Source organism: Hippocampus bargibanti, linkage group LG01 (assembly GCF_051943395.1).
Source record: "Hippocampus bargibanti isolate YZ-2025 linkage group LG01, ASM5194339v1, whole genome shotgun sequence".
NCBI lineage: Eukaryota > Metazoa > Chordata > Actinopteri > Syngnathiformes > Syngnathidae > Hippocampus > Hippocampus bargibanti.
In genome coordinates this window covers 33,776,738-33,892,695 of record NC_142734.1, presented here as the reverse complement: position 1 = coordinate 33,892,695, position 115,958 = coordinate 33,776,738, and the positions used below count along the sequence as shown (strand labels likewise).

Sequence of the window (115,958 nt, the reverse complement as noted above, 5' to 3'; positions counted from 1 at the left end):
CCACTTCCCATCTGTCAGTCATTGTATTGTCTTTCTTCCGGTGATGCTCCTGTCACTCCTTCTCCTCATTTATACTACCCCAGAAACCCCTCCCCGCCCATCCCCATTCCTGACCCTCTCATATCACCTAACTACCAAAGTCTTGCTCCTCAGCAGTGCTGAATCACTTCGAACTCAGACACCAGATGAATCCATTGGAAAGCAATGCTGCTCTCTGCTGGCCATTGATATGGGTCTACCTTTGAACATTTTGGGGTTGCAAACAGGGATACAAGCGCGCAGCCATGCTAACGTTTAAAGGACAACCGACACCATTTTTTGTTTCCTAACTGACATCAGAAAAACGTTTTATTTATGTATGTATGTGTATGATAGTTGTCCATGAAAATCGCTTTGTTCCAGTTTAAGCTGTTGTTAAAGCGCTATATGAATCAATATGTATTCTCTTGAATGGTATTGTATTGTACTTTGTTGCAGTATTTTGGAATAACAAGTGTGATTGGATTGGATGTGCCTTTATTCTTCTCGCAGTGGAGAAATTTACATTTCACAGCAGCAAAGTTATGAAAGGAAAGAAAGACGTCGAAAAATTAAATCCATGATGATGAGATAAGATGTCCAGGCAGGTACCTATACATAAACATGTGCTTCTTATGACATGATGTGCCTAAGTAACAGCTGGATAGCCACGTCCACGCCAATCGCTTCTTTGGAGTACAACTATCCATCATGTGAGCACCTTATCAGTGGTCACATTGAAAATCTACATAGAATAAAAAAATCCACCATGAGGAAGGGAAAAAATAATAATTATCATCTATCTTCGTTTTAGACCAGCTGCACTCATCAGGCTGATTTGATATCTTTTTGTGCATGCGTGGCTAAACACTTGGTGCAGCGCATGGAGGCAGAGTGACAGGATTGTGGAGACAGATGGGTAGAATCTACAGATGTCGGGAAATGGGCAGTGGCGCACCTGACAGAGATTCCCGTTCTTTGAGGCATTCTTGTCTTCATCAAGGTTGCCATCGTGGTGTGAGAGGCGATATTAGAACATCTGCTCAATTGTGAGATGTAATGACATCGATCGATAGCAAACCACTTTATTTATTTTTTTTTAATGTAGGGTTTTTTAGGCATCAATATACATATTCTGACAGTGAGGGAGGGGCTAAAAGGTAAAAAGACTTTAATCTCACACCTGAATGGTTTCTAAATCACTTATTACTAATCTGCCTTTGCTCTCCTAGCACTCATCCAGTTCGCCCTTTTTTGTTTGCGAACGCATTAGAAGCCTTGTAGATAATAATGCGGACCGTTGCTCCAATCACAATGAGTAAACGGATCCCAGCACAAATCTCATAATCTGTACGTAGCAACTCACTATTGATTTCTTTCATAAAACACGCTTGGTGTCCCTCCCGCTCCCTTACTTTCCTCGCAAAAGCATTTTCCACCACGTCTCAACCCGTCGGGTTGTCGTCACCCACAAAAACAGCATGCAACGGGCCCTCCCTTCCCCTAAAGAGCAATTACTCACTCTTTTATTGTCTCCTGCATGGCCTCGTATCAGGCTACTCATCTCTGACAGCGGTGCAGCTCGAATTAAATTCCCCTATCTGATAATGAAAGTCATTAGGTCCCTCCGGAGACCTTTCGAGGGCCAAACAAAGCAGTGTGAAGATCCATGTAATAACCTGAAAAACTGAAAAAAAAATTCGCAAAACTAAAATAGATATAGGTGAGTGCAGACTTTTGGGCTTTTTTTCCTTTCAGAAGTCTTCAAAAGTCCGACTTTTCATTAACTATCAGTATGATTTGTATTCAGAGTTGAATTTTTGTGAAAATTAACAGGGCACTGCATTTTTGAAAAATCCACAGTCTGGCACACAGGTGTCAAAATCTAGCCTGCCACATCATATTATTCGGCCCGCGAAAGCAAATCAAACTTGTGAAATTCCATGATGCTTGCTAAAGTCCGGGACCATAATTTCAAAATGTCCCATGTAAACCACAATAACAGTCGTTATTTTTTACTTCAAATTTGAAAACTATCCATCCATATTCCTCACTTGGGTGGCGGGGGGTGCCCCTGGCAAAAAAAAATCAGTTTGACACTCCAGGTCTTGCACAAACCTAGCAGAACCACTTCAAAATGCAACTCAAACCGTTTGAAACATAATTTGTCTCAATATGTTGTAGAATAAAACCTCAACAATTCACAACTTCACCATTATTGAATGGGGAAAAACAAGTCACAAAAACTACGAAGGTTTTTCCTCTCCATCGCTTTGATTAAGTTCTTTTAAACCATTTCCATAATTTGGATTGGATTTCCCTTTATTAGTCTCGCAGTGGAGAAATTAACAAATTTTACCAAAACCGTGTTCTTGCACCTCATATTTTTTACATAATTTTACTAAACCATTTCTTATTTCTCTCCCTAGCTTTTAAATGTCTTTAATTTAACTTGAGTCATGTCTTCGTTCCATATTTTGCCTTTAAATGTTGTTGCATAACTCTGTGAAGCACATACTGGAATTTGAAATCCATTTAATACAAAGTGGTACACCTTTACTATTATTATTGATGACGTCTAGCGTTATTAGGTTCTAAAATGTGATTTTGTTTTATTTAATTATTGTTTTTGTGATCACAGCGTGGAATAGTTCTAAAAAGTAGATTAGATTAGATTACCTTTATTTGTCTCACAATGGAGAAATTGTCAATTCACAGCAGCAAAACGTCTGTGTAAACTCTCAGTCGTACAGGAGTGGTCCATTGTGGCCCTATATATATATATATATATATATATATATATATATATATATATATATATATATATATATATATATATATATATATATCCCTACTGTCCAGACATGGTGGTGCTGGACTCTGCTATGATAGGTTCCTGCTCTCCGGTTGGGGGGAGCAGAGTACTACTCCCTGCGGCTCCACTGATGGCTCCTATTGTCCTGACTAACGACTGGCCTGATTGCCCTATTTGCTCTGGTATCACCTCATCAGCATTACTAATCCTATGTTGCCTAAACAGACTGTTGTACGAATGATCCAAATTGAACCTCACAGCAGCAAAGTTATGAAAGGAAGAGGAAAGGACAACCAATTAGTAGAATAACAAAATATAGGAGCTTCTGTAAAGACAGCCACTTCCATGGCGCCAATCCCAAAAGACAGTGAGAACATAGCTTTATCACGGTGGCTTACATTAAGCGCATGTACTTTCTCTTAACACCAACTTTAATTTTCCTGTTTACTCGAAAGATTGAAAGTGATGAAAATAAGTATCACATGAAAGTGCTGCTTAATTTCTGGGCGGTTTGCATTCATAGGAAAGTGGCAGTATTCAAATGGATGCGAGACGCACTAGTTTTATAAATGACTTTATTGTGCACAAAATACCACCAGAGTGCGGGGGTGAATAATTTAACACATTTCAACTGTTTAACACATTTAACACCTTCCCCACAAGATACGTGCGAAATCCACTTCGATATACAGTACGTTTTAATTAGCAAGGGTTACATGTTTCAAAGCGACCCAAGTACACTGACTGTATCATGTCGATCTTACTACACGTTGGTACATTCCGTACATCGGAAGCTTGTGCTTTAAATCTGTAATGAATAAAAACAGTGTAAATGGCTGTCAAGCGTATGCGCCAGCCCAGGTGGTGGCTTGCTCCATTACAACACTTAAACCATTATGTTGATTATCCCCACAATTACACATTCATGAATTTGTTGTTAAAATAGCATTTGCTGCGCTGAGTGCATCAGCTCCTGTCAAACTACATCGCCTGGTAAAACACTTTTAATTGGGCCCGGTCTTTTCAGCCTGCTTGATTATTGGGGCTGGTTTACAGTTGAAATGTGGAGGTGAAAAGGCAGCAAGACAGCAAGTGCATGTGGAAGGGGGAGGGTGAATGTGAAGGAAATGTCACAGTAATCACCTCAAAGGTTAACATGGAAAATAATTACAGAGAGAATCATTTTCTGAAATGTGGATGCAATCGGAGCAATTGCGTCTGTATCTGGGTTGTGCATATCCATCCATTCAAATACATCTACACATCAATCCAAATACATCCATCCATCCAAATATATCCATCATCCATCCATCCATCCATCCAAATACATCCATCCATCCAAATGCATCCATCCAAATATATCCATCATCCATCCACCCATCAATCATCCATCCATCCAAATCAAATCAGTCCATCCATCCATCTATTCATCCATCCATCATCCATCAATCCAAATACACCCATCCAAATACATCCATCCATCTGACAGAGATATTCGGTCGGACACTGTGAACAAACGCTCGAACACGGGAAGATTGTCTTTTACTGCCGGTAGGGGATGTAGACATTCATGACCGACGTCCAACTTCTGCAGCCCTCTCCCAAGCTATTTATTGAGAGTATGTGCACATTTTTAGTGATACATTAGTAAAACAGTCTTCTTGATTCGAATACCACGCCCCCTACGATAATTGGAATTTTACAGGCATATATAAATATACTGCATGTATGCAAGGCTTTTTAGGACTATTCCACATTGGCTACACTAAGGTTGAACGATAGCATAGTGCCCTAACACCCCCCACAAACAGGTTTTTGCCATAACAAGCTTCATGAGATGAGAATCAGAAGCTGGCTAATGGTCGAGGGCAATCATTGTCCATGTGGCATTTAGTCAATTCCAACCAGAAGCACACTGAAAACCAAATGCCATCGGAGCACAAAGTTGGAGTTAATTGTTAGATACGTGCGCTGTATTTTGAAGGCCTAATTAGCCCGCGGTGTCTTTTCATAGATAGGAAGGGGGTTGAATCAATATTCACCAATGGAAAGGATGGCTTTCTCCCCTCTGTGAGTGAATATGAATGTTTGATCATATTCGACTCTTTTGTAGTTACCAGTTATAACAGCAGCAACCAAGTAATCAGTAATCTCACTGACTGGTACTCATTTTTTTTAGAATCCAATTTTAAAGTATCTTCTATCAATATACTAATATACTGTGCTGACGAGAAAGAATAGGAAGGTTTCTGGCTTGACAGCTAATTTTGTCTACAATTCCCAACCAGAGTGTAAGAGTTTCCCCAATTCTTAGAGGGATCACAATTTTTTATTGTTTTGACTTCAAGATGGCTTCTCGGAAGTGGCTGCCTTAGCAGAGATAAAAATATATATATATATACAATTGAGGATTACTTTTGCTGGTTTGCCGTAACAATTGAGACGAACTGGATTTCAGCCAAAACGATTGACAATTTAAAAAAAAGACATCTGTATCAAAAGTTGCAGTACGCCATACATTATTTGAAATGGTAAAAAAATGTATAAAATACAGGGAAAACGTATAAATTGACAGGTATGAGTGTGAGACTAATAAAGGCCAATCTAATCTGATCTAAACTCAAAGATCCTAATGCTAATAATGCAACATTCGCTACCTTTGCAAACACTAGGACACATTGGCCACTTTAGTATATTAGAGTAGCCTGTGGTGTCCCGCAGGGATCAGTACCGAAGTCATAGTTGTTCAGGTTTCATATGCTCCCACTCAGAAATATCTAAGAAAAAAATGACATTAGCTTTCCCTGTTATATTGATGATTCTCAAAAATCAATGCTTCCTTGTGTTTTCCTTTGCAACGAATGCAAATATATTGTGTAAAGATTATATGCCTCTTCACCATATAGGTATTTTGTGAGTACGTACGGTATATAACAATGAGGTAAGAAGAGCCTGCAAATCAAATCTGCAAATCATGGGTCAGTTGAGTGCACGTCTGTTAATTGTTTTGATTCCAGTCTGCCCTTGGGTGTGGGTTATAACTGTTATTTTCTTCTGGGATTTATCTACAGGTTAAAATAAATACAGTGCAGAATTGCCGTGCTAAAAATATAGACAATACTATTTATCTGCCAGCACAGCGGGACAATTCCCATCTGTTGTCAAAAAGAGTGGCACTTGCTGATAATGTCTATAATCAGCCTACTTAATGCTTTCAACAGAGCAGCAGATATGAAGCAGATGGTGAATCTGCTGGCGCGACGTGCTCCACATTAATTGACTTCGGCTGTTGTTGGAGGACCGCTGCATCGGAACATTTGTGCCCTAGAGGGGCTGTGGATGCCTACATTGCTTAAGAAGGCTAACTGACATTCGAGGCGCTCCAATAAATCATTTTTTTTTTCACCCGCAGACATATGAGGTTAACCAACCATGTCGTGTTCTTCCTTACAATCATCCTCAGACATGTCGGGCCTTAAAATGTAAGAAGAAGCAAGACTGCAAGCCTTGCAGTTCTTTTCAGGTGAGCTGGAGGAAAACGTCACCCTCCAACCGTGCCGTAGCACAGATTTGATCAGCGCCCTGTTGTGAGTTAATAGTCCTTCTGCACACACGGCAAAAATAAACATCCCATCCACATGTAAGCCAATGGTGCGGTGACCATCCGAAAAGTCTTTGAAGAGCATGGACAAAAGTCATAGCAGGATGGTGTATTGACATTTCTGGTGAAATTGCTCTGCGAGCAGTTTGTCAATGGAAGTGCACAATGGGGAGCTGACAAATGTACAGAAAATGTTCTTCTCGGATGCTCATGGACGGGTTATGGCTGCAATCAGAGCCCCTGGTTCAAATTGAAATAAAGCACCCATTTAAAGCTGTGATTGTTCGCAATGCATGCCGGCAGTTTCTGACCGTGAGAGCATTTCCTGGGTGTCATTTCGTTGGATTAAAATGGAACATGTCCGCTTTGAATTTTCCGGGATGAAGTGGAATCTCATTCAGGAACATCAGATGACCATCAAAATTCCAAAGCAACTCTAGGGTCAAATTTTACCATCTTAAATGCTCATAGGCAAGCAATATTTTCAGCATTTTTAACAGTTTGGGAATCGTTTTCACAGCAGAGTGTCCAAATAATTGAAGAAGAATGCTGCATGAAGAAATGACCATATTTGAACAAGTAGTATTTTATCTATTTAGGTTATGATAGAGACTGGGATATATTGTTGTATTTTATATTTCTTGAACCGGGCACCCTGGGGTTGAGTGGTTAGCGCATCAACCTCACAGTGTGGCGGTTGGGGGTTCAATTCCAGCTCCTACGTGGATTTTCTAAGGGTAGGGTGTCCCTTGCCGGTTTCCCAAAGACAGCCCTGCGACCCTTGCAAGGATAAAGCAGATCAGACGATGGACGGATGGATTTATTTTATCCTTTGAGCACGTATTTTGAACCTAGTAAAACTCCTGGAGTTGAATTGATAAAGCTTCTCTCCCTTTTCAAATTCAGTCAAGCTACAATCAGAACCAGATGTTCACAATATCATACAATTGAAACCTTTTGACCCCAGAATCATGCTGCCATTCACTCTCCAGCAATAATCTCCTGTCTACTCACAAACAAATGGACAAACAACCCCAAATACAAAGCATGAGGAATTGTTTTCACTTTCCTGAAACGTTCAGCTTTGGCTGAGGTTCGTGTTCTATTTTGTGGCCTGAAATGAGGACATTGCTCCAACAAAATGTTTCATGGTCCAACGCATCTGTATGTCACTTTTTAACATTCTTACTTGCCACACAAATGCACCAGGAAATGAAACACTGTTAATAGTAAATTATGAGCTCAATGTCCGTGTAATGTATAGTAGGCAATAGTTGCAATTACTTCCTGTCGTCGCCTTTAGGTCATGGTATTTGATCTTCAGTGTTACAGGCAACCTGTCATTGAAAATGTCCTTTCAGGTGACAAGCTGTCATTTATAATAAATGGGAGCCGGCCTTGTGGTGGCAATCTCTCCCAGCTCACACCAGAGACAAAGATAAAATACTGGTTTGAAAAAAAAAAAACTACTGTAATTAACATCCCCAGTGACCCGAAAATAAACATTTATTTTCCCATCTCGTGCACACAGCGTCTGATTTTTGACGCTGTCCTTTGATAGCCCGATTTCCATTTTCATCTGGGTTTTTTTTTTTCTTCGCCATGCCTCAATTGTAATTTATGCATCAAATTCATGCATAATTAATTTTAAATTTGCCACTGTATAAGTGTTGAGACAGCCAAACAAACTCTCCGATAATGGAGGTGGCTGAGGTTCGTGCCGTTTTAAATTAATACCTTCGGCTTCCCCCGTTCTCTGTTCCCTCGTTCTTTGACCGCAGACTATAAAAAAATGGAAATAATTTTTGGTGAAAAAGATACAACATCTCTTTCAGTCCAATTTTTAAAAATGGATGGCGAGATGTGAATGACTGCAATAAATGTGATGTCAAATGACACATGAATGACATTTATGAATGTTACGTGAACACATTCAATAATATGATCAGATTTGCTGGAGCTTATCCAAGCTGGACGAAGACTGACTGTATTTACAACCATGGCGGCTCACTGGTCAGTTAGGGGCCAAATATGGTGACAGAAAACCATTCACACTCACATTCATAGTGTTGAACCAACAGACTAATGCTAGGAGAGCGAAAATTTGAAAAATGTAAAGCACTCCAAGAGAGATTATGTCATTTTCCCAAAATGTCTTCATCACAAGCAGAAAAGATAATTATAATAAATGAAAAACAATCAAACAATGAAGCTTATTTTACGCATGACAACTCTCTTCAGAATGAGCTTTTCCAAGACTTGTGAAGAAAAACACTAAAAAGTGCACAGACAGATAATAATTAGGTGAGTAGGGAAAAAAAAGAAAGCTTCAAATGTCGGTTCCACTAGCTTAGTCTTCCAGCACATCATGCAATCTGCTTTTGTCATTCCCCAAAGCCCCTGCAGGCCAATTTTCTGCTAAGCTCGCACTATCCCTTCCAAAGGAATTGCTTATGTTAATGTGTGGTTGAACACAATCAAACAATTAATGTATCAGACATTTACTGTTGTTGTTTACCACCTTTAAATATTGACATTTTCATGCCTCCTCAACCAGTTGTCTCAAAAACTTGAGACAACTGGACTAGGGGGGAAAGGAGTCTTTGTACTTCTCCGATGTTTTGTGATAAATCTTTGATTTCTGCGAAATTTACATGAATCCAGTCAAACCTCACGTTTCGAACGTCTCAGTTCCCGACTAATTGGGTTATCGACCAAAAATTCCGTGAGTTTTTTTTATGCCTCGGTTAACAATCGAAAATTGGTTCTCGACCAAACTGAGCGCACCTGAATGCACCGCTCGACTCCCCTCCGCTTCCTTATATGTCACTTCCTGTCGCATCTTACTGTGACCCACGCAGTAGTGTTATTGAATTAACTCATTCACTGCCATTCAAAAATGTATTCGGAAAATGAAAATATGACGTAGAGAGCCATTCCCGAATTTGTTCAGGTTTTGTTTTTTCATGCTTGGGTGCCGATAAAGCGCTGGCCATGCCGTCTGGCAATGTTTATTCCTTTCCACAAGGGGGCATCATTCCCCTTTTCTTCCATGTTAGCGCTTTGTTCCCGCTTCAGCTGTTGTTAAAGTGCTATATAAACCGATATGTATGTATTGCATTGCATGTATTTTGGACAGTCGCCCTCATTTTAAGCTCATATAACTCCAGACCCATATAACTTACGAAGTTACTCTTTTTTTTCTGATGAAAGAAGAGAGTACTAGGTTTGTTACACCCTATTGAATGTTTATGTAGTCCTAAAACTCAATATTCTGTGGGTCTTATAATTTGAGTGAAAATGACAAAAACTGGCGTGGACACATTTTTGCACATCGTCTGGCAGTGAATGAGTCGACAACTAAGGTTTGACTTGTAATTTGAGACCCTGATTGTGGCAAAACAATTATTTTTTGAAATAGTTTGCTCGTGCCGTGTGCTTTGTCAAGATGGTTTTTCAGTTTTGATTTGTATCACTCCAACAATAAAAGAAAAAAAGGATGGTGGAGATTTAAAATTGTGCCTGCTATTGCTGACCTCGAATCACCCCCCTGTCTACCAACATCATATTTCCTGGCGATTGTGTTGACATGCAGTCTCATGTTTTTGCAGTTCTGAAAATAATTGGAAGGAATTATTAACAAGTTGAAGGACAACCGACTTCTCTGGACAAGTTCTGTCCATAATTTGTGAAAATGGCTTCAAATGACTTCCACTGGGAGTATTTTAATAAGATTCCACCGCATATAGGTATATTTTACGTTTTAAGACTCGCGCTGAATATTCAGGAAGTCTTGTTTTTGAGTTGGTGACGAGTCTGTACGTGACGTCACGAAAGGAACGTCCCTGACCGAAAAAAAGACGCATTGTAGCGGTCCTTCCATCACGTCAATGTATTTTGCTGTACTTGTTTGGTCTGGGGACCTCGTGTTGCACCCAAAAGCCGCCAGATGAAGGCGTCCAAGCTCCATATAAGGAAAGTATCAGCCTGTGGAAACGGAGGTGGCCACAGGAGGTCGCCATTTTGTGCCTCTTTTTCGATGAGACATTTCCCCTCAATGTTGCCTCATAATGGCACGGAATAAATGCTTCAATCGATCGCAAACATGTATGCTTTCCTCTTCAGAACTATTTGAATCATATTCATAAATGTGTCACAAGAAAGCATATTCTCCGAATCTGAAGCCATTGTTTTGATTCTCCAGCAATGCAAGACGTCTTGGCGTGACGTGATGAACTGGGGGCGGGACTTTCTGAAAATGCCCAATTCGCAGCTCAATTTTTTTCAGATTTTGGACACTTTGTCATTTTTATTGGTGTTTTGCATTTGACTAAAAATATCATACTGCGTGTTTTGGGTATTTTAGATGCTATGAAACGTTTTTCTGATGTCAGTTAAGAAACAAAAAAGTGACATCGGTTGTCCTTTAAGGGTATTGTCATATGATCTGAGAGGTATTTTTGGAGTGCACGTCGGACGTTTGCATGTAAAAATGTGTTGATTGTGGCTTACGACATTACCATATATTCCATTGTGCGTGAAAAAAACGCAACACCTGTGCGGAAATATGCACCTATGTCACTTTCTTTTCCTCAGTGTCACATCTGAAAAAGCAAAGCTGGAGATAAAGGAGGAGGAGAAGCATATTGAAGATGAAAGGCAGGCGACTGCAGAATAGGCATTTGAGCAAGAGAGACTATTACTCATCATAATAAAACGCTCGCAGAGCCGAGGACACAGCTAGAAAATGACAGAAGCTCCTAAGTGCACTTTGTGCTGCTGAAAGCAAAAAGGTGAGGCTTTTTCAAAGCTGCTCATCAGTGTGTGTGTGTGTGTATGTTTGTGTGTGTATGGAAGGGGGGGGGGGGGCGTTGCTATGGCCAGGACTGTGCAGACGTGTAAATAACACTGCACTATCCAGTCATTGTGACAAATATAGAAAAACTCATCAAGAGCAGATAGTTTGCGGTGTGAGCTCACTTAAGTCACCACGCTCTTTCTTTTCTTAAATACAGTTATAAATTGTTTGAAAAGAAACGCACCTTATCTATTAAGACACTGTGCAGCCGTTCTGTAAGAAATAATCTGAAAATGGATGCAATGAAAATGTTTAGCGTCAAAATAACCCTGAGATCATGATTATTTTTGTTTAGCATTTTTTCAAACGTCTGGCTACGAATGGAATGGCATGCAGTACTTTTATTCAGCTCTTAAATTTGTCAATAAGGCTTTTTTGAGGTTGTTTTTTTTATGCCTGGCCACCCATGAGCCTCGCCGCACGTCACTGCATCCACTAGCTCATCTCTTTCTTCCTTCGACTTTAGCTTGAAAATCCCCCAAACTACAGTATTATTTCTTTATTTTCTCTCCAATCATTTCTGCAGGAATTATTTCTTTCTCTCTACTCGATCAATTTGACATTGTACTTTACATCCAGCATTCTTGTCCACGAGAGACAAGTAATCAAAAAGCACATTGATCCAAAGCGTGACTCTCCTGGTGGATCTATGTCATGTACCGTGAAGCCATAAGCAGAAATGTTGATTTTTGAGCTAAAATTGTACTCTCCTTTCATGTTGATGAAGACCTAAACTTCACTGAATTTATATACAATTGATCCAATGACAAAAACACATTCCAATCAGAAAGTTGCCATCATTAGTGGTGTTTGTTTATGGCAAACACGGATGTATTGATTGTGTGTCTGGTACATAAAAAAAGATTATGCAGGTCCAGATGAAGGTAAATGAATGTAACTGGCTTTCACAAACAAATAAACAAAACGAGCAGGGTTCAGAAATCATCAGAGACTCCATCACAGCATTAATAGAGCATGCGTCACGTTCATATTTACATTGGGGAGTATTTAATTCGTTTATTTGCGTGTAATTGTGTCTCAGAAGACCTTGTGTGTGTGAGATGCAAAGATGCGTGTGCATCTTTGCATGACGGGTTTGTTTGCTCTCCGGTGAATGTAATCACAGAGGATTTGTGTACACAACACATATTTGATATTTCTTGGATAAGTCCTCACTGCAATAGCCGAGCCCCCGTTGTGAAGACATACCAGCAGTCACACCGTCACACCGTTTTGGCTTCCCTCATGTGCGCATGAACACACATGGTTACAAGGCATGTATCGTTTTTCTGCAAATCTAGCATTAAAGGACAACCGACGTCTCCGGACAAGTTGTATCCATAATTTCTCCTGAGCGTATTTTTATAAGATTCCACCTCATATAGCTATATTTTATGTTTTAAGACTCACGCTGAATTTTCAGGAAGTCTTGTTTTTGAGTTGGTGACGAGTCCGTACGTGACGTGACTAAAGGAACGCCCCTGACTGAAAAAAAAAACATTGTAGCGGTCCTTCCATCACGCCAATGCATTTTGCTGTACTTGTTTGGTCTGAAAACTTCGTGTTGCACCAAAAAGAGGCAGAAGAGGGCGTCCAAGCTCCATATAAGGAATTTATCAGCCTGTGGTAACGGAGGTCGCCATTTTGTTCCTCTTTTTGAGTGAGACATTTGCCCCCAATGTTGCCTCAAAATGGCACGGAATAAATTCTTTAATCGATTGCAAACACGTATGCTTTCCTCTTCAGAACTATTTGAATCATATTCATAACTGGATGTGTAACAAGAAAGCATATTCTCCGAATCTGAAGCCATTGTTTTGATTCTCTGATTATTTGTATAAATGCAGGCTGTGTTTTATTGCATACGGCAGTTTTGAATCATACATCACGTTTCTGTCACACACTCAAAGCACCCACAATGGTCATTCAGCCCTCACACATTCACACTGTGTGGTAGCATTGTATGTAATCGCAAGGTCACATGACTCAGATGGAAAAACAGGACGAAGCGTTCTGCCACTTAAGTCCGGGCCGGTGCTTAGCGTGACGTCTCCCTGTGTGTGCACCTTTTATTTTTGCTTTGCCTTTTGTACACACACCCAGCAATGTGTCTGTTATAATCAGAAAAAAATATAATGGTAGTAGATAAGTGGAAAATGGTCTACTCAGTCCAAAATGATTCCTGTTTTTCGACTACCTTATCTTCTGCTGGATTTTGCAAAAATTTTATCAATTTTGCACAATAACACAAACTGCATAGTCCCAACTCATATTTATCATATTACAGTCTAGTTTAGTTAACTAAAAAATTTATTCCTTGTTTGCCTCGAGTCTAGTGAATAACATTTGAAACCAAGATTTCAATAGCAGCAAAATGATTGGTATTGAAAGCGGAAGCAACCTTGAGCTAAGGTCGTGGTTTTGACATTTTTTTGGCACGATTTGAGATAGCAACAAAAAACTCTGTTGAGTATGTTCAGTGTGTATTTGGCAGGAGCAGAAAAAAAAACAGTTTCAAAATGTGAACCGAGGGCCTCCTGAGAGTCAGGAGGACATGGTAACCATTATCTACCGTGGTACTTGGTACAAATCGCAATACAACCTCAACGAATGGAGTGAACACCGCATTGCTTCCATGTCCTGAGCCCTCCCCTCCTGCCAACCACCCAAACAACTACAATTCAACCTCTGAATGTCCACTCAAGATTGAAAAGATGGAGGACACAATCTGGCTCCTTATAATCTCCTCTGGGGTGCAACCGAGTGTTGATTTATATAAACCTCAATGTTCCTTCTGTTGCTCAAAGATGAGTGTTTGATCAGAGGTCACACCCAGTGCAAAGCAATCGGATAAGGGGAGAGTTTTGTTTCACCAGGGTAGTTTTTTTTTTTTTCTTTTCTTGATTGCATCCCCCTTCCGGATCTTGTTCAATCTGGGCATTAACAAGTAGAGGCTGCAAAATATCCTTGTGAATTCCAACATGAATTTCCTGCTTCTCGGCTCCGTGCAACAAACCAGGCAAACTTTTGTCATTTATGTACAATGGAACTTTTTTTAAAGTTGAAGTTGTCCCAAATGTCCCAATATTTGTTTTTTTCTGCAATATCTATTCATACAAATCAGGAGGATGACTTAGAAAACGTAGTGCATTTGATGTGATTGAGTTTTGATTGATTTTTTTACACTTTTATAACTGTCAAGTGAAAACATTGCTTCCACAGGAAATGGTGTTATGATGATGACAACTTATTCTGGAGCAAAGGAAACTCACGTTAATTTGCCAGTTTTATCAAAATACAGTGCGTAATGTGACTGCATATTTTATGATGTTCACTGTTTTTATCATGTCTTTATTGTTTTTTAATAACTGTATTTTTGTTTTCTTCGGTGCCAGGAAGATGCTGGCTAAAAGCCAATGGCAGACCTGTTATGGGTATGTTGCGTACCTCAAACTCGGAGCTCTGGCAACTGTCCATACTGTAAATTTTTCCATATCGTATCTTGAAATTTATTTCGGAATTAAAGGCAATGCGTTCCTGTACGTAACTTGAAACTTTCAAAGTACAGTATGCCTGGTTTTACTCCTGTATGTGTCGATGATTGAATTGATGGCTGTTGGTTGGTATTAAAGTGCTCTATAAATGAAAGTTGAGTTAATATATACGCGCGGATATATTTTAAGGATTACGTGTTTTTTTTTTTTTTACTTCATGCAAGGAGATGTTCAAATCAATTGTATTTGCAAACTTTCCATCCTCATGCGGCTCTCATCGAATGTTTCCATTACAAAGGGGAGCACGCATGCTTTGAAGGAGCGTTTTCTGTCTCTCTGGTATACTCCATTAATTCCCATTCCCAAATAATGATACCTGCTTCCCAATTCTGTTTCATTCGCATCGAACGGCTCAGGTTGCGCCCATGTCACCATGTGATGGTATATACTGAAGCGTGGTTGTGGGTTAACTCCCTTTATTATGAAGCTGAAGTCAGAAGATGCATTTTTCCCGCACTGATATTTGATCTATTGGACTACAGGTGGTTTCTTACATGAAGAAATGGCGCCATCATATGGACAATGGCGGTAAAAGGCATGTCAGATACTTTTAATCGGCGTAAAAAAAACAGATGGAAGCCAGTCGACTCAGCAAAACCAATGTTATCTGTTTGTTTTTTTTATCTACCAATAAGATACATATACATTTTAATCAAAAATAATGTCTATCGGTAAACAGAACGGTTCACACTCATGGTCAATATTACTACATTGAAATGACTCACACCTCCAAAATAATCCAATTGTCCCACATTCACTAAAGAAATTGTTCCTTGTCGACCGAGTCTGTAACTTGTTTTTATTTTAAAACACCCTGTGAGAAACCGTCCCTGGAGGAAGGCCATAATGATTTATCTGTTCCTAAGCAACCACTCATAGGCATGGTGTTTGTAACTCTTGTTTCTTTCAGCAATTGAAGTTGAGATTTATTGTGCATGTTGCTATTTCTGTCCTCTTCACGAACCTAAAAATTGATGTCTGACAATCACAGGAGATATGACAAAAAAGTTTTGGGTTTTTTTTTTGCTGGTTGCTATGGCAGTGACGTATAAAAGATGATTGCTGTGGAACATTTTCATCAGTCATCATCACAAACTAACTCAGTACTGTGAACATCACTTTAATGAAACAGGAGCGGCAATCAGAAATGTGGTTTTGTCACTTGCTATTTCTGACAAATGTATAATAATGTGTCTGTATATATGCAGTTAGTGACATCCGTCCATCCATTATACGAGCCACTTAGCATTACAAAGCTTGCAGGGATGCTGGAGCAATCCCAGCTGTCTGCGGTCAGGGGGCAGAGTATACTCTGAACTGATTGCCTGCCACAACGATTTGCGCTTACAATCACATCCACAGACACTTTAGAGCATTCAATCAACCTACCATGCCTGATCTTGGAATGTGGGAGGAAACCGGAGGAAACGGGAGTACCCCGGCGAAAACCAACACAACATGGAAACATGTAATATATATATTAAATAGTATATATATATATATATATATATATATATATATATATATATATATATATATATATATATATATATATATATATATATACTATAAGTTCATCCTGTCTACACAGGGAGTAATTTTCTTGAACTTATATATTATTTATATATATATATATATATATATATATATATATATATATATATATATATATATATATATATATATATATATAATATACTATAAGTTCATCCTGTCTACACAGGGAGTAATTTTCTCTACAGAGTATATATATAGAATTTAAAGCAGATTCTTTACTTACAGACAGTGTATTGTAGGTGTTCAAATACGCCGAAACATGTCGGGTATTTGAACACCTACAATACACTGTCTGTAAGTAAAGAATCTGCTTTAAATTATATATATATATATACTGTGTAGAGAAAATTACTCCCTGTTGAGCAACAACAAAATGTCTAAAACTGAATACTTTTATTAAAAATTAAGAAACTTTTAATACCTTAAAATTTTAAATAAATTAAGTTATTTCTATTACGTGAAATATGATTGTGTTACATTTTATAAATAACATGTATTATCATTACAACTATTGAAACCTCTAAAGATGGAGGGCACTGATTCTCTGTGGCGACCCCTCGAAGGAAAAAGGAAAAGCTTATTATTATTATTATTAGTAGTAGTAGTGGTAGTAGTAGTAGTAGTAGTTGTTGTTGTATAATAATAATAATAATAATAATAAATATTATTATTATTATTATTATTATTAGTAGTAGTAGTAGTAGTAGTATTGCTGTTGCTGTTGTTGTTATTGTTGTTGTTATTAATAATAATAATTATTATTATTATTACTATTATTATTTACCACCCTTGTGCAGCATTTCGTTTTGTTTATAGCAGACGATGCTGCCCTCGGGCGGTGAACGCGGATACCTGCACCTAGAAATGCAACTTTTCTCAATACGTACACGTATGGTAGGTATGGTACGTATCGTAGGGTGATGATTACATTGTAAAATCTTGAAGCACATTGTTGTGATCTTGTTTTGTTTTTATAGCTTCTTGGGGCTCTCATGTCAGACACTTAATAGCCCATTTGCGTTCACTTAAGAGCCAGCTGTTGTTATATGCTGTTTGTCTTGGTTATCAACCGGCTAGTAAAACCTTTTCATACCTACTTCACTGATGTCAGCGCATTGTGATGAAAACGTGTGAAAATGGTTAAATCTAGCAACAGTGCATCATGAAGACAGGCCAAGAAAATGTTGAGGTCATGTATCTGCACCTGTCCGAGCAAGACAACAATTTTAAAAAGGCAAGGCGTTGAAATACCAAATGGATAGCATCAAGATTATAACAATTTTCTGTCGTTTAATAGGTTCGCTTTAATAGCTAAGTACTAAAACATGTTTCCTGACATGTGTGTTAAAGCAATACAACAGCATGTATCATTATATATATTATATATATATATATATATATATATATATATATATATATATATATATATATATATATATATATATATATATATATATATATATATATATATATACTCCGAGCGTTGAAATACGTACTTCAGAAATCTTTTTACCTTGTTTGTCAAATAAGATTTTACCATAACTTTAAAATTAACTAGGTGTCATACCTTTTAATCCTATATATACAAAATGTGACATTTACAAATGCATTTTGACCTGGAGCAGTTGAATCATTTGAGACTTTGAGATTTTGATATGATGCAATCAGTGTATTACAGCCTGGAGTCAACTGGCTCGTGATCAAACACTTTCTGAGATTTAAAAATAATCGAGTTTCATTGACGGGAAAAGAGTCCCTTCATGTTGCTCGGTCTGTTTGAAGGCCCTGTCATTGTCTCTTAGCTTTGTTGGTTCTGTCTAAACACTGGGTCAGCCATCCCGGCCCATAAATAGAAACACATATGAGATCAGAGGGTTGTGCTGAAGTGAAATTTTAACCCTAACGTATAACCTGTGCCACTCAGATAGAAAAGTGCACATTACCACCCAAAAATCCCATCACTCACTCGTGGGTTAAAGGCTCCTCATTCCATGTATTGACGTTATTATGTATTGGCTTGTTCAGACTTGCCTACAGTGTAGTTTACTTGACTATTTGCATTATTCAAAGTAAAATCACATTTTGATTGGAGACTTGACATATATAGCTTCTTGACATTATTTTTGTGCAATCATATTCACAGGACACACCACTTCGCTTTGTCAATAGTTCCCTTCTATAAACCATATTGTTTTATTTTTGTTTTGGTCAACTTCTTGGAGTTTAGCTCAGCGTCATTACAAAACAAACTAAACACAGAGAAAATATACGCCATCATGGTAGTTGAGTAAATGAGATGTTCAAGAAGAATCATGACCTTCTGAAAGCAACTTGAGAATGTGACTCACTTTCTGTTTCTGTGAAAATTACTTTGGAGCTTCGATTATAGTTCAGGTCACGTGTGGGGTTTATATTGAATCACAAACTAGGTGTGCGACTTATCCTATAGGACACAGGTGTCAAAGTCAAGGCCCGCGGGCCAAATCTGGCCCGCCACATCATTTTTTTCAGCCCGCGAAAGCAAATCAAACTTGTTAAATTCCATGATGATTGCTAAAATCCGAGCCAAAATTTCACATTTTTGGATGTCAACCACAATAAAAGTCATTATTCTTGACTTCAGATTTGAAAACGAGTTATTCATTAATTTTCTGTGTGCTCAATATGTAATATTTGAAGGGATTTAAACATTTCAATGTTTTCCCCAAATTCATAACGGCCCTCGAGAGGAAACCATAACTACAATGTGGCCCGCGGCAAAAAATGAAACCCCTGCTATAGGATAACATTAGCAAAAAACACAGTTCATATAGCTTCATATCTGATTATAGTTCTGAAGCTCCACCGGTTCTCCACAGTTAAACATTTTTTGGGGCACTAGCACAGTTAATAATACAACAGTGTCTTTCAGGCTCACCAAAGCGGGACACTGCTATGTCTGAAGTTCTCTATGTCATTCACACAGCTGTTGCGGGTTGCCATATTCACATAATTAGATGGGTGTCGGGGGAACCACAATTGCTTTCAACACAAAGAGGACGGTGAACACGTGCTAGAGTCCTAAAAGATTTTTGATGCTCTTTTTAGGGATACCAGTAAGTTTTAGTTTTTGATTGATTTTTAGTGATTGATTTGAAGTAAATGGATTATAAAGAGACGCCAAGCCCCCTATTTTCACAAACCAATGCCAATGTTACCAGTGTTTTCCAATTTCGAGGACCGTATGGATCAAGCTATATTTCGGTCAAGTAGCGGTGTAACCGAAAGACTATTCGGTGTCAGAAAGTATAAAGTTACACCTACTCAAGCTATGTCAAAATAATATCATAGGTGGTCTAATGAATAGGCAAGATATACATGTATGCGGACATGTGTGGTCAATGGCACATGTGTTTCATTCATGAATATTAATGCAGCGGTCGTCAAATCCTCTGAGTCATTGTTGAAATGAATTTGAGAGTTTCATATTTCGTCAGGAAGCGATATGATAACGAGAGAAGGGTAGATACACCTCCATGTAAATCCCAGAAATAAATACATTTACATCTCTGACCTGGTGTGGCAGGACAATGGTGAAATTGGCGAGGTGAGACCTGACGGCCACATAACCCCATTGTCTCCAGTCTGAGTTTTTATGTAATGGCAGCAAAACAGATACATGTACTTGAGATATCAGTTCCTCTTTTGATGCTAAACATGTGCCCCAGGGGGGTCCTAGAAGACGTGGGGGTGAGGGGGCATTAAAGGTGATAGTAATCACAGTAGGCATGAAGTACATGCAACAGCCTCCCACATTCCTTCTTTAAAGAGTTTGAACAGATATAACTAAACGAGGGGCTAAAAAGTCACAGTGAGGAATAAATTCCTGAACAATCTGCATTCAGCCCATGTCACGGAGTGGCATGATACCTGAGATTTACCCATGGTAAAGAAATGTTTTTTAATTACAAAAATTAATTTGATAGTACGTCAATATTGCTTCAACTAACGCTAACCTAGTTAAGAAATAGCCTGAAAAGTTCACATATTCTTATCAGGGTGAGAGTGTGACAATATTTAATGGGAACTTCCAGAGCTAAATGAAGAAATGTTCGAAAAAAACACATTGGATTCAGCCTTAGTTTTTTTCCCCTGCAATGATTATTCTAAACTAAATTACAATATCATCCTATATGAAAAAAATACACACATTGGAGTAGGGGATTTTGTAACAAGGCGGTAGATGAATAAAATTGAATGTAACGAGAGCAGACAGTCTAAAAAATGAAAGTTTCCAAGAGTGGGTACGCGCAAGATTTGCAGTGACGTCATCTCCCACAGCCCCTCCATCTTTGACGAAGAAGCGGCTCTTAAAACTTAAACAAACTCGACTCCAACGTCTAATTCGGCCTTTGAAAACTGTATTTGCGAAGAATAGTCGGACTTTTAATCGTTCGTTTCGGTAATACTAAATTTCCGATGGATTCTGAAAAAGCGATTTAGCTTGACGCGGCGTCAGTGAGTCACTCATGCCCCACATTTGGAGATTTAACAGTTAAAAAGCGCAGCCCACACTTGTCTCGGATGCCTCATCACTGTCGTTCTATGCATCATTTCATCCCTCGAAAGGCTGCCGGTTCCTTCTTTTTATGAGCCGGGTTGAGGCAAGACGACAGCGGCGAGGGGTCGCGACGAGGAACCCTCCAGCAGCTGAGCCGGCCGGGCGTCAGAATGAGGATGCCCCGAGGAGGACGCCGTTTTCTGGCGGCGTGCCTGGGATCTCTCGTAGTCCTGGTGCTTTACTTCCAGAATATCGGCAAGCCCGGTAAGTGACTCCGGCCTCAGGAAATATTATTTTGGAAGGAACTTTCTTTCTTTAACACTCAATACAACTACAAAGAATTATTCTTTTTCGATCGAGTAAAGCAAGTAGAGTAAAGCGAGAATGAAAGACGGCTTTTCAGCTAAATCGTCTACGTTGACATCCGATGGTTTACAGTACAAGACAAACTACTAAAGTTATTTCAATGTGTATTTTTTTAGGAAATCTGCCAAGCTGTTCGTCTGATTTATGAAATAATTGGCTGGAATTCTCAATTCTATCATTTCGTTAGGCATTTCAATACGGTAATAATAAATGTACGAGTTTGCATGTCAGCCAGTTGGGAAAAAAGTCATGAATGGATCACTCTATTGTAATTTTACCACGCATAATAATTGAAAGTACCAGATACTGTTTGATTTAAACTCTGCCAAAAAGGAGACTTCCACCATGGCCATGCAATCGTAGTTTGGATTACATTGGTTTTGCATACAGCCTAATTTTGTAACGGGATGATTTGCGGATTATGGGTAAAATACAAAATTACAAAAGCAAGATTTTATACAGTGATGTAAGCGTGTGTTTTGGGGTTTACTTTCAATGTCATGTGACTTATCTGCAGAGGGCAGCCGAAAGGAAGTGAATGTCCAATGAAATGAATGTACTGTGTACTTCAAGTGTGAATAAGGGGACTGTGAAAAGTGAAAGGTTTTGAGACCCCCTGCATTCCTCTGCTCCACCCACTTCCTTTTGTTTTCTGGACTTAGCCTATCATAGACTTTAGAAGGTGGATATTGTTAGCCAGTGGGAAAGCAGACTTCCCCGGGAGAGGAATCAGAACCCCAAAAGCCCTCAAAAGCTTGAGGAAGTAGGCGTTGATTGGCATGCACACATACTTACACACATACATACAAAAAGGTTTACTGTATGACGTGAATGAAATTGATATTTAAAGTATTTTTTGAAAATTTAAATTACAATCACAACACTTTAAGAGGCTTAATGTGTAATGCTAACAGCACATGGATAAACTGAAGATGTTGGCAAATCACCAGTATCATCGGTTTACAACGGATCACTTCATCACTTCCATTTAAAGTTGCTGTCAAGTGCAAATAATTGTCTTTCTTATACATTTGCCACACCCCAGCGAACAGTGTGGTGAACAGCCTTGTCAATGTTCTCATCATTTCCAAGTATAGAAAATGAGACGTCAAAATTGTGATCAATCAAGTGTTTATCTCCACTCTCAAGCGCTGTGGGGATGTCCTCTGAATGTGCTGAAACCACTGAGCGCTGTCAACTGTCAACTGTCAATCACTATGACCAGTTTCTGGTATGACTACACATCCTTCACAACCTTACACGTTTGAGCCACGGATCCAAGGAAAATATACTTTGTTTTATAATGTCTTAAATTACGTGACAGGATCCATCTAACCATCCATCTTCTGTTGACCGGACTATAGCCCAACAGGTTGTCGCAGGTCTTTATGTGCTTTCACAGAAGACGTTGGCAGCAAAAGGCGTACTGGAATAGTATACTTGGGCCAAATAATTCTAAGTAATTGATTCACAATTGTGTGGGATGAGGTGAACAATGGCGCTCTAGTTGTTTTTGTGTTGAGAAGGGGCAATATATGTCAGAGGGCCAAGTGCATTACTGGTGCCTCAAGACTAAAAAGGGAAAAAAACAGTTAAACACTCCATCTCCACAAGTGAATACTATGTACAATAGTTCTTAGTATTAACCCATTTTCAACAGTTATCTTCAACGATAGGCAGGTAGGTGGTCCAGTGATTTGTACGTCAACCTCACGTTGCAGGTGTCATGTGTTCAATCCCACACACACACACACACACACACACACACACATAATCACAGTCAGCATGTCAACCAATGTCCGAAAAAGTTAATTCAGAAATTGAGCAGCATTTATGGCACGTGAAAACAACACACCTGAATAGCCCGTAGCGCAGATAGCCCACGAGGGAGGTGTTCAACGCCACACATGCTGGATTGCCCTGTCTGGGCTTGTCTGCTGTACACGTTTGCCAGCAGCCACTCGAGGCCCAGTCAAGTTCACGATGAATGTTAACGCTCAAGATGTCTTTTTATTATTCTTATTATTTTTCATTATCGGACGGGTGCTTAAGGAAAGAACGCGTCTACTCTCTGAAATTAGAAGCATGTGCGTTTGAGATGTAAATGTCGCTCGATGCAAAGATTTTATGGAGAAAACTAGATGTGGTGATAAATCACTTTGTTAGCCTCCGGTTTTCAAACATGAACATACACATTTCTTCGTAAAAAAATGTGTCTTGCACGTTAAAATGATAAACACCTGCTGATGAAGGGATGTAAGAATGATAGGCGCCTCACAACAATTAACCTCGTCAGTTGTAAAGTCTAAAGCGTCGCTTAATAGCATCTCATACTACCAAATTGTTGTTACACAGACATTGACTCACACTCCGTCGCCCACGGATAAGCAGCAGATAAAATAAATGTATGGAAATTCAAGGTACATGTTTGGACACGTGTGGTTTTATGTCTCGTATCCACGTATATTCATTGACAGCTCATTCATAGTGATCTATCGAAAGGATTGCTGTCTGTCTTGCATATCATAACATTGAAGCACATTGTTTACATTTGTGTTAGCTTCAACCGTGACATCTCATGATTTATTTTAGGAAATTCAATTATCTGGCAAAGCCACACTCTACCTTCTAATCAGGCGTACCCCACATTGCTGTACAGGAAGCTTGTTGTATATTATTGTTTTACATCCATTGTCGGATTTTCTTTGCCAACACCCTTAGGGTGCTCCTCAGGAAAGAAATAGAAGCTCTATTTCGTGTGCCAATATAAACTCATCAGTCTTGTTGTAGTTATTGCTTTAATGGTTCTTTTATTTACAAATGTCAGTCTACCAACGTGTCTTGGGTGGTGGATGGTTTGCTCAAAGATATGTTTGTGTGAGTGTCAATCAGGTAAAATGAAATAGATTTTACATCCACACTCAAAAGCTATGTGTCATCAGACTTTCATGATGACCAACCATTATTATTATTAGTAGTAGTAGTAGTAGTAGTAGCTATCTATTAGCTAGTTAGGTTTTTTTCTTATTCTTTAACAACAGCTGAAGCTGTAACAAAGCTCACTAAATCGACATAATGTCATCCAATGTACAAAATGTCCAAACAAATTTCTCACCAATGCGCCACAATCAGCTCACCAAGGCAACATCCACTCGCTGTTTTTTTTTTTTTTTTTACAGTGATGAATTCCTCCTCGTAGCTTTAAACCAAATACATTCAGGTCTACCGGGTGAGTCAGGTCAACACGGCTAATTTTAACTTGCGCTTACTGAAGGCATACAGACACACACACTGTAGTATTTGAAACTGGGGTCAAACCTCAAAATGTGTACAAGACCCTCACTCGGCCTTTTTCAACATGTATCACGTAATTGAGCACAACTAAGAGGAAACAATACACGTGTGTGCATAAAGTATGCTCATCTTTGGACTTCCTGACTGAAGCGGCCTATGTGTCATCTGCAGCGTGCATAGGATATCAGAATCAGAATCAGAATCAGAATCAGAATCATCTTTATTGCCAAGTATGTAGGACACACAAGGAATTTGTTTCCGGTAGAACACGCTGCACTAGTATCGTTGTCAAAAAAACTGCTAAGTGGCACTATACAGTTCCATTTTGGAACGGAGCTACTGTAACTGTGGCTGTAAATGATGTGCTATCAACTCCATCATACCTACTGAAACCGCAAGTGAAGTGCAGTCCTGTTTGTCGATGAAAGTGGTTTGGAAAATGAAGGCGAGGCATATGGCATTGTAGCTGAGTGTCTATTGTGAATATAACAGCTGCTTTGCCAAAATTCGTCAGAAGAGTTGATGAATCCAACATTTTTCTACCTTCTTTAGGATTTGCTGCTTAGTAAGAAACCACCTAAGGGACAAACTGACACTGGGAAAGTCATATCATGCTCTATTACACTTCCCCAAAAAAGTGTGGTTTGTTTGGCGCGTATGAGTTCAGCGAGCCGTGATCATTCGTACTTAATTTCTATGCCCCCCAACGCCATGTGCTCGGTCGGTATGTAGACATTTCAGACATCACAAACGTTCTCACCGAGAGATTACAATTATAACCTTCCCGGTACATCGTTAAAAAACAAAATCCTAATAAATAGAGATAAGCGGAACACTCAAAACGTGTCCTATCACCAGGTGATAGCGTGTGTGAATGTGGTCAACATGACTCGAGCTCAGCGTGAGCGCAAGCCAGTAGGCTACAGGGAACATTTAGCCACGCTTAAGCACGGCACTGGAAAACCACCAGAATGTGAGTTTGCCCTATCATTAAAAAGAACTTTAAAAGGAAGGGTCTGCTCTACCTTATAAAGGATTTCACCTTATGTACGCTCACACCATCTTGTCGGTGTAATTGCAACCGTATGTCAGTCTGACACATTCACGTGTCTGTGCTCATGTAATGGAGACCTCTTCTTTTTGTCGTTTTACTTAAATTTCCCTTTCAAGACCAGCAGTACGAATTCTATGTGTTCTATGTCTGCTTTTACTTTCAATTTGTGGAAGATCCACATGCCCATATAACGTACCCCTAGCTAACTACGCTGCTCACGTCCCCAGCTCCTCCAGGCCACGGATCGGTACCTGTCCATGGGTCATTTGGTACTGAACCGCATAGAAAGAATCAATAACTTACATTACTTCTGTTTTATACATTTTGGAATCTGAAAGAGGTTTTATTTTGAAAGGTTCCCGGATTCTCTTTTACATTCATTTATTGTATGTCACCCTTGACATGGGTCAAGATGCGATTCTCTGTCACGTGATTGGTTCATGCTAAAATGAAACCCAAGAGCTAGCAACAAATGGGGTTTTGGGAAAGGGAAAAGGTGAAAGAAGAGCCGAAGACTTTCAACTTTTAGGACTTCGATTTAAAATACGTAAATATCTCAATTCTCACCTAATAAACCAAATCTGCCTAATATGCGGCAATGGTGAGTCATATATTATTTTATTGTCAGGACTTTTCCCTTAAAACATGTCTTATTGGTCGGTCCGTGCTGCAAAGAAAAAAGGTTTGGGGACCACTAATTGAGAGGTCGCAAACATTTTACTTCTCAAAGTAAATGTTTACTAAGTCAATTTCACTTCACGTTCTCAGCCCTTTATCATGATCACTGAAGCGGAAGAGGTTTTTAAACAGGGAAGCAAATTTGCTCTCAAAGTAGGACCGAGATTTTATGATGAGGAATGATTAAAGACAGAACTGGCCCACACATTAGCAAACATCCTTCTTCCACCAATTGTTTTAAGCTCACGCCCTGTTTGTAATGTCACATTGGCTTAATGGACATGTGTTTGTTTGGAAAGAAAGTATCAACACCACTAAAGCCCAATACAGAGCCCCAACTCTGACCCTGAACATTGGCCTGTTTGTGTTGTGGCTCTGCTTCAACCGTCTGCATTGCTTCATTTCCTGGGTCTGACAGGAAGTTGTGGTTTTCTGGTGTGAACAGCTCATGACGCAGAAAAAGATGGCTTATACGGATCAAAATATGGCAGACTTTTAAATGGCATATTGTAAAACGTTTTGCCTTTTGATATGCATCGGGTCCACAAAAGATTAAATGTTATGGAAATTTGATTAACGTGACCGAAATGAGTATGATATTGCGTCAACAAAACAAAAAAATAATAATTTGAATGCAAAATGTGACAGTGTATTAGACTTGATGCCAAACTCGCCTCCCTGACGGCATCAAGCTGATCAAGGCAGCTGTGAAGGGGAAATCAGACAGACACAGGAATGGCATGCTGCAGCTGGAATGCCGTGCACAGACAGTGGAACAATTTAATTGAAGCTAGAGGTCAGGGTTAGAGGAAGTGAGATTCAGATTCACTCCAGGTTAGGCAGAAGTGATGTGACAGCCAGCTCACCTTTATTCATATCACACGTAATCACAACTGTTGTAACTTTTCGTACGAAATTAATTGGTATTGGAAGAAAAAAAATCACTCAAAATGTGTGTGTAAAGACGCATTTTCCATGCAAAAGTGCTAATCCGTGATAACCTCTGCCAAAATTTTGATATACGTAAATGTTTTCTAAAGCAGCGAAATATATTATCACAATCAGAAAGCCTTTAATAGTCCCACAATGGGGAAATTTGCAAATATGTGTTGCAATTATATTACAGTAAAGTCTCGTTATATCGATATTCAAGGGAGTCCGAAAAAATATCGATATAACCGGGACTATCGATATATCCGACCCTGTTTGCATGTAATTTTCTCCGTACGTGCATCGAAATAGTATCGATATAACCGGGACTATCGATATATCCGATATCGATATAACGAGACTTTACTGTATTACATAATAAAGGAAATTTTTGGGCATAGTGTAAAAAACAAAGAATAAAAATGTTGTTTATTTCACTTTTAACTGCCCCCTTATCATAGTTTTGCCTTCTTAAGTCTGTGTTCTTTCTCAGAAGTGTTTTTTTTTCCTGGCAAGGACTGTGTCAAGGACTGGTCCAAGGTTGTTTGCTTTTGTCAGCTTTTCACAATCCTAAAAATGTCCTGGAAAAAGATCAACATAGTGAGCCATCGCTACGTCGTTAACCTAAAACTATCAGAACGCTACATGGCCTAAGGGGCCAATGACGAGGATGTAGCAAAGACATATATCTGTCTATTTATCAATTTACACAGATACACGCGTATGATAGCGGTCCCTCTTCGCTAATGGGGTGCCAGGATCATGCTCAGTTATAACCAATGGCAGAACAGATCCAAGTATGTTGCGTTCGGAGCTTTAGTAGCCCGGAATGTATTTTTTAACTTTCATATCTAGGAATTTCTTTCGTAACAAGAGGCATTAATTTCCCGTTGAGGCGTTTTGTAACTTGAAATGTTCGTATGAAGAGACGTTCGGAAGTAGAGGTACCAATCTTATTCTACCTTGATTATCTTTGTTTTTCCTGTTTTTAATAAAACGATTGTGTTCTCCACTTCCTGACCACCACTATCCCTCGCTGATTAGTGACGAAGTCTGGTTCCTTTCTGAAACACACAAAAGCAGGAAAATCCCATCTATCAATATATCAAATTCTCATTATGGTCCAAGATCAGGTAATTATTGGCACGGTGATGGAGTATTAAGTCATCACACATCACTGAGTTAATCATTTTAACTATGGACTGTTTTCCACTGTGTTCACAACAAAGGAGAGCCAAGGTGCAAGAAGGCATTTCTAACGTAATTATCGCTGACAGAAGTGCGTTGAAAATGAGTTGGTGTGTCCTGCCAGGTTTAAAAAAAACATCTGGCAGAGACGGACTCTGTTTCACTCTCATTTTACAAGCCGGTTTCACTTTCCCTCTACTGCTTCTGAACAACCTTGCTCTCCAATTATGAAATACATCCTGTGAATTTGTTGCGCAGTGAGTTAAGAAAGTCATACAGATGAAGTGAGTCAGCGAAAAAAAAAAACAACGCATGAATGATTACAAATTCTTGGTAGATTTGGTGCTATGACCCACAAATAATTCCATCATGTTCATTTCACACGGGATAGTTGTTTTTTCAAGAACATGATACACTTGGACCCGCCCTTCGCTAGTCATAGCTCATTCCACTTAACCTTGAAGAGGGTGTTGCAAGAAAAAAAAAATATATATATATATAAAGTCTCGTTATATCGATATCGGATATATCGATAGTCCCGGTTATATCGATACTATTTCTATGCACGCACGGAGAAAATTACATGCAATCAGGGTCGGATATATCGATAGTCCCGGTTATATCGATATTTTTTCGGACTCCCTTGAATATCGATATAACAAGACTTTACTGTATATTAATGCTTCCATGTGATTTACTGTTTCACTTCCTCATATAGTCATATCCTGAGTTCTGTCACATGGCGACGTAAAAGTCTTGAAACTGCTGAGAAAGCTCTCTTTAAAGGACAACCAACATCACTTTTTTGTTTCCTAACTGACATCAGAAAAACGTTTTATAGCATCTAAAATACCCAAAACACGCAGGCTGCTATTTTTAGTCAAATAAAAAACGGCAATAAAAATGAGTTAGTGTCCAAAATCTGCAAAAAAAATGAGCTGTGAATTGGGCATTTTCAGAAAGTCCCGCCCCCTAGTTCGTGACGTCCCGCCAAGACGTCTTCCATTGCTCGAGAATCAAAACAATGGATTCGGATTCAGAGAATATGTTTTCTTGTTGCGCATCCAGTTATGAATATGATTCAAATAGTTATGAAGAGGAAAGCATACATGTTTGCAATCGATTAAGGAATTTATTCCGTGCCATTTTGAGGCAACATTGGGGGGAAATGTCTCACCCAAAAAGAGGCAGAAAATGCCCACCGAGCTCCTGTGAGGAATGAATCAGCCCGTTTCCACAGGCTGATAAATTCCTTACATGCATCTTGGACGCCCTCTTCTGGCTCTTTCTGGTGCAACACGAGGGTTTCAGACCAAACAAGCATTGACATGATGGAATGACTACTACAATGTGTCCTTTTTTCGGTCAGGGGCATTCCTTCAGTGATGTCACGTACGGACTCGTCACCAACTCAAAAACAAGACTCCCGGAATATTCAGCCCGAGTCTTAAAACGTAAAATATAGCTATATGCGGTGGAATCTTTGTAAAATACGCTCAGTAGAATTCATTTGAAGCCATTTTACAAGTTATGGACACAACTTGTAAATGAGACGATCGTTTCTTTTTTAGGGCAACGTAATTTGTGACATTTTCATGGACAATGACTGTTGAATATGATCTGAAATATGACAAATATATGCTACGATAACACTGCAGGATCTAACATCCACTTTTAGGCACTTCTCTTTCAAATTCAAGTATATTTTGGTCAAAGTAGTTAAAAACACAATCAGTTTGGTTTATTTTCAAATGGGCTAAAGAAAGTCATTTTCAACTTCTGCTCAGTTAGACAATTTCACGTTAAACCATTGTGGTATGACTGCTATGAAATATGCTTTTTTTTTTTAATCAACTGTCTCAAAAGTGGCGGCCACCTTGGAGATGAGACAAGACGTCACTTGTTGAGAGAGCAAGAAAAAGGGAGAGAGAGAGATAAAGACCTTGTATTGGCGAAATAAGTGGATTCCCTGCTCTTAGAGCCACAGTGTCATGTATGCTTACTTTTCATTACAGTAGTTGGCTGCAATCTGAACAAGGCTCAACATCATTCATTTTGTCTGGAGATTAACGTTAAAAAAGGTTGGCTTTTTTTAACTCAAGCACTTAATCCAAGCATTATCTGTTCCTGCTCTCGGCCACTGCCTATTTCTATTACTAATTCCACTTTTGGATTGGGGAAAATTGTATACTGAAGTAAATGGGGACACACTGCTGATTGATAATGCCTGTGTATAATGCAATAATTGGAAAATGTGTATTTTTTTCAATTGCAGCATCTCATTCATTTGCTTTTCTTTCAATATTTTGTTATTTGTGCCAGACATGCAAAAATGTGTCCACTCCAGTGCCAGGGTTTTTGTCATTGTCACTCAAATTCCAGGACCCACAGAATATTGAGTTTTAGGACTACATAAACATTCAATGCGGCAAATTTTAGACTATCTTCTTTCATCAGAAAAAAAATAGTTAATTTCTAACTTTTATGGGTCTGGAGTTATATGTGCTTGAAATGAGGGTGGCTGTCCAAAATACAATGCAATACATACATATTGGTTTATATAACGCTTTAACAACTGCTGAAGCTGGAACAAAGCACTAACATGGAAAAATGAGAAATGATGTCCCCTTGTGGAAGGGAAAACATTGCCAGTGCTTTATCGGCACTCTACGTCATATTTTCAATTCCCGAATAAATCAGTGAATGGCAGTGAATGCGTTAAGTACCGATATCCATTCCCAGGTACATGTGAACCAAACTAGTTGGATACCCAAGATCCAAGAAATGTCAATATCTTCATAAGAAACTGTATTTTCTTCACCATAAGGTGCATTTAAAAGGCTTAATTTTCTCCAAAGCTGTCATTGCGCTTTATAATCCGATGTGCTTTATATATGGGTGGATATTCCGATTTTTTTTTTTATGTTCTATAAAGCACTTTGTTACAGCTGCAGTGGTTTTATATACGATATAATTAAAGTTGGACTGTATTGCATTGTATTCCCTTGAGCATAGATCCATCTAGTGGAAGCATAGTGCAATAGAAGCCACTGTTGTAGCTTCTCCGTTCCTCTGAAATACAGTAAAGTCTCGTTATATCGATGTCGGTTATATCGATAGTACCGCTTATTACGATACTATTTCTATGAACGCAAAGAGAAAATTACATGCGCGCAGGGTTGGATATATCGATAGTCCCGGTTATATCGATAGTTTTTCCGACTCCCGAGAATATCGATACAACGAGACTTTACTGTACTGTATGTAACTCGCTCTACATATGGGAACAGTTTGGAAACAGGCCGTTCACATAAGCTCCTAAATGGCTTATAGTGTGGAAAATGTGGTCATTGAAACCTTTCCCATCATTTATACATACCTGTAAGAATTTCTTTTGAGCGCTTCTCTCATATTTTTAATCCTGCAGCTCATTCTCCACTGTTGTCCTCCTCCTCCGCTTGAGCTTTGTGCGAAGTTGCCAAGCATATCTATGTTGTATATTTTTTCAGCCACATGTGCAAAACGAATCACTTCTCTCGCTCGGCTTCATTAGCTGCAGACCTCTAAATCAAGATGGGTTGATTCCAGTGAGGAAAAAAGGGGACAGTAGAAGGAAGAGGGCATAGCTGGGACTATGCTTTTACGATGCAATGGAAAAGAAAAAAAAACACACTCATAGATAGGCAATATAGTTTGGGGTTAAGCATTGAAGAGCTGAGAAAAGTTTGAATAAATGCAAACCGAATGAGCCAGCCCTAAGGGGCGGAGCTATGTTGTAGTTACTGCTCACTCTTTGGCCATGATTGGTCCATTGCTCCATTGTCATGAATGATGCCGACATACTGTCTGTCAAATTTAAGTGCTGTGGAAAATGGATGGACACGTTCGAATATGACCTTAAAATGTCTGATTGCAGAACTCGGTGTTGCAACCAGCAACAGACCAGAGAAAAGCAGGAGAAGCCCTTTGCAGACCCTCTACGGTGGAGACCAGGTGAGATCATAAATATCCCATACGATGTCATTTCCTGGACACAGTGGCGAGTTCTGCATTTCACACCGAGGTCTTCAGTAGTGCTACGTCTTAATCAATCCAACCATTAATGACCGGTACCAGTCCGCGGGTCATTTGGTACCAGGCCGCGCAGAAAGAATAAATAATTTACATAATTTCCGTTTTATTTATGACCTGAGTCCGAACTACGTTTTATTTTGAAAAATGAAAAATTACCAGATTACATCCATCTTTGACTTACTCTTGACGCATGTCAAAACGCTTGTCTAGGTCATGTGATACACACTGTTAAAATTAGCCCACCGTAAGCTAGCAAAATGAATAAAGAAAACAAACGTCTTTGGAAAGTTTCTTTTCGAAGGGGAAAGGCCCAGTGGGGAGACGGAAGCAGAGCCTACCACTTCTAAGAATAAAAGGCTGCATTTAACAGACAATACCATCCAGTTTCCATGCCTATCGTATCATTTTATGTTGTTGTATTTATCCAGCAGTCCGTGAAAATATTGTCTGACATTAAACCGGTCCGTGGCGCAAAAAAGGTTGGGGACCACTGCACTAGAGGGTATCATTAGTCAAGAAATAAGACTTTGGTGCCGCCTATTCGAAATCTGATTGGTTGAATTAATTGACACTTATTCGATGTGAAAGAGCCTGTAGAACTGGTCATAATTAATGGCTGAAATGCGACTGGTTACATGCTTAAATGCATCTGAAAGCAGCACAACAAGGGAAAAGCAATGAAAAGAAGCTAAAAAACAATTTGGAAGAATTTAATCAGAATTAATGGACACAATATAATGAAGATCAATCTGTGATTCTGATCATTTTAAGCCAGCAGAGAAGGCCTTGCAGATCCTGACAATCCACCATTGGTTGTACATGATGTGTGTTTACAATTGGAAATCATGACTTCAGTGCATATTGATGTATTACAGCCCAGCTGTTCACGTCACCGCACGACTCATCGGCGCTGCGTTTTTAAAAAAAATCACCCCTGCTTATATTATTTGAACCCGTGTCCCTAGAAGCAGCTGCAGATGTTGGCTGACCAGAAGTCGCTTCAAGGTCGCAGGGAGCTGCTGGAGCAGGCTTGTCTGAGTCATACAAAGAAGCGGCGCGTTCTAGCTCCGGAAGATCTCAAACATCTCATTGTGGATGACAAACACAGCCTTCTTTACTGCTACGTACCCAAGGTTGGTTCCTTGATTTGGTTTCGTGATCCCCCCGAAAAGATATTTCATGAAATGAACGGCCATTCCAATCCAAAACCAATCATGTTTTTCTTTAAATACGAAAAATATCGCTCTCTATTATTGTCCATGATAAAGGCAAACCAGTAAAAGGTACAACAAGAATGAAATATTTCACAAAAGGTTTTTGCTTTGATTCACTGGACAGTGTCTAACTCTTGGCCTTGTGGTTAGCATGTCTGCTACAGAATTAAGATGTTAAGATGTTTGTCTACCCTGGAGCGTGGGCGTAAACGGTTGTCTGTATATGTTGGTCAGGGCTAACCGTTCCAGGGTGGACCCCAACTCTGGTCCAAAGACAGCCGCAAGAGGCACCAACTCACCCAGAATGAGGACAGGCAAATAGAAAATACATGTTTGTCTTTACACGCTGGTCGACAGTGTCATTTTTATTCATTATTCCTTCTTTTTGTACATGATAATAATACATTTTATTTTAAGCGCCTTTTAAAGCTCTCAAGGAAACTTTACAGTCACAGACAAGCATAGATACTATAAGACCTCAACTTACGAACTTAATTGGTTCCCAGACAGTGTGTAAGGCGAAAAGTGTGTATCTCAAAAAAAAATTCCCATAGGAAACCATTGAAATGGGAATAATCCGTTCCCGGGTTTCCATAAAATATACTTTTCAACTAAATAAGTCTTAAAACTACACACAACATACCTTATTCTATGTATAATAAATGTGCTATTGTATTGTAATGAAAGAAATACACTGCATTGTATCATAAAGTCACTTTATTTACATGTGTGATAGTCATTTATGGCTTGATGGGATGGCGTTGGAGGTCGAAGGTCAAAGGGAATTGCTGTTTGGAAAGAGAGGCGCATTACATGAGGACTGTAATTAAAGAAATAAACTGTGCTGTAAAATAAAGTTTTATTTACCTTTTTGATGGTCGTTGATGGCTTATGGAAGGAGAGTCACCTTCCATAAGGACTGTTGGTAACTTAACCTCTGGTGCTGTTCGGTCGTGTGCTTCCACCGAAGATCACTCCGCCAGCCGTGGTGGGTGTGTATTATGAAAATAGTGCTTATTATAAGGTTTAATTTTCATAAATTTGACGTTTGTAAGACAAAAAGTTTGTAAGTTGAGGTCTCATTTTAATACAATTACAAATAGAATACAATAAATTATGCCCAACTGTCATTTACTGTGCAATAATGTAATTGGAAAGAGTATTTGTTACTTATTTTGAGGCATTTTTTATGCCTTAGCAAACATTCTGTCTGAATTTTGAGGGTGGGCATGGAACGAATTAGGGCTCAGTCAATCGACTAACAATTTTGTCCACCATACCATCCTGTACTGTGCACTTGAACTGAGATTGGTCGTCAGCTAGGATCGGTCGTCGTATCCGCTTGCATCGTATAACGCGGCCTCCCTTCCAGGTGGCCTGCACCAACTGGAAGCGAATCCTGATGGTCCTCACCGGCGACGGCCACTACAGCGAACCGCTGGCCATCCCGGCCAACGAGGCCCACGTCGCCGGCAACCTGCGCACGCTCTCCGAGTTCTCCGTCCCCGAGATCAACCGCCGCCTGCGCAGCTACCTCAAATTCATCTTCGTGAGGGAGCCTTTCGAGCGCCTGGTTTCGGCCTACCGCAATAAGTTCACCCGCAGCTACAACACGGCTTTCCACAAACGCTACGGGACGAAGATCATCCGGCGGCACCGCGTCGACCCGGATCCCGAGGCCCTGCAGAAAGGGAACGACGTGTCTTTCCACGAGTTTGTCCAGTATCTCGTCGACCCTCGGACCCTACGCGAGGAGCCTTTTAACGAGCACTGGGAGAGGGTTCACTCGCTGTGCCACCCGTGTCTGATCCACTACGACGTGGTGGGCAAGTACGAGACGCTGGAGCCGGACGCCCGCGCTGTGCTCTCCTTAGCGGGGGTGGCCGACACGGTTCAATTCCCGACGTCCGGGAAAAGCACCAGGACGGATGGTGACATGGCGGCGCGCTTCTTCAAGCACATTAGTCCGTTTTATCACAAGAGACTGTTCAACCTCTACCGGATGGATTTCTTGCTCTTCAATTACTCAACTCCGGAGTATCTGAGAACTTGATGAGAAGGGCTTCGATCTTTTTGGGTTCAGCTGTTTTCGTGATGGTCAATTTGCACTTTTTCATCACTGTGGACTGAGAAGCCTTCTCCTCACTGTTTGATGAGGCTCCAATGAAGAAAATCACTTCGTTTTCTGGTTAAAGGACAACGGACGCCTCCGGACAAGTTGTGTCCATAATTTGTAAAATCACTTCAAATGACTTCTACTGAGCGTATTTGACAAAGATTCCACCTCATATAGCTATATTTTATGTTTTAACACTTGCGCTGAATATTCAGGAAGTCTTGTTTTTGAGTTGGTGACGAGTACTGACGTCACGGAAGGAACGCCCCTGATCGAGGAAGGACACACAATGCATTTTGCGGTACTTTGTTTGGTCTGAAAACTTCGTGTTGATCCGTGTTGATGCCGAAATTAGAAGGAAAACACATAAATAACGCGATGGTGAATCGTTGTGCGTTGCACCAAGACAACTATTTCATATTCGCTAACACAAATTCCCTGCAGACAAATCAGACCATTTCCAACGGAGCTTGGATGCCATCTTCTGTATGTTCTGGGTGCTACACATCAGTCCTGACGCCTCAAAATGACCCAGAAAGACTTCTTTAATCGATTGCAAACATTTATGCTTTCCTCTTCAGAACTATTTGAATCATATGCATAACTGGATGAGTAACAAGAAAGCATCTTCTCTGAATCTGAAGCCATTGTTTTAATTCTCGATCAAGGCAAGACGTCATGGCGTGACCTCACGAACAAGGGGGCGGGACCTTCTGAAACTGGCCACTTCCGGGTTCAATTTGAAGTAGTTTTGGGAGACTTAAAATCATTTTTATTGGTGTTTTTCATTTGACTAAAAATATCAGCCTGCGTGGTTTGGGTATTTTAGATGCTATATAACGTTTCTCTGATGTCAGTTAGGAAACACAAAAAAATGGTGTCGGTTGTCCTTGAAATAAATGATACTATCCCATAAAGAAAAACACATCACCCTCAAAAAGAATGACATCGATCAGATCGATTAATCGCACAGCCCTACTTTGACCATAGTATCGCTTTCGTAAATGACCCGAGCGCGACTGTTTGAGCCAATGCCAATGACTCAAGCTTTATTATTCTTGAGGAGCAGGTTCTCCTCGCGCACGGAGGTACTGACTGTGAACATGAACATTTATTCCAAAGCACCTCTGATATCTGGAGATGCCCTAAATTATACTGGTTGATGCTTGAGGTATTTATTGTTGTACAGAAATGTAAGTAGTCTTATGAAAAAAATATGCAATTTGATGTCTTTGTGATTTTTTTATGACAGCCATATCACATCAATAACATAATTTGAGGGTGAAAAATGACATTAAAATTATATTTAGGATTTACATATGACTATTCGTCAATCAATTTGGAACTGTTTATTTAGTCCAACTCGAAGTAGAAGACCTACAGTGTAAGTGCTCTTAATTCAGTCTCAACAAGTGTATCAGTCTGTCAAAAACATTATTTTTAGTAGTCAATTAAATAGTGCGATTGAAACATGGTTTTAGAACATAAAGAGGCAAATATGACATATTAGCAATATGTAGTACATACTAGGTCATTAAGTCAGGGGGGTCAAACGATTTTTTTTTCTTTTTGCTGCGGGCCACATTGTCCACATTGGTTTCCTCTCGAGGGCCATTATATATTTGATGGAAACCATTACAATCTCCTCCACATATTACATACAGAACACACAAATTAATGAAAACTCGTTTTCAAATCTGAAGTCAAGAATAATGAGTGTGGTTTACATACGACAATTTGAAATTTTGGTTCAGACTTTAGCAAGTATCATGGCGCTTGACATGCTTGATTTGCTTTCGAGGGCCGAATAAAATGATGTGGCGGACCAGATTTGGCCCCCGGGCTTTGACTTTGACACCTGTGCCTCATGTGATTGTCTGTGCATTGCGACAAGTGTACTGTGGGAGGTAAGGATTGCAATATCAATATTATGTCCCACCCCTACTTGAACAAAATGTGTGTAGTGAATTTGAAATACGAGTTTGGATTTTTTTCTTATGTAGAGGCAGTGATTTGGTTTTTGCACTTGAAATGATGCCAAATAAAAATCCCAAATTTATTTGTTCATCTCCTTTCAATCGCTCGTGTAGGACGTGTTCAGTGTCCTGCCCGTTTTGAGTCATTTCCATTTCAGCTTGGAGTCACTGCCCAATTCCAGGAAAAGTTTGCCATCCCTCCACTATTGCCGCCTGTTTCGCGACTGGGCAGCTATGCTGGATAAACAACAGCACGACTGTAGTCGAAGCTTGAGCGAAGCCCAGTTCAGGTCAGAGCTTCCCTTGTGACAGCCCACCCGGGATGTCAAGCGGTGGAATCCGCCAAGAGCACGGTTGCGGAGACGTGCTCGTCGTGAACCGCAAAGAGGAGTTTTTCGAAAAGGTGTCTCGCTGAGTGGCAGCTTTTCAGGACAACACTCTAAATGTGTACTGTAGTTCAGTTCAAAAAGAGGAACATAAGCAAGCACAGTGGGGCCTTGGTTTACGAACACCTTGCCTTACAAAATTTCGGTTTACGAACGTTAAATTTATGAAAATTAAACCTTGGATTAAGCACTACTTTTCGGGATACACAGAGCGACGCCCCACCACGGTTGGCGGAGTAATCTTCGGTGGAAGAACACCAAAGCACACGACCGAACAGCGCCCCAGCCGGCCTACCTTTCCACACCCCCTTTCTTTTGAGTGCCCACGTCGATCGTCTCCAAGGATTTCTTTACAGATACTTTTGCTGTTATGGGACCGAAAAAGACCCCACCACGGGCTCGTGTTCGGCTGAAGAAGACACATAACAAAATTAGTCGAGGAGAAGAAGGAGATCATTGAAAAACACGAACGAGGTGTGTATTTGTCTGATTTAGCGGCCCAGTACGTATATGCTAAGTCCACCATTGCTACCATCCTTTGTAACAGAGAAGCTATTAAAGGTGCGTGTGTTGCACGGCAAAATCACTCTGATATCGTCATGCGGAAATGGGATCGAATCAGGTTACAGGATGAAGCAGATAAGAAACGTTAGAAAAATAGTTTTATTCACCCGGCAAAATAATCTTAATAAAACAGGAAAGCATACAATCATTCACTTTACTCACATTGATCACAAATATTAATACATTTCACACAAATCATCCCAGAGCCTTCATACACTTAAAAAGCCATGGTGAGAATTTGCTTTTGACAACAAAAATGTGCAAATAAATGATCAGATCCTTAAAGGACAACCGACGCCTCCGGACAAGTTGTGTCCATAATTTGTAAAATGGCTTCAAATGACTTCTACTGAGCGTATTTTACAAAGATTCCACCGCATATAGCTATATTTTACGTTTTAAGACTCGTGCTGAATATTCCGGAAGTCTTGTTTTTGGGTTGGTGACGAGTCCGTACGTGACGTCACTGAAGGAACGCCCCTGACCGAAAAAAGGACATTGTAGCAGTCCTTCCATCACGTCAATGCATTTTGCTGTACTTGTTTGGTCTGAAAACTTCGTGTTGCACCAAAAAGAGGCAGAAGAGGGCGACAAAGCTCCATGTAAGGAATTAATCAGCCTGTAGAAACGGGCTGATTAATTCCTTACAGGAGCTTTGTCGCCATTTTCTGCCTCTTTGTGTGCTACATTTCCCAGCCCCAGATACCTCAAACTGGCATGGAATAAATTCTTTAATCGATTGCAAACATGTATGCTTTCCTCTTCAGAACTATTTGAATCATATTCATAACTGGATGTGTCACAAGAAAGCATATTCTCCGAATCTGAAGCCATTGTTTTGATTGTCGAGCAAGACAAGACGTCTTGGCGTGACGTCACGAACTGGGGGTGGGACTTTCTGAAAATGCCCAATTTGCAGCTCTATTTTTTTTGCAGATTTTGGACACTTTAAGTCATTTTTATTCGTGTTTTGCATTTGACTAAAAATATCATACTGCGTGCTTTGGGTATTTTAGATGCTATAAAACGTTTTTCTGATGTCAGTTAAGAAACAAAAAAGTGACATCGGTTGTCCTTTAATTACAATGACATAATTATACCAGAGCTTGGAATCTGTTATCAAAAAGACATTAACTAGAATTTCAAGACAATCAGCCCCTTTGAAAAAATGAGTTTCTGTTGACCTGTTTGCACAGTGGTGCTCTATGGCAACTGTCCTCTTTTTTTTCCACAACGAAGATCACCGTTACCCCCCTGTTGACTCACTTTCAAATGGAGGCTGGCCTGACCTCTTCTGAGTGCTCTCAAGTGAGCGACTCGCACTGCTTTTGTGCACCCGTGACGACAACCAACAAACGGGAGCAGCTGATGTTTGCACAAGTGGTGACCGTGACATTGCACCCGGTCACACACAAGGTGACGGACGCTTCATAAGGAAGCAATGGCGCCTAAACATGACCTCGCTGATACACGTAGAAGAAGTGCCAAGCCAAGCACATTCCTGCGCGCCACATCAACGCTGTCCTTATTTATTTCCGGCCGCACCCTTGTACGCTTAAGCAGATTTTCATCGCATCTGCTAAAGCAGGAGTGGTGGTTTTGGATATTCAAGAGTCTTTCAAAGCGAGTATTGAAACCTTTTGGAGCAGGGGAAGAGGAGTAAAGTTGTTTATCTCCAGTTGTAGGACATCCAGAGGGCAGCAAACAGCAGGTTGGTGCTCAGGCTGATGAATAAAAGGCCCCTCCAAAGCCACGGGGACGTATCTGCGCAAGACCGAGCAAATGAATGTTTGTTATTATAAGGCAGTGAAATTTACGGCAGGTTTCAAGACGTGGAAAAAAAAAAGAGACGGGAGCTTTTTAAACTTAATCCCAGCGAAACGTGTTTTCGTTTCATCCACAAATGGTTTATGTCCTCTTGGAAAAGTGGTTTAGAAATCTGAACCGAACTAAATCCTGAAAGCTGAAAGGGATCCTGGTCGACCTTTAGAAGGTTACGCTTTGAAACACAAATTTAATTGGGCACTCACGACAGAGGTGTCCATGCGATGATTTAGACTGAAAAATGACCATGCAAAAAAACACCTTAAAAAATTATTTAAAGGACAACCGAGCATCTAAAATACCAAAACAAAACACACAGTATGATATTTTTAGTCAAATGCAAAACACCAATAAAAAGTGTCCGAAATCCGCAAAAAAATTGAGCTGCGAATTGGGCATTTTCAGAAAGTCCCACCCCCATTTCGTGACGTCACGCCAAGACGTCTTGCATTGCTGGAGAATCAAAACAATGGCTTCAGATTCGGAGAATATGCTTTTTTTTTACACCTCCAGTTATGAATATGATTCAAATAGTTCTGAAGAGGAAAGCATATATGTTTGCAATCGATTAAATAATTTATTTGTGCCATTTTGAGGCAACATTGGGGGGGAAATGTCTCACCCAAAAAGAGGCACAAAATGGCAACCTCCTGTGGCCAATTCCGTTTCCACAGGCTGATAAATTCCCTATATGGAGCTTGGACGCCCTCTTCTGGCGGCTTTTGGGTGCAACACGAGGTCCCCAGACGTGATAGAAGGACCGCGAGAATGCATCTTTTTTACAGTCCTTTAGTGACGTCACGTACGGACTCGTCACCAACTAAAAAACAAGACTTCCGGAGTCTTAAAACGTAAAATATAGCTATATGCGGTGGAATCTTTGTAAAATACGCTCAAGTAGAAGTCATTTGAAGCCATTTTACAAATTATGGACACAACTTGTCCGGAGACGTCGGTTGTCCTTTAAGTCATTTTTATTGGTGTTTATCATTTGACTAAAAATATCAGCCTGCGTGTTTTGGGTATTTTAGATGCTATAAAACATTTTTCTGATGTCAGTTAGGAAACAAAAAAATGGTGTCGGTTGTCCTTCAATGAACTTACTTTGTGAGGAGCGGCTGCTCTCCGGCAACCTCGTCACCGATCCAACCAGTGACGTTAAAGATCCAGAAGTGCTGCTCGCTTTCTCCTTTACGCTGCTGTCTTCGAGTATTGAAGTCAAATCTGTAAAGGGTTGACATCAAGAAAGTCACTCATATCTAAAATGTGTTGTTGTTGTTTTTTTTGTGGGATAAGTCATTGATTGGCACGACTGAGATAACATGTGACTCACCACTCTGGCTCGAGAAAAGCGGTACACCCGGTGAAAGATGACCGCTGTAAACCGAGGTCTGGTCAACGTGGAGAACTCGCGTCGGGGACACGGGCGGGGACCTGAAAAGGGACGCCATCTTGGCTGAGCGCAGCGTGGATTTGCAGCGACCCAAGTTGAGGCGGGCAGGGGTGATGAGGGGACGAGTGTGTCTATCCGAGCCGGAGCCGGATGTCGCCGAGCCGTCAACAGAGGGAGCCGGCGAGATGCCGGGCGATGATGGCCGACTCCATGATTTCATTGAAAAGTAGTCTGTGGAGGGCAAAAAGGGGGGACAAGAAGCCGGAGTGAACCTATTGACAAGTTGACAACCATGAACAAATTGAGGTACACTTTGGCATTTGACTCAGTAAAATTCAAATTTGATCTTAGTTTTACTCCCAGGTGCTTTCTACTATCTTTGTGACTGCTTTATTTCTCCTGCAGATGATAGTTGTCCATGTTAAGCGCGTTGTTACAGTTTCAGCTGTTGATAAAAGCGCTGTATAAACCAATATGTATTGCCTTGTAAGAGTCACAACCACACAACTGGTGAATGATAACTTGTTTCGAAGGGGAAACTGCGCCCTCTGCTGGTTGGAGGCTGAACAGGACAAGAAATGCAGCATCTTTATGGCAAAGTGAGGGGCATTTTGGGTTTTGGGGGTGAAATTAATTGTTGGTAGCTGTTTTTATTCCCTGGTTTGTGATTCATCACGTGACTTGGCATTGTTTTTGTGTTTAATGTTTGCCATGATTGTAATTCATTTATTAAACATACCATATTTTCCGGTGTATAAGGCGCACCCAAAAGCCTTGATTTTCTTCAAAAGATGACCCTACGCTTTATATGCAAATTTCCCCATTGTGGGACGAATAAAGGTTTTCTGATTCTGATATGTGAAGTTATATATTGAGCCATAACTGGCAACTATTGTCAGCAGCCACCGACTCCCATTTCCCCCTGTAGAAGAAATAGTTCTTAACCAGCCTCTACTGTAGCGCCTTATAATGTGGTGTGTCTTCTATATGGAAAATGTTTATATATTTACAGTACTGTATATATTACATTTGGAAACCTTTTATATACAGTGATATCTCAGCTCACGAACTTAATTGGTTCCCAAAAAGTGTGTGTGAGGCAAAAAGTTCATCTTCCAAACATTTATTTCCCATAAGAAACCATCAAAATGAGAATAATCCGTTCCTAAGTCCTCGTAAAACATAATGTTCGACTAAATAGGCCTTAAAAATAGACAAAAAATACCTTATTTTATGTATAATAAATGTCATAATTTATAGTAATTAATGAAATAATCTGTAAAGTATAATCAAGTCGTTTTATTTACCTTTGTGATGGTAGTTGATGTAGTTGCCTCTTCATGATATCCGAGTGAAGTTGCCGTGCTTTCTCGACAATAATACCCTCACTCACAATGTCCCCTGCTAGCTGCTTTTTGTTAATCCAAATCAACAGAAGTTTTTCAACCTCTTCTATTGGCTGAGACCGTTGCTTAGACAACACAGAAACACCCTTAGCCACAGACACACAAACCCTGAATAGCTTAGCTCAAAATCAACCAACACCCCCAGAGAAGACGATGGTCTACTTTTGTTTTTCAATACCTGAGGGAGGAGAGTCTTTGTAGACCGATGCTGGTCTGCTTCCACTGAATAAGTAGCCTGAATCTGAAAAACAACATTGAGACACTTGTAATGCCGCCACTTTCTTTTTGGCAGTTTTTTGTAATCTGTTCCAGGAACGTGGATGGGACACGGTGACCCTGTCTCGCAAAAATGTAAACCTTTCACACCTCCTAGTGGCAGAACCGTATGAATGCAGCTTTTCAGCAGGTGGTGATGGACACACGCCATGCGGTCAACTAGTTTGAGCAGCAACTTAAAGGACAACCAACGTCACAAACGTTTATAACATCTAAAATACCCAAAACACGCAGTATATTTTTATCAAAATGCAAAACACCAATCAATAAAAATGACTTAAAGTGTCCAAAATCTGCAAAAAATTGAGCTGCGAATTGGGTATTTTCAGAAAGTCCCGCCCCCAGTTCGTGACGTCACGCCAAGACATCTTGCATTGCTGGAGAATCAAAACAATGGCTTCAGATTCGGAGAATATTATTTCTTGTTACACATCCACTTATGAATATGATTCAAATATTTCTGAAGAGGAATGTTTGCAATCGATTAAAGAATTTATTTCGTGACATTTTGAGGCAACATTGGGGGGGAAATGTCTCACCCAAAAAAAGAGGCACAAAATGGCGACCTCCTGTGGCCACCTACGTTTCCACAGACTGATAAATTCCTTATATGGAGCTTGGACGCCCTCTTCTGGAGGCTTTTGTGTGCAACACGAGGTTGTCAGACCAAACAAGTACAGCAAAATACATTGACGTGATGGAAGGACTGCTACAATGTGTCTTTTTTTTCGGTCAGTTGCGTTCCTTTAGTGAAGTCACGTACGGACTCGTCACTAACTCCAAAACAAGACTTCCTGAATATTCAGCACGAGTCTTAAAATGTAAAATATAGCTATATGAGGTGGAATCTTATTAAAATACACTCAGTAGAAGTCATTTGAAGCCATTTTACAAATTATGGACACAACTTGTCCGGAGACGTCGGTTGTCCTTTAAAAATATATCATCGCACTGTATACTCGGTTGTTGCTATGATTACTGATTTGCCATTTTCATACAGAATGACAGAATTTGTGACTTCCCTGCTACAAGAGCACAAATTTGCAGATACCGGTGCAGATTCTATAATAATAATAATAATAATAATAATAATAATAATAATAATACATTTCATTTACTGGCCCTTATATCAATGGCAAAATGTAGGTGAAAATAAAAATGGGAAAGTGTTACCCGTCGTGGTGAAGGTGGAGATGGTACCAAGGCAGAGTGCGTTCTTAAGACGGCGAGGCAGAGAGGAGAGCGAGCCCCTGGGTTTCGGGGGAGGACTCTTTTGGTGGTTTATGAGCTTGGAGATGTTGGGAGGAGGCGCAGGGACGAAGGAGCGGATCATTTCGGGGGTAAGCATAGCGGGCTGGTTGCTCAGGGAATGCGCGGAGGAATCTGGAAAGTTTCTGTAAAACAAGAGGAGTGACAGTCTACTAACCTGCAAATGATATGATCAAGCAAACAGGCGTTTGTTAACAGTGCTAACGTTTGATCTGCGACTGTAGGAAATAGCTGTAAACTACTAGGACAATTTATTATGTCAATTCACACAGATCTGTCACTAGTAATCATCAACAATTGGCATAAAGTGTGACTATGAAGACAGATCATTCAGGTATCGAGTATTTTGAAGATATGCTCAAACGACATAGCGCTATAATTAGCACCAAGCGTTTGTGCTTTTATGGCAGTGCCAGAATTGGCGCCGCAGCGGTTAACCAGAAAGTAGCACGTGTGCATGCGCATCAAAGCAGCGTTCACAGAATGAGGTCATCTTAGCCACGTGCGACCGTTATTCGACGGCCGTTAAGTTTAAGATTTTCATTGAGGTATTGAAAATAAGTATTCGAATTTGCGTAGAAGAAAAAAAAAGACACTTGCTGACATAAGCTGTTTATTATATATGAACACACAGCAAAAAAAAATCCTACAAAGTCTTAAATAACAATAGACTGGGAAAACAATAAATAAATAAATCTGACCTCGATGTGCAGACAACTTCCAAACAGCTGAATAATACAAGCCTTGACAATCAACGACACCGCATTTCAGCAAGATGTTTAAAATTACTGGACTCCCATTTCAGTTTGTTATAATTCAACAATCGCAGTGCTCCATTGTTGCCAATAGACTACATGGGGCGAGAATAAAGAAAGAAATAAGGAGAGAGAGAGAGAGACAGAATTCTACTTTTGCAAGAATAAATATGGTGATATGATCATTATTCATAGATTAAGTGACAATAAAAAAGGAAACAAGAACAACTTACAGTAGTTGACAATAATAGCACATAATTCCAAAATGACAAATTAATATTTTGCAGGCCACAAGAGACAGCAGCAGCTGCTAAAAGTCATACTGCCCGCTTTCATATGTGGGGATTTTGACATTTGCTTTCCACACACGTCCAAAAGACTTCACATCATGTTTTGGATTTTTCATGGTACAGTGTTACAAAAAAAAACCTCTGAAGTGAGTGTTTCCATTTTTTTCATACGATGAACAGATGTGAAAAGAAAATACGCAAAGTGGCTACAACACAATGGCTGGGATGTGGAGGATAGAATGATCAGACAGTCATGGTTACATTCAAACATTAAACAGTAGAGGAAAGGGGGGGGCAAGAAAAATAAACTGCTGTGGACTTAGAAAGACGGATAAATCAATTTCTTTTCCTAATGCAACAACAATGACACAATTTTATTCAACGACAGTGCAGCAGAATGTCCACACCAAGTTCCCAGAGATAATATAAAATAATTAAAATTACTCAATCGACAGCACAGTTTACATATTTTCCTTCTATCATTTTATAAATATTGAGCTGAATGCCACATGTGAAAAAGGAAGTTTTGATGAACGGAAATTCGGTATATAAGTATGTATTTAGGATTATAAAAACTATAAAAAAAAGGTAGTAATTTGCATGAAAACTTTGTAGTGAACGTCAAAATGGTCTTACAAGAAAAGTGTGTGCAATTAAAACTTTAAAATAAATTACATTCTAAAAGCTGACCACGATTTTAAATGACACGAGGACGACTGTTATGCAATGGATTTAATTATAAAATAATATTTACAGATTCAGTTTAATTTTGAATCGTCTAGATTGATTGCTTGGGTGGCAGTCGTCTTTGTTACCACATCAGAAGGAACAAAACTCTGTTCCAAACCGTGGACAACCATTACAACAAGTTTACTAAATATTTATTTCATTCTGTGTGTGTCTGGGTTTGTTCCATATGATGATGCCTCAATTCATTGACTATTTCTAAGTACCGTATTTTTTTTGACAATTACCCTCAGCTCCAACTTGTCCAATAAGTGTTATTACAATTTTCACATTCAAATCACGCACGCACTCAATTTCAGAAGGTGGTGGTAATGCGTCAAAGCAATTTGCTAATTGCCAAAAGAAAGCAGAAATAGAAACAGAATGAGAAAAGGAAGGAAAAAAAGTAGTAGTAGTAGTAGTAGTAGTACTACTTTTTTTAAGTAGTAAGTATCAGTCATAGTCATGGCAACTCGTGTGATGCAAGTCATTCATTAGCTACCGCGTCTCAAGAAAATACATGAAGAGAGCGTCTCCTCAGCTAGCTTGCTAGTTAAACATGCTACATTTGCCACAACAAGGATTTTATCTCGACAGTACCAAAAAGGCAGAAAATGAGGATTTGACCTTTGGCCACAATGCAACACAGGGTTAGATTTAAGGTCAGCCATTTTATACCTAAAAAATGGTTGTTCCAAGCAGAAGATGTAAATTCAACCACAGCTTGTTGACTGCGACCAATTAGGTAACAGAAATGGTTGCTGCAAGTTTAACTCCAGTTTTTAGTGTTGTTTTTTTTATGAAACAATTTTCCCTAAAAATATGACAGTCCAGTGTGACAGATGTATACAATTTCTTTTTTTAAAGATGTGGCGCAAAGTTCGAAAATCACGCAAAGTACTATTTAAAAAAAACATGGTCTTTTCTACACCGATTCCTTTTTTGTGAACGATAAAAAAAGAATGAACGCCAAGAAGCAGCAATAACCATAGTGCAAAGAACATCAGCGCTGGGTTTCTGACCTTCGATATCTGCCTCTTCGTTGACTCGATGGGTTGCGTGTGGCTACGGCGGCGGCAAAGCTGACAAGGCAACACAGCACTGTGGTGACGTGCGCGGCTGTCCAGCTGGAGGCGTCATCCTCGACGTGCGCCGCCAAAAGGTGCCAAGACAAAACCAGGAACCACAGCGCCGAAGACACGATGTCAATTCTTCTCAACCTGATAATCACACCAGATGGGACGGTTGACTTTTCCTCCACGACCAGACAACTGCAGCAAAGTCAGACTTACCTGGCCGCTCCCGCTAATAGGAGACCAATGAGACACGACGACAGGCCGAGGCAAATGACCACCATCTCATTTGCTTGTCCGAAGAGCCGCAAGTGATTGGCGTGCTCTATAAGTGTAACTGGAAGGAGGTCCAGCAAACTCTCCAACGTTTGTGTGACTCCATCGCTGGCATTTTTGGAGGTGGACACGTTGTGGGCGCCTGATTGGAAATGATTCAGTACTCCATTTAAGGTCTGCCAGTCGTCCGAGAAAGTCAAGGTGAGCAGAAAAGCACAAAAAAGGAACGAGAGGCATCTGAGCAAGACCACCACCAGAGGACAGGATGCAGAGAGGGAGGCCTGTAGCAAGATAGAACGTCATAGATGAGAGACAAGTAGTCAAACGTCAAAGATTTATTCTCTCTTACCTTTATGAAGCCCTTCAGCGACTCTTGAGTGTGTCTAAGATGATCGCTAAGCAGAACAGTCCGAAGCTGGCGGTTCTGAAATTGAATGTAATAATCCACGGCTGCCTGACAAGGCCTGCATAGTTTGTAGTGCTCCTCCAAGTGACACTTGTAAGCGTCAATCTCCTCGTCGTAGTTCCCCTATTGAATTAAAAAAAAAAAAAAGGATTCATGTCTTCATGGTTGACGACAGGAAAGCCAGCATTTTAATACGTACATCATCCTTTGGTATAAAAGAGGCCAGCAGCTTGATCTTAGTTGACTGGTTGTGGTTGCACTTCCTGCACAGGAGCATCTTGGAGTTTACCCATTGTGTGGTGCCAAGTGTCACCTGAGTAGGAATACTTCCAGACACTCCATGGTTCAAATCCTCTGTATACTGGGCCGGAATGGGCTTGTTGTAGTCCCCGTTCTGATGCCAGGACAAATAAATGTTGATAATCCAATACATACAATCAAAGTTTTTGTGCCAAGAGTGTTATGAAGCGTGCAGGGAAACTTACATCCTGAAATCCATTGTACTGGTCACAGCTGGGGCAGTCCCAACAGTTCCTGTTGCCGTATGGAACAACGGTATCCTGGTTGCAGAACCAACAGTTCACTCTAGCATTCAGGGGCTTTTTCCTGTGAATTGATGACATTTGAGAACATGTTGACACCATTGGATGTTATTAAACAGTCAGCAAAAACCTGTAGCTTTCATAGATGGGAAGGAGTTGTTGAAGTTATGTTTCTGGGTTCAAATAGATTATATACTAGAGAAAAAAAATCACAGCAAACAAAAAGAAAAAGAAAGATTCATGGGTTAAAAATGCAAATTCTGTCATCAGTTGATGAGAATTTGATTGATTTGTCTGTTATTATATGTGACTGGCATTGATCAATTAACAAAACAAATTTAGCCTTAGGTTAACACTTTGCCGTCCGAAAAATTAGCAATGTGCCACCGCACACTGGTTGTTCATGGCTGATTTAATGCATCTCCACACGATCACGGTGACAGGACGCAAGTTCATGGAAAACTTCACAATAATATATGTAACGGAGTTGTGCACTTAGATTATTAAATTATGAAGGAAGTGACGCAACGGCGCACAGTGTGGCACTATGTCCCGCCGATAGTTTCCAGAACAATCTCGAGGAGATTCAGGTTAATCACAAGACGAAACCCATGCGACTTCACCCATCCCTTCTGCCATACTGTGTTGCAGAAATAAAAGAAATAAAAAGACACATCCACGCGTCTCGTCTTCATTAATACAGCAGCATCGTGGAGATGAAGACAGTCACTGTTGTGACACCCGTCACATTGGTGCCGTGACCCGGATTCACAAGTGACTCTCCACTTCGGACCGGGACCGCGATGCTGCACAATGAAGACGCTGTGCAGTCCCATCACTCGGTGGACGGTGTGTCGACCCCCGTTTTGAAAATACATGTAGTGTGTTAATTGTCTGACCTGCTGTTTTGCAATTAGTGTGTTTTTTTTCATGTACGTGTTTTCGTGTGTTAAGTCTAAGAATGAGCTCCTTACATGTAACAAGTAGCACACCTTTGAGTGTGTTGGTAGAGGCTTCCCAACCGTGTAACAGTTGTATAGTGCAATCCAGAGTGGTGTAGGTTGTACAGAGGGGAATGGGCAGGTTCAAGCTGAGGCCACTTATGTTAGTGGGGACAGAGTTCCTTCCCAGACCCAGTGCAGTGCATCTACGACGAGCGCACAGACAACTGATACACCAGCAACAGATACCTTTCTCCAGTCTGTCACAGTTATGTAGTGCTATGCAGGGTGATGTAGTTTGTACAGAGGGGAATGGGCAGGTGCGAGCTGAGGCCACTTATGTTAGTGGGGACAGAGTTCCTTCCCAGACCCAGTACCGTGCATCTCCGACGAGCACACAGACCCTGACACACCGGCGACAGATCCCTTACTCCAGTCACCTGACGTAGTTGGTCAGATGAGTGACATAATTAGACAGCATTTTTGTACATCCTTGCCCGATAACCTTGTCTATTGTGCCTGTTGGTCTTTCTGTTGTCTTCCGTGTGTATGTTGCCTCACTTCTGCATAATTTAAGGGGGGTGTATGTAACGGAGTTGTGCACTTAGATTATTAAATTATGAAGGAAGTGACGCAACGGCGCACAGTGTGGCACTATGTCCCGCCGATAGTTTCCAGAACAATCTCGAGGAGATTCAGGTTAATCACAAGACGAAACCCATGCGACTTCACCCATCCCTTCTGCCATACTGTGTTGCAGAAATAAAAGAAATAAAAAGACACATCCACGCGTCTCGTCTTCATTAATACAGCAGCATCGTGGAGATGAAGACAGTCACTGTTGTGACACCCGTCACATATAGACAGCAGTCAAATCGTCATTATTGAGCTACTCCGGTTCAGAATAATAGTACGTATTGCTATTAGCATGTTGTTACCTGTTAGCAAGCTTGTAGATGAGCACGCCGCCGGCCAAGAAGGCTGTGGCGCTGTACAACACTTGAGGATAGAGCTGCAGAAGGTCCTTGAACGCCTCCATTGCACGAACAGGGAAAAAAACGTTGCATAAAAATTGTAAATCTGTCTGTGTTTTACTGTTTTAGTGTGTATGAAACATCCTAAGTCAAAACGCGGATCGAGTCTCTTTTGTCCAGGCTCATGTGCCGGAAACGGAATAAGTCATCGCCCGTCCGCTTTCCAAAAAGATCCGATGTCACAACTACGTTTATAAATTGACATTAAGTTCCATGTATATAAATTAAAGTTTAGTTCATAACATATGACCAACTAATTTATTTATCCCAAGATTTGTTCAGTTAGATGAAAAGTTGTCATTTTATAAGGCTCATCAATTGTGTCAAACTAATTTTTACTCGAGTAGTTGTCTGCATTCATCATCTTCCCGACTGCTTTATCCTCACGAGGGTCGCGGGGACACCCTGACTCGGCTCCTTGTCAATGGCAGGACAGAGACAACCGCTCCCACGAAAAGTAATACTAATACTCATAACTCCATCTAATATGGCTAAACGTTGCACAGAAATAGATAGAAATTAATGTAACGTGTGTAACATATTTTAATGTTAGTCAGCATGATTCAAAAAAGGTTACTCTTAACTTTCCAAAACATGTTTATTCAACAAACATGCTTGTGAAATCTTGTAAACCTTTTAATTGTGCTTAAAAGGCTGCTTAGCAGCCAACGAATACAAATAAACATTAGAATATGAACAATGCGGATAGAAATCAATGAACATAAATACACATCAGAATATGAAGAATTTGTGTCGAAGCCAATGAACATAAATAAACACCAGAATAGGACCGTTGGCTATGAAACGTTTCGAAAAATTCAAGCACGAAAATACAAAAATAACATTTGACGAATATAGAATTTTCCCGAACGAAGGGGTCAGCATTTAACGGCCATTTACTGCTCAAACTAATCAACGTTACCACATGACTGGGAAACGTTGGGAGACGTAATCCCCCATCTCGGTGTCCAAGTTGTAGTTCACGGTGCCATACCGGTACCCGTACTGCGGCAGCAGAACCGGCTGCTGTTGGTAGACAGGGTAGGGCACAGACTGGGGGCATGGTGACGTGATGTAGGGGCTCACCGCAGGCGAAGTGGTGCCGGTGTGGTGGTGCAGGTGGTGAGCCGTGTGGTAGAAACTCGGTTGCGGTGAGATGGGCTGGCTCACGGTCCACAAGGTGCCCACGTACGTCGTTGGGTAGTTCGGGTAGGTCGAGCTCGACACGTTACCGAGCTCTCTCCTCGCATTGTAACGACGACGACGACGACGACGGAAGCTGCCCTCCTCGAATAGGTCTTCGAAGGCGCGGTCCAGCATCCAGTAGTTGCCCCTTGTGCTTTCGCAACGCTCCCTTGGCACCTTGACGAAGCAGTCATTCAAGGACAAATTGTGTCGGATGCTGTTTTTCCAGCCTTTTATGTTGCGCTGATAAAAAGGGAACTTGGAGGTGATGTAGGCGTAGATGCCGGTGAGAGTTTCCATCTTTGAGGTACTCTCATTAATGGCCATGGCGATGAGAGCAGCGTAAGAATAGGGCGGCCTCTGCTCGCGGTGACTTTCCTCAGTTTTGGTGTCAGGCCGGGTCGAAGTGAAGCTCAAGTCCGGTGTGGATTTGCTCGCCATCGTTTACGCGTCCTCGAAGTCCACAGGGGAATTAAAGTTGTAACACGTGATCACAGGTGCTGCACTCTCGATCCGCCCTTAAATTGCGGCCTTTCTTTAAATTGGTTATGTTTATATTTGTTACGTCAGGTCTCACTAGGGTCTCACGGTCTGGTGAGACAATTAGAGCGTGAGAAAGTCTTGATCAAAGGCATTGACAGCCTACCCTTTTTTTTACATTTGCATGGGTGCAAAAAAGATTATAACCAGCATTGTGTGCACTTGTGTTTAACTGACGAAGAAATGTTTATGTATCTTATATGTTTATGTATCTTTGTTTAAATTTAAAAATGGAATAACTGTTTCACGTTAGAAAGGTGTGTGTTTTTTTTCCAAACATTCAATCAGGCTTCAAATCTGGTCTAAATATATGCCTTGGCATAGTGTAGTAGACAGTGACACAATGACACAGTGATGCAAAGTGACTTGACCCATTCCAAAAGCAGATGGTTTCAGTCAAAGAAGCGACCGTAGTTTGTCACTTTTCATTTGAATAACGTCAATACTAAGAAAACCATAGAAAACACAACTTTATTTCCTGCATGTTTTCATTTAGGCGTGAAGGACAATACGTACCGTGCATACATAAGCAGTTGCCCGATAGGAAATGCAAACGCACTTTTGCTTGTTTTCCATTTAAGAATCCGTTAAGAAAAGAAAGTCCGTTTTGTTTCTACTGTACAACATCCTCATATGTCACACACACGAGACAGCAATAATCAAAATACAAAGAAAAGGTATTGATTTACATGATGAGTGTGACACTCAACTGGCGTTTTTATGTGACATGAACCTTAAGACAACATGAAACAAAAGCAAATACGACGTTGAAATAACAAAAACAAGTGCCGTGATGCTTTCTCAAGTCCGAACCAAAATTTCAAATTGTCCCATGTAAACCACAATAACAGTCATTATTTTTTATTTCAAATTTGAAAACTCGTCATTTATTAATTTGTTGCACGCTCTATGTGTAATATGCGGAGGAGATTAAACATTCTAATGGCTTCCCCAATTTCATAACAGTCCCAGAGTAGAAATCATAACTCCAATGGGGCCCTTCGCAAAAAAATTGACTTTGACACCCATTATTTTTTTTTTTATTAATAAGCACCTTTCAAAACTCTCAAGGACACTTTAAAACATTTCACCCTGGTGTCTGAAGATCAGATCCCTTCTTCGATGTAACTAGCTGTTTGATACCGCAGCTAATCAAAACTGCATGTAAACGGACAACGTGAAGAGTATTGTGATGGTCCTGTAGGTTTAAAACTTAAAAACAAAACGGTTGCGCCCCCTTCTGGATGGCAAACTCAGCTTGGTTACTCCGTGTTGGCATTCAGTTGATCTTATGATAAGCGCCAAGAAACGAACGCCTGCTTGAATCATAACTGAGTAAATAAATACATAGATGACAGTTTGAAGTTATCAGAGTTCGTTGGTTACCGAAGTGGACGGCATCCATCGAAAAATATGGGTTGGCAAAGTATTGCCCGAGGGACACATTCTGTACGGATTTTTTTTTATCCGGTCTGTAAAGCGTCAAAATTAACAGGAAGCTTATTCTATTCACTTAGCCTTCTTCCTCCTGAAATGAAAATGTGTTTATTCTTTTTTTTAACACATTTTTGTACATTTATCTCATTTAAAATCGTTTAATTGGTTTATTGTAAATAATATAGTCAAAATATTGGTTGCAAAGATATATTTTACATCTTGTAAATGACTCAATGAAAAATAATTACATTCTGAACATTAATATATTATTTTGGAACCTCATCTGTGTGTGAATGTAAGTTTTTTTGTGCATCCTCTTCTCTCACACCAGCTACCTTCATGTCCTCTTTGACAACATCAGTCAGTTTCAAAAATAAATCGTATCCCTCGAATACCAAAATTGTCTCATAAATCTGTCTTTCTATGACTTGAATACACAAGTTTCCTAAATGGTTATGTGACATTGAGGAGCAGACTTGAACACACGTCAATTTTTAAAAATATTCTTAAAATATATTTCGCATTGACCAGCAGAGGGCAGCAGACTCACACAGATCAGGCTTACACTAAAAAGTGCACGACTGTATAAGAATCTTCTTTACAACAATTCAGCAGATGCAGCGAAACCGTTTTAAAGATGAACGACTCACTGTAATGTTTATTGATATCTAAAAAAAATTCGCTGTCAATGATTGCAACCTCATATCTGATGAATTCATCGTGTGTGTTACTATATTCATACAATAAAAAGTGATTTTGGTTTTCGTACTGATGTCCAAAACGTTTATTTGTGGAACACCGTAAAAAAATTAAAAGGCATTTCAAACAACAATGAACATGACCACAATCTCTTCGACAACACATAAATAAGCAAAATAACAACTTACACTTTATTAACCGGAAGTAGCTAAACTTTAATGAAGTTGAACAGACGCTATTGTTCACTTTCTCGTGATTTTTTTTCTTCGGTCTATCTTGCCGACTTCCTTCGCACGTCGAAACACGTGACACGTAAACGGAAGTGATCTTGGACAAACAAAGTATTAACAAAGTATAAGAAAAACATTAATATGACGATTCACATAGAAACATTCACACATCTTTACAAAACAACAAGCCCACATATTTTTTTTGTTGTTGTCGTGGCAACCAATGACTCAATATTGGGGCTGCTTTAGTGATTGATTCAGTGATTGTTTCATTGTTTTTCCAACGTCTTTATGTTTGAGTCACGGAAAGAAATTGGCCCGTGGTGACTCCATAGTTAAGGTTGATAAAAAACTTCAAAACAATGACCGCCGTGACGACGCTGTTTCTTCTTTCTTACACGTCCCACAACGAACTTTGAAGTCCAAAATAAAAAGAGGAAAATATGTCCCGGGGTTCTTTAGAATTCATGTGAGGAGCCATAAAAAAAACAACACTCCATCACAGGCGCCATTCAAGAATGATGATGTGCGCTATATTCAAATCTGAAGTGTATTGTGTGACGGGCAAAGTCAAATGCTTTGTTTTATCCACGGCGCCTTTGCGTCTTCTTGTCAAGTCCTCGTGAGTGACTTGGGTGTAAGCAAGATGACTGAAAAACAAAGCAACATAGATTCCTGCACACCATGGATTGGAGGGTGTGTGTGTGTCCGTGTGTGTGTATATAATGTTCGCATTGGAAGACAAGAACATTTTTGCCCATCGTATGAATCTGATGAGGAAAATGAAAAGCAAGACAAAATACACAATGTGAACGGGGTGTGAGAAAAGGGAGCTCCAGTTGTTCGCTCTTTAGAAAAGGCCCCTCGCATCTCCTGCTGGGTCTTACTCGGCTCTTGTCCTCCTGCTACAATGCTACCCCACATGCCCCCGCCCCGCCCTGCCTTACCCGACTGCCCTCCGCAGGCTTGAAGCTCTACACTGAAGAGCCGCAGTCCAGACTTTAGCATATGGAGGGCCGCTCTCCAATGCGCTCCACAGCTGGGACCCTGCTGGAAAGGGCACATAACCTTCACACCACCGCATGCCGCCTCCTCATTACACACTTGGGAGTACGCAAGACAACTTGAAAAGTCAATCGGACGACATACAAGGGAAACTACAAGGCTGAAGTGGACACTTTAATTGGTAGTTGAGTTACAGATAAAAGATATAATGCTGTGTCACCAATGCTTCTGGTGTGCCACACACTGGGGTCAGGGGGGAATAAAAATGAGTGACCATGCATCTGGATATGTGGGAGGAACAGTAAAAACTGATGGGTTTTCAAAATTTGATTAATAATTTTGGTCGATTGCCCCTATTTTATTCCTCAAGTGATTTTATTAGTCTTTAGGCATGGGAAAAAAAATCATTCTCCTTGAGTTTTGAAAGATGCTTATAAATGAAATGCATTATTATTATTATTATTATTATTATTATTATTATTATTATCTAATCAAACCTAATCTAATCTAGTGTAATCGAAGGGTCCATTGTAATGGATGATACACAACGGTGACATTAGGATTCATTAATATAAACGAAAACAACAATGGAAGAGATGTCCACTCAATTAACTGCTTTCTCTAAAGTGTTTGATTAAAGCTAAAAAAATATTTCCAGTGTGGGCAAAAAAAAAAAAAAAAACATAAAATATGTCACTGGTCAAATATTTAAATATTTGTGGACATAAGTGGAAACAGTGCTGCCATATTGATGTGCGTGTTTGCGGACTTGCAGGACTTTTACATTGAACACTTAAAGGACAACCGACACCCCTTTTTTGTTTCCTAACTGACATCAGAAAAACGTTTTATAGCATCTAAAATACCTGTTTTATAGCATCTAAAATACACAAAAAACACGCAGGATGATATTTTAAGTCAAATGCAAAACACCAATAAAGTCAAATGCAAAACACCAATAAAAATGACTTAAAGTGTCCAAAAACTACGTCAAATTGAACCCGGAAGTGGCCAGTTTCAGAAGGTCCCGCCCCCTTGTTCGTGACGTCACGCCTTGCTCGAGAATCAAAACAATGGCTTCAGATTCGTAGAAGATGCTTTCTTGTTACTCATCCAGTTATGAATATGATTCAAATAGTTCTGAAGAGGAAAGCATACATGTTTGCAATCGATTAAAGAATTTATTTGTGCCATTTTGAGGCATCTGGACAGAAATGTAGCACCCAGAAAATGGCGCCAAAGCTCCGTTGGAAATGGGCTGATTTGTCTGCTGGGAATTTGTGTCAGCGAATATCAAATAGTTGTCTTGGTGCAACACACAACAAGAAGTCATTTGAAGCGATTTCACGAATTATGGACACAACTTGTCCGGAGGCGTTTTTAAAATGTAATATTTGTATTGCCAAACGTGAACGACGACATTGCGACATGACAGGATAATACAGAGCTTGATATGATACATTAATAAAAGTAATAATCTCTGCTTAAACAGCCAGCTGCAAAATTGGAGCCGAAGTGCAGCCCCTTCAGAAATCATGCTTGATTTTTGGTCATTTCACCCTTCAGTACTGACGACTGAACCGATGTTGATTTAGGGCAAGAATATATCAGCATTCTGATGCTAATGGGAGATTTAACCACCTACTTAAGCACACAGGCTTAACTTTCTATACATATCCACTCAACCATATCAAACAGTGTGCATGTGTGGATATGAAAGAGGGAGAGAGTGAGACAAAGAAGGAAAAGAAGGAAGGTTAGGAACAAGGAACTTTTCTTTAACCTAATCTGAGAGGGAGTTTCAAAATAATACCCATGAGTCTGCTGTTTCTTTGTTATTTGCTACCAAACTAGAATTATTAATGTTTGGATAAGAACTAACGCGCAATCTTTATACATGCCTGGTTTTTATCAATAAGATTTGAGAAATATTTTATTAGATATCTAGAAATGACGAAAAAGATGACGTAAAATGTCGCTAACAAGAAGGCGATGAAAGCGACTATTTCTTTGGTGAACGTTACGCATGAGGAATCACAGTCAATCCGTAGAATACGTTTTGCATTGTTTGCATTATTTGATTTTATTTTACTGTATTTTATTTTATTTTACTTTAATTGTTTTATTATTGTATTGTATTTTATTGTGTTTTAATTTAGTTTAATGTGTTTTATCTTATTGTATTGTATTTTAAACTGTATAGTATTGTATTGTATTTTATTGTATTGTATTGTATTGCAATTGTATTGTATTTTATTGTATTGTATTTTAATGAATTTTCATTTGTTTTAATTTATTTTAATTCATTTAAATTATTTTATATTACAGTAAAGTCTCGTTATATCGATATCGGATATATCGATAGTCCCGGTTATATCGATGCTATTTCTATGCACGCACGGAGAAAATTACATGCAAACAGGGTTGGATATATCGATAGTCCCGGTTATATCGATATTTTTTCGGACTCCCTTGAATATCGATATAACGAGACTTTACTGTATATTATTGTATTGTATTGTATTTTTTTTTTTTCCGTAGAATGATTCATGATTATTTTCTTACATACCTAGAAATGAAGAAAAAGATGAAGTAAACTGCGGCTAACAATGAAGCGATGAACACGACTATTGCCTTGGGGAACATTACGCATGAGCAATATTGAGAATATGTATTGTATTGTATTGTATTGTATATTAATGTATTTTAATTTACTTACATGTATTTTATATTATTGTATTGTATTTTTTTATTTGATTAAATTATATTTTATTGCATTTTATTGTTGTCACGTTCCGGCGGCGACAGTGGCAGCTGGCGAGCAGGAACGTGTGGTATAGGCGGTGGATCGTAGAGCAGGACAGAGGCGTGGGTACCGGCAAAGGATTTATTAACATAAAGCGCGGGTCCGAAAATACGCGGACCCGGTAAAAACTCGTGAAACAAACTCAAAATGACAACTGACAATGTTAGTGGGTGAGTGGCGGCAATCCACCCAACCACACTAACCAAGGAAATAAAGTGGCACACGGGGGTGCAAAACAACCTACGACGCGGTGCAAACAACAAACGCGTTCGTGGCTAAAATCATTCCTCGGGCGAAGCAAATAATGTACTGGTAACAAGTTCCACGTACTAGCTTGGCATAAGGCGAAGTATCTTCCGACGCTGGGTGGATGCCAGCGTCGGGTTTAAATGTCCACAGTTAATGAGGAGGGAATTGACAGCAGCTGGCGAGCGGCGGGAACGGAGGCCCCGCCCCGCTGTCAACTGGCTCATGACAGTACCCCCCCCTCAACGGACGCCTCCTGGCGGCCCACCTGGTTTCGACGGGTGAGCCTCGTGGAAGTCTCTCAGGAGCGACGGGTCCAGAATCCAGGTTCGCGGAACCCATTGACGGTCCTCCGGTCCGTAACCCTCCCAGTCGACCAGGTACTGGATGCCCTTTCCCCTGCGGCGTGAATCCAGGATCTCCCGCACTGCGTATGCCGGTCCTCCATCCACCATCCGCGGGGGGGGGGTTGGGCAAGAGGGAGGGCCAAGGGGCTGGACTCCACCGGTTTGATGAGAGATACATGGAAAACCGGGTGGATCTTCATGGAGGCAGGCAGCCGAAGTCGGACCGCGACCGGGTTAATGATGGCCTCCACAGTGAAGGGGCCCGCGAAACGCGGACCCAATTTGGGGGTTGTCCCGGCCAGCCGTAGGTCCCTTGTGGACAACCAGACCTTCTGGCCCACCTGGTAGGCTGGCGCGGAACGGCGACGGCGATCCGCGACCCTTTGGTTCCGGACTGCCGTGCGTGATAGGGCTGCCCTGGTCTCCCTCCATACCCGATGGGCCCGCCGAAGATGGTGTTGTATCGACGGGACCTCCACCTCCCCTTCCTGTGTGGGAAAGAGCGGCGGCTGGTAGCCATAAGCCGACATAAACGGTGACCGACCTGTGGCTGAGGAGACCAGGGTGTTGTGGGCATATTCCACCCACGGGAGATGGATGGACCAGGCCGAGGGACGATGAAGGCATACGCAGCGCAGGGCCGCCTCCAGGTCCTGGTTCTTCCGCTCGGTCTGGCCGTTGGACTGTGGATGGTAACCGGAGGACAGGCTGGCCGACGCCCCCATGGACCTGCAGAAACGCTTCCAGACCCGGGATACGAACTGGGGCCCTCGGTCCGACACGATGTCAGTCGGGATCCCGTGGAGACGGACGACGTGTTTGACCAATAGTGTCGCCGTCTCAATGGCGGACGGTAACTTGGTCAACGGCACGAAGTGTGCCGACTTAGAAAACCGGTCCACTATTGTGAGAATGACCGTCTTACCACGGGATGGGGGGAGGCCGGTGATAAAATCCACTGATATGTGGGACCAAGGGCGCGGGGGAACAGGTAGGGGGCGGAGCAGTCCTGCCGGAGGCTGATGGGAGACCTTGCCACAGGCGCACTCCGGGCAGGCCTTAACAAAGTCCGCCACGTCGTCGCGGAGCCGCGGCCACCAGAATCGCTGGGAGACGAGGTGCTCGGTGCGGCTCACCCCTGGGTGACACGCCACCTTGGATGCGTGCCCCCACTGGAGCACCTCCGAGCGCAGCGACTGGGGAACGAACAGTCTGCCTGTGGGACACTTATCGGGAGTCGGGGTACCTTTTAATGATTCCATGACCCTCCGTTCGACCTCCCACTGGAGCGCCCCCATGATCTGGCGGCCGGGCAGGATGGGTTCCGCAAGGTCTTCCTTGTCTGCTGGCTCGTGGATCCGCGAGAGGGCGTCGGGCTTGGTGTTCTTTGTTCCTGGACAGTAGGTTAGGGTGAAGGAGAAGCGTGTTAAGAAGAGCGCCCACCGTGCCTGGCGTGCGTTCAGCCTCTTGGCGGCCCGAATGACCGCCAAGTTCTTATGGTCCGTAAGCACGGTGAACGGCTCCTTCGCCCCTTCGAGCCAGTGCCTCCACTCCTGAAGAGCCAATACGACGGCGAGCAGCTCCCTGTTGCCCACGTCGTAGTTGGCTTCGGCGGAGCTGAGGCGGCGGGAGAAGAAGGCGCAGGGGTGGAGCTGCTGGTCGACTGAGGAGCGTTGGGAGAGTACTGCCCCAACGCCTGAGTCCGAGGCGTCTACCTCCACAATGAACGCGCCGTTGGGGTCTGGATGGCGGAGAACTGGGGGGTGAGAGAAAGCCTCTCTCAGCAGCCGGAACGCGGCGTCCGCTTCTCTCGTCCACCTGAACGGGGTCTTAGTGGAGGTGAGTGGGGTGAGGGGGAGGGCTTTCCGGCTGTAGTCCCGGATGAAGCGGCGGTAGAAGTTGGCGAACCCCAGGAAGCGTTGTAACTGCTTGCGAGAGGTGGGTGTGGGCCATTCTACTACCGCTTCGGTCTTGGCTGGGTCAGCCCGGATCTGCCCCCGCTCCACGATGAAGCCCAGGAAGGATAAGGAGGAGGTGTGGAATTCACACTTCTCGGCTTTGACATATAGTCGATTCTGCAGCAGCCGCTGCAGAACTAGCCGGACGTGCTGGCGATGTGCCTCAAGGGACTCTGAAAAAATTAAAATGTCGTCCAAATACACAAAACAGAAAATATTCAGAAAATCCCTCAAGACATCATTAATAAGGTTCTGGAACACAGCGGGTGCATTGGTGAGACCAAACGGCATCACCAAGTACTCGAAGTGTCCCAGAGGTGTCTTAAATGCGGTCTTCCACTCATCCCCCTCTTTGACCCGAACAAGATGATAAGCGCTCCGGAGGTCCAGTCTAGTGAAGATGGTCGCGGCCTGGAGGGACGCGAAGGCGGAGTCAATCAGTGGGAGCGGGTATTTGTTCTTTATAGTTATTTCGTTGAGTCCCCGATAGTCCACGCACGGACGCAACGATTTATCCTTTTTAGTGATAAAAAAGAACCCCGCTCCCAGAGGTGACCGTGATGGCCGAATGAGCCCGGCCGCGAGCGAAGAGTCAATGTAGTCCCGGAGAGCCTGTTGTTCGGGTTGGGAAACGTTGTACAGACGAGAACTGGGAAACGGAGCGTTGGGCTGAATGTCAATGGCGCAATCATAGGGACGGTGCGGTGGTAACGACAGGGCGCGGTCCTTGCTGAACGCCTGTCGTAAGTCGTGGTAACAGGGCGGCACCCCCTCTAGGCTAATCTCCTCCCTAGGGTAGCTGTGAGATGGTGCCGGCCCACCCGCGGCCGACCGGAGGCAGTGAGCGTAGCAGAGGGGGCTCCACCCCTGAATGGTAGGTCCGTCCCACGAAATGGCCGGATTGTGGGTCCCCAGCCAAGGTAACCCGAGCACGATGGGAACCGAGCGTGAACGCATCACGAAAAACCGCCGGTTTTCCACGTGATTGCCCGAGAGTACGAGTCGAAGCGGCACGGTTTCTTGCGTAACCTCGGCGAGTAACCGACCGTCGAGATCGAGTATGCTCCGACTCGCCCCCAGCTGAACAACCCGACACCCCAACGCCGACACGACGCGCGGGTCTATAAAACAGCCGTCGGCCCCCGAGTCCACTAAGGCCCGAACGGACATTGTCCTGGTGGGACCGTGTATAACGGCATCCAGCTCCAGTCTCCGCGACGTGAACCCCCCCGCGGACCTTAAGGGAACCCGTTGCTTGTGTGGACGGGGCAACTTACAGTCACTGGGGGTCTTTCCGGGAAGCCCCCAACTGGGACAGTCCGGGGCTCGATGACCCAACTTGCCGCAGAGCTGGCATGCCGGGCCGGTGTTGCGTCGCTCCGGCGCCCGCTCAACGGCCCTTTCGACCCCCATCTCCATCGGCTCCACGGCCGCGTGCCCCCCACGCGGAAAGGTCCGGGCACCCCCTCGGGTCCCTGCTGGCGGCTCAAGATTAGCCTGGGCAGCCCGCTCCCGGGCCCTGTCTCGCATCCGGTTGTCCAGCTGCAGCGTGAGGGAGATCAGCTCGCGAAGGCTGGAGCACTCGTCGCGGGTAGCCAGCTCGTCTTTCAACGCCGCGCTGAGCCCGCGCCGAAACATCCCTCGCAGCGCACGGTCGTCGTACCCGCTGGCGGCAGCCAGGACGCGGAAGGCGACGGAATACTCCGCCGCCGATCGGCTACCCTGCTGGCAGATCCACAGCTGGGACTCCGCTGCCTGCCCACTCACCGGGAGATGGAAAACCTGCCGTAACTCGGCGACGAAGTCCGGGAAGGAGGCTCGGAGCTCCGGCCGAGATTCCCAGACGGCCAACGCCCAAGCGGCTGCGGGTCCGGCAAGCAGGCTGGTGACGTAAGCCACTTTGGCCGCGTCCGTGGTGTATACGGAGGGTTGCTGGTCGAAAACTATGGAGCACTGCAGCAGGAATTGCGCGCAGCGCCCGGGCTCCCCTCCGTAACGGGTGGGATGTGGAATGTTGGGTTCGCGGCTCAAAGTTTGGGGAGGGACGGCCCCCGCGACGAAGGCGCCGCTGGCCTCAAGTCTATCTACCCGTTGGGCTAACCGGGTGATGTCGCGGCGGATCTCCGCGATGGCGGGCACCACTTGGCTGAGCTGCTCCGCCTGCTGAGCGAGGACGGAGAAGATTCGGTTACTGTCCGCAGGATCCATGTTGGTCGGAAGATTCTGTCACGTTCCGGCGGCGACAGTGGCAGCTGGCGAGCAGGAACGTGTGGTATAGGCGGTGGATCGTAGAGCAGGACAGAGGCGTGGGTACCGGCAAAGGATTTATTAACATAAAGCGCGGGTCCGAAAATACGCGGACCCGGTAAAAACTCGTGAAACAAACTCAAAATGACAACTGACAATGTTAGTGGGTGAGTGGCGGCAATCCACCCAACCACACTAACCAAGGAAATAAAGTGGCACACGGGGGTGCAAAACAACCTACGACGCGGTGCAAACAACAAACGCGTTCGTGGCTAAAATCATTCCTCGGGCGAAGCAAATAATGTACTGGTAACAAGTTCCACGTACTAGCTTGGCATAAGGCGAAGTATCTTCCGACGCTGGGTGGATGCCAGCGTCGGGTTTAAATGTCCACAGTTAATGAGGAGGGAATTGACAGCAGCTGGCGAGCGGCGGGAACGGAGGCCCCGCCCCGCTGTCAACTGGCTCATGACAATTGTATTGCGTTTTATTTTATTGGACATTATTGTATTTTAATTAATTGTAAATCATTTTTATTAATTTATTGTATTCTTAATTTTATTTTATTGTACAGAATTTGTTTTCATTTTTTTATTTTATTTTATTTTATTTTCCATTTAAGGTGCTTGCGAGATGTGGGAGGTATCTGTCTGGGGTGGATTTGTCAGTCAGCCATTGAGCAATAAAACCCTAAAGGTGGGTTGCTGCTTGGCCTGACATGGCGCAATACAATGCTGGTCCATGGGCAGGTGGTCATTAAGGGGGCCGTGACCTTCACCCACCACCCACTGAATAGCTCACGGTCACGAGGATGGTCAAAGAAAAAGTGGAATAAGGAAGACCCCAAAAAATAGAGGGGGAGGGGGGGTAGCAGCTAAAACTGGCCTCCACCAAGTCTTTCGGGTGCGGGCATTGGCGAAGCTCTTTGAGTCACGTCTGCGGGCCGCGCTTCAGAGCGGATGTGTTAACAGTTTCAGGCTCAATGGAGGGAGAAATCCTCACAAAGGGAGGTGTACAAATATTGTGGGAAATCCGTCCCCTCTTTAATATTTCATGAAGGCCCACAATCTATTCATGGGACTCCATTCCTTTGGAGGGGCTCGTATTCAGGCTCACTCCGCAGCCTCAATGGGCAGCCCTTAATTGAGTGCCCGCTCATTCTTGGTCTCCCTGGTAGATTGCTCCCCCCACCCCCTTGAATGCCCTCACCTCTTCATCCTCCTCTTCTTCTCCCAGAGAGTGGCCCAAAGGAAAAAAAGGGGGGCATGCCTTGCTGGTGGTGCTTGTGGGATAGTGATGAAGGAGACCGGGGGCTGATGAAATATGATAATAGGGGCAATAGGGGATGCTAGTGCGTACAGCGCTTGGGGCAGGGGGCTAATCCTCAGGGCGAGGCTGCATTTCCCCCCCAAGATGGCAGGAGCGTGTGGGTTTGTGTACGTCACAGGGATTCAAAGGGGAAGGGGGGTGCAGAGTGAATTTGTTTAAGAGTTGTGCTGGGACATAAAGGCTAAAATAAACCAACCAAGAGCATAGCATTTCTTCTTTCAGCGTTTTATACCTGCATGTGCAGGCATCCGGGTGGCGTCTGTTTACCTTTGTAGATAGGATTAAATTAGGTTAGATTAAACTACATTCCATTATATAAAATAAAATAAAATAAAATAAAATAAAATAAAATAAAATAAAATAAAATAAAATTAGATTACATTAATCTTTATTAGTCTCATCGTGGAGAAAGTCACAATTCACAGCAGCAAAGCTATAATAATAATAATAATAATAATAATAATAATAATAATAATAATAATACATTTCACTTAGGCGCATGTGGCTGCCGCTGCTACATTTCACTTAGGCGCATGTGGCTGCCGCTGCTCAGCTAGCTAACAGATAGCTAATAGATAGATAACCAAAGAAAATTTTATTCTTTGACTGTAAAGAAATTTCTTTTTTTTTTTTTTCATTTTACTTCTACCTGTCAACAGTTCTTGAGCATGAAATGTAACCAATGTGTCATAATCCAGTCCTATGATTAGTACGAATACAAATCCTAAAACCTAGCATTGTGTGACTTCGCTTTCAAGGAACTCAAGGACACTTGAAAATGGCTTCATAACTAAATTGATTGAAAACAAATAATAACAGATAAGAAAACATAAATAGATGGGAACATCAAGGCGTAACTTGCTGCAGGCCTCCAACTGAAGCATCCGCTCTTGATCCCGAGATTAAAAGTCATTCTATGCTTTCTAAGGGCCTGTAAAACCCCGAGAGTCCGACTCAGTCGCAGTGACTCCTCTTTCATGCTCCAAACTGTGTCCAACGAGCTTATGTGCCAGCCCGGGAAAGAACCCGTAGAGAGGAAAATCTTGCGTATCCAACACTCTCAAGTGAATATGCACACACAAACGGTGGATTTCGCCACACCACACCAGCTATCCAGCATGGTGCCCCCCCGGGTCAACTGCGGAAAAGCCATGCTAAATGGATTTTGCAGGGGAAGAGACAAAGCTTTTCATTGGCTACAGTTTGTTGGACTCGAGTGCCTTTGATGGATCCGCTCAGGCGCGCGCTCATTCTCTTACTTTTATATTTGGAAATTACTCTACATATAAACACTAGATAAATATCCTACATATTTTTTTTTACATTTAATTCAGTGGATTATGTCACCACTGATGCAGTTGTTGCTTCCTGTGATTGACTGGCAAGTCATTCAGACTGGTGTGCCATTTACACAAAATGTCATCTGGAACAGACTTAAATTGGATACGTGCCATCTACAAAATGGATCAGTATTAAATTATAAACCTGACGTTGCAGAAAGAAATCAATAAATCCTGTTGCAAGACTTTATTTTGCCTTGGTAAACCATTTCCGACGAATATCTTCTCTGATTTAATCCTTGGCGAACCGCCGGCTCAAGAGGAAGTAATCCAGGAACAGTCTAATCCAAACATCCCCGGATATGGAGCGCTCTCACCATGTTGCTCTGCGTGGCCTTTGTGTTATTCGGGAATTAACGCCACAAGTGTCGTCTGAGCCTCACATTGACTCGTGATTAGGACAAACTATTGGCTGGAGGTTTTCCTGGTATTTGTTTGGTAGACGGTGGCTGCCTGCATTGCTACACATCCTATATAACTTCAATTAAACAGCTTTATTTGTTAACATTGTTTTTTTGATGCTGAATATTTTGATCATATTTCCTCATAAAATGTACAATAGTCAATTGAAGTCTTTTAACCAATCAGGCAGGTTTTAATTGACCCTTTTAGGCACCGCGGTCACGATCACGGACATGTTGTCATGTTATTAGGTTACAGGGTGCACAAAAGGGTCAAATCCAAAATATTTTGAAAAGCGCACAAATGTGGGAATATGATTTGAATTTATTTTAAACTGGCAATACACTTAAATTCCAATTCAGTACAATCAAGATTTTAAATATAATTTCAAGCACTAATATCTTGAAAATATAATTGTATTTATTCAACTGACAAGTATAATCGAGGCAGTGCAAGAATTTGAAATTCCTTGGCCTTAGAGTGCTTAAATCAGCGGTGTCAAACATAGGGCCCGCGGGCCGGAACCGGCCCCCAAGGAGGTTTGGTCAGGCCCGCAGGATAATTTAAAAGAGGAAAAAATGCAAAAACGACGTAAATTGATATTTTAATGACGTGAAATTCAAGGATTGTCCACTAGGGGGCAGAGTGGTGCTGTTTTGATTAACGTATCTTTTTTTTCAACCGTAGTTTCAACACCCTCATTAGCCAAAATGCCATTATCCAAACAGAGAAAAGTAGATAAGGAGTGTAGAATTTTTAATGAAAAATGGACCACGTCATATTTTTACAGATTAAATATTTGTGCTTGGTGTGTTTTCAAAAAGTTTCGGTATTGAAGGAATATTTGGTTATTTATAGCATGTATGGTATAATTGTAATGGTCCGGCGCACTTGACATCTACCGAGGCCATATGTGGCCAACGATGTGAAATGAGTTTGACACCCCTGGCTTAAATTGATCGATGCGATTTTTTTCGTCTTTCTCAATCAAAAATGAACTGTTTATGTTTCTGATGATTTTATGAATTTTCAATAAAAAGGGTACCATCAAAATCAATTTTCATTGTACAACGCTTGCTCGCTAGAGTCTATAAATTAATTCCGCAAAGTGGCGGACACACATGCCTCCATATTATTTATACTTTTACGACAGGCGACGGTGTCGCTTAGATAAACACAGCAGAAGTTCATCTCACCGGGCGCACAAAAAGCCAGAGTGTGCCGCTTCCAATGGTTCTGCTGAACTTTGACCCGCACGGGTCACAGAGTGCATTTGTCCCTCGGTAATTGGACAGAAGGACCCTTTCGCTCTTCATTTAACCTTCTGGGTTCCAGATCTTTTTACCGAGTCTACCATAAAGCCGGCGGTCCTGACCGAGTGTTTCCAGGCCTGTTTTTTCCACCCCCATTGCAGGCTTTTGAAAGGGGGAGAAAAGCTGAAGTGTGCTCGCCCTGTTGGACACAATGGTAGAGTTAGTGACCCCTGACCTGACGGTCCCGGGCTTTTCTTCCCGGATCAGGCGCTGCCTTTCGACACGCTGGGTTATTGCTGCACAGCTTGGCAACGGAGCCGGGGTAAACACTTGTGAAGATTGTACTTCTTTTACTTCACTTGAGGCTCCCCCGCAACTTGTTGTCTCTCAGAGGCACGCCGCTTCGAGATTTGTTTCTTGTTTGGGAGGTCCCCTTTTGAGGACTTCCAGCAGCAGCTTGATCATCCGTCATTCTGACTTCTCTTTGTCACTTCTGCAGCGGGGAGCATAGTTGCTGGCTGAAGTCATCAATGTAATGGACACGCAGATGCTTTGTTGGAGAAGCATTTAGTGTGAATTCAGGACAGAATGTATTTGGAAGAGGTTGTAAATGTCACAAAGTGTTCGATGAGAAGCTCACGGACCTATAATCTCGATTTCTTAGTCTACATTTGGGTCTTTAGTGTCACGATTTGCATAGTGGTGTTGGACCCCCAAAAAAAGCAGGCAGAAGGGAGTAGCCGGGTATATTTGACAAATTGTATTAAATAAAGTCAGGAACAAAATCTCAAACAACAAAGTCGTCGGAACTAAACGGTCCGAAGTAGCAAACAAAACCACGAGTATAACAAACCTGACAGGGTAAAACAATGACTCGACACTGATTGGTCGTGCCGGGAGTCCTTTTAACTGCCACTGATTCAAATGACCAACACTTGTGCAGATTCAGGTGGGGCCTTACAGAGCCACCCGTCGCAAAACTGAAATGTGACGTTCAGTTCACCAAGACCATGAAAATGGGAACAGAGATTCATACCCACCAACATTACGAGTGAGGGAAGATGCTAACCAGATACATCGCATCATAGTTTAATCATTTGATTCGTTTCTTTAGAAAGTATTTGAACATTATTATTTTGGCATGATTCTCAAATTCCATGTGGGTACGTTAAAAATCTATTTCCACAATCCAGCTGTTGTGGAAATATCTGACCCTAAATCCCATCTAATTGGGAGTCCGCAACATCTGAAATGACATCCTTTCTTTCATCTTTCAAGTGCTGCCCTGAATCTTTCCGTAGCATTGCGGGGTCGCCGTGGAAACGGTGCATTCACGTGGTGCGGCCAGATGCCGAGCATGCGGCCGCAGTACGCGGAGAATCTTGTGAGCTGGCCACAAACATATGGGCGGAGAAAGGAGAACTCTACTGGGGACACAAAGCCTCCACGCTACTTAATGGTGCACGACAGGAGTGTACAGTATTGTCCACTGCGCTTGCCTTCTGTAGTGCCATCAGTCATTCAATAGCTGGCCGGCAACCTCCTTGGCTCTCATTCCCAGTGGGTGTTTTAGTGTCCTCTTCTTTCATCCCTTTCTCCAGCCGCCTCCTGCCTTAGTTACTTTTGCTCACTTGTTCACTGTTCCAAATAAGTGATGATCTAAATGTCTAAGAACAATTAAGCCATCTGATTTCTCCACCATTAGCTCATCAAGTGTGCTTTGTTTTAAAACGGGCCCGCCAGAATATAGGAAAAATCCTGGAGGTCACTTTGATGTATGCTCATTCATCCATTTTCTGAAGCATTTATCCTCACAGAGGGCCCAGGGCTTGTGTCATTAATTGGCATTATATTTTGAAAACATACTGACAAATATTTCCAAACTTTCTTAATCAAAAAGGAGGCGTTTCTGGAACTCTGGCCTAGCATGCACGTCCATCTTTGTTTGCCCAAACGAGGGGAAAAGTGATTGATTTGGAGTACAGTGAGACCTCAACTTACAAACACCTTATCTTACAAACTTTTCGTCTTACAAACGTCAAATTTATGAAAATTAAACCTTATAATAAGCACTATTTTCATAATACACACCCACCACGGCTGGCGGAGTGATCTTCGGCGGAAGCACACGACCGAACAGCACCAGAGGTTAAGTTACCTTATGGAAGGTGACTCTCCTTCTACAAGCCATCAGCGACCATCAAAAAGGTCAATAAAACTTTATTTTACAGCACAGTTTATTTCTTTAATTACAGTCCTCATGTAATGCGCCTCTCTTTCCAAACAGCAATTACCTTTGACTTTCGACCTCCAACGCCATTCCATCAAGCCATAAATGACCGTCACAAATGTAAATAAAGTGACTTTATGATACATTGCAGTGTATTTCTTTCATTACAATACAATATCACATTTATTATACATAGAATAAGGTATAAGGTATGTTGTGTGTAGTTTTAAGGCTTATTTAGTTGAAAAGTATATTTTATGGAAACCCAGGAACGGATTATTCCCATTTTAATGGTTTCCTATGGGAATTTTTTTTTTGAGATACACACTTTTCGCCTTACACACTCTGTATGGAACCAATTAAGTTCGTAAATTGAGGTCTCACTGTAGTTAAATAATGAAAGCTCCCCCCTTGTAAGCTCAATGAAATGAGCCCGTGTCCTTTCAGTTCTCAAGAAATATGTCCCTTCTAAATAGACAGGTGACCCAAACAGCTGGAAGAGAGCTTTGCCCAAAAAGCGATGTGTGCACATTTTTCTTAACCCCGCCGCCCCCATTGTTAGCATAATGTCACATCAGTGACCCAGTCTGCTCGCTCCACCATTAAAGTTGTTCATCCTCTTCTCTGCTCATACCTTGTCCGGCTCCCTCCCCGCACGTGAGGGTGCAACATTTGCCTCCACAGAGTGGCAATAAGCCGCTCTCCTTCTTGTGTTTAATCCTGTTTTAATTTGACACTCCTCGCTGGACACACGGGGCCGCTTCCCGCGATGAATAAAACGGAATGTTGTCCAAATTCTGATGCGTTTACTTTATAGGGGGCATTGAACTTCTGAACTAGTCACAGTTTGTCAGTGAATGAGCAATTCTAAGTTGTTTAAGTGCCACTTTTAGTAGTACAATACAGGTACACCATGAAACTACACATGAACGTGAACAACTAATTTGCAAACCTACAGACAACTTAAAGGACAACCGACACCATTTTTTTTGTTTCCTAACTGACATCAGAAAAACGTTTTATAGCGTCTAAAATACCCAAAACACACAGGCTGATATTTTTAGTCAAAAGAAAAACACCAATAAAAATGACTTAAAGTCTTCCAAAACTACTTCAAAATGATCTGAGAAAGTTTCAGTTTCAGAAGGTACCGCCCCTTTGTTCGTGACGTCACACCAAGACGTTTTGCCTTGCTCGAGAATCAAAACAATGGCTTCAGATTCGGAGAAGATGCTTTCTTGTTACTCATCAAGTTATGAATATGATTCAAATAGTTCTGAAGAGGAAAGTATACATGTTTGCGATCGATTAAAGAAGTTATTCCGTGTCATTTTGAGGCATCTGGACTGATGTTTAGCGTCCCGGAAAATGCAGAAGATGGCACCCAAGCTCCGTTGGAAATGGGCTGATTTGTCTGCAGGGAATTTGTGTCAGCGAATATCAAATAGTTGTCTTGGTGCAACACACAACGATTCACCATCGCGTTATTTATGTGTTTTCCTTCTAATTTCACCAACAACACGGATCAACACCATTGAATGTTTATACTTTTTGTTTGTTTTTTGGAATGTGGAAGGACACAAGAGTACCCGGAGAAAACCCACGCCTGAAAATAATCCCTTAAAAAATTACAAATTACAAATTTACAAAGCCTCTAAAGACGCTGACCCAGAGTCCAGCCCTGACCAGTAGAGGTCCTAAGAGGTGGATGAAAGAAATTAAAGACATAGTCACGCACGCACGCACGCACACACACACACACACACACACACACACACACACACACACACACACACACACACACACACACACACACACACACACACACACACACACACACACACACACACACACACACACACACACACGCACACACACACACACACACACACACACACACGCACGCACACGCACGCACGCACGCACGCACACACACACATTGATTGAGCGTGGTGTGCGATTGAACCAAGAACACCCAGTTTTCCACATCCCAGCTTGTGGTTAATGATCTGCCTGTGCGGCCTGGCTATGTGACAGCAGAGGCGAGGTCTGCGGTGTTAATGAGAGAAGAGGACGGACGAGCCTCCTTCTTTCACACACATACAGCTTTTTGTCTCTGCCGCCGCCCGCCCCCCCATCATTAGCCTAATGTGTCCCTCTCCCCGCCCGACTAAAGAGGCTGGTTTGCCAGTAGGTTCACAAATGCAAATGCCAGCCGTGTGCTAATAGAGGTAAATGAAAATTAATTGATTCTCATTCAAAGGTCTTTTCACTTGCCTGTTCTCCCTTGGTGTTTTCTTAACAGGCAGACCTTGTCCCCTTAACAATACACTCTCTACCTAAAGCTTAACTGCTCCAACATATTGCATTGTGCTCCCCATGGCTACCCAGAGGTGGATAACACAATGGTGAACAAGGGAGATGGATGAGATATGTTTCTTTGTCCGCTATACTTAGCTTGTCGGATGTTCAAGACAAGCCCTCGTGGACCATCCGCCACATTTTAAGTCATCCGTGTCCACAAATGTGACATTTGGAAAGCATTAAGAGACTACCGAGAATTTTTTTGTCTCCTTGCCAGAACTTACAGGTTAGTAACTCATTGACTCTACTTAGTGTTCCATTTTAGTTCCAAAATATGGAAGAGTCAATTCAGAGTAGTTGAACTACCTAAGGACAAGAAAACTGAATTCTAATGCCATGATGCGGGCAGAAAGTTCCAGAAAAATATGCCATAAGACACAACAACAGAGGTCAAATGGCAGCCATACATAACTGAACAAGCGTCATCAATGTCTCATCACGCTTCAGCTCAGTGACCATGACAGAGTCCACGTGTGTCATTTTGCACCCATATGACCGTTGATATTGTTACAAAATGACAATAATTTCTTTGTGGCAGATGACTTGCAAACGTTTTAGCCAACAAACTTCTCACCTTACGAACCTTAAATTTGCGAGAATATAAGCTTGGCATATAAACTATTTTTCGGGAAACACACAGAACGCCACAATGGCTGGCGGACTAGTTTTCGGCGGATTAGTTTTTGGCGGACTAGTTTTCGGCGGACTAGTTTTTGGCGGACTACTTATTGGCGGACTACTTTTCGCCGGACTACTTGTCACCGGACTAGTTTTCGGCGGAAGAACACCGAACCACACGGTCGAACAGCGCCACTGTAGCTGCCGGACTACTTTTGCACAACCCCTTTCTCTGAGTGCATACGTCGTTTGTCTTCGAGAATTTGTTATCACAGATACTTTTGCTGTTATGGGACGGAAAAAGACCCCACCACAGGCCAGTGTTCAGCCGAACAAAGTTACGGTCAAGAGGAAGAAGGAGATCATCAAGAACCACGAACGAGGTGTGCGTTTGTGTGACTTAGCCCAGTACCAGTATGCTAAGTCGACCATTGCTACCATCCTTCGGAACAAAAAAGCTTATAAAGGTGCGTTTGTTGCGAAAGGTGTTTCCGTGTTGTCTAAGCAACGGTCTTGGGCAATAGAAGAGGTTGAAAAACATCTATTAATTTGGATTAACAAAAAGTATCGAGCAGGGGACAGCGTGAGTGAAGCAATTATCACCAAGAAAGCACGGCAAATTCACTCCTTATGGAATGTGACTTTGTCTCCCACCTCCTGCCACTCCATTCCATCAAGCCATCAACGACCATCACAAAGGTAAATAAAACGACTTTATTATACAGTACAGTTTATTTCTTTAATTACAATACCATAGCACATTTATTATACATAAAATAAGGTATATTTTGTGTAGTTTTAATGCTTATTTAGTAGAAAATTATGTTTTATGGGGACTTGGGAACGGATTATTCTCATTTTTATGGTCTCCTATGGGAAATTAATGTTTTGAATACACACTTTTCGCCTCACTTTCTGGGAACCAATTAAGTTTGTAAGACAAGATATCACGTATCTACCAATTCGTCGATTGTCCCTGAGCCTATACACTGTTACAGGCTCAGACAGCTTATTATTCTGTTAAATAAACGGATTTTACGATCAAAAACTTGATAGCTTCGAGCCAAATAATTTGTAGCGGTCTGATTACCCAGTTTGAACAAGCCTTATGAAATACAGAGGCTGTTTGTGAAAGTTGCACCGATGGTGTTTCTGTCACTGAAAGCACAATGACGTCCCCCATAATGTCTCATTCACATCAAAGTAAATCACATTCTCTTCTTTTAGCCAGTCGGCTAGCTTGAGATCATTCCAAAGACTATACCGTGAGAGCCGAGCGCCAATCAGGGTAACAAGCACAAACTGGGGGGTGGGGTGGGGGGCTTATAATACGCTATATGCTCACACGTACAAAACATGACAGGTTTCGGAGTCTCAAACCAATCAAAGCTAATAAAACCAACAAAGCTGGGCGTGTTTGTGAAAGAAAAAAAAAGGAGAGATGGCCCTTCAAGAGCAAGTCGTGAAAAGAGCGCCATTTGCTAAGCTATCATTCATTGCGCAATGGCTCCCATGCCTGTACAGGCAGGGTCCCAGCGCCACACACTTGTTGTCATTGTGACACGCTGGCAGAGTGAAGCCTCTGTAGTCTCGGGATCAATTGAGAGCCTGACAACACCACACTGAACCAGGGTGCCATTTGTTCGGGACCACCACCCCCAATCCACCCCCGCATCGAACCCCCCTTCCCTCCCCATCTGTCAGAAGCCCTCCGAGGCACTTTTTGTGTCCTTCGCGGACATGTGAATGTAAGTGGGTGGGAAAGCGGAGGTTAATCAAGATTTGGATGTGGATGTGGGTGGGAGGAGGGTCGGGGGTACACATATGAGAAATTGAATGTGCGCTAAGTCATTATGTTGATTTCCTTTTTTTCTTTCTCTACACAAGACATTGAAAGAATACTTTCCTTAACGCTTCTTTCTCCTCAGCCGGACAATCTTATACCTCCTGTGTTGCCCATTTTTGTGCCTAGAGGGACAGATTTATGGGAATCGGGTCAATTAACGAAGACTTGGCGCTGGTAAGGGGGGAGAGAGGGTGTAAGGGTGATGGTATTTCAGAACTGTGGTCATCCCACGTGTTCCAAGCAAACTTCGGCGGCTCCCAAAAACCCAGCATATTACTCACCATTACCTTCATTGCGCCTAATTCCTCCGCTGCACTGACTAGGGGCAAATTTATAGCCCACCATTTCTGACACTTTTTAGGCAAGAGATACGAACACACCCAAAATCTCATTGTGAAATGTGATCACTTTTACGCCCTGGTGCTTTCTACTATCTTTGTGACTGGTTTATTTCCTGTATATGATAGCTGTCTATTTTAAGTGGTTTGTTATGGATTCAGCTGTTGTTAAAGCACAATGTAAATCGCTATGTATTGTATTGTATTGTATTGTATTGTATTGTATTGTATTGTATTGTATTGTATTGTATTGTATTGTCCTTTCCAAACATGACCATGAATGCACGGAAATAAAATGATCCGAAATTGGGTTTTTTTTTTTGGAACAGGTGGTCCAATTTTGTTATTTTATTAAAGAATGCATTTTTTTCCCATCAGCTTTGTGATGATTTTGTTCCATTATAATGTTTGTGAACTGCAATTCAATACTTTTAGTGTTTTGCGGCATTAACATCAGATTATGAACCATCTCCAAACTTTGAATAGGTTGTGTCAAACTTTGTCTGATTATATGATTTTCCAGGAAGGCGTATTAGTTAATCATTTTATAGAAAGAGCCAATGGAAAATCAATCACTCTTTTTACTTTCATCAGTTATAGTAAAGTAGTATAAGCTATCTGCTGCAATGCTCCATCCGGGCCATTTTTGCATCTTGCAGCCACACCTGCAAAGTCTTAAAGTGCACACTTGGGCATGTCTGCGCTATTGATGATTCACAAACCACAGAACAACTATTTGTTCTTCTCCTCTCAGGCTCAATTCACGAGTCGGTGGCGCTCAAAACAAACCGTTTCCTGCTGACCGCCGCCTTAGATGGGGGGGTTCATGTTGGTTCTAGCTCACAAAGAGACAGGTGGTGAACTTTGAGCTGCGATACTGACCCCACTCTTTTCCAGGGGTTACGTGGAGAAACAGATGTGCCTCAACTTTACTCATGGACAACAGAATGAGGCCCACTTGTCAAAGAATTCTGTTTTCCCACTCGTGTGGGTAAAAGTGAATTTCAAAGTAGAGGTGGGTCGAATTGGGATCCGGCATTCTGGTTCTGTCAGTAATTGGTGCACGCTTTTCCATCGCCAAACCAAAATACAAAAGTGGAATTATCTCGTGGTGAATAAAATGTTTCATGCGGATGAATGCCTTTGTTCCACCAGTAGGTGGCACTCTTGGCTGTCAGTTCTTGTTTCGTGAGCCACGGTGTGGGAATGAATGGCATCGCCAGCCATTGAACCTACTTGATGCAGAAAACATTTCAGTCATTTATGTCATCGTGTGTCAACATGGACATTTGTGTTTTGCTTCAGGCGAAGAACGAAGACTACTGTATACAACTATTTACATGACTACGCAATGCCACCAATTCACCTTTTTTAAAATTCATATTCAAAAGAACCGAATTAACTAGGCTAAATTTTTGCACAGCTCACAAGGATCCTGGTAACCTCGAGCGTTGTATCGACACTACACAAGGTTAGCATTCTTTTCTGCTAAATATAGATGCTCAACAAAACCAGATTAATTTTAGCCCAAAATAGGCCCTACTAGGAATAAACACAAACATGTTGGCCTAAATAAATAAATAAATAAATATGCAAACAAACAGATGAAGAAGAAATAAATACATAAATAAAATCAGAACTGGCTCGTTTTTGGAATGTTTATGAACGTTTATGAATATATAGTAATAGGATGAGTTGCTACCATTATATAAGATAATGTCATTGTGATCCAAATTTATGTGCGCTCACATATTCTAATGTGTAATTTTTCACAACACATATTTTTTTGGGTTATAGTTAATATTTTTTTGGTCTATCTGTACATATGAGGAATCAAAATGTGCAATAAATAAATAAATAAATAAATAAGCAAACTGACAGATAAATAAACAAACAATAAATAAATAAACTCATAATAAATATAAATACATACATACATATATTCAGAACCGGCCTGTTTTTGGAACGTTTATTAACAATATATCGGAATAGGATGAGTTTGCTGCCATTGTAAGAGAATGTCATTGTGATCCCATTTTTCTGGTAACGTTTGATTATTTTGAAGGAATTCTTGAAGCCTTTATTTTGTCCAACAAAGTGTGAATTTGTAATATTGGTTGCCTAGGCTATGGCTGCAAATGTTTAACATGCCATTGAAATACCAAGCAGCACTTCCAACGGCTCCTGTCTAATGAGTGCTGATCCTGCTCATAATTAAAAACATCACAAGACTGGAAAGTCAGGAGAGGGACAATGGCTGAGAAAGGTAATAACGGGCAATTTAAATCACCCCAAATGGGACACATGCTTGGACATAGGGGAGACCTTTTCTTTTGCCTTTCAGTCACTATCCCAAAATATAAGATCCCAGAGCGGCATCTTTCTCCCAGCAGGCTGCTGGGACTATAAGGTGAGCATCCTCAGCGTGAACCCTCTTCGTTTTTTTTCCAAGGCCAGAAAAGTCATAAATGTCTTGTTCCTATCGTGTGGGAACCCATCTAGGACATTGTCCGCGTAACTCTGCCCACCAGTAGCCAATAAGTGGAACATGATCTCCTATCGAGCAGCGGTCTAGCATTCCTGACATTTCAGAGTCGTCTGTCTGCCATCGGGTCGCAAGAGAAGGCATTAAACAACAAGATAACTTGCTGTGTACCCTTTGCCCGGCGGGTCTGTCTCCGCACTGGAATGCCATTGTTTTGAGTGGACAACCAAGCAACATCTGAATAACTAACTGTAGAGACATTAAACAACATGACAGTAATGACGGGATACCCCAAAATTGGAAAACTATAGTATATCAAGAAATTGACGAGAAAAAAAAAATACACTAATCAGTTCCAAGTACCCCAAAAGTAATAATAATAATAATAATACATTTCATTTCTAAGCGCCTTTCAAAAATCTCACGGTCACTTTACAGTCACGGGATAGGTTTTTCTATGGATGAGCAGCGGCAGCCACACGCGCCAGCGTTCACTCAACCCAGAATAATTTAAATAGTTAGAAAGCTAGCTAGCTAGCTAATAGACAGCTAATAGATAGCTCGCTAGATAGCCAGCCAGATAGCTAACATATAGCAAATAGAGAGCAAATAGCTAGCTAGCTAGCTAGGTTAGCCAGCTAGATAGCCAGTCAGATAGCATTTAGCATCAGTTAGCATGTCACCGCGTACTAAAAAAACTAAAAGTCATGAACTGAAACACAAAAGGGGTGTTCCATCCTAATGAAAGGCATTTTTAATATAGTGGTAACGTTATCTGATTCAGGTCTGGAGGGCAAAATATCATAACTATTTCTTCAACATCACAATTCCAAACTAAAGCAATAATAAATATGTGAAAAGTGCGAAGTTGCATACGACTTTACTAAAGTGAGCAAAAACAAATACAATTGAATGGCTCAAAGCAGTCATTATACTACCGGAGACCAATTTTCACACGTGGCCAATAAAGAGGATTCTGTTTCCGATTCTAAATGTATTGGTTTGTCCAGATTTAATAAACATTTCCATCGATTACACACTTGAATTGCATATTCTGAATTGATTAGTTACAGCTTTAGTTGCTGCTATAAACAATCCAATCTCTTTCATTACCTCTTCATGCTTTGAGATGAAGAGAAAGTTGAAAGGAGACTTTAACTCTTACTTGGGAGGTCATAAAAAAATAAAGTGTAAAAAGAATAACGGCATGTATTGTCGCCTGTACGACCCCAGGGTCCAGTGTTTTACCGCTCTGAGTTTAAAGTCTCGTTACTGATGGATTATTAGATTTAATCTCGTAAAGTAGCGTAGCGTTGCAATCACCCTGAAGGCTTCTGGGAGTCTTCCGAAACAGTAGGGGGATTCTGCGGTGGCCATATGTTGTCTCCCGCTCGTCAGGGGTCTTGGGGGTGGGGTGGGTTGGAAAACAAGTGAAGTCCTTTCAAACATCACCTGAGGCATTTTGCTGGCAGGTAGGGCCTCCGCTAAAAGTTTCATGCATTGCAAAATGGCAGAGACGTTGGTGATGGAGTACCGGGTCACCTGCGGTGTGCATACAGAACCGGGGTGGGGGGCGGGGGGCGGGGGGGTGACTTGCCTCAGGGCTTGTGGTGGCTGCTTAGCTGTGAAGCATTGAGGTGCGTTGGGAGATCATTTTTGAACTATGGGATGCAGGTGGAGTGTGCTGAGTCAGCACGTCACTTTTACACCCTTAAAAATCGCTTTAAATGACTTCTACTGAGCGTATTTTACAAAGATTCCACCGCATATAGCTATAATTTACATTTTAAGACTCGCGCTGAATATTCACGAAGTCTTGTTTTTGAGTTGGTGACGATTCCTGACGTCACGTCACGGAGGGAACGCCCCTGACCGAGAAAGCGACACACAATGCATTTTGCAGTACTTTGTCTGCTCTGAACACTTCGTGTTGATCCGTGTTAATGGCGAAATTAGAAAGAAAACACATAAATAACGCGATGGTGAATCATTGTGTGTAGCACCAAGACAACTATTTGATATTCGCTGACACAAATTCCCAGCAGACATATCAGCCCATTTCCAACGGAGCTTTGGCCATCTTCTGCATTTTCTGGGTGCTACATTTCTGTCCAGACTAACTTCTTTAATCGATTGCAAACATTTATGCTTTCCTCTTCATAATCTGATTATGGTCAAAAACTGAAGTTTTACAATGGCTTCAAATTCGGAGAAGATGCTGTCTTGTTACTCATCCAGTTATGAATATGATTCAAATAGTTCTGAATAGCCAATTCACACCAATGATGAAATGTTTTAAACTTTTGGGTCTTTTTAAAGCTTGGTGGCCCTTACTTTTTTTTTTTTTTTTTTGCATGTGTTGAGTCTCCTGCAGTGCTGGTCATTCGGAATGGATTGCCCTGCGTCAGTGGGTTCAAGGGGATGCCATTAAGGTCTTTTTGTCACCCGTGAGTGAGGTCATCTCTCTTTTCCACTGCCCAAAGAATGTTCATGGCTTCCATTTTTTTCGTATGATGTTGTTTAGGCGCCGCAAACAAAAGTGCAAAGCTTTGAATTATTCAGGAAAAGGAATAAAGGTTTAATTTGCATTGATTTTTTTTAGCTCAACAACAAAGAGTGTCTTTTATTATCAAAAAAAATGAAAGGGAAAGCATTTCTTCCACCCGAAAGGGAAAAAAATGTGCATAGAACCAACAATGGTCTTATTTAATACATTTAATAAGACCATTGTGGTGGGAAATGACTATCTTTGTGCGTTTTGCAAATGGAGGTATTAGAGGATTTTCCACTTAAGAGTTCTGGTCAATGCTACTTTTGTGAACAATTTTGGTCCTTGTGACAAAACTAATCGTCATTGTAAATGTGCATTATATGTGCATATATAAATATATAAATGTGCATATATAAATGTGCATTATTTTTATCATATCCTCTACGCATGAAAAAACAAATCCGCTGGTAAAAATATATCAATCGATAATAATATTTAATGAATACAATCGCCAAATTTAATAATACTTTATATAGTATTATTTCGTTGAAAATTATATTTGGAGACCTGGGAACGGATTATTATCATTTTAATGGTTTCCTATGGGAAATTAACTTTTGGGATACACACTTTTCACCTTACACACTCTGTCTGGGAACCAATTAAGTTCGCAAGCCAAGGCCCCACTGTAATAGTATAATCTGAGACCAAAGAATAGTCTCATCAGTGGGTAGGCAGGGTGATCAAAATTGAATGGGCGTTTCGCAAGTGCACATCCTCATGCAAACAGAAATTAAAAACAACTTAACAAGTTGCGCTGGCTTCCAAACAAACGATACGGATTGATTTAGCCTTGTACTTGACTATACAAATCTCCGAAGTCTTATCTGAGAATCGAATTAGGGGTTCCACTCATTTGCAGAATTTGATTTTGGGAGTTCCAGCGCCTTGTGTTGACCTAATCTTTCGCCATTCACGCCGCAACAAGTGGAAATGTCCAAATGTGTCAGCGCACAACTTTAAAGGCATTTTCCCCTTGTATTGCAGTCTAGTGACCCATTCTAAATAACCTATATCATTGGGGATCTGCGCTTTATAAAGGAGTCCATTGGGGGTTGTTGAAAGGTTTTTTTTTTTTGAAGAGTGCCGACTTGGATAAAAAGTGCAAAGAGGAGGATAAAAGGGAAAGTATAGGAGATGTCAGGAGGCCTTTGGAAGGAAAACAAACTGCACTGAGCAATGTGAGTTGACTTAATCTGATTAGGCTAACCTCATCAACAACCTACTTAAAAGGGAGAAGAAAGACTTGAATTGGGGCGAGAAGCAAGAGAAAAGGCTCTCTCTCTGTATTCAGAAAGCCAAAGGGGCTGTGTGAATACAGCACATTGTACAGCGCATGCTGGTTTGCAGATGGCAAAATGACAAGAAGTATTTTTGAAAAGTGAGGCAAATATAATTGATGACATGTTTTTTTTTGTCAATCTACCCCATTTTTGCACGTATAAAAACAAAGTCATTTGTGGTTCATCACTACAAACATTCCCACATTCTTCAAATGCAATCTTTATCGAAGAAACGTTGCCTACACATTAAAAGAGAAAACTTGCTGTTTTAACACCGACGTCGACTCACGACGACTGCTACAATGTGTCCTTTTTTCGGTCAGGGGCGTTCCTTCAGTGACGTAACGTGAGGACTCGTCACCAACTCAAAAACAAGACTTCCGGAATATTCAGCGCGAGTCTTAAAACGTAAAATATAGCTATATGCAGTGGAATCTTTGTAAAATACGCTCAGTAGAAGTCATTTGAAGCCATTTTACAAATTATGGACACAACTTATCCAGAGACGTCGGTTGTCCTTTAAGATGCAGGAAATCACTGAACCTCAGAGCGGTTCACCACAAACACAGCACATATACACAACAGACTACCCACAATATGGATTTCAAGGACCGGCCTTTAAGGTGTGATGGATAAATACAACAAATAGGATGTATGAAAGCAGTGGTATTTGTCCAAACATAGTTATACATGCAAATCCTGACAGAGGAATATTCTATCTGGCTGCAACACTCTCTGGTCCCCTTGGTAACGTTTAAGTGTCTTCAAAATAAGATACAGTACACCGTGAATACAAAGTAATAGAAAAATAGGACTCACTGGGCTTGGTGAGTTGGATTCTCCGATTGAAATAAATCCGTATTTGAGGTAGGACTTCTGATACTTTCTCTTAAACGTAGAAGAAGAAGAAGAAGAAGAAGAAGAAGAAGAAGAAGAAGAAGAAGAAGAAGAAGAAGAAGAAGAAGAAGAAGAAGAAGAAGAAGAAGAAGAAGAAGAAGAAGAAGAAGAAGAAGAATACATTTTATTTCAAGCGCCTTTCAAAGCTCTCAAGGACACTTTACAGTCCCAGACAAGCATAGATACAATAATAAATAAAATACAATTATAAATAGACTAAAATAAATAACATACAATTATAAATAGAAACAACAGATAGAGCTACACAGTAAATGCAATTTTAAATAGGTGGGTTTTGACATGGGATTTGAAGGTGGGAAGAGAATCGATGTTATGAATGTTGGGAGGAAGTGAGTTCCAGAGTTTGGGGGCAGAGCAGCTGAAAGCTCTGTCCCCCATCTTGCTGAGACGGCGGGCGGGGGGTGGGGGCACACAGAGGTGGAGGGAGGAAGAGGATCTGAGGGAACGAGACGGAATAGAAATTTGAAGATAGGTATGGGCGGGGGCAAGGTTATGGATAGCGTTCTGGACTAGTTGAAGTCAGCTCTTCTTTGAGTGGAATGTTTTGCATTGAGTGATACCTAAAGGGGAAAGACAGGTTGAATTTATTCATTTAGTTTACTCAACAAGGTTTTATTTTTGTAAGCTACTTTGCCACTGGGGACGAATAAAATATCCACAGTGTTCATTGACAACCAAAAGGAGCATTTATATCTGCTTTGGTTGCGAGAAACATCAGTGAAGTCCTAATTGGGGACTGTGTACAGAGATTGCCCAGATGAAACCATGCTAACACAGGTTTGAATTGACTCCCTTTCTGCATTCTGCAGATGGATTCCAAGAGGTACACGGGCTCATTGTGTAAGAACAAATTAAGCAGGCGGCAGTGAAAAGGAGATGCTGAGCACAGAGCGGCTCGGGACAACAGACGGCTGAAGTCTGCTAAATCTGCAAACACTGCTTCTCCCCAGACATCATCTCTATTGCTTGCAAGACTGAGTCAAAAAGTAAGTACTTTTGGCTCTGTTCCCGTGAATGTTGACGTAATTTCTATTGTCTTCATTCCTCAGCAAAGCCATGTCACCTGATGTCAGAATATCAGCTTTCATGATGTTCGGACGACAGAGTCACCCCATAAGCGTCCTTGTCCTCGAATGAGAATTCCTCCAGTCTTTGTTTGCCTACTGCCGGTGGACCCTTTGATATGCGCAAGTGAAGAAGGGGCGGATATGGTTTGAAATAGTAAGAGTGGTCCGACTCGTTCGAGTTCAACAGGTGCGACTCCACCTCGACAAAATTATTCAACCCCAAAGCCTGTTAACTCCGGTGTGGGGTTGGACAGTTGTGTAATATTTGCCGAGCTCTGTAGAATTAGATCTGCATCATTTGGGAGCGATCCAAAAGCAAATAAAGCAAACGTACAAAAGTAAGTGAAAGCACACACAGCTGGCCCTTGAGACTCAGGATCCTGGGTAAACAAGTGTCCAGCATGCCTCAGCACAGATCAGCCTTGGGGGCACACGAACCAGCAAACAATGGTTTCCCCACTCCACTATGGCGAGGCTTAGCAAAATTTTATTACAATCGGCTCCTTTCAATAGACTGCCGACCGAAAGAGGATCACTGAATTTTGTCATTGGTCATAAGATTGTCATAAGATTACTCAGACATCGATGCTTTCACAGAGTCCGTAATTCTCCCTTTGTAGGAGAATATCCTCTGAATTAACATGGGAATGTATTCTTCTGTGTCTGCTACTTTTCATTTTGTGCTTTATTTCATCATTCTTTCAATTTGTGGTAACATTTTGTTGAAAGAACCACCTGTGTACTATCCACCTGTTACGGTCTTTTGACGATAAGCACGAACAAAAATTCAAGGACGAATCACCCTATGGTTAAATTTCTTATGTGAAGCACATTGAGTTACCCTGCTTATTTGAGTAGTTTTACTTTATTTGAATGTTATTGTGCCGATGACCATTTTATATTTGAGTTAGTAGTGTGTGTGTGGGGGTTACTTCCGGGTTTAGTAAAGCTGGCGCGTCTGGCTGCCACTGCTCACATGCAGAAAAACTTATCCTGTGACCTGTCCTTGAGAGCTTTGAAAGGCGCTTGTAAATATAATGTATTATTATTATTATTATTAGTAGTAGTAGTAGTAGTAGTAGTAGTAGTAGTAGTAGTAGTAGTAGTAGTAGTAGTAGTAGTAGTAGGTAGTCCTTCAATGTGACATTTTTATGCTCTATATTATGTAACATTTACAAGGGGGAAATCTGCTGTTCTATTGCCTACGGACATATGGTTCTATTTCATGAATATCAATTTTCCCCCATTATTTTGTGCATAATAATACAAATCAAAATGCCCCTGTAATCCACTTTACATTTGACATTTGTGCATTTTAGTGATTGTACGCAAGTCGTTTGGCCTGCTAAAGGGCGTAAAAGGAGGCGATTGGTTTCGGGCAGCCCTTTGTGCTTAGACTGAATACAGATGCTCCTTTTTGTGGTAATATGTATACTGTACACACACAGACATCCATCACGCACGACACGAACACGCATGTGTTGAAATAAACGAGTTAAAATATGATCAACTATTTAATCACAGACCGTAGTATATCCAGAGTGCAGGGAATTTTTTGTTTGTTTGTTTGTTTGTTTGTTTAGTTGGTTGGTTTAAACAGTGGCCACTTTATCTTCAGACTTGCAATATTGATTGAAATCGGGTTTACAAAATGAACGCTAGGTGGCAACCTTTTCCGTTGTCAAACGACGGATGACCATTGGCCATGTGGAAATTGTTTTTTAATCATCAAATGGACAGACAGACAGACAGACAGACAGTTAGATAGATAGATAGATAGATAGATAGATAGATAGATAGATAGATAGATAGATAGATAGATAGATAGATAGATAGATAGATAGATAGATAGATAGATAGATAGATAGATAGATAGATAGATAGATAAAACATAGAGGAGAATTCATGTCACAGGATGTCACAGTTACTGAACTTTACGTACTTTACGACCATCGTGTCTTTCTCGTATATTTCTTCACTACTGTATGTCTTAAATGGGATGTGTGTAGAATTACATTTAGCACACCCTGTTTTGGATACAGCTCAATATTCATTATTTTATTTATTATGTGTAGTCTTGTGAGGTCTGAGGAGCAGATTTTAATCTGACATTATTGGCACGCGGAAAAATGTGACCCACCTCTCCACCCTCCTTCCTGGCGGTCTGAGCTGCTCCCGCGTCGAAATGATTGACACGGAGCCGTTTCGGCAGCCAATAGGAGATGAAGCGTCATATTTGCATAAAGCAGACGCGAGCCATTGGCTGAACTGCGTGCTCCGGCAAAAAGTCCCTCGCGTGCCATGATCCCGCAGGCGGCGCACCTCCGGAAGCTGCCATAAAAATAGATTTTTTTTTTTAACCTGAATCTTGCTCACGTTTACTTATCTTCAATGTTCTTACGCCAGGAAGTTGACAACAATGAAAACATGTCACAATGTCTACTCGGTTGTGTTAGCAAAACAGACGCCCTTTTGCTCTTCTTTTTCACGAGCACCGACTAAAATTGGAAGCAAACATCCAAGCGCATTCCCCCCGCTTTTGACCAGCACCCGACCCAGCCGGCCGCTCGGCCGCCTTTGTTGTTCTTCCCGGCGGGCTGATTGAGCAGCGCGTGACTGACGGCTCGCGGGGTGTTGGCCAATCAGCGTCTGGGCTCGCGCCCACTTGGCGGGAAGGCGCTGCCATTGGCTGAAGCGAGTGTGGGAAAGAATGTCGAGAAGCGTTCACACGATGTGGGAGCACGCGCGCTGCTATAAGTTCGTCCGTGGCGCGTGTCGCCTGCAGAATCGAGACACTGCCACTCGCGTTTTGCCGGTGATCCAACATTGACGACCAGAGGATACCTTTTCTCCCTCCCCTTTTTTTTCAACAAGGCTGTTCGCTGGACGAACGTCGTTAAAACAAGGAGCCCTGTCGTCCACATCTGTTTCTAACGGGATTTATCGACCTAATTAATTTTCCATAACTGATTAACGATGCCCGCTGACACCATGGAGAAGCAGACGGGGTCACCGATGGCTGGTTCCCCCGCAAACGGCTCACACACCCCGGACAAACCGAAAAATGCCAGCGAGCACAGAAAGGTCAGTGACGTTTCATGTCAATTCCATTTATGATGGACAATAAGACGAGCTTTGTCGAAGATCAATAACTGACTAAACAATGTCGCTATTTTCATTCCTTGCAGTCATCCAAACCCATAATGGAAAAACGACGAAGAGCAAGAATCAACGAAAGCCTCGGTCAGCTTAAGACACTCATTCTAGACGCACTCAAGAAAGATGTAAGTCCACTTTGGCATTTTCATCATGAAGCAATCTGTGGTTCTTTTGAAACCAAAACAAAGCATCGTTACCTCATACGACTGTCATAAAACTTGACCTGCACTCTCCCGCAGAGCTCCAGACACTCCAAACTGGAGAAGGCAGACATCCTGGAGATGACAGTCAAGCACCTGAGGAACCTGCAGAGGATCCAGATGAGTGGTAAGTTGAGTTTGACGTAACTTTTATTGAGCCGAATGTCTACATGAGAGATCAGACCAAATTCACTTAAACATTGTGCATAACAAAGCAATGATTCCGTTTTTGTGTGATGGTAGTGGAAGAGCTTTTTTTAAATTCGCATTTTATATTTATATGTGGAGATTAACAATGCCATAGTGTATTTCATATTGTAATGAATAAGAAAGTGTTTCATATCCAACCGCTGTCAAGAATCATTCTTTAAAAGAGGAATGTGAATAAGAAAATCTTGTTGTCTTCTCATTCTTATTGTTCAGGTTAGATTCTATGTTTTTCTAAATTATGTCCCATATGTGACTTAAACAACTATATAAAAATAATTACAATAAAAAAAATCATAAAACTAGAAGTGCCGCCATTGCGCCACCTGACAAAGTTAATTGTGATCCAGTAGCATTTAAAATGAACATGCAGGAAGAAGGCACCGCTAATGTCAGCGTTCCTCCTCCTTCTTCTCCAGCAGCCGCTCTCTCACCTGACGCCACCGTGCTGAGCAAATACAGAGCCGGATTCAACGAGTGCATGAATGAAGTCACGCGCTTCTTGTCCACTTCGGAGGGGGTGAACGTGGAGGTGAGGTCCAGGCTGCTGACTCACCTATCCGGCTGCATGAGCCAGATGATGGCCATCAACTACTCGCAGCAGACGCCGTCCCAGCAAAGTCACATCGCCCAACCCCTACACGTCCAATTGCCGTCCACCCTTCCCATCAGCCCCGCTGCCGGCATGGCCTCCAAAGTCAACCCGTCCGAGGTGGCTTCCCCCAAGGTTTTCGGCGGCTTCCAGCTCGTTCCGGCGTCCGACGGACAGTTTGCTTTCCTGATTCCCAACCCGGCCTTTGCAGCGTCCACAGCCCCGATGATCCCTTTGTATGCGAACGCCGGGCTACCCTTGGCGGTCAACGGGCCCTCGGCAGGCACCGCGGCGTCGCCGGTACACGGCATGACTTCCTTCTCCGGGGGATCTCAGGCGGTAAGCCCGGTAGGAGTGAGTCCCGGTCCGGACAGTGGCGAACCCGTGTGGCGGCCTTGGTAGCGAGCGGCTCTCTTTCCGGCGGGGGAACGCTAACACGGAAACGTGGGACTGGCGCTGTTCAACGTTTTAGTTCTGACCTGCAGCTGTTACGAGGATCTAACCTGTGACTTTTCCGTTGAAAAAGTTTGTTTCGTTTTATGAAACAGAAGCCTTGAATGGAACATTATCATTTATGACCAATTCCAGTCGGAACTTGGTTATAAAAACCCGTACATGAAAAGGTGTTGATTTATAGGATTTTTTGCTATAAAGTACTTTTTATAAAAAAAAAAAGGTTTAGTTTTGTACAGAGTTGTTCTTGATTGCTACACCAAAGCTGTTTTATATTGTTTTTCTTGTTTGTTAAAGAAAACAAAACTGGTGATCTGCCAGTGTTTGAATAAATAATATTGAAAAATACAGGATTTGGTGTGAAGTCCATTTTTAAACCACTTCCAATCAATGTCATTGACCTGCTAGAAGCATATACACTCAATGATGTATAAATATGTCAAAAAGTGAAAGTTACAATGAAGATTTTTTATTCTTGATGAATACATCTGTGTAAGCTCTAGTCGTCCAGGAGTGGTCCATCGATGAAAAGGTTTCTTCGGCCGTCATCTGTATTTCTTTGAAGGTGTCGGACGTTTCGTTTCTTATCCAAGATGTTTCTTCAGCGAACTATAGTCTTACTGGTAGTTTCGGCCCTATATATATCCCTACTGTCCAGACGTGGCGGTGCCAGACTCTACTATGATAGGTCCCTGCTCTCAGGTTGGGGGGAGCAGAGGACTACTCCCTGCGGCTCCACTGATTGCTTCTATTGTCCTGACTGACGACTGGCCTGATTGCTCTATTTGTCCTGGTATCACCTCATCAGCATAACTAAGCCTATGTTGCCTAAGCAGTCTGTTGTACGAACGATCCAAATTGAACCTCACACCACCATGTCGATTTTGTGAAGGATTTCGCTGTTTTATGAAAATCGCTTCTTTTACTCCCCTTTCAAACATCTACGTTCTTTCGCTAAGATTTTATCCTCATTGTCGTCAAATGAGTGGTTTCTAGCTTTTAGGTTGATTTTTCTTGATGAATTTTGCGTGCAAAATGAACTGGGAAAATTTGAGTCTTGGGGTGATCACTCAAAGTGGATCAAATGAGTTTTTTTTTTACTTCCTGTAAACTCCTATTTTAAATGTATGTACTGTAATTGACTGTTAATTATTCAAATCCACTCCCCTCCAAGGGGGCTATACACAAAATTTGACTGGGCAATCTGATGGAATTTTTGCCAAGCAGCTCCATAAAATGGTCAAACTTGACTTTAGACCAGGGGTGATTCCAGGATTATTTTTTTCCTCCTAAAAAGGGACTTGACTGAGACACTGTGAGGCTGAGAATTGTAAACAAAGGTGTGTCCACAATTGGAACAACCACATTTGGACTTCAAAGTCTTGAAAAATTAGACTTTACTGTTTATATTTTTTGCTACATTTATCTATTAAAAAATGATAATCATAATATTTGTAAAGTCTGAATAAAGGAGTGCAAGTGTGTTCATTTGAGGCGCAGCTCACTGTAACCACAGCAAAGGGACACGCAGGTAACACGGTTGCGATTGTGGACCAATGTTAGCTTTTGCTCAGAAGCTGTTTAGCTAGCTATTAATGCTGACCAAGTTCAAAAACCTGCTTATGTCAACGAGTAAAAACCCCAAAACAAAAAAAACATGTCTTAATCTGATCATATGGTCACATGACGCAGAGAAAGGGTCTCAGTTATTTTTTTGCTGTGGGCCACATTGTAGTTATGGTTTCCTCTCGGGGGGCCATTAATGAATTTGGGAAAGCCGTTAAAACGTTTCATCCTCTCCACATATTACATACAGAATGCAGAAAAAAATGATCAATAACTAGTTTTCAAATTTGACGTAAAAATGATGACTGTTAGTGTGGTTTACATATGACAATTTGAAATTTTGGTTTGGGCCGAATAAAAATGTTGTGGCCGGCCAGATTTGGCCCCCGGGCCTCGACTTTGACACCTGTGACATAGAATGAAACATCCAATCAAGGCGTTAAAAATATTCTAAAATAGTAAATCGGAAAGCCATAATTTTGGGAAACTGGATCATGCATTTCGCAACTTTCCTCTACTTCAATCGTGCTAAATGATTTTAAATATATTAAATGGGATCTAAAAAGTCCTTCAATTTTGGAACTATGCTAATTCAAATATATTAGAATATCAAATAAAATGCCTGAGTGATGGTGTAGCGCCATCCTTTGTTTACACTGCAGTTCCCCTCCCTTCCGTAAAATGCGCTCCAAATCCGGGATATATTTATGAGTGGTGGGCTGGTGGCGTGGTGCTTGCCGTGTGTCAGCCACCAGTGACTTGCAGCCACCAAGCCCCCCCCCCCCCCTTCAATCCCACCCACCCACCACCACTTTTGGGATCAAGTTACCGCATCTCCACTTTTATGGCCGTGCATGATGCATGAGCGTGCTTGGTGCATAAAAATGTTGATCTGAAACCAGTTTTTGCAAAGCATGACTTGGTTCGCATCTAATTTCTGTAAATTATTGGTTTAATGTTTCAGTGTTCAACAGTTGGATGGTGTTTGTCACTGCATTTGAGTTTATTTATTTTTTCTTATCCGGTCCCCGAAGATGACACCGCGTCCAAACGACACATTGAAAGCCTCCTGCGAGAAGAACTGCGTTCAAACAGCGTTTGGCACCGCGTGTAGCCTTTGCGGTTTTTCAGACTGCCTGTGCGTCTGAGTCAAAAGTTCAGCGATGCCTTTGAGGAGCTGAGGTCGTGAGAACCCAACGAACTAGTGCGCCTGCGGTCGGGCAAGGAGCCAGCCTCGAGTGCTGCCGCTTCAACCGAGGTGTGGAGGCGGACGCCCGCAAGTCAACCTCACGGTCCGGTGGAAATGAATAAATAAAAAGACTCGGACGGCTAGAAGTGTTTATCCAGGAGTCAACTGTTCAAAACGAGTCGAGTGAGTCGATTTTTATCGCCATCATTGTGAGCACTTAAAGGACAACTGACACCACTTTTTTGTTTCGTAACTGACATCAGAAACACGTTTTATAGCATCTAAAATACCCAAAAGACGCAGGCTGATATTTTTAGTCAAATTCAAAACACCAATAAAAATGAGTTAAAGTGTGCTAAAAATGCAAAAAAACTGAGCTGTGAATTGGGCATTTTCAGAAAGTCCCGCCCCCAGTTCGTGACGTCACGCCAAGACGTCTTGCCTAGATCGAGAATCAAAACAATGGCTTCAGATTCTGAGAAGATGCTCTCTTGTTACTCATCCAGTTATGAATATGATTCAAATAGTTCTGAAGAGGAAAGCATAAATGTTTGCAATCGCTTAAAGAATTTATTCCGTGTCATTTTGAGGCATCAGGGCTGATTTGTAGCACCCAGAAAATGCAGAAGATGGCGCCAAAGCTCCATTGGAAATGGGCTGATTTTTCTCCTGGGAATTTGTGTCAGCGAATATCATAGTTGTCTTAGTGCAACACACGATTCACCATCGTGTTATGTATGTGTTTTCCTTCTAATTTCACCATCAACACGGATCAACACGAAGTTTTCAGACCAAACAAAGTACCGCAAAATGCATTGTGTCTCCTTTCTCGGTCAGGGGCGTTCCTTCCGTGACGTGACGTCAGGAATCGTCACCAACTCAAACACAAGACTTCCTGAATATTCAGTGTGAGTCTTAAAACATAAAATATAGCTATGTGTGGTGGAATCTTTGTAAAATACGCTCAGTAGAAGTCATTTGAAGCAATTTTACAAATTATGGACACAAGGTGTCCGGAGGCGTCTGTTGCCTTTTAAAAAGTCTACCGGCTCTCGTTTCATTCAAATCATTTGACTCCCGTCCAGATTTGCTTTCATGGGTTTGAATTCGGTTGAATGAAACGAGCGGGAAAATCCCTGGCCCGATGATGAAAAGGATTCCATGGGAGGGTCGCATGTCCCTCGGGGATGTGGCCGTCAAATCCCACGGGAGCTGTGGCTATTGACGGGGGTCGGGGGTCGTTAGAGGAGCCACTATCTATCACTCTCATTAGCGACTCAATGGGCCGAACGCGCGCAACACGTTGCCGCCAAGTGTTCGCCATCAAATCTCCCTCCAAATTTACAATTGGCATTGTTGTATAGACGGCGCCGTGTTTACAGCCAGCACTTGAGTGCTTTTCGTATGCAAGTTGTGCTGCTACAATGAATGCGCGCATCTCTCGCTCGCCCTATATTGCTTAAACTTCCCGCCGTTATGGGCAAGGGATCCTATTTTACATTTGAAAAAAGATCACCATACACCAGGCATTTCCAAAGTCAAGCTCGGGGCCCAAATTTGGCCCATGGTCAATTTTCATCTGGCTCGCAGCCTGTGTCATAAAATCAATAATGTCTGGCCCGCATAGAGAATTAATACATAGGGCCAAGGGTGTCAAACTCGTTCTTTACCGAAGGCGCACATTGTAGAATTTCACATGTTTGATTTGATTCCACCACATATAGCTATATTTTACGTATTAATACTTGTGCTGAATATTCAGGAAGTCTTGTTTTCGAGTTGATAACGATGCCTGACGTGACGTCACGTCTGGAACGCCCCTGACCGTGAAAGCGACACACAATGCATTTTGGGTACTTTGTTTGGTTTGAAAACATTGTGTTGATCTGTGTTGATGGCGAAATTAGAAGGAAAACACATAAATAACGCCATGGTGAATCGTTGTGTGTTGCACCAGGACTACTATTTGATAGTAGTTGACACAAATTCCCAGCAGACAAATCAGCCCATTTCCAACGGAGCTTGGGCGTCATCTTGTGCATTTTCTGGGACGCTACATTGGAGTTCAGATGCCTCAAAATAATACGGAAGGACTTCTTTAATCGATTGCAAACATCTTTGCTTTCCTCTTCAGAACTATTTGACTCATATTCATCACGGGATGAGTAACAAGAAAGCATCTTCTCCGAATCTGAAGCCATTGTTTTGATCCTAGAGCAAGGAAAGACGTCTTAGCGTGACGTAACGAACAAGGGGGCGGGACCTTCTGAAACTGAAACTTCCTGAGGTCATTTTGAAGTAGTTTTGGGAAACTTTAAGTCTTTTTTATTGGTGTTTTGCATTTGACTAAAAATATCAGCCTGCATAACAGTGAACTTGTGTTGTATTCTTTTTCTGTAAATAACCACTATACAATCACACGTTGTTCATTCTGTTTTGTTATCTACAATGTTTTGCATATTGAGAACTACTTGGACAAGACTTATGTTAATCACAAGACGAAAGCCATGCGACTTCACCCATCCCTTCTGCCATACTGTGTTGCAGCAATAAAAGAAATAAAAAGACACATCCACGCGTCTGGTATTAGTAAGACGGCAGCAACGTGGAGCTCAACACAGTCACTGTAGTGACACCCGTCACATATGTGATTTCGGGTTCTTTGCACCTGTTTTCTTGAGAAGCAGACGGGGCAGGGGGGGAGGCATATATAGAAAAGGATAGGGGTGAGTTGGATGGATGTGGTGGGCAGGGGGGACTTGTTAAAAAGCTGTCAAAGCTCAGGAAAGCACACCTCGCCTGCTCTCCCTGTGCGTGACATGTTCCCAGGCGACACTCGGCGATAGAACTTAATCTTCGTCACTTCACATTTCCCGTCTGTCTTTGTATTTATAGCCCGACAACGCGGAACGTGGAAGTTATCCCGGGTGGCCCGTCGCATCAACCTCGATCAAGTATCGCAAGGTCCGTGTGCCACTTGGGCTTCAATCTTTCCCGCCAGTTGGTTACAAGGCGTGTGTCAGAGGTCAAGTTTGGCTTTTCAGCAAGCGTCTCCACTTTCAGCGCACGGGGGCCCGCGGCCTTAGATTCCAAGAAAGAAAGTCGAAAGTTCTCCTTGGCACGGGTCCTCTCGGAGACTCCCAGGCGACTTTGAAAGAGCCTAAGCATGTTTGATTTATGTATTTATCCATCGAAGGGGCATCCCTGACCATCATGTACTGCGGGCAGCTGTTATTCACTCTATTTTAGTTCTAGATTGCTACAGCGATAAATGCTTGACTAATGGCACTCCCAAGTTGGCAATGTGAAAATGAAATGACTTTTAACAGTGATGAACTTATGACCTCAGTTTGAACACCAGCTAAAATATATTTTTTTTAATTAGAATGAGGAATTCTATAGGCATTTATTATCTAAATGGCACACAGTAGACTACAGGCCTCAACTATAATGCAAACAAAAATCTCTTTCAATATGACACATAAGATATGAAAACTAAAAATGCATGATTTTTGTGTGTGTGTGTGTGTGTGTGTGTGTGTGTGTGTGTGTGTGTGTGTGTGTGTGTGTGTGTGTGTGTGTGTTTGTGTGTGTTCCCTGCGGCAGTTTAGTACCCTTCCAAAAAGCTGTGCGGTTTGGTTTGTAGCTTTTCAATTGTCAAGCGAATAATTAAATATGCTGGGTTACAGCTCAGGCTTTTAATGGAGAGGCTGATGATCAGATTGCAACTAGTGTGAATCTTCAGTTAGACTAGACTGAGTTCATCCTTCCTTCCATCGATTCATCTTTCCATCCATTCGTTCTTCCATTTCACCTTCCATCCATCCATTCAACCATCCATCCATCCAACTATCCATCCATTCAACCATCCCTCCATCTGTCCTTCCACCCATCCATCCTTCCATCCAACCATCCCTCCATTCCACCATCCATCCATCTGTCCTTCTATCCATTCATCCATCCATCCATCTGTCCTTCTATCCATTCATCCTTCCATCCCTCCGTTCTTCATAACCATCCATTTAATCATCCATCCTTTCGTCCATCCATCCAACCATCCGTCCATTCATCCATCCATCAATCTGTCCTTCTATCCATTCATCCTTCCATCCCTCCGTTCTTCATAACCATCCATTTAATCATCCATCCTTTCGTCCATCCATCCAACCATCCGTCCATTCATCCATCCATATGTCCTTCCATTGATCTATCCATCATCCTTCCTTCCTTCCTTCCTTCCATCCATCCAGGTTGGGATTAAAACATTATTTTTCATATTTAAATTGTATCAGACAAAAAACAAACTGACCCCCTCGTCGATTCAATCCTTACATGCTCTCCTAAAATACAGTTAAAAAATGTGTAGGAGATTTTCAAGTTGACAAAAGTCCTCCCTGGATGACAAATGTTGAGAAAAATGTGGGTGATCTAGATGTTCTTTCATTTTTCTACTGTCTACATCTGCTTTGTGCCAGTCAAGATCCACGTGTCGATCAGTCTGTTTTTAGGGCTTGGGGGTATGTCTTATTTCAAGCAGGTGAGATAAAACAAATCCAGTGTCTCATCGCATTTCTGGTTAAAGCCATCTGGTGATTTTTATTTTTTTTTCCTGAGTCTGCGTCCGCCACGTGACACGAGTTCTCCCCAAAGAAAAGAAAATGCAGGTTTAAGTATGAGATAATGTAGCCACTGTGAAAAGGTGCACGCCAGAGGCTATGACGGTGCCTGTGGGAAGATGCCTTCTCAACTTGCTTGGTTAATCCAGCTCGGATGATGGCCACACCTATAAAGCCATGTCAGTATCAAGCACTCCCTGAAGGCATCGGATGTGGCAGCTGGAGCTTGCTTGGATTCAAAATGCACAGGATTCCATTACTTGGAGAGGACTATCAAATGTCTATGGGAGTCCATTATGTACTATTTAAGAACAGTACCATTACACGGATCTAGGGCGCACCCGATTTAACAGCCTGGGTACCCGAATTTCATCGTGTTGCCACTGAACAAAAGAAAAATGTACACTGGCGATGGGGGATTTTTTTTTTTTTTGGGTGGGGGATGTATCTCTTCTGGAGAATCCAAATCCTGTTTCCCATCATCCATATCAGACGATAAAAGGGAGTGAAAGTGTTGTGTTTGGCAGATAAAATAGTGCCACCTCTGGGAGGAGTGTAATAAAACAATGTTTTCCCAACGAGCCAGATGAGAGATGTCATCCCGTCTAAATCAGGTGGTGACAGCTGCACTGTCTCTTTAGCACTGTGGGTGGAGGGTGAGGGTTGAGAGCATTGACTCTCAAACAGGATGTCCTGGTGATTGGCCCAATCTCATAGACTCTCCTTTGTGTATGCATGTGGGTCCGTGTGTGAACGTTTGGGAAAATCTTTCAAGCAGATGTGACCATGTTTGGATGCGCTTCCATTCAACCTATTCATTTTAATGCTTCTTCCTTTCCTTCCCATGTCTGCACATGTCACTTCAATCCACATTTTTTTCCCCTATTTATTTTGTTAATCATCTGGGAAGTGAGCACAAACCAAAACACATGTTCCAGCACCAATTTTAAGTAAAAAAAATAAGGTTTTGGCAAATCTTAATTTACAATATAATGGCTTTCGTCGCTATTTCAATTTTTTACTTCACGATGGCACCGCGAGAGTGGCTGCCTTGACATCAGCTCCTGTATTTTATTTTTGCTGTTGTGAAATGTAAATTACTCCATTGTGAGACAAATAAAGGGTCATCTAATTTAATCTAATGCTTATGTGTATCTCATACACTAATTTGCATTTGTTGGGTAACATCCAATTACAATGACGGTCACTGACACCACTTTGCATACTGTGGTTGTACTAATTCTTGTGAATTATAAACACAGCTTTCATTCCATTTTGTTTTTCTACTTTCGTTCCTTTCATCACTTTGCTGCTGTGAAATGTAAATTTCTCCACTGCAAGACTAATAAAGGCAGTCTATCCATCCATCCATCCATCCATCCATCCATCCATCTTTTTACTTTTTGTTTCCCCCAACATCTCTCACCCCATGAGTGCAACAAGTAAGATTCTGGAAATGTAAGCAATGACCTTCAAGTCATGTTGATTGTTTGATCAGTTTGACAGACCAAACAGATCTTCAGTGTTTTTTTAATGTAATTTTTTCATTGATGGCATTTAGAGATGTTCCCTGGACAGCACCTTTCCTGGTTAATGTGTAACTCCACCAAAGATATTTTTTATTTACTGTTCGTTTTGTGAATGGCTCAACAAGCTAATTTCTATGGTATTTTGTATTTGGGATGTGCTGTTTGGGAGAAAAAAAATATTTTAAAAATAACCTGCTATGCTCGATGATCAATTGTAGAAAATTATGTTTTATGGGGACCTGGAAACGGATTATTCTCATTTTTAATGGTTTCTTATATAGGAAATAAATGTTTGGCAGATGAATTCTTCGCCTTACACACAGTTTCTTGGAACCAATTAAGTTCGTAAGATGAGGTATCACTGTGGTAGGGGTTCACCATCTTCTCACAATGATGATAACGAAAACGGCATTGTCACAAAATGTGTATTATGAAATTGGACACTTTGCATGGGTCAGTTATTCAACTGAGACCCGCTTTTTCCTTTCTTTCTTTCTTTCTTTCTTTCTTCTGCCCGCTACTTTTTTCATACCCTGGGAAGGTAAACACTCTTTTGTGTCATCTCGTGTTGTTCTTGTAGCAACTGTAGAACAGTGTGTGCTCCCACTTGTGGTTTCATTGCCCGGATTGTCATGCAGGAGGCACCGGAGACAAGTGTCAATAAGTGGATGGGCCCTCGCCAAACAAATGTGGTCAAAAGAATGGGTAAGATTGCAGCTGGGTATATACGAACACACACACACACACACACACACACACACACACACACACACACACACACACACACACACACACACACACACACACACACACACACACACACACACACACACACACACACACACACACACACACACACACACAATTATTTTTTGGGAAACAAGCATTCACTTAAAATTCTGATGCATAAGAAATGATTTACAAGTTTAATACTTCACAAACTAGCACAATAATCTGGATTGAAAGAGTCTAAAGGAGCACGGTGGATCAGTGGTGGAGTGGACGTGTTCAATTCCGGGCCGTTGCAACTTTGAGCAAGATGCAGTTGCTCCTGATGCTACATCATGATCTAAATGACAAAACAATGTAAAGGCGCTTTGAACACCTACTGTGCATAAGTAACAACCTGTTCCAATCATCATCATTTGAAAGCAAGGCCGAAACGCAAACCACTACAGCACCAAGAGTCTATTGTAACACCCTGAACTGGTTTCCACAGGGCACAGAGAGACAAACACGCATTCACCCTCAATTTAGAGAGTTCAATCTGCCGTGCATGTTTTTTTGAATGTGGGAGGAAACCAGAGTTCCTGGAGAAATCCCACGCAGGTGCAGGGGACAGCACAAAACTCCACAAAGGAAGGCCGGAGAAGCAATCCAACCCCGCACCTCTACAAGGTGATTATAGCTAGATATTAGTAAGGCAAGATGGCAGATGATGAAGGTTAAAACCTCTGAAGGAAAACAAACAGATTTCAATTGCTGTTTTACTAAATGTGTTTCTTTAGTTATTTTACCAGAAGTATGTCATATGTGGCGCGGATCATGTAGCAATATGCTACACGTGGAGTTACAAAGTTGTGACAAAATGCGTAAATGGTGCAAGGGCGCAGATGCATCCCTGAAGAATTATTCATTTGTGAATTGTTACTTATCGACATTAATCTATTCATTAATTTTCAATTACGAAACAATCAATGCCAGAATCTTGTCGTTTTAGCAACCTGAATTTCTCTGTTGACAATCATTCCAGCTTTGCTCTATGAACCCCAGATGTGCACGGGAACACTATATGTGCGCGTTACGGTTAACGTCTGTATATTTGTGTGCAGCATACCGGGTCAAACCCCCCCCTGCTGTGCGGCCGCGTGCTGACTGACAGCCCCGGTGCGCCTGTACAATAGTGGAACTTTTCTGCGCCTGTGACTGTATCAACACAAAGTGGGATGGCTCGCTCAAGCAGAACTCACAGTATTGATTACTGGACCCGAGATCCCACAGTCTCACTCTTTGTCCTGCGCTCTCTTTTCTCGCCTGCCAATCAATACCTCTTTGTGTTGATTAGTACCCATTGACAAATCACTCTGTTCCAATGCCTTTTGTAAGGCTGTCAATCAAGCGGAAGGTGTTGTCTTATTAGATTCTGTGCAAAACGTTCACATTCCAAGCTTGAAAAGGAGCTCGGAGGAGGAATGAACGGCAATGCTTAGCAAATTATTCCCTCTTTGTTTTACTTTTTTTAAAAATAGTATGAGCATGTGTCACACAAAGATTTTACAATAATGTTTTAATATTTTAGGTCCGGTAAAGCTCTTTATTTTGCATAACCCAGATGGACCATGATTCTTGATTTATCACTCTTATTGGATCAAGCTTCAATTTTTTGGTATAGAAAAAACAAACAAATAAATACACAAACAAATAAACAATCAAATAATAATAATAATAATAAATACATTTTATTTATAAGCGCCTTTCAAGCGTCTCTCAAAGACACTTTACAGTCACAGGTTAAGTTTTTCCGTGGGTGAAACTTAAAGGACAACCGACGTCTCCGGACAAGTTGTGTCCATAATTTGTAAAATGGCTTCAAATGACTTCTATTGAGCGTATTTTAATAAGATTCCACCGCATATAGCTATATTTTACGTTTTAAGACTCGCTCTGAATATTGTTTTTGAGTTGGTGACGAGTCCGTACGTGACGTCACAAAAGGACCGCCCCCTGACCGAAAAAAGACATTGTAGCAGTCCTTCCATCACGTCAATGTATTTTGCTGTACATGTTTGGTCTGAGAACCGTGTTGCACCCAAAAGCCGCCAGAAGAGGGCATCCAAGCTCCATATAAGGAATTTATCAGCCTGTGGAAGCGGAGGTGGCCACTGGAGGTCGCCATTTTGTGCCTCTTTTTTTTTGGGTGAGAGATTTTCCCCCAATGTTGCCTCAAAATGGCACACATAATTCTTTAATCGATTGCAAACATGTATGCTTTCCTCTTCAGAACTATTTGAATCATATTCATAACTGGATGTGTAACAAGAAAGCATATTCTCCGAATCTGAAGCCATTGTTTTGATTCACCAGCAATGCAAGATGTCTTGGCGTGACGTCACGAACTGGGGGCGGGACTTTCTGAAAATGCCCAATTCGCAGCTCAATTTTTTGCAGATTTTGGACACTTTAAGTCATTTTTATTGGTGTTTTGCATTTGACAAAAAATATCATACTGCGTGTTTTGGGTATTTTTGATGCTATAAAACGTTTTTCTGATGTCAGTTAAAAGACAAAAAGTGACGTTGGTTGTCCTTTAATCTTTGGCTTTTGTAGCTGTAAGCAGATCCACGCAAGCTTGTTTACCCCACAGCGCAGTGCATCCTCCCATTCGTTGGCCTGTTGCCATGAGTCCAGCGGTGGTGGTCAGAGGTTTCCACCTCTAGACACAACAGTCTGTCCGGGAAAAACAAGTCTCTGATGCCTCAGTCTTCCTATATTGTCTAGGAGGATTCCTAGTTGCGAGAGTCTCATTGTTCCAGTGTCTTTGAAGTGCAGGTCCATTGCAGTTGAGGGGATTTCCTCTCGTGTGGGTATTTTTAACCCTGTGTGAGAATTCAAGGGAGCTCTATGTAGTGCCGGTGCACACGTGTCTGGTCACACGGTCCCAGATGACGTACGCATGTCGCATGGCAAATCAGTCGCATCAAGCGAGCAAAGATTTGCACGTCATGCTCACATCACGCATGACTGAGATGGACGCCTGGCGCCTATATGTCCAATTTTGCAGCGGTTTAACAGATCCATCGGTTTTGTCAAAGACAAATGGCGAAATTAGAAGGAAAATACGTAAATAACGCAATGGTGAATCGTTGTGTGTTGCACCAAGACAACTATTTGGTACAAATTCCCAGCAGACAAATCAGCCCATTTCCAACGGAGCTTGGGCGCCATCTTCTGCATTTTCTGGGACGCTACATTGCTGTCATTGACGGCTCGTATTGATATGGGAGGACTCCTTTAAATCGATTGCAAACATTTATGCTTTCCTCTTCAGAACTATTTGAATCATATTCATAACTGGATGAGTAACAAGAGAGCATCTTCTCCGAATCTAAAGCCATTGTTTTGATTCTCGAGCAAGGCAAGACGTCTTGGCGTGTTTTGCATTTGACTAAAATATCACCCTGCGTGTTTTGGGTATTTTAGATTCTATAAAACGTTTTTCTGATGTCAGTTAGGGAAAAAAAATGGTGTCGGTTGTCCTTTAAATATCATCCATCCATTCATTTTCCGGACCGCTTATTGCTCATTAGGGTCGCGGAGGGTGCTGGAGCCTATCTCAGCGGTCTTCAGGCACGAGGCGAGGGACACCCTGAATTGGTTGCCAGCCAATCACAGTGCACACAAAGACAGACAACATTCACATACTCACACCGAGGGACAATTAGGAGCATTCAATCTGCCTTCCATGCATGTTTTAGGAATGTGGGAAGAAACCGGAGGACCCGGAGGAAACCCACGCAGCCCCGAGGAGACCATGCAAACTCCACACAGGGAGGCCAGAGCAGGACGCGAACCAGCGACCTCTGCACTGTGAAGCCGCCGTGCTAACCACTCGACTACCAGTCATATCTTTTTGAAATAGAGCTAAAAGTAGACCAGCCGGTGCTTTAAGTCACGGTTTCCGCCTCCCATATAGCGTATCACAAACTTCCCGACATACAAAGGCAGTGTGACATCATCACATAGCTTAGTGGGGAGTCATGACGCAGGTCAACGCTTGAATGTCTTTTTCACACACTACTTAACTTACTAATGGAATCAGACCCCCCCCCAAACCCACTCACCCACCTTCCTGCCCGGAGGGATTTACACTCTAACAATTACATTTCTGTGTTTACCATCTCCTCTTTATCTTCATGCTGACATCATGTGCCACTGTAAATAAATTTGTGTTGCGCAATGAACAAAAACAATTATCTTAGCAATTGTTTTTTTCTGGAATTGTTGATCTTTTATGTGAGTCTCAAAGTTGTAATTTTGAAGTTGTTTTTCATCCATTACGTTATGCTTGCTGTGGACGTTTGGATTTCGTCCGACATGCCAGATATTTTTGACAGTTTTGGATAAACTACAACTATTTGAAGAAGGAGAATTACTTCAATGTTAACTCTTTCAGGGACAGTGGTTACTCCAGTGGATGGTTTAAACACGTGATCAGGTTGCGTTAAAGGGTTAACGAGTTTTGAAAGTCAAAATTTGCGAAGCGATGAATTTATATCAGGTGGGCATCGCATTGGCGGACATTTTGGAGACATTTACATTTCGCAGCAGCAAAGGGATGAATATAAGAGGAAAGGAAAAGAAGAAGTAGAAAAACGAAATACAGTAAAGTCTCGTTATATCGATATTCAAGGGAGTCCGAAAAATATCGATATAACCGGGACTATCGATATATCCGACCCTGTTTGCATGTAATTTTCTCCGTGCGTGCATAGAAATAGTATCGATATAACCGGGACTATCAATATATCCGATATCGATATAACGAGACTTTACTGTAGTAGAAAAACGAAATACAAGATCTGCTGTAAAGGCAGCCACTCTCGCTGAGCCATCATGAAGTTTAAACAACAACAACAAAAACGAAATAACAAATAATGTCACACAACACAAGAGACACAGATAGTCTTAAGCACTTTCTGCACCCTCTTTGATGTATGAAGCAGTTCTAGATGAAAGCGGTGAAGATCAAAGTGTCCTTTTCACCAGTGGATCAGGGACGTCATGGTGAAATGTGCACATCTACTACAAGCTAAATGTTGAAAGCAAACAGGAATCTATAGCATCCATTGACGAAAGGAGATTGTCTCACATCTCACGTCCCACGTAAATCCGCTTCAATTCTTAGCCGCGACTGAGACCCCGCACACATCAGTTGAGCTAGGCATTGAGCATGATGCACGATGGAATAACTTCCTCTCACAGTTCATAAACATGAATGTTTGGTTAGTCTAAATCATGGGTGCCCAATCGGATCGGTTCTTCGATACAATAATAATAATAATAATACATTTTATTTCTAAGTGAGTTTTGATCTCGCCACTAGATTGCCTTTTCTGTTGTTAAACCAAATAAAAGGGGGCTCTGATGTGCGAATTAATGAAGAAGTAGGTGGAAAGAAAGTCTTTGTTCATGACTTCATGATGAATTACCCCCACTTTACACGCCGGCTTTTTCACCGGCCGTTGACTCCTTGTGCAGGGCAATGGAAACTTGATAAAAAGTGTATCTTAGCATGAAATGAGTAAGCACAGATAAATGGCCAACGCGAGGTTTTGTCTATCAATGCAGTCGGCCTATTGGGGGTCCAGCGGCTGGGCAGGTTCGGACCATATGTCATCATTCCGAGCCTTTGTGTGGGCGTGTCTCTGCGGCAACCGCATCAGCTGTGGTCATTGTGTGGGACCGTTCAATAGCTCATATATTCATTGCGGGGCAAGAGTGGGCCCTGCAACAGAAACAAATTGATACATACAAGCCCCCAACCCCGTTTGGCTCGCTTGACGCATTTCAAATGGTTAAAAAAAAAAAAAAAAAACGATGACATTTGAGTCTGTTAAAAATGTTGAGAAAGCTTGGTCACCATGGCGACTCAGCAGCCAAAGCAGGCCACGGGCCATTAAACTCCAATCAGATGTAAATTTGGGCTGCTCCCACAGCTGACACAAATTAAACAGTTTGTTTGCCAATTCACATGTCATCTTAATGGCTTTTTATTCCCCAGGCCTTTGTTTAAATGACGAGACAGACAAACTTTCATTGCTTACTTATATGAGGTCACTTGAAGATGCCTGCGGATGACCTATTTATTACCAGTGTTTGAAATAACATCTGCCCGGAGGCCCGGGGCATACAACTTTTACGTCGGGCGTACAACTTTCAAAACGTCTCGGACCGGGTGGCCGACAACTTCTTCAAGAAGAAAAGGAAAAAAAAGTTTTTTTTTGCTTTATTCAATAAAGCAAATGCTACAAACAAAGCGCTACAAGCCACGTGAACTCCTCTTTCTAAGCGCCTTTCAAAACTCTCAAGTACACTTTACAGTCACGGTATAATGTACATTTACGTTTTGTAGCGTCATAAATTTTGTTAGATTGAGTTTGAGACACTGTTATTACCCACTCATTGTCTGATGGATAAAGATGTGTCTAATGTTTGTAATCATTTTTAAATGTGTCGATGATTGGATATTTTTTCATTGGGTGTTTCTTTGGTGTTCGTGGTTTTTGTGTTGTGTCACATTATTTATTTTTGTTGCTGTTTTGACTTCAAGATGGCACCGCGTGAGTGGCTGCCTTTACAGCTGCTCCTGTATTTTGTTTGTCTACTTCCTTTCCTTTCTTTTTACTTTCATCACTTCTCAGTTTTGAAATGTAAATGTCTCCACTGCGAGACTAATAAAGGCTAATCCAATCCAATCCAACTCAAGTAGGTGTTAGGCGGGGTTGCTCTGTCACCTGTGATTGCCTCATCACATCTTCTATGTCATAGGTGTCAAAGTCAAAGCCAGGGGGCCAAATCTGGCCCACCACATCATTTTATTCGGCCCGTGAAAGCAAATGAAACTCAAGTAATTACACGATGATGCTAAAATTCCAACCAAAATGTCAAATTTACCCATGTAAACCACCATAACAGTCATTATTTTTGACTTCACATCAGAATTCTAGTTATTAATGAATTTGTGGTGCGCTCTCCATGTAATATGGATTAAACATTCTAATGGCTTCCCTCAATTCATGAACGGCCCCCGAAAGGAAACCGTAACTCCAATGTTTGACACCCTTGTTCTTTGTGATCTTTTGACCATATTTCTCTTCCTTTATTTTGATCAATATCATGCTAATAGTATAGATTAGCACTTTATAGAGGTCAGTATTCATCCTGGAATGAATCATTTTTGTTTAATAATTCTTTGGGCCTCAAACTCCCATTGAGCATAAAAGTACCATAAGTACCATACATTGCAGAAGCAATGTATTATTATGAACAGGTAGGGAAAATAATTTCTTCCAGAGTTTGACGTTGATCCCTGCTATCCCTTATTTCTATAATAGCTGTTGTTCAAGTAAATGAGTAATGAGTTCTCAAATGGGAACTCAACAGACACTTCAAACATGATCACTCATGAAGAGGGTTGGATTCACTCTTGATTTGACAACAGAGAGTCATTACGGGACAAACAATGGCACCGCATTGTTACACATTTTGTTTGTTGCTGCGCCAAATGTGTCATGAGAGTCGACATGCGACAGCACATCGAAGAGCATGTTTGTGTAGTCCAGTAAGCTTCCCGTTCTCAGGAGACGACACACCCTCTTGGTACAGTAAAAGTCTATCTGTTGTGTGTGGTCTAAGCACAGCGTGAGCTTTGTACTGGCTCGGGCCCAAGATGACCTGTGACCTGACAGTACCAGGAAAGCAGCTGCCTCGACATTGCTTGTTTTTTTTGTTGTTGTTGTTACACAGTACACAAGCTAACCCTGCCTTGGCGTCTTCCACCAAGGGCAAACGGGATGCTAATTTGATACTGAGATGAATAACAGCCAGGGTCCAAAGAACAAACAGTCTCATTTACATACTGTAAGGCTTTGTTTTCTTTGCATGGCTTACCTCCCTGAGGTATTTGATTGCTCTATTAATGCACTCTCGTGTGGGTGTGCGTGTCAACAGGTTTCCCCAGAAACATACATCCTTGTCAATACTTCATATTTACGGTTCGGAGGTGCTTATTCTGGGAGGCAGGAATTAACAGTTTTTTTTTCTGATGAAAGAAGAGAGTGTAAGGTTTCTAACACTGCATTGAATGTTTATGTAGTCCTAAACTCAATATTCTGTGAGTAAATCAAAAAAAAGGAAATATGGAGTTAACTGTACTTGCAATGCCACTTGAATATTTTTACTGAACTGAGAATATTATCTTGTTTTTTTTTCTTACATCCGAGTCCACAATTCAGTAATGGTCTTGTTCTCCACATACTCCACTGACGGCCTGCTGGAATCAGCCCAAATGACAAGAGGCCAGCAAAAGATTGAAAGGAAGACTGGAGGAAGCATGTAGTGACTGGAAGTCTGGTGTTCGCACAGAGCGGCTGCTTGTCTACTGGTGGCTGTGGAGGATGCATTAAACTCCACATTGAGCAGCCGGCATCTGAGTGACAGGTCTCTACAGCCGATGTCACCCCTCTCCTAAAAGGCTCTACGGATCATCCCACACTTCTCTCGCCCATCTGGCTGCCTCAGCCTAACAAGGCCTGTCCGTTGCCTCAAGGAGGAGCATAAAAAGAAGAAGAGAGGGCGAGAAAAAGTTAAAGACTCAAATATCCCATCAGATTCTCCATGGTCTTTGGGCTCCAATTATTCACAGCTTATCTTTTCAGCTCGGCTGATCTCCAAATGAATAAAGCGCGGGCCGTATTACTGACGGCCGGGTGCACCTCTAAAGAGGCTGAAGGAGGATCAGGGCTGTGGGTTAGGGTGTCAATCTGGTCCTGACCCTCAGGGTTAGGGAGGTGGCGTTATGTAGTGACAGCACCTAGGCATCCTCTTGTAGCACCTCCATGTATAGGCCATGTGGCTGAAGGAAAAAAGGCAATCACATAAGAGGAGGCTTCTGTGTATTGCAAGGCAAAAAAAGAGACTGGGAGGAAAAAAAATCTATTGTGACTCCTGAGTTTCAAGAGAGCACTTGCGAGGCTTTGAAGGAAGTCAAACGGTTAAAGGACAACCGACGCCTCCGTTGTGTCCATAATTTGTAAAATGGCTTCAAATGACCTTTACTGAGCGTATTTTACAAAGATTCCACCTCATATAGCTATATTTTACGTTTTAAGACTCGCACTGAATAATCAGGAAGTCTTTTTTTTGAGTTGGTGACGAGTCCTGACGTCACGGAAGGAACGCCCCTGACCGAGAAAGCGATTGGCTAGCTAGATAGCTTTCCATTCATCCATCCATCGATTGATTTATCCAGCCGTGTAGCTAGCTGGCTAACTAATCGGCTAGCTAGCTTGTGGGCCACAGTCTCCACAAAAAAAGATATGAATAATAGTTTCTTCCACTATTGTTGAAGATAGGGTAACAAGTTGACAAGTAAATGGTTGCAATATATCACCGTTGGAATTCATTACAAATAACCATTTGAAAATTTGTATATGTATCATCTTGGAATTCTCCATTTTTGTGGGATAAACGTACAATTCAGTAATGGTCTTGTTCTCCACATACTGCGCCTGCGTCACAGACGCTAAATAGCAAAGTAGTCACGGTTGACAAGAACATAGAAATGGTTCAAGAAAAGCTGCCTTTTTGCTTTTTCAACACTTCTGTCTTCGGCTGTGAAGTATCTCAGACCTATGAGGCCTTTAGTTTCACCCAAGCTCCCAAAAGGCCTCCTGCTGCTCTTCCAGGACCCTGGTCTATCGCTGCACAAAAAAAGCCCCTCAAACATTTGACTTTCTCACAGAAACAGCTCGCTAAATGGTATTTCTCTAATGGACTCCTGCTAGGGTTCATATGCCTTGTATAGCCACATTGCCCAAAGTTGAGTCAACACAATTACCATGAGAATGCTCAAGAAGAAAAGCCCAAAAAAGGTTGTTTTTGAATAAAAATCGGAAACTATAGAATTCTTTGTTTTCCGAAGGAAAAAAAAAAAAATCAGACATCGATGGTCATTTTTTTCTATTGGAAAAGTGCCGCCGAATGAATGTCTTATTTACATGCCAAAGGGAAAGGCGGTGTTTCTATAAGGATGGGAACGCAGAGTCGCCTTTATGGAGGTGCTGGTTGCACAGGCCGTAGCTCAGCCTGCATCCTCCCTGCTGGGCCGCGGTTAACAAGGCCTGTGCTGAATTAAAGAATAGCAACGAGTTTTTAATTGGTGACACATTAAATTTATCAAGCTGACAGCAAAGCGAGTGCACAGCAGCCTTTCTTGTTTTGTCCTCGCGGGTGCACTACTTCCCTTTAAGTACCCCTGCGCGACACCCGCCCCCCCTCTCCCCGCCGCCCGCCCCTTTCAACCCATCTTCTTGAGATCCTTCACGTGTGAAGAGAGAAGAAAAACATAATAATCACGCATCGAGTTGAATGATAATACTGAATTATTCATAAGGCTCTCGCTTAAGTGTTGGATAAATCAACCCCTCCTTACCCCACCTCCTCCCATTTCAACAAAAGCTTCTCTTTGTGACTCGGGCCAATCTAGTTTAGCATAAAGACAAATACTTTTTAAGTCTTTTTTGTGCATCGTGACAGAAGTTGTGCCAAAGCCTGAAAAGTTATTAAGAAGTGTTTAATATTTAGATGAGAAGGGTATTCTACTTGCCGCCTACGCGCGGCCCTCCCGTACAAGCGAGCAGCATGTGGCTTAACACTTCATCACGACACTCAGGGTTCCTAATGTGTCTTTAAGCCATGAATATATGTGCGTTTTAATATATATATATTTTAATACCCTGCGACAACAATAAGAGAAGCTCTTTGCACAAGAAATACAGAATCAATGACTACTGATAGAAAAATTCTCCATAATTGAAAAAAATGCAACCACACAAAACATAGATTATTAGAGCACCATGATGCAAGTCAGTTAAAAGACAACCGACGCCTCCGGACAAGCTGTGTCCATAATTTGTAAAATCGCTACAAATGACTTCTACTGAGCGTATTTTACAAAGAGTCCACCGCATGTAGCTATATTTTACGTTTTAACACTCGCGCTGAATATTCCGGAAGTCTTGTTTTTGAGTTGGTGACGATTCCTGACGTCACGTCACGGAGGGAACGCCCCTGACCGAGAGAGGACACACAATGCATTTTTCGGTAGTTTGTTTGTGGTCTGAAAACTTGGTGTTGATCCGTGTTGATGGTGAAATTATAAGGAAAACATAAATAATGCGATGGTGAATCGTTGTGTGTTGCACCAAGACTACTGTTTGATATTCGCTGACCCAAATTCCCCGCAGACAAATCAGCACATTTCCAACGGACTTTGGCACCATCTTCTGCATTTTCTGGGTGCTACATTTCTGTCCAGATGCCTCAAATTGACACGGAATAAATTATTTAATCGATTGCAAACATTTATGCTGTCCTCTTCAGAACTATATGAATCATATTCATAACTGGATGAGTAACAAGAAAGCATATTCTCCGAATCTGAAGCCATTGTTTTGATTGTCGAGCAAGGCAAGACGTCTTGGCGTGACGACCTTCTGAAACTGGCCACTTCCGGGTTCAATTTGAAGTAGTTTTTGGACACTAAGTCATTTTAATTGGTGTTTTGCATTTGACTAAAAATATCATTCTGTATGTTTTGGGTATTTTAGATGCTATAAAAGGTTTTTCTGATGTTAGTTAGGAAACAAAAAAGTGGTGTCGGTTGTCCTTTCAGCATTGCAAAGCATTTTTTTAAAAGTGTTATCAATTTGAAATGGATGGAATTGAGAAAAAAACTACTTTTTTTCCTCCCACGTTTCCAACAATATTAAATAATTTACCATTTCATGCATCAATAATGATAACCTGTAATACAGATAAGCTGTCCACTGGAGTAACCGTTGTCCCTGAAAGTGACACGATCCAAATAGAAATGAAATGATTGTAATTTGAGGGTTAATGAGTAGCTGCACATTTTTATCTCAAAAGCAGAATTACATTTCATGAGATGGTGTTGAATTTTATGTGCAGTAAGTTATTCTTTAAAGCAGGAACTCAATTACTACAATATTAATATAAAATATTGTCTACAGGTAGGTAAGTACTTGGTCTGCATATCTAAAAATCACGACAAAAGGCGTCGGCAGCATTTCTTAGGATGCGATTTTCAAACAGCATTCAAGAACCAGGAGTTTTAATTTACTCAAATTTACCCAGTTCGCTTCTTCCCAACACAGCCCCCCCTTTAGAGACAATTCCCACGACCCATATTCCTTGTCCAACATTTCAAGGAGTGCTTGTTTTTGTATAACATCCAGTTATAAACAGTTTAGGAAGAAAGCATGGTTGCCCTTGGGGGCGTCACTTCAAGCGAAGGGAAGGGGGCTGCTGGGGTAAAGTGCACTGCTCTTGAAAATCCAAATGAAAGAAAGGGAGCCAGGAGAAGGAGGTCTAATGAAATATTTAAGATTGAGGCTAAAAAGGGACTCTGAATAAAGTTTGCAACAAAAGGAGTCTGCCCAGCGCCTCCATTGTGCGCGCGGCCGAGCGGAAGCAGGGGCCAAGCTGCTACAGATGTGAGGAGGGCCCATATTGAGGCGAGATGTGTAGGCTCTGCTCACAGCTGTGTTGCCGCCATCCCACCCCAGCCACCAGCCCCGTGCTTTTGTGGCCCTTTGTGCGGACCACAGAGCGCCGATTTTACACCGAGCTGATTGCACAGCAACGCCTTTGTGTCGCCAACAAGAAGGCGCCGCCTATTCTGGACCATCAAGGTGCACACAAATGCCTTTTGCATCTCCGACGCTCAAATGCACAAACCGGCACATTCAACCGACCCATCGCTGGATTTCTTTTTCTTCCTCTCAGATTTTTTTTAATTGCTTCAAAAAAGATGAGGTGGGGAATCCACTTACTTTGGGCTGATGGGAACTATATCTGATACTTGGAATAGGGGGCGTGTCCGTCTCAGGCAGGAGCTGCCTATTTAGCGCCCTAACTGCTATTGATTAATAGCGGGTCCATTCTATGCAACATATGCCATTTCCAAGGCTCAATAAAGGGAGCACATTGACTCATGTTTGTGAGTAATGATGTCATAAGGTCACAGGGAGCCGTTTTCACACATAATGAGTGAAACGAAGGAAGAAATCATCTTGCAAGAGAGCAGTCCATCACACATCTGCGAGGAAATGTGTTTAAGGCACTGCCGCTGTGTTTAAGCTGAAGAGACAATGAATGAGGGAGTCACGTTGAGTCAAATCTGGTGACATTTACAGGCAAATACTACTTTCATGCTTTTCATGCTTTGGACAAGTCAGGAAAAAAACAGATAAAGCTTAAAGGACAACCGACGTCTGTCGTGTGTCTATAATATGTAAAATGTCTTCTAATGACTTCTACTGAGCGTATTTTACAAAGATTCCACCGCATATAGCTATATTTTACGTTTTAAGACTTGCGCTGAATATTCCGGAAGTCTTGTTTTTGAGTTGGTGACGAGTCAGTACGTTACATCACTGAAGGAACGCCCCTGACCGAAAAAAGGACACATTGTAGCAGTCCTTCCATCACGTCAATGCATTTTGCTGTAATTTGGTCTGAAAACGTCGTGTAGGACCAAAAAGAGGCAGATGAGGGCGACAAAGCTCCCTGTAAGGAATTAATCAGCCTGTGGAAACGGGCTGATTAATTCCTTACACGGCTTTGTCGCCATGTTCTGCCTTTTTTGGGTGTGACATTTCCCACCCCCGATGCCTCAAAATGACACTGAATAAATTATTTAATCGATTGCAAACACGCATGCTTTCTTCTTCAGAACTATTTGAATCATATTCATAACTGGATGAGTAACAAGAAAGCATATTCTCCGAATCTGAAGCCATTGTTTTGATTCTCCAGCAAGGCAAGACATCTTGCCGTGACACAACCAACATGGGGGCGGGACCTTCTGAAACTGGCCACTTCCGGTTTCAAATTGAAGTACTTTTTAGATACTCGAAGTCATTTTTTTTATGTTTTGCATTTGACTAAAAATATCATACTGCGTGTTTCGGGTATTTTAGATGCTATAAAACGTTTTTCTGATGTCAGTTAGGAAACAAAAAAGTGACGTCGGTTATCCTTTAAAGAGTTTCCTCTTCCGTTATATTGACCTGTCTTGACTTGGCAGATTCAACTCAAATCTTCCCCATGGCCATCCAGTCGCACTTAAATCTTCAGCTGTAATTCGAAGCTTTGACGCGAGCTCGGACTCTTGTGCGACAAGGGCGAAGAGGCTTAACGCCCGCCTAAACATGTCACATGGCTTTACGGTCACGTATAGATAACGTGACGGACCATTTCGCTCAGCATGAATCAGACTGTTTGTTTTATTGTCAAAACACAAAGCAGATTGAATTCGAGTTGAATCGCAGTGAGTTGTTTTAGAAAGATAAGAAAATAAAGTGCTTTTTTTACGTAGTTTGAGTTGTAGTTCCAGGGGACACATACATCGCTAAAGATTTTGTACTTAAAAAAAGTACTTAAACATAAGAAAATACTTTTAGCCATGCTACCCCCTTAAACATCCTGTCAGTTTGTGCTCACCTTTTCAAAAAAATATTAAAAATCAAATCTGTTTCAATTTGACTTAAAAAAATAACACACCAAAATATTACCTGTTAAATCAGGTACATGAAATGTGATTATTTATAATTCTGACCTTGCATCACGACAGCAAAAAGGTTACTAGTAAAGGTTAAAAGGCCATATAATAAGGTAAAAGGTAAAAGGTTAAAAGGCCATATAATGCCACCAATGCTTTAAATAATACTACTACTACTACTACTACTAATTATAATAATAATAAAATAATAAAATAATAATAATAATAATGTGACAACAATAATATAATATAACAATAATCACAATAATAATAATACAAACAATTATTGCTTTATTATTATTATCATTCCTAAATATATAATTTATTCGTATTTTATAAAAATATATAATTCATTATTATTATTAAAAATAACAAATATTATGACAACAATGATAATAATAATATAAGAATAATCACAATAATAATAATAATAATAATAATAATACAAAAAATATGTGTTTTACTATTACATAAAAATATAATGTATTAGTATTTTATAAAATATATAATTCGTTATTATTATTATTATTATTATTATTATTATTATTATAAGAAGAAGTAGAAGAAGAAAACCATTATTTGTTTCACAAAGGAGAAATTCCCAATTTACAGCAGCATATTCATGAAGGGAAGAAAGTAGAAGCATAAAAAGTACAGGAGTACTTATTACTAGCTATCCTCCGATGTTGTGTCTTGTGAGCTAAGTCTAACAGTTGACACAGTCGCCAGTGGGACTAAAAAACCCTTAATAGAGGCTAGGGAGGGCAAGTCCGGCTGCAAGGTGGGCTTGATACAAACCAGACAAATGACCAGCAAACCTGTTCAGTTCTATCCCCACCTCTCCTTTTACTTTTTGTTTTTAGAGCACAGTTTCGCTGGCTGCACTTTCCTAGCAGCTTGTGTCTGTGTTCTTCACAAAGACCTGTCAGCTTTAATGGCCTGTTGGCTGAGTGAGCCGCCGTAGCCCTCTCTGGAAGGGAGCGCCACCGAGAAAGGCTCATGCTCAGATAATGCCGCTTAATGTTCTTTCAAAAAGGTTACTGGGACAATTAAGAGAGCGTTTCCCATGGTTCTCCCCTCCCCAGCGGTGCGTGGCTGCCTGTGCAGTAGCTCATCTGTTTGATGGACTCTGAATGGGGGTCAGAGATTAGAAGCAGCAATGTGAGGGGAGGTGGGTTAAAAGAGGGTCCCGCACGGTGGCTACAATATGATGCGGGCATCCACATGCACACATACATTCGCGTCACAAACAGATCTTCCTGTCCAGTGAGTGATTGAGCTCCCGCCTAAGAGAAATACCTGCCCTTAATTGAAGAAGTAATGCCGTTTTGTGCCATTCACTGCTGTTTTATGAGCTGTGATTTGTTATTGGCATTGAAAACAATGAAGTACAGTGACACCTCTGTTTTCGACCATAATCCGTTTCAGAAACCTGTTCGAAAACCGATTTGTTCAAAAACTGAAAAAGCACTTTCCATTCAAATCAATGTAAAAAATCTTAATCCGTTCATTCTAGAAAACAATGTTTTAACTATTTCACAGCATAAACCGGATAAAAATTTTATAATAGAGCAGGTCATGTGTAAAATTCCATAAAAACAAACTGCAATGTTTTCTTTTCACCAATTTTTAACATCAACATTAACATTACGATACTATTCCTATGAACGCAAGGAGAAAATTTACATGCCGCAGGATTGGATATATCGATAGTCCGGTTATATCGATATTTTTTCCGACTCCCGAGAATATCGATATAACGAGACTTTACTGTATTTAAAAACCTTTTCCATACATAAGGTGCACCGCATTATAAGGGGAACCTTGGATGAATGACATATTTTAAAACATTTCCATACATAAGGCGCACCGGATTATGAGGCGCATGGTGAAATGGCTTTTGAATAAATATTTTCTTTTAGGTGCGCCTCGTAGTGCAGAAAATACGGTACTTGAAAAATGCAGAAGAGGATGAAGATTTCATTGGATTTAGTGATTTAGTGATCATCAATAGTGCCATCTATGGCTCGCGAGCCATAGGTTCCCGACCCCCGCTATAGACTATGCATCTACAGTTGTACGGTGACCTACTGAGTGGTTTAGGTCAATGAGAGAGTGTGGGTTTTGTTTGCCTCCATCTAATGATTGAATGGATGGATATATGAAAAAGAAAGAAAGGAAGCCAATTAAGTGTGGGCTGGTTTTCTTTTTCTTTTTCTCCTGTCTCGCAATTAGTACCAGGCTCAAAAAAAAGTTCCTCAAGTATCTTTTGGGTTGTTTTGTTGTCAGGCCATACCATTAGGGCTAAAACGATCCACCCAGGTGCTTGTGACACACTCTGTTGATCATACAGCACTACAAGTGGCTTCCTGAAAGCCTGCCAATCAAGCCGTCTCCAACAGGGTCCGAGTTTTGAATGAACACATCACTACAATATTGTATATGTTGTCCTAATCTTAACCAATATTACCTAACAGTGTGAGGTAATATTGGTTAGGTCCTAACACGAATGCTCACATGAACTAAATTCAACTGGATTTATACTTCCAAACAGACAATGCTGCATACACGATCTTATACAAGCAAAAAAAAATCAATCACAAAGATAGCACTAGGGAGTAAAACTAACCCAAACCCTAACGCTAAACACTAACTCTTATATTTACACAAACCCTAACCCTATCTATCTATAAAAGAAGTCCAAGATGGCACCCGAGTAGGCAGCCGTCATCAAGTCTTACTGCAAGCCTTGCTATTTTTGTTGTTGTTTTTTTTTTTTGTCACTTTGAGTTGTGCATCATGTGGAACGGATTGTTTTCCAGCATTTTTGCCCACAACATTCATCAAGGAGGAGACTCTGCTGAGCAGGTGCACCTTTTCGGCAGCACAAAGATGCCAGCACTGTTTTTGATTTGGGAGGAATGTCAGTGCCATTTGACTGTCATCGCTGCACAGCTCTAGGGCGATTGTACATTTTTGCGGCTGTAATGGGCAGCATTTTCTTGGGCGCTTGTACTTTTTTGCGCCTGTAATGAACAGCATCTTCACAACCCCGCTTTGTTCAGCGGAAAAGTCAGTGCTGTTGGACAGTCTGCGGCGATATGAATGCATGGCTGGAGGAGCCCGCAATGAGAAGAAAGGAGCGTCAATGCAGGTCGCCGATGCGTATGTGGAACTGTCGCAGCTTGGAATTGAAGCGGATTTACGTGGGATAGGAGATGTAGAGATAATCTCTTTTCGTAAATGGATGCTACAGCTTCGTGTTTGCTTTCAACATTTAGCTTGTAGTAGACATGCAAATTCCACCATGACGTCCCTGATCCACTGGTGAAAAGGATGCTTTGTTCCGCTCCTCTTTCATCAAA

At 41.6% G+C, this 115,958-nt stretch overlaps 5 protein-coding genes across 9 annotated transcripts; 2 read left to right on the top strand and 3 right to left on the bottom strand.

The window, feature by feature from the left end:
* Positions 1 to 20,728: 20,728 nt before the first annotated feature.
* On the top strand, positions 20,729 to 37,910 carry LOC148904004 (carbohydrate sulfotransferase 11-like). Of its 3 annotated transcripts, none has more exons than XM_089012538.1 (4): positions 20,729 to 21,207; positions 32,370 to 32,446; positions 33,499 to 33,660; positions 35,114 to 37,910. In XM_089012538.1, exons 1-4 carry the CDS (start codon positions 21,114 to 21,116, stop codon positions 35,792 to 35,794), a joined length of 1,014 nt encoding a protein of 337 aa, XP_088868664.1. In that variant the 5' UTR covers positions 20,729 to 21,113; the 3' UTR covers positions 35,795 to 37,910. The 3 variants fall into 3 exon arrangements, with proteins under 3 accessions (XP_088868664.1, XP_088868655.1, XP_088868647.1); XM_089012529.1 differs by having other exon boundaries at positions 33,496 to 33,660; XM_089012521.1 differs by having other exon boundaries at positions 33,493 to 33,660.
* Positions 37,911 to 38,863: 953 nt separating this feature from the next.
* Positions 38,864 to 51,145, bottom strand: tmem201 (transmembrane protein 201). Its single transcript, XM_089012508.1, has 11 exons — positions 50,899 to 51,145; positions 48,963 to 49,083; positions 48,677 to 48,871; positions 48,421 to 48,600; positions 48,015 to 48,352; positions 47,745 to 47,942; positions 44,856 to 45,076; positions 43,585 to 43,647; positions 41,941 to 42,231; positions 41,712 to 41,831; positions 38,864 to 40,547 (listed from the first exon to the last, which is right to left on the bottom strand). The coding sequence occupies exons 1-11, from the start codon at positions 50,997 to 50,999 to the stop codon at positions 40,453 to 40,455; spliced, it is 1,923 nt and encodes a 640-aa protein (XP_088868634.1). The 5' UTR covers positions 51,000 to 51,145; the 3' UTR covers positions 38,864 to 40,452.
* A 575-nt stretch (positions 51,146 to 51,720) lies between these two features.
* Positions 51,721 to 52,620, bottom strand: LOC148904002 (uncharacterized). The gene has a single exon (XM_089016083.1). The coding sequence runs from the start codon at positions 52,618 to 52,620 to the stop codon at positions 51,913 to 51,915; it is 708 nt and encodes a 235-aa protein (XP_088872209.1). The 3' UTR covers positions 51,721 to 51,912.
* Positions 52,621 to 55,048: 2,428 nt separating this feature from the next.
* LOC148904001 (uncharacterized) lies at positions 55,049 to 87,170 on the bottom strand. 2 transcript variants are annotated; one of them, XM_089012487.1, is made up of 5 exons: positions 87,075 to 87,170; positions 85,859 to 86,049; positions 82,553 to 82,621; positions 56,033 to 56,132; positions 55,049 to 55,735 (listed from the first exon to the last, which is right to left on the bottom strand). In XM_089012487.1, exons 1-5 carry the CDS (start codon positions 87,149 to 87,151, stop codon positions 55,585 to 55,587), a joined length of 588 nt encoding a protein of 195 aa, XP_088868613.1. In that variant the 5' UTR covers positions 87,152 to 87,170; the 3' UTR covers positions 55,049 to 55,584. The 2 variants fall into 2 exon arrangements, with proteins under 2 accessions (XP_088868613.1, XP_088868621.1); XM_089012495.1 differs by lacking the exon at positions 82,553 to 82,621 and having other exon boundaries at positions 56,033 to 56,135.
* On the top strand, positions 86,449 to 88,666 carry hes4 (hes family bHLH transcription factor 4). Of its 2 annotated transcripts, none has more exons than XM_089012474.1 (4): positions 86,449 to 86,802; positions 86,907 to 87,002; positions 87,117 to 87,204; positions 87,707 to 88,666. In XM_089012474.1, the coding sequence occupies exons 1-4, from the start codon at positions 86,695 to 86,697 to the stop codon at positions 88,276 to 88,278; spliced, it is 864 nt and encodes a 287-aa protein (XP_088868600.1). In that variant the 5' UTR covers positions 86,449 to 86,694; the 3' UTR covers positions 88,279 to 88,666. The 2 variants fall into 2 exon arrangements, with proteins under 2 accessions (XP_088868600.1, XP_088868594.1); XM_089012468.1 differs by having other exon boundaries at positions 86,453 to 86,802; positions 87,704 to 88,663.
* The last annotated feature ends 27,292 nt before the right edge of the window (positions 88,667 to 115,958 follow it).

Bases quoted from the DNA above. Each gene is read 5' to 3' on its own strand.
- LOC148904004 (XM_089012521.1), top strand. From the start codon at position 21,114: ATGAGGATGCCCCGAGGAGGACGCCGTTTTCTGGCGGCGTGCCTGGGA. The intron at 21,208-32,369 runs GTAAGTGACTCC...GTCTGATTGCAG, and splicing joins CCAGAATATCGGCAAGCCCG to AACTCGGTGTTGCAACCAGC. The intron at 32,447-33,492 runs GTGAGATCATAA...CCGTGTCCCTAG, and splicing joins CCCTCTACGGTGGAGACCAG to AAGCAGCTGCAGATGTTGGC.
- tmem201 (XM_089012508.1), bottom strand. From the start codon at position 50,999: ATGGAGGCGTTCAAGGACCTTCTGCAGCTCTATCCTCAAGTGTTGTAC. The intron at 45,077-47,744 runs GTCAGAAACCCA...CTTGTTTTACAG, and splicing joins CGAAGAGGCAGATATCGAAG to AAACTTTCCAGATTCCTCCG. The intron at 41,832-41,940 runs GTGAGTCACATG...AACCCTTTACAG, and splicing joins GCTTTTCTCGAGCCAGAGTG to ATTTGACTTCAATACTCGAA.
- LOC148904002 (XM_089016083.1), bottom strand. From the start codon at position 52,620: ATGGCGAGCAAATCCACACCGGACTTGAGCTTCACTTCGACCCGGCCT.
- hes4 (XM_089012468.1), top strand. From the start codon at position 86,695: ATGCCCGCTGACACCATGGAGAAGCAGACGGGGTCACCGATGGCTGGT. The intron at 87,003-87,116 runs GTAAGTCCACTT...ACTCTCCCGCAG, and splicing joins TAGACGCACTCAAGAAAGAT to AGCTCCAGACACTCCAAACT. The intron at 87,205-87,703 runs GTAAGTTGAGTT...CTTCTTCTCCAG, and splicing joins GCAGAGGATCCAGATGAGTG to CAGCCGCTCTCTCACCTGAC.
- LOC148904001 (XM_089012487.1), bottom strand. From the start codon at position 87,151: ATGTCTGCCTTCTCCAGTTTGGAGTGTCTGGAGCTCTGCGGGAGAGTG. The intron at 56,133-82,552 runs GTGAGTCCTATT...CCTTTCCAGCAG, and splicing joins AATCCAACTCACCAAGCCCA to GGTCCCAGCTGTGGAGCGCA. The intron at 55,736-56,032 runs GTAAGGCAGGGC...TTTGTTTTTCAG, and splicing joins AGCCTGCGGAGGGCAGTCGG to TCATCTTGCTTACACCCAAG.